This window comes from Centropristis striata, chromosome 11, assembly GCF_030273125.1.
Source record: "Centropristis striata isolate RG_2023a ecotype Rhode Island chromosome 11, C.striata_1.0, whole genome shotgun sequence".
NCBI classification, from domain to species: domain Eukaryota; kingdom Metazoa; phylum Chordata; class Actinopteri; order Perciformes; family Serranidae; genus Centropristis; species Centropristis striata.
The window spans coordinates 9,166,319-9,310,497 of NC_081527.1; the positions used below are offsets into that span (position 1 = coordinate 9,166,319).

The 144,179-nt window shown below is 38.6% G+C and overlaps 1 protein-coding gene across 1 annotated transcript; it reads left to right on the forward strand.

Moving 5' to 3' along the window:
• Window positions 1–2,286: 2,286 nt before the first annotated feature.
• On the forward strand, window positions 2,287–90,065 carry LOC131980882 (vertebrate ancient opsin-like). The gene is made up of 4 exons (XM_059345190.1): window positions 2,287–2,659; window positions 14,060–14,388; window positions 69,320–69,553; window positions 88,302–90,065. Exons 1-4 carry the CDS (start codon window positions 2,287–2,289, stop codon window positions 88,584–88,586), a joined length of 1,221 nt encoding a protein of 406 aa, XP_059201173.1. The 3' UTR covers window positions 88,587–90,065.
• Window positions 90,066–144,179: the final 54,114 nt, after the last annotated feature.

Consider the following 144,179-nt stretch of genomic DNA (forward strand, 5'->3'; position numbering starts at 1 on the left):
TTCACACAATATTATTAATTTGAGGCTGCCTTTATTTAAAATAGGACCTGATGTTCTCTTCCCAAAATAAAAAGTGTCACATTTGGTAGCACTTTATCTGCCACCGGTGTAGGCGACAGATGGGAGGTTAGTTTAGCACTGCAGCGGAGCAGGTAGTTGGAGCAGATTTTTGCTTGTTTGACTCAGGAGGTAGCTGAGGTTCAGCAGCACAGATCGTGCTTATCTGCAAACAGCATCGCTGCTGCTCTCAGCCTGTGCTAGAATATATGGACACCATGAGGGTAGATGCCTGACACTCATGTTTTAGCATTTCACCGCTGCTCATTATTTCAGACTGAAACTGGCCTACCTGGGGTATATGCTTTCAGTGCTGGCAGATGGGAAAAAAATTATGATTCTATTACACAGACAGAATCAACCAAAACAGAGAAGAGAAAAAGTCATCGGACAGCGGAAAAAATTGATTTCCTCTGTAGAAAAAAAGCAGCTTCCATGCCAAATATCAAAACCTCTGGAGTCTTGCAAGTGTTGCACAATGCTCCAATGTGACCTCATCAGCCTGATTGTCCAGACAACTCCAAATTAAGTCACATGCAAATCTTATCTTGTCAACAGAGTGATTATGTGGCTTAATCTAGACAAAGGTCTGCGCCTCATTTCATTGTGCCTCGGGTTACAGCAGTATTAGTTTCACGGTGTACTGTGGCATGAAAATTGGCAGTTATCATACACATTATGCCTGGCAGTGCAAGACTAATTTACAAATGCATATTCCACAGTTTTATCTTCCATCTAAAGCTGATGTGCAGCACCCAAGTTGCTTTGGACAAAACCTTTGCCGAATAAATGTAAAAACAATATGGAGAGCATCAAACTAAATTACTTTTTCTAGATCGAATGGTTAAAGTTGGTCCCCAGTGGAATTTTCAAGCGAGTCTTATCTTTAAGCTTTGTTGGTGCCATTTATTGATCATTTTCTAAAGAAAATTCCAAATTTTTATACATGGATATGTTCATAATAATGGTCCGTTATAATATGAAATTGCACATTTTTAATTGAATATGACATTTTCTAGAGGTACGATCCCAAACACTGTCTTTCACAAACTTGGGGACAATGCTGACATTAGTCTGGAACTTCTCGGTCCATTTTTTATTACAAAAGGAGCATTATAAACAAGCAAAGACCAAAATGACCTCCAACTAATCAGAGCTAAGAAGATATGCTGTTGCACTGAGTGAAACATTCAGGTCGGCCCTGTTTACTGTTAATTTGACGATTGTTTGCTGTGAGTTTTACTTCAAAACACTGTTTATTTTCATATAACCATAAATGAAACTTGCAAAAACATTAAAACATTTGTGGTAAACAAAAGGAAAACGAATCAATATGCATTTATGACCAAAGAGCTCCAAGTTATAAGACCTGTGAGTCACCCAATATATTGTATTAATTACACTTAGATGGCATTTGTGTAGCAAATGATCCTGAGCTCATATTTTAATGTGGCCTTTATGACCCGAATCAAAGAAATTGCTGCTCAGAGCTTTGTAAATCAATGTAATTTTTTTTTTTTTCAAAACTGCAATTAAAATGCAGACAGACTAGAATAAACAGTCGCTGCTGATTCGCTCCTGTGAGAACCGTGTTCAGCACCGCGGACAGCTCCGCGCATCGATGCGTCCCCAGCGGACGCCTCAGCAGCACCAGCAGAGAGAGGACAGCTCCGGGAACTTGAAGGTGGACTTTCTATGAATCGAGCTGTGAAACACGGCGCGTTGACTTTAGCGCAGTACACGCCGTGTGTACGCTGCTTTCTTCCACGCTGAACCACCGCCGTGCTCCGCCCCCCTCCCTCCTCGGCCCAGACGTCAGCTGCTGGAGAGCGGCCAACAGTGATTTAAATACGGCCAGAGAGGGAAGGTGTCTGTGTGAGAGACAGGAGCGTCTCTGCAAAGAGTGAGAGTGTGCCACACGGTGGAGCAAAGACTAACTAAAAGTTTTTTTTTTCTTTTTAATTTTTCCGAGCACCCCCTCCCCCCTGTCCCCCTTAACTGAACAAAGTTTTGACATCCACAAAAAACAAACTTTTTTATTGTCCCACATTTCTGTTCGGCTCTACTTTCTCCACCTGACATTTCTCACAGCAACAAGTGTTGACAGCTTGTCTTTACATTATTTTCCACATACAGAAAAAAAAAGAAAAGAAATGCCAACGAGATATTAAAGTGCCGTTCTGTGCGCCCTGGCCACCCAGTGTGCCACCGCCGTGACACCGGACTACGATGATCGTGTCCAACGTGAGTCTGAGCGGCTGCGCAGGGGTCAACAGCGCTCTGTGTGCCGCAGCCGGGGAAGGGCATCTGGGGGCAGGCTCATACCGGATCAACCTCAGCCCGACAGGGAACCTGGTCGTGGCTGTGTGCCTGGGCTTCATCGGCACTTTCGGACTTGTGAACAACCTGGTGGTGCTCGTGCTCTTCTGCCGCTACAAGATGCTGCGGTCGCCCATCAACCTGCTCCTGATTAACATTTCCATCAGCGACCTGCTGGTGTGCGTACTGGGGACTCCGTTCAGCTTCGCCGCCAGCACGCAGGGAAGGTGGCTCATAGGAGAAGGAGGATGCGTGTGGTACGGCTTCGCCAACTCCCTGTTTGGTGAGTAGAAACGCGGAATCTAAGACGCGATCTTCATATGGATGTTTTTTGTTTTGGTGTTTCTGTCGTAGATGTGTTTTTATTTCAGATGTGGTTGTGGGTGATGGTGCGACGTATCATTCCCGGATCACTGCGCACCACACTACATGATGTTAAGCTTTAATTCTGGGGTCCAAATTAAGGTTTTTGAAAAATTTGAAATAGATGTGACTGTGTTTGATTATAACACGCGTAGTGATGAGCAGTGTGCGTCTTTATGGCCATATGAAACTTTCAGAGAAAAGCCTTAAAATCGACGGAACCATTACAAAAAGAACAATGAAAAAAAAAATGTTCATCATTGCTTATGCGCCAAATTGGACAACATCAAAGCCATTATTCGGCCAGTTGATTAGGTTTTAATGTCTTGGCATACTTAAACAATGTCTTTCTTCCTCTCAATCTTTTTCTCTTCCTTAATGTGGGTGTGATCGTACTGCAGTCTCATAACAAAGATCGTTAAGGTATAAAGGTGTCTTATTATGTGTTGTTGATTGCGAAAAACACTAAATTCAGCACGGCATGATGCAGATTATGGACTTATAAGCATGCACATCCACTATCGGGGTCCCTGATGACGCCTGTGTGCAGGTTTTGTCCAGGTGATTAGTTGGAGGTGAAAAAAAATAATCTTGTGTGGCTCTTTATGGCGCGGTACTGGTCATTATCTCCGGCTGCATGCCAGACTGTTAAATCACTCCCAAAGCTGCACGTGCATGCATTTCCATGGCATAAATATCGCTGGGGGCATTTAGGGAATCATTGAATGTGCTTACAGACCTTAGTCATTTGTTCAAATGTCATTAGGAAGTGTGAAAAGCTGTCACACAGGACCGTCAGCGGCTGCTCCACCTTCTGCATATGTAGCAATGAGCAGTCTGGATGGCCGCTAAATGCTTGTTACCATACAGTTAAGTGCGTGTGTGCCTGAGGGAAGGGAAGCCTCATCACTGTTCATTTAGCTGCCCGTGCAGGTTTGTGGTGGGGCTGTGCATGGGGACACGGTCTCGGGTCCATGAGCAGGCTGTATGGCGGATGCATCAGCAGCATTTGTTGCAGAATAAAATCACCCGGGGGAAATCAGTAATGAGAAAGTGAACTCTGGTCTACCTTTTTGCTCAGGAGTGCTGATATCGATGCAAATGGGGCTCAATGATGCAACTGAGAATAGGGACATCACTCTCTCACCTGGAGCCGGGCCAGGCTGGGGGAAGAAAAAGCTTAGTGTTCATTTTTTGGGGGGCCAGGGGTGCTTGTCTAAGTAAAAGTTACAGTAAGATGATATTAATTTCCCCTGTACACTGTATCCATCAAAGCTCTGAATAATTACGGTCAAACGGTTTGATACTACATTCAATAGAAGCCCTTAATTGCAGAATTAATGCTTTCAACACAAAATAACTCTTGTAACATCAGGAGTCAGGCTCGATTCTGGCTTAAAAGTTCTTTAAAGAACATGCTTTCTTCTTATCCGTCCCACTAATTGCTTTAAAAGCTTTCCAAGGAATCCAAAACAACCTTTTGAAGGCCAGGCGGCCCGAGACAACGCTAATTTCTCCACTCTGACATTAACACAATGTTAAAACATGTGCACTGCTCTAGCTGTACAAGTTCCAATTAAAGTGTACATTTCAAAGAAGCATGATTGGAAACTTTCCACTTCAACTAATTCTTGCAGTTCTGAAGAGAAAAAAAAGGCAGAAAAAGAGATGTAGTTGTTGTAAAACTCATAACAGCTCACATAAATGACCCCTATCCATTGGTATTCATGGTCAGCTTGTTTCAAGAATGAATTGCTAAAGTTCAATGGTTATTGAGATAAAACATATGCCAAGTTTGTGAATGGCTTAATGTTGTAAAAAAAAAAACATTTAATGAAATATTTAGAGCTTTTCAGAGAGAGAGAGACTTTCAACTCCCTGTACGTCTGCACATTGACTGCACATTGCAGTACGTGCGTAGTCACCGCCCGTAGCTTTAGTCTGAAGAGGTTTGTATAAAAGACTCATAAATCTTGCACAAAAGGTTTGCTCTCACTTACTTCAGCGCGTTTAATATCCTGATGTTTAAAGCTTTGCATGAAGTTGAGTGCCTCTTTGCAACCACACACATCAGGGCTTCTGATGCCTGTTGTAACTAAAGATTTTGAGTATTTGGCTTCATGTAGAGAAGCGTTATCACCTGCTGAGCCGACTCCAACTGATGTTAAGATACAGGGGGAAAACTAAAAAACTAAAAGGGTCAAAAAATACAAGCTGTGGTTGTTTGTTGCTTGTCTGTACCTCTGTGACACCTGTGGGACTGAGTGTTTGCACGCTGACAGCAGAACAAGGACAGATTGTGAGAGATGGCCAAAGACTGTTCAGAAACTGTAAACTGTCCCCCACTACACTGGAAAAAGACTGACACACGCTTCTGTGTCCATTTGTGCTACTCTTTGTGTTTGTTTAACATCTCTTTATAGTAATTTAGTGTCTCTCTGTAGTTGTTATGCGTTTCTTTGAGGTGGTTTTGCTTTTTTTTTGGAAGTTTTGTGTCTCTTTGTAGTCGTTATGTATCTTTTTTGGAAGTTTTACGTCCCATTATGGCAGTTTTGTGTCTCTTTGTGGCAATTTTGTGTCTCTTAGTAGTAGTTGTGCATCACTTTCTGTTAGTTTTGTGCATTTGTGGTTGTTTTCTATTTATTTGTGGTAGTTTTGTGTCCCTTTAGGGTAGTTTGGGTCTAAGTGGTAGTTTTGTTCCTTGGTGTTGGTTTGTATTTATTTTTGTTAGTTTTTGCATCTTTTGTGACAGTTTTGCATCTCTTTGTGGTTGTCTTACGTCCCATTATGGCAGTTTTGTGTCTCTGTGGTAGTTTTGAATCTCTGCCAGAGTTTTGTGTCGCTTTGTGGTAGTTTCGGCATTTGTGGTCTTTAGGGAACTCTTTGTGGTAATTGTGTCTCTTAGTGGTAGTCTTGCATCTCTTTGTGGAAGTTTTGTGCATTTGTGGTAGTTTTTGTCCTTTTAAGGTAGTTTGGGTTTAAGTGGTAGTTTTGTTCCTTGGTGTTGGTTTGTATTTATTTTTGGTAGTTTTGCATCTCTTTGTGGTAGTTTTATGTCCAAGTGGTACTTTTTGTCTCTTAAGTGGTAGTTGCAGCCTTAGTGCTAGTTTTATATGTCGCAGTAGTTTTGTGCCTCTTCTTGGTAATTTTTAATCAGTTTGTGTCTCTTTCCGTGACACATTGTAAGTGAAGTCCAGGGGGCCTCCTGACCCCTTGGGACCCTCGGACTGGGCCTGTTAGATCACCTAATTAACCAGTCAGCAAAGGGAGGAACTAAAGACCTCACACATTACGCTCAGTGAGTCAGATTTATGCAGCATATGAGTCCCTCCCGGGTTTTTCTCACCAGACTGCCCTGTTGCTTTCCTTGATCTACTGCTACAATTTTCACACAGTACATTCAACTTAACTAAATTGAATTTTCCTTTGCTTAAGAGCCTCTTGAATCTGTCAAACTTTTAAATTGAAAACAGACTCGCAGCCGCTACTTCCACTTCCTCTGGGATAAGTTGGCAATTTTCGAAACAGGATTACTTTATTTCAGTTATATTGCGGAGAATAAAGCGAGCCTCGAAGTGTCTCAGTATCTGGATGTGCTCTGATTGTATCTGCTGTCTCACTAACCCCAGTGTTGTGGCGAGATTTAGCACCATCTGAAGATGTGCAACACTGACATCCACAAGGAGCCAATTTATTAAAATCTGTCTGACAGGACTCTTGCTTCTACAAGCTACAACAGAGCAGGAAGAGGGACAGAGGCAGTGTGTGAAAAAGAAAGAGATGGCTCGAAGACATCATTAGAGCCTCCATTGGCTATGGATGAGTAATTCCTCAATGGGCTCATAAAACAGAATGAAAGAAAGAGTAAGGGAGGGTCAGAGAAAGGAAAAGTGAAATTGATTGTAGAGATGAATAATGCTGGGTGCAGCTTTGACAAAGTGACTGTGTCTGTCTTCACCAAATCTCTATAAAGCTTCTCTGAATGATCGATGTTCCTTCAAATTAGAGGGCATCACTGTCAATGACAAAAGACATTGTTAGCTTGGTGTTGGGACATTGTATTCCTGCTAACTCTCGACATTGATTTAGACTTTTTGCTCGCAGCCTCCTGCTTTTAACGTCTTTTACACATTTTTTAATAACTGAACCATTGCAGATCAGCCGCTTCTACACTGCAAAAAAGCCAACTTGTATTTTTTGGCCTAAAACAGTGATTTAAGTTGGTAAAACTTAGATATATAGATTATTGACATTTAGGGCAATAATGTAAGTTAGCACAACAAAGGAAGCAAGTTGTATGCTCAAAAACAAGTTGGTGAGTTGTTGTTACTTATATCTTTAAGTTGGGGTTCACAACAAGGGACAATAGTTCTGATAACTCATTTCTTTTTTGTGAAATGCGGGAAAGCGGTGAAATTCATTAGCGAAAGCTAGCGGCTAACTGATACTAGCGGCTAACTGATGCTAGCCGCGCTGCTTGTTACAGCTACAAGAGTGGCCGTTAGCGTATCAATGCTAACTCAAAATTGTGGTTGCAACATTAGCTGACATTTCATATCGGCGTTACAATCGTGCCAATTCAGCACATTGCAGAAGTTGGCAGGAGTAAGGATTAAAAGTTATTACAATGTAAAATTATAAGTTAGTACAACTTACAGATGAGTTGACAAAAATCAGAATTCAGAGTGGAGCAAACTCAAAAACAAAACTTAAAATATTTAGTTGAATTGTCCAACTTAAAATTTTATCGAAGTTTGTTGCCTTGAAATTTTGAGTTCACCCAACTTTTCTTTTTTTTGCAGTGTACTTATTGCAAAGAACACAAACCGAAGACAATTTGTGGCAAATACAACTCAGACCCTGTACTTGTCCCTTTGCCACCAGCCTCATTAAGCCACTTCACCTCTTCCTGCCTCTTTGCATTTACTTCTCTATCTCACTGAACTTTTATTGTCTTCCTTCATCCCGTGTGGGAACAGGAGAGGATCTTTATTGGGTCTTTACTTGACACCAGGTCTGCGTGTTCCTGCATACTGTTGGCTACCTCCCCCCTGCCTCAAGTGGACTCTGCACACAGTCACTGGATTAACCTTGTACTGCTGGGCCCACTTGCTGCATATTGAAGTTAGATTGCTCTCCTGCACGCACAGAAATAGAAGAACATGTACCACGGTGAGGAAATGCATATACATGTGCATCACGCAGGGAGCAGGCAACACCTGAGTGATGTTAATTTGCTGCGATGGTGAGAAGTTGTCACAGCGGGGAGAAAGAAAAGCAGAACAATGTCTCTCCGACATAAAGGTCAGAGAGAGAGAGTCAGCTAATGAGCGTGTGTAATAAATAGTGTATTAAAGCAGGGGCTCTTACAGCGGAGACAAAAATATATTGTGGGAGATGTCTGGTTTGAGTCTGACATTAGTGTGAATGATCATCTCTGTACACAGAAAGCGACTTGCCAAAGCAGTCATCCTTAATGTTAGCCAGACATTCGCAATCTGATCTTTGTTTTTTCTCCTCCTGTTAGTGCTGTCACAGTAGTTCTGTGCACCTGTGATGACTGAGGGAGAAGACGCTGGGATTTATGAAGCAAACACAGCTTTATTTGATCCTGTGTTTTTCATTCAGACTGTCTTTTCCTGGATATACAGTATCAGGCAAGTGAAACCGAGCCAGATGCTTTCTATAAGACAAATAAAGCAGGAACAGTGAGGGAACATGACAGAACCAGCAGGACAAAGATGTTCCGCTTGTTGTTTTCCCCCTCCAGACATTATAAGGTCATAAGACGTTTCATTTTGGAATATTAGATTCAGCTACTGTCTTTGATCCTGCCGGAGTAATAGAAGAATGATGGAGGGTGACGTTTGATTTCAGATGCTATAAAGTTACATCCAAAGTTGTACGGGTGTCTGCTTCAGATAAAGATCTCGTCGTCATTCAAATAATGTTTACAGAGACAAAGAGCTGCTGGGATCAGCTGATATGATCAAATTTGCACATCAAAAGTGATCAATCATATTTGACTACAACACTTTCATTGAGCCTCGGGGCAGAAGGTTACTGTCACATGGCATCATAATGATTGCCAGTATTACATTTTGATGTGTGTGTATGTGTGTCATGGAGGAGAGCTGCTAATTAGCCTTCGCAGTTTTGAGGAAGTTTGATCTGATTTGGCTCCACTTACACTAGACGTTATCAGTCTGTCATCTCAAAGATGTGCTTTGCCTCTGCTTTTTCCAGTCAATCATTTTGTATCAGGAAATCTAGGAGTGTATCATCTATCTCATACAATTAGGGATGGACCGATCCAATACTCTGGTTCAGTGGATCCAATACTGGCCTTATTAAGCGGTCCAGATAGATGTGATTGATCCACTACATATAGTTTTCTTTGTCAATGTCAGTTTCAAATTACATGTTTTTGCTCTAGTTATATTCATAGTCGTTCTAAGCTGCTGACCATTAGTGCAATCTCTTGCCTCACATTCTGTTACATATAAAATGGCCCCAATTAGTTCCACTCACTGAGATCTACAGATTTTACATTTGGGAAATAAAAGCAGTGGTATCGGGTTGGTTCTTGGTATTAGCAGATGAGGTTGGGTTATCATAAACGGTATCAGGAGAGAATACATGGACCGGTGCATCCCTACACACCATGACCACTCAATACAGGAAACAAAGAATGTCATTGCCTTCCAAAAGAACAAGTGCTCAGTCTCTCATGAGGCAGCCCATATCAGCATCCTTTGTCAGGACCTTTAAAAAACTTCACATGGGACTTTTAGAACAAAGTTTATACGACGGTTACAGTTTGTTGAGTTTTAGACACAAAACAACATTTTAAAGGTAAGCAGAGTTTTAATCGAAGCCCATGGTTGCAAGGTTCACACTGCAATTTTACTAGCCCTGGGTTAAATGTCTGCTAGCACACGCAATTAATGTTTATTTTCTAGAATGACATTGTTTACTTTGCCCTGTTTCACACGGGCAACTTTCAGCCCAGTGCTACCCTCATTAGCCTGGGGTGGTTACAGTGTAGTGTGAAAAGCCACATTTGGTCAGGTTGAAAAAAACTGTGTGCACTCAAGGACCACTTACTGACTTGTTCCAGAACTTTCAACTATATCACATGGTCTCTGCAGACCAAACCAGAAAAACCACAGCTTCAACGTCAAGAGAGAACTGTTCAGCTCTACTTGGATAAGATTACAACTAGGGATGGGCGTTTGGAAGAAACCTGCCAACTCCAGCATTTATAACGTTAACAATCAATTAATCAATTAATCTTATGTTTTTATACATACTCCAGTATGTATAAAACATGCATACATGGGCAAAATAAAAGATATATACTGTATACAGTACTATGCAAAAGCCTGTTTTGATAACGGACGCTTTTATTTTGAAAGGACTAAAAGAGACTTCCTGTTGATCGTTAAACTAACTCAAGTGAGATGATACTGTAAAGATAACGTCAAGGAGTTCAGTGTTTTATGTTGTAGCCCCGAAGAGGCATGAGGTTAATTTTCACAGTAATCTTGCATATTTAAATGTGTTTTGTGTTTAAATAAGTTTTGGATAAAATTAAACCTAGTAATTCATACTAGCAAGGTTTGATCCAGTATGCTAGTTTTGCTCCAGTTAATGTATTAATTAAGCTGTGTCACCAAAGTTTACAACGGTAAAAATGTGGGTCCCAGAAAAAGGTTGGGAACCACTGCCTTAGATGATTACCATGGATGCCTCCCAGCCAATAAGAAATTAGTGTTTTCTGTGGCCAAAGAATATAAACTATAAAAACTAATGAACCAATCAGAACTAATCACACTCCAAAATAAATCCTGTCCACCTTTCAGTGCCTGTTGTAAAACATGCTGGAGTAAAGGCTGCTTCCATCAGGTTTGGGTTCAACAAGTCCTGTTATTGCACTATTCCAGTGTTTACTGATGACACCTGGCTATAAACACGATGACGCTGATTTTAGCCTGAGATCTTCCAGAGCAGTTGTTGTGAGAAGACAGTTCCACTGCTTCATTTGACACGTAACAGAGCGCCACCAGAGAAAAACAGAGTAAATAAGACGCACCAGATGAAATGGGGCAGCAATGAGCACCGCTGAAAGCGTCTTTTGTCAAAATATGTGTAGAATAGAATATGTTTGGGATTGGTTGCTATGAGTCAGTCAGATGAGATCAAACAAAAACATGAGTGGGTTGTTGTAAAACTGTGTTGACTTTGTAATATTGCTGTAACAGAGTTAATAAAAGCCCCGAGCTAAGCAGTTTGTGCAGGAAAAAGCTACATGAGCGCAATATCTGGGGGCAACAGACAAGTATAACATGCTGTGCCAAAGGGGCTCTGCAGTCAAGGCTACATGCAGTGTATTTGCACATAGACAGACCAAAAACATTCTGCAGGACCATCATCTTCAATCACAGAGCTGAATTTGTTTCCACCTTGTTTTACTGGCTATAACTCTTTTGCCCTCCTCGCTTTTTTCACCCTGTTCATTCATCCAGCTGAGTAGCTGTCGCGTCCGCACCTCAATGAAAGTCCTGCACCGCCTTCTTAAAGGGGCGTCCAGTACAGGTTTGCTTCATTACAATTGAAAAATCAATGGGCATGAAGGACGACCTCTTGGATCATAATGGCTTCAAAACAAATAGCAACCAGGATGAAAAAGTCTGAGGGGTCAGCATGAACACTGAGCTCCAGGCACCTGCTGCTGTTCCTCTGAAATACTGTGACAGAAATGCAGAAAGAGACATGAGAAAGCTTCTTGAAATCTTCTGCGCTGAGAAAAACATTTTTTGCCCTGTAATTATTATTTCAATCATCTATATAAATTCTACAAAGAAATACAAATTCAGTGCTTTAAAATAGCAGTTATTCATGTAGTGCATTACTTAGTGATTGTTTGTTATTATGTGTCCTCAGTTTTGTTTGTAAATTGAATCATTCGTTCCAAGTAATATTCACTAAACCAGTTCATTGGCTTAATTAGTTGATATTTCCAAGTAAAATGTAATTGAGGGACATCAGTGAATCTGCAATTTACTTGTGTATTTTCATAAAAAAAATAAGTGGTTCTATTAAATAAATATTACAGCCTGAGTAAAGATTACAAACACTTTGTGTGGAAAAACTTCCCTAGCTTTTTTTTAAGTAAATGTCACTCAAATATTTTTCAGTGTGTGTTGTGTTTCACTGGATTGTTTCTGTCAAGCAGAGACACAGAGGTGGTGCTGCCGTTTATCATTTACATCAGGGTCTATCTACATGTGAACCTATTTGATGATCACGCAACCACGATTTTATGATGCCGCACATTTCACTCTGGCCATTATTTTTTAAAATCATAACCCATCGTTTCTTTGACTCTATAAACCATGAAGCTCCTCTTAGTTGGATTTTGGTAACAAGCTTTTTTATCACAGTGGCTGTACATTTTTTACTCTCTAGAGTAGATAAACATTTGAACAGGCAGGAGATTTGTGTCTCTATTTGATGGTCCCATTAAATGTGAAGTACAGTTGTGAGGGAATAGACAGTTTCAATGTAATTCCACTGCTTAGCAACAGCTTGGGTCTGTGTTAACTTCCTGTCGGATGATGTCGTTCATGTACACTGCACTAGGAAATAAACTGGGACACAACTCGAATGTTTTTATAACTATGGTCAATAAAGCACAAGGACAAACCTGCACCAGCTGTCTGCAGAGAATGTCAGCTTGTATAACATACTCCTTCTGTTAATGCAATATTTTTCTGCTTCCTGCATGACAACACAACTTATTCCCAGCTCCTGTGATACCTTACCTAAATATTGAATGAACTATTATTGAATCCTGTCACTGAACCTCAATTGGCGTTTTCCAAGGTAATGTAACAGTATGCTACTGTATTAGCTTGATACATTAGTTTAGGTATACACTATAATAGGACTATTTGGTAACACTTTACAATAACCATCTAAGTGATGTTTATAGATGGTTTATAAACCAATTATTATTAACCATTTACAAAATTCTATACATATTTAATCTTTAAATGGTTTCAAGCAATTTCTTAAAGGTATAAGAATAATTTTGAAATCATTTAGATACTTAATATGGTGTTTAAAATGTTATAATGTGTGTAAAGCTATTAATAAACTAATAATTATGTTTGTTTATGGTAAAGTAATCTATTTGGCATTTATAAATTATAGTTGAACATTATTACATTTTCTATTCACCATTCTAAATGGCCTATATATGGTTTATAAATGATGATTAAACATTAATAGACTATCTGTTTACCATATATAAATGTTCTATTTACCATCTATAAATGATGGTTATTGTAAAGTGTTACCGACTATTTTCATCCACTAAGGGCCTGTTTACACAACTACACTCTCGGGTGAAAACGACAAAATATTTTATCAGATTTGCCTTTCGTTTAGATGGCGACAGCATTTTTGGGGCTTAAAAACGCAAAACAATGTAACCACCCTCCAGACTGGAAATCTTAAAAATGCTCCACAGGGTTGAAAATGCAAAAGTGTCTCTGATCAGCTCACGCTGGCTCTCGTCACGTAAACGACAACAAACATGTCGGACTATTTCCATCAGTCAGACATTCAAGTTGCCCTGCAGCTCTGATAACTATCCAGGAGTCATTTCAGCAGTGAAGCAGAATTATCACAGATAATATAACAGAACAGGGAAGGAGCATTAATTACCTAGGACAATTTTTTCTATTTCTTTTGTATTTCGTGCTACTAGGAAGTAGGGTTAAAAAAAAAAAAAAAAAAAAATGTTTTTACGTTTTAACTTTCTGTGGCTCACATCAACCCTGTAACTACTTCACTTCCAGCATTTACCTACATTTATTTTACTTCTTTTTTAAATTTACGTCATTTATAACGCCTAACCAGGAGGTTTTTTGCCCTAAACCTAGGTCAGTGGTTTTGTAGACTAAATTCACGAAAACTGCAGCCTTTTTTTAAACCACAATCCATACGTGTATGTATAATGATGTGTGTGCCATTGTTAGAACGCTCCGCAGTAGTTTGGGCCGTGAAACGCTCATATGTGTCGTTATGGGTGTTATTGACAAACTGTCTATTCTGTCGTTTCTGTTGTAGGTTCTGTTGGAAAAACGTGTGACCTTTAAATATCTGCCAAAAGAAAAGAAAACAAAAGTTTTTGCTCAATTGAAGGCAGTTAAAATTACCTTAGAGCTGTTAGCTACTGGGACTGACTACCGTACTGCTACTTGTGCATGTAATAGTTACCAATGTATTTGTGTCCCTGTCCACCCTGTAGGCATCGTCTCCCTCATCTCCCTGGCGGTCCTTTCCTATGAGCGCTACAGCACCATGGTGGCGCCCACTGAGGCGGACTCCTCCAATTACTGCAAGGTCTCCCTGGGCATCACCCTGTCCTGGGTCTACTCCCTCATCTGGACCGTACCACCTCTCTTTGGCTGGAGCCACTATGGCCCAGAGGGTCCCGGGACAACCTGCTCTGTCGACTGGAAAGCCAAGACGGCAAATAGCATATCTTACATCATCTGCCTGTTCATCTTCTGCCTCATCGTGCCGTTCCTGGTGATCGTGTTCTGCTACGGGAAGCTGCTGTGCGCCATCAGACAGGTGAGGCAACTAAACCTGCTCTACCTGGACAAATAGGTGCACCATCAACACTGGCTGCCATGTTAAAAGTCACCTGTGGTGGGATTTTTAACACTGAAAGCACATATTTCACATCCCATAAATACTGAAGCTTAAGGAGACAGAATGATGTGCTGGTAACTAGGGATGCACAATATTGGATTTTTTGCCGATATCCGATATGACGATTTTTTACAACTCATTTAGCCGATTACCAATATTTTTTTCCTGCACAACTAATACCCACAAACAGGGCAAATTTGGCCAATTTCCCAATTGACATAATAAGTAAACATAACCTGTGTTCACTGGGAACATGTGAAAAGTGCAACTGTACAGCAATTAAACCCAAATTGAATAAAACTACATAGCCCAATATGTGACCACTCAATCTGCACTGTGTAAACAAAATCACAAAAAATACAAGCAGCTTCAGTCCCTAATCAGAACATAAATTAATAGGTGGGCTCAGACTACACTGCACAATTCTATGAGCTACAAACAACGTGCAACAGAGTGGTGATGTGACCCCATTATTTAATCTGTTTATTATATCGGCGTGTTGGCAGATGTCCGATATCGTATCGTATGTACCAATATCGTCCGATACCGATAACGTGCCGATAATATGGTGCATCCCTACTGGTAACAGCTCATATTCAGTCTGACAAGGTGAGCAGAAGAGAACACAAAAACAAAAGACGGCCGGCTACACTGAACACTTAACATATGTGAGCTATTAGCGTAGCAGCTTCTGTACCACCAGCCTTGCACTATTATAAATTAAACTTGCTACACCATCTTATATGAAAGTAATGCTAAAATAAAACATAAAGCTTATAGGATGGGATTATTACTTTCATGCTATCTGATTCAACGGATGCAGAGTATCTCACTGTTGCAATGTTATAATATTAACCGCAGTCCAAAACATCTGAATTTAAGAACTGAACAGCAACAGTGGAAATATGATGGAAAAATAATTCTATAAAAGCCTCTAGTTTCTTAATAAGACTGCATATTGAATAACAGAAGTAAATTTACAACAGAATTGATTCCTGCCATCTGAACGTCACGACAGAACAAAAGAGTGTTCTTTTATTATACACTACAGGTGTTTCAGAATCCTGAACAATTAATGCCTGTAAAGCACCCAGTGCATATATATGTGTATTATATTTTGAATTCATCAGCTTTCCTTAAAGAAAAAAAAAAAGAGATCTGCTTTTGTGTCAGTGAATTGTAGCTCACAAATTCAGTATCATTTCCGTAGCTGAATATTGGCACATCAACACTCTTTTGTTGTTGAGGGACTATATCTAAAAGTTATATAGCTTTGCCAGTTTTCATTTCAATCTACTTTTCTCCCAAAGCTTTGAACCAATGAACCAAAACATGCAGCTGCATTTAAATGGCTGTTTTATAGCAAAGCTAATTGCGGTTATGAATCATAAAACTGTGGTTTTTATTAGGTCCATAAAGTCAGCCTGCAGGTCTTTGTCATGGGAGCAACATTTTGATGGGTTGCTCTGCACAAGTCATCTGGTTCACACATTTATCTAAAGGACTTGATTTATGTGTGAAATACAGTGGTCTCAAATGTATTATATGGATAATATGGTATTGCCAGTGGTGGAAGAAGTATTCAGATCTCTTACTTAAGTTAAAGTACTAATACCACACTTTGAAATTACTCCACTACAAGTAAAAGTCCTGCATTCATATTTTACTTCAGTAAATGTTCAAAAGTAAAAGTATTCCCTTTGCAGAATAGCCCCTCAGATTTTTAAAAAAATATTCCAAATATATTATTAGATTATGAATATTGATGATGCATGCATCTATGATGTCAAGATAGGGCTCATTTAACTAGTTAATACACTGTTATGTGGTGTTAATTTATAAACGTGTAATCATTTTAAATTGATATATTTCTTCATGTTAAATCTCAACATGAAGAGTAACTTAAGCTGTCAGCTAAATGTAGTGGAGTAAAAAATACAATATTTGCCTCAAAATGTAGTGAAATATAAAGTTAAATAAAATGGAAATACCAAAGTACCTCCAAATTGTATTTAAGTACAGTACTTGAGTAAATGTACTTAGTAACATTCCACCACTGGATATTGCATATACATTTTTTGCTCACTTGTAATTTGTGGTATGTTATTAGGTTGTAACCATTAGTTGCTTTTCACAAAGAATAACCTAGATAAGTTAGAAAAGTTGTTTATTAGCACGATAACCCTGATAACAGGTCAGGTAAAGCAATATTTTGGCAGTTTTAGGTAATAAATGTGTTGTTTATCCATATACATCAGATCCTCTTTGTAGTGACTTTCCACATTATGATTTACAGCTTAAAAACGTCACATAAAAGGAGGCTATTTTTGCATATATAACCCAGATAATTTAGCTACTTATAGTATTTCCTATACACATATATATGCATATATACAGTCATGGAAAAAATGACTAGACCACCCTTGTTTTCTTCAATTTCTTTTTCATTTTAATGTCTGGTACAACTAAAGGTAAATGTTTTTGGTCAAATATAATGATAACAACACAAATAGTTTGCAAGAGTTTAATTTAAAAGCTGATATCTAGACATTTTCCATGGTTTTCTTGATAATGATTTTGGTTATTATCAAGAAAAAAACATGGAAAATGGCTAGATACCAGTTTTTAAATTAAACTCTTATAATGATAACAAAAATAGCTCATATTTGACCAAACAAATGTACCTTTAGTTGTACCAAGCATAAAATGAACAATAAATTGAAGAAAACAATGGTCCAATGGTCTTTTTGTCATGACTATGTTAGAGGTGCTTTTTTCTGCATTAAGAATTATATCAATGTTCCAGCATCCAACTGCAATTGCCAGAAAACTACAGAATGCCATGATATAACAACTGTGAAAGTATAGAAAGCTTCACAAAGTCATGAAGTGTTGAGTGTTTTAATCTGAGGTTCACTTTCACCTTTATTCCTGCGATTCTGAGATGCATAATGAATAGAGGCCCAGATGATGTTCATTAAATATTCAGCAGTAGATGTGCTGTGAGGTGAGGAGGACAACAGATCCGACACTATTTTTTTTTTTTTGTTGTTGTATTTTCCTCCTCCGCCCCCCCATGGTTGTGAACTGTGCCATGAGGTAACCAATGTTTGGATTTTCACACACTGTCCCACACTTAGTGACTGGAAGAATATGAGGGCAGACAGTGTAGAAGGCCGTGCTGTCTATCTCTCCAGGGGAGCCATGTCTACACACACACACACACACACACACACACACACACACACACACACACACGCACGCGTGCACACACGCGCACACACACATTCTTGTACTTCTATCTTTGTGAGGACCTTCATTGGAACAGTGAATTCCCTTGCAAGGTTATAATAGTTTTGGATTTTTAATTAGTTTTAGTTTTAATTTTGTTGTTAATTTTTGTTTTCAAATTAATTTAGTTTTAATTTGTTTTTAGAGTGAATTTGCTAGTTTTAGTTTAGTATTTATTTCTTTGAAATGCTTTAGTTTTAGTTCAGTTTTCATTAGATTTAGTTTTTTGTAATGAGGTATTTGTTGGGTGGGAGATTAAAAGAGGTCACAGTAAATTTTGCCTTTATTTCCTTTGTCTTATCCATCTTCATTATGTATGAAAAAAGACGAAAATGAAGGACATATTTACTATAATTTTATTTAGTTTTGTAACCACACAATACAGTTTCAGTTAATTATCATTATCATGTAACCTTTAATCCTTAAAACAAAGTCTGAAATCTCAAAAAAGCCTTTAAATAAGTGAGGACCAGCTGAAATGTCCTCACTTTGCAATAATGTCCTGACTCTGTTGGTTAAAAACGTGTTGTGGTCCCCACTATGTAGGAAGTACAAGAACACACACACACGCACACAACCCAGATCAGTGTTTCCAGGATTGCAACTCGCTCACACTCTGTTAGCATCATGTGTTCACCAGTAAAACATTTTCATGCGCGTGTCTGTCTCCGCTGGCAAATCCTTAACAGCCTCATGTGAGAACAATGTTGTTATCCTCTCGTCTTTGACAAGGTCTTAGATAAGATATTTCTCATTTTGCATCCACTTTATTCTTTTTGTCACCCCTCACACTTTATCTATTCACTGTTTTGCCTCATAACAACTCACACAGTTCTTTGTATAGATTAGGAAAGAAGCAAGGGAAAGTCTTGAACTCTCTTTCCCTCCTCGTCTTTGTCAGACTTGACCTACCTCTATTCCTCTTACTTCCAGCATTCTTTATCTTTGCTTGTTTTAATGTCTCGCTGTGCTGTTCAGAGTCGTTCTTCTCCCACTGACAATGCTTTGGAAAGTAAAGGCAATAGTTCTCCTGTCACATAATGTTTAATCAGAAAGATTTAATCAGATTGAAAAGCACTGGTGTAAAAGCATCCTGAATTACGTTTGAGTTTGCTCCAAGTTAAAGTGAATTTCCTATAAAACCAACCAACAGAGGTGAGAGAAGACACAGAGAGTGGGAAGGACATTTAGGATCTCTGCATTATATTGGAACTTATTATTCTACCTGTCAGGTCACTTTAGTTTGATGTTTTATCTCACCATGACATAAAACTGTCCTCAGTGTTCAGTTAAACTATGCATCTTCCTCTCCATCAAATGTTTGCTGGTGGGTTTTTGAGTCAAAGAAATGGACAGATAGGCAGCAAGGAGCAGACAGGCACAGAGGCACAGCTCATCTCTGCTTGCTTGCACATGTCTTAAGTGCCTGTCAGTGTTTTTATTTCCCTGTGATAGGAAATTATGGTCTTTATCAGTGCAGAAGACAGGAGCTGTGAAAGAGGAGAGTCCAGATATAGAAGCCAATAAACTCTGTGCTATTTTGCTGGTTTCTGTTATATTGTAGTAATATTTATATATTTATTTATTACAGTAATATTGAATAATTACAGAAAGATTCACTTGCATGAGTGTTTGTTGTCATTGCTTCCCATAGAATGTGCCTGGGTTAATCAAAATCAGTCTGTACACAGATGCAAGCTAATCAATTACAGCACATAATACATTAATGTGTGCACACAACACCATCTGTTGGGCTAAACATATCACACTGTGGCTTCAGCTCTTGACTTTTGCTCATTCATTGGTGTATAATCTGGGCACAAAGCAAGGTACCAGGGCAAAGGGCTTATATTTGGTCTCTTAATTAAACCTCTGAAGTCCAGGAGATTTTGGTTCAAATTTGTCAACTTCCTATGCATTTGTTTCTGTCTCTGTTTAGCATCCTTCAGTCTGTCCTTACAGCACATGCATTGCTCCTTTTTCTCCACACAAACTTGGCTATCAGTCAGATTTTTCATTTTATTTTAATTAACAAAGTATAAAGCTGCCAGGAACCCAAAATACAAACAAAAGACACAGGTTTCTATGGAAATGTACCATTTTTTTTTTTTTTTTACCATTTATACACAAAAAAAACAACTGAAAAAATAATAAATAATAAAACTACAAAACAGTCTATTTGCGTGTAAATTACAAATAGTAATAGTTTTCATTGTAGAAAGAAAATTCACAATTTAAAAATGGTCTAGAAACATAAATGGCACACTGTGAAAGCTCCTATGATTGCACTTTCAACTGGCTTTCTCAGCTTGTCTACATATCGTATATAAATTATTGTATTACTGTAAATAAAACATTTGTATTTTGAATAAATAGATGGACTACAGAGGGTTAATCATAGGTTTGTTTTTGGTGGAACATAAATTAAAACAGTTGTCTTATCCCAATCATAACTCCATTTGAGTGCATATGGGGAAATAATCAGGCAGGAGCACTGCAGCACGTCCCGGTGTGTGTAACAATAACAGTTTTTCCATCAACAAATTTATATGCGCACTGCGAAGATTCTCTTGAGAAAAGCTTAATGGAAACTTTGATAAAACTTTCGAAACTGCGCAAAGCAGTTGTTGTTGCTTGAGATGGTTTTTGCCTTTTTCAAAAAATGTGTTAATGTGCTAAACGGGAGATGGGGTGATGCTGTGATATGACAGCAAACATTTAAATCACATGACTGATCAGCTGTTTCTCTACTTCTTCTACTGTTTACTGATGGATAAGCCTACAGCAATACATTACACTAAACAAGTTGATAGCTTGCTTTGACTTTAAATAAAACACAGCTTATGTCTATATAGGCACTTCTTACTATTCAAGTAATGCACTCTGTAAATGTGCGGAAAATACTGCACCATTGACTTTAGACCAGGTTTCACTAGGCTAGGCTTCATTAGGCCTGGCTGGAAGCTTTGGTGGGCCATACATGGCCTTTCTGGCTTTGAATGAATAATGAATCATCACAGCTATTAGATTTCCGGCCCCAAAGGTCCTTAGTAACAAAGACATCATACAAATAACCTGTAGATTCCTGATTGAACAGACTGACATGGATAAATTGTATACCCTAAACATGATACGCATATACACATATCAAGGAGTCTTTGGTTAGATAAGCCGTGGCTCCCTGCCTTGTCTCAACATCTTTACCCTTGGTCTGAATTCATTATGTGACTCATATGTCCCTGTGGATATCTAGCGATACTCTCAAGTGCTACAATATTTCTTCAACATGCTGAGGGCTATGAGGCACAGAGGTAGAGCTGAAGAGAGGGAGGGAGATGAAGATATCAAGAGGATGTGAAGGAGGCAGAGAGATGAAAGGAAGAAAAAGAGGGGAAGAGGGGGGGCTTGGGGGGGGTGATTTTGTGCTGGCCCACATCAGATGCATCGACCTTGCACTGGTCATGAAGTAATTTCGATTGCCACAGGCAGATTTCTTCGCCTTTACCTATTTGGTAACTTTGTGACCTGCTATCATATTCCTCTGAAATAGGTAGGAGCACACTAGAGGGGGGGTCCAATGCAAATGAGCCGAGGAGGTTTGGTGGCAAGGTTAACACTTGTGCCTACTGGCATCTATAAAAGTACTGTTAAACATTTCTGAATCCATCTAATTTTTCAAGAGAAGCAGTAAATCAATTGCGACTATCAAATTTAATGGGCAAGGTGTGTTGGTGGGAAGCCAGTGAGGGATCATGTGTTTGTTGCAGCCAAACTTAGCGCCCCCTGCTGAAATTTTCGGTAGAATGCAGCTTAAGGCACTTCCTGGTTTGCCTCCCTGCTCAGACCCGGAGGTTGCCGCCTGGTGTCTATGAGTTGAGAAAAGTTCAACTACACTTACTTCTCAATCTTTCATTTTAATTGTTTTTGAGAGTACTAGCCATATATTTCCACAATGGTAAGCTTGACAAAACTCCAGGACCAGTATCATGAGCACAGTATAATACCAGCTCTGTGTCTCTGGTCACGTACCACAAAAGCAGATCCGCTGCTCTCGTCCAAATGTGCTGCTGCTACAAATGATCGTCTTTGTTTACTTCTTTGTTCACATTAAGGCCCCTGAAGTTCCTCACCACAAAAAACGAGAGTGATTGAAACCACACACACCCACAGACACTAGACACAAACATGACAAACAGAGAGGTAGCGAGAAGGAGACACAGCTGTGAAAACACTTCTTAGCAACCCTTGGAATGAAAATTGCCAGCACTTGTGCTTGATACGAGCTCGGTGGGGGAGTGGCGAGATGCTGGAGGGCACGTCTGCCGCGCTGCTAAGGAGGCTGCGTGCTTAAAACACAAATTAGTTCTCCGTCAGATTGCCTCCAGGATGAAGATCTTCGTCTCTTTGTATTACAAGAACCTTGTCTTTGCTCATTGTCTTGCTGGGTCCTTGATTTTTTAAAAAAAAGTTTCCTTCTCTACGTTCCCTTTGCCCTCGTAGCGTCAGTCTCCAACTCTGTTTCCATCTTTTGAAAAGTCTCTTACTTAACTTGCTGCTGCATGTTTTTCATTCTCACTCACACCTCCACACATTCATATTCTGATCGTCCGTATCGGTAGCTTACTATTCTCAATCTGCACACACACACACACACACACACACACACACACACACACAGACAGACACACACACACACACACACACACACACAGACACACACACACACACACACACACACACACACACACACACACGGGAGGTACAATGGCTCATTTCATTGTCTGTGGTGACTGCTGCAGTCCCGTTCTCATTTGCCTTTTCTAAGCTCTTTTTCTCTCATTCTCTTTCTCCATCTCCCGGCTCTCTGTGTGCCCTTTTTCGCATATTCTTTCCCTTTCACTGTCCCATCATCATCCATCTTTTCCACCTTGGTTGTCTCAGTTCTCATTATCGCTTCTATCCCATCTCCACCCCTCATCACCTCTCCAGAAAGGAACCCGAAGTGTCCCGTTTTTGTATAACAATGAGAAAGATGTTGACATCTGATGGCACGTAGTTACGTGTCCATACAAAAGAAGCAAAACAAAAATGAGGTGGGAAGCCTTTGATTTGAATGGTGCGCATAATGCTTAGATGCTCTGTTTGCTCTGTCTGGTCATGTGTTCCCACCCGAAACAAAAACTGAATATCCAGCAGAGTTTACTTTTTTACCTGGCGTTTGGAGTGAAGAAAACAGACCACAAGTGAGTGGTGGATTCTTTGGAGATTGTGATGCACGTGTGGGTTTAAATTACCAGGCTCATTGTTCTTCCTGCTCAGTTGTTTATGACCTGCCGTCAAGAAGTCTTAAACGTTCATGAAGAGGTTTGTCCGGTTTACAATTACCAAGAAGACAGAAGGAGTGTTGTATCCTTGCAGCATAGTATTGCGAATTTTTTGTATTGCAATACTGTAGTGATATATATGGTAACAAGTAAAGGTGTGAATCAGCAGAGGCCCCACGATATGATTTGATCCTGAGACTTGAGTCATGATACTATATTATTGCGATTTTAAGCATTTTGCGATATGGTGAGTATTGCGATAAAATATATTGGGGTTTAACTGCATTTTGTGTCCACAAAATTCAATTCAATCAACAATTGTTTTGTCAAATAAGAGACAATTCTCAGTCTATTTATCTCACTTCAGTCTTTTTATTTCTCCACAATGAGAGTCAAACCCACAGACTGACCAACAAAGTATTCAGTCAAACTGAACTTAACTGATATCAAACATGTATGGCCGACAACAACTGCAGCATTTTATCAAACTTTCCTCAACTTTAAGCTTCACTGCTCTGAATCATAGAACATACATAGAAAAGCCAAACTTTGCAGCGTTATTTTGACAACTTCCCAACACGATATCCTGATGACTTCAAGTTTCATATGATACCAGTATCTCCAGTATATTCCTAAAGTTGAATAAACACAAGAAGTAGCAAATATACAGACGGCCCGTCAGAACGCTAAATATCGATACTTGTCGGCCATGAATCGATAAAATACTACCACGCAAAATATCGTGATACTGTGCTGTATCTATTTTTCCCCCCATATATAGTAACAACTATTTGTATTTTTTTTTTTTGGGACTATGTCAACTCTACAAACAGTTCCGATTTTTAGGAAAGTGCCTGACCCCTCATCTTGCTATTTAAACAATGCCAACCTCTCTTATGTTTTCAGTCTGTTAATGACACTGTTTTCCTTTGGGGTCATAGCATGCATCAATATATTGCAATATATGCTTTCGCAATATCAATATCACATCTCGTGAAATTTACAAGGCAAAGAGTCTCCAGTCATGCTAGCAGCTTTGAGCTAAATGAGAAAGTTTGCCATCTTAGTTTAGCATATTAGCATGCTTACATTTGCTATTTAGCACTGAAGTAGTTAAGTTGTAATATCTTTTATTTCTTAGTATTGGAAGTTTAAAGTGTTCTTGTGCCATCACTTGAAAAAGTAAAGGAATCAGAAAAGTTATTTTAATGAGTCCTTAGAGGCTGAATTTCTACAAAAAGACAATCCAGACCAACACGCACATTACCAGAGTCACGCTCAAATTAGTGTTACTACATCTTGGCATGCACATTAAAAGATGTGCCGCATTACACCATGTCTTATTATGTCTGAGGTTGTTTCTGGGTGCCTTATGTTCAGCCCATTGATCCGTTGTGTGACTATGTGACTATGTGTGACTGTTATTTTTAGATATATAAATTGAGGCAGTGATCTGTTGTATGTATGTGTGTAGGAATGTATTGTTTTTTAAGTCTTTTATACACCTAGACTGCAACCAAATTGCCCAAGTTGGGAGAAATAAACGATACTTGACTTGACTACAGATAAACAGAAACTGAATATACAAAATCAAATGAATCATGTCCTTTTTTAAGTATAAAATAAAATGCTTCAGTGACTTGAAACTAGTTGTGCATTCTTGAAGTTAGAGATAAAAAAAAGCAGAACAAAGACACTAGATAATACACACCAAATTTCCAATAGCACTATGGGTAACGCTTTATAATAAGGTCCTTAATAACCATTAATTAACACGTAATAAGGCATTGTTCTCGCTTTAGATCCGGTAGTTGCAAAAAGCATAGTTAACTTATAGTTAACTTATAATAGATGAGCAATAAAGTATATTTTAATATCAATAAGCAAACAAAATAAGTTTAATAAAGGCATGGCAAAGACATAATGGGCGGGTCATGGGTGTTTGTAATGCCATTATTAACAATTATATAAGCTTATAAACACACAATAATGTTAATAAGCATCTTGTAAGGACTTACAAGGGCCTTATTACTTGTTAATTAATGGTTATTACAAAGACCTTAATATAAAGCGTTACCGCACTATGTAGCCCTGACGACAGGTGCAGGAAACATTCAGATGCTGTGACTACCAACAAGCAGGGCTACAGAGCAGATCCGTTCAAGCACTTGAGCTCTGGGATCCCTGACATCTGCCAACCCTTCACGAACAATCTGAGGGCATGTTGAGAGCACATGTAGCCTGCACTTACACCCAAGCTGTGAAACGCCATCAACTAGACCCTGCTGAGACTTTAATTGATAATCTCACTGAGGAACACTTCCTCCAAGTTATGGTTCATCCAACCTCCAAAATCCACCAGGAAACCTGAATGAAAATTGAGTGTACTGGAGTAGAGAGAGGTGTTGAGCTGTTAAATTGATAATGTGCTCATCAGCAGCTGTAGTCCAGTTTTATGTGTTTAAAACAGTCCAGTGTGGTCACTGTTTATGTGCCAGTAAAGCCACAAAGAGCTTCTGCATCAGCAGATGTTAACTGATGTTCACAGTAGAACTGGCACGGATCAAAGGTTGTGGAGTTAAGGCCATTCTTGCAAAACCCAAAGCCACCAGAGTCAGTTTTTAATTGTAGGAAACCTGTAGCTGACAATTTTAACCATAAGTCAGGTCCAGCCTGGAAGAATCCAGCATAATGATGTCATTAACTTGGTGTTTTCTATCACCAGCTATGTTTCATTCAAGTCTTAGTTAAAGATATGATGTGAATAATGTGCATTTCTGCAAAAAAAAATATAAAAAATTGTCTAGACCTATGAAATCTGTAGTTTTAATTAAGGCCACATTGTGTATCAGGTCACTGTTGCCATATTTATGGCGTCTTATAACTTGTCACATCAGTGTTGTGGTTGTCTGAGAAGCTGTCATGAATTGATTTTTTTAAATTCCATTTTAAGCCACATTTTTACAATTCACTTGTTGAGCAAACATAAGCAGCAGCTCAGCTCTAGCAATTCCAAAGATGCTTCCAAAGACATGCTATACAGCTTTGGAGTAACACAGATTTTTAACATGAAACTTCTCTATTCAGTCTTTTTACTGCTCTAAATCACCAGGTCAGTTTGTTTCTATAGAAGGAGGAAACCTCTGCAGATGATTCGGCTCTCTGTAATAACCTGGAGGAAGAGACTGACTGCAATGACAGCATTGCTCTTTCTTTTGTTATTGTTTTGATTGAGAAACCTACACATCGTACCTTTAAGTATATACTGTATCTCACTGCATGATTAATGGCAAGCATTGGAAGGAGTTTTATCTTATTTAGACTAGTATCTGTTGTGAGAAAGTATTATAAAACAATGTATGCATTTAATCCAATTGAGTGTGTGTTAATAAGACAAAAGAGACAGTGAGCAATCACTTTGATGACCAGACTGAAGACAGAAGTAATGTCAGAGTAAAGTACGGTAAAATCTTGATATGTGTTGAAAGACTTGTACAAGGATTTTTTTGAAGGTTCTAATAATTAAAAGTGTGATTATTTTTTTAAAAAGGAACTTAACTCTCATCCAGAAATATTGGTAACAAAACACAGGAAGTCTCAGTGCCCAAATAAGGTAAAATGGAAGGTAAAAATGCTGGAATCTTCACCACCGGTAAAAACCGTGGGGTAGGACACAAAGTCCTCACTTAACTAACCCACACAATACACCATTATTTACCAAAATGAAAGGAGGTTCTTTTTTGGGAAAGGTAGGCCTAGGAAGCCCACCAATGAGAGAACAAGAAAAAGGAAGGTTGTATGGCATAAAAGACAATGTTTTGACCCTATATATTCAGTCTCCTGTGGTTGCAACCAAGGAACTCATTGACTATGGTTCTTTTGACCATCATTTTTGTGTCTAAGTGTTTGGGAAGATTTTGGTGCATGTGTTTTTGGAAAGTTGTCCATCTCATCTGGCCTAGGGGCTTTGAAGCTGCCTAATTTGCAACGACATATATAATAATGCTCAAGCTCTCGTCACTCTCACATCTGGATGGTTAAAGAAATAGGTTGAATAGGTTGTGTGCAAAAATGTAAACATACATACACAAACATACATTTTGCTTGCCCTGTATTTACTCAGACGAACCACAAATAACAAAACTTGTAAAAGTCTTATGCACTCAAGTCATTCACACTGCTTTGTGTGGCCTTTTTATGAGCAAGCTTTTATAAATGATATACTATGAAACTCCTTCAGAGTTGCAAGACCCCTTTGAGGAACTATCATTAGTTTAATTCATATTTTATAATTGAGATGTGCTCATTTAATGCCCTAGAACCATTTATTTTACTTTGCCTATTAAAGCTGATTAGAACAGATTTGAAAGAGCTAATGTTTCTTACGGCTGGCAGAATAATAATATATATTAGCAGAGCTGGGCAGTGAAACAGAGGGTTATTTGAGGTGGGAGGTATTAAAGAGTATTTGTAGTAATACACTGTACAAAGAGCCTTATTTATCTCCAGTCCCATGCCAATGTCCCTCATTGACCTTCTACGGTCATGGTGGTACAATTTGAGAATACTGCATTGTGAAACTGTTCCCAAGGGTTTAAAAAAGGTTATGTATAATTCAACACGTTTTATATTGACTGTACAGGACATGAGGCATAGTTTGAGTTACATAAACGTTCATTATAAGTATTGACAGGGAAATACTCTTAACCATTAACCCTAATTCTCAAGTGTCCATATTATTTAGGCTCTCCTGAGTGTATATTGGGCCGACTAACTTAAACCACATCCACCACATGGGCTAAAACTATTAAATTATTCATTATAACTATGTTAATTATTAATATTTGAGCCAAAGTCTTATGTTAGGAGTTTTGATGGCTGTCATCAAAATGCCATATACTGTACAGTAAAACGTGCATCTTCTAATTCACATTGCATTTGCTTCCAGAGCAAACTGGGACAGAGAGATATGAAAATATCAACCCCAGTTTTCCACTTATAGGCTTTCATGTCGGCATCCCAAGAGGAAATCAGAGTGCAGGCATCAAAGTTAATGACAAACTGGAAACCATGGAGGCAAAAATACTGGCAACATATGATTGGCTGTCATAGAATCAATGTAAAGTGCGGCTGGATTGGACATTTGAAAAGGGCTTTGAAGAATATTAGTTTCCATAAAAATCTTGTTGTTTTCAACAGTACTACAGTGATCTTATTGGTTCTTATTATCTTATTGGTTGGCATGTACATGATGAACTCTATATATCAGTTATATTTATGTACACTTTGGTCAACTGACACGTTTTCTCTCTTATGGAGTAGACAAGGGCTGCCAGAGCACAACAGAAAAAAACAAAATAACGAGTGTACAATAGATTTTTGGATACTGAATTTTATATACAACACAGTATTCATTTTGTTAAATAAATCTAGGATGACAATTAATTGTTGAAAACCTTTCTGACTAAACTATATAAAGAGTAATGAGAACAACAGCCATGTCACACACTGTAAACCCGAATAAGTAAGCAGAACTCAAAAAAAGTGAGGCAATCAGTTGCCACAATTTTTTTGAGTTCATTAACTCAAACGTTTGAGTAAATCAGAGCTCAAATATTTGGAGTTTATGTTAAATATACTTTTGAATTTTAATTAAATTAAATTTATCAATTAAGTCAACTCAAACATTTTCAGTTTCTGCTACTCAGAATATTCATTCATCTTTCTCATTGCAATAACTAAAGAGAACTTAATCATTTCAAGTATGAAAACTCAGGATTTTATGTTCAATAAACTTAATATTTATTAGTTGCTTCTTTCCATCTTTTAATTACCCATAACTCAAAAACATAGACTTGTTAAAACTCAAAATAATTTGTCCCAAACTTAAAATATTTGTGGCAACTGATTGCCTTAATAATAATAAGTATTCTTGACTTAAAATTCAGACAAAAAAAATCAAATTATAAGTCAATATTTGTTCTATTTAGAAAATATACAAAATATGAAATAAAAAAAACAAATAAATAAATAAAATAATAATTAACAAGTCTATTTCAGACAGTGATGGGGACCCTATGCCCTGCATGTTTTAGATATTTTTCTCTTCAAGCACACCTGATTCAAATGACCCGTTTGTTAACATGCTCTGCAGCCTGAGAACAAACCATTCATTTGAAATCAGGTGTGTTGGAAGAGGGAAATATCTAAAACATGCAGGGCAGGATGTTCCCAGGACCAGGGTTGGGAAACACTGCTTTAAGATGAACCATGTAATAGAAAATATTAAAACTCCAGCTAAAAATACATTAAAAAAATATCTTTGTCACAAATAGCTTATAAACTGTTAATACAACATTACCAGGAGTCCACCAGTCCTTTTTGGATCTTGACTTTTTTGAGAGTCTGCAGCTTGGGTGACAATTTAGAGTCATCAAGACCAAGTAACATTTTCTGTGTGAACTCGAACGTGTTGGTCAGTCCCTTGGGATAGCTGAGATGTAGTGAGTAGATTAGGCCGAACACTACCAGGAAGGCATCAGCAAGCCTGGGGAGATCGACGATCACCTCAACCTCTAAGATGACAGAGATTCGCAGCGGCTGGTTGTGAACAGGACTAGTGACATCATCACTGACGGTTGTAAGGACGACGACTGGTGCATCCCCCAGGTCTGGCTCATCCAGTTCATCCTTTAAAAAAATGAAAGGGAGATCATTTATTATTCACATTTACTGAACCTATGGCTGCGGCAATTTTGATTAGTTAATTGTCATATAAGTCACAACAAATACACAAGTCTGAAAAACTCCTGTTTATTCTGCTGCTTTGTGCTCTCGTTTGCTGAAAAAGTGACAGAGTGTGGACATCATGCAATTCCTAAGAAGATTATAATAGTGTACATGCAGTGACAAGTTCACTAATCAAACCCAATGCCAAACAATCTTGACTAACTACTAGTTACAATTGTGGAATTCAAAAGCTTATTTGAAGCATTAAACTCCCAACATTACACAAAGACTTTAACTGTGAAATGTATAATCACCTGTGTATCATGGACTTTGAAAATGGCAGCCAACGCATCTGCAGTCTTTCCAGTTTTGGAAGCTTTCTGTGTCGATAAAGCCATCAAACGAGGAGTGTGGCGATCAAGCTGGACGTAGAAAGTGTTAGGAAGGTTCTGGTTCGTTATGGGTTGGAACTCTGCATACACCTGCATCGAGGAAAGGACAGTACAGTAACAGCAATTATTAATTTGGTGATTAATGAAATTAGGCAACACTACACACAATGTGACATACAAGATAAAAACAGATGTAAGAGGTGATCCACATTACCTCAGATTGCATATGAAGAGCAGGCCAGAGGTCCAGTAGCTCCTTCACCGGTGGGCAGGACATCACAATAGTGTCTGAAATGTGCACATGCAATCATCATGGAGGCATGGGAATGGGCTAATTTTTGAAAAGTGGCTGTGTTGCAGTCTGCAGTGTTTAAATAAATATGTTCGAGTGGTAAAAGAAGCTGGACAACTTACAGTGCCAAGCCATGTTTGCTGCAACAACCTGCGAACAAACAGAAAAAGTATTATTTTACAGGACACCTGTCATGAAATTTAAACCTCCATCAGAACTATCGAAAACTGAACTCATATTCCTCATACTAAAAGAGAACAACAAAATACACCAACATTGGTTAAAACAAAGTAGACATGTAAGATGCCTGTTAGTCTATCAAATTTGCAACATTTTACATAGCATTACACAAATAAGTCAAAGTTAGGTAAAGTTGGGGTGGTAGCATTCATACATTCTTATCCTAGCAATTACAAAAAATAAATACAGTTTCTTTAACCAGCTAATATAACTCGCAGAAAATAACTATCAGCTAGCCTTACGTTAGGGCGTTAGGTAAGTCCGATTTAGAGATTTCAAGTAGGATATTTCAAAAATGGGCAAGTTAAAGCATGTGTCACTTAAACTATTAACAAAATAAGTCCCCATCTACATGTGTGATGTACATATTTTTGACTGTACACATTTATCTGATTTATTTCAACAACCCTGCGTCACGTATCAGCTCTGCTACAGTGAGGGACTTGTTTTGATCATTTTAAAACATATTGAAGTCTATTTCAACACAGTTTCATGTAGTTTTTACATATTGGAGGGTCATGTAGCAGCGCCAAGTGCCACAAAAATACTCCAGCACACAAAAACTTGAGGAGCCACGTGGCTCACGCGGGCAGTGGAGCTGCCCTTCAACATGCACAACCTACATTAAACTGTGTTGAAAACGAGTCCAATGTTTTAAAATTAGTGAATCAAGTCTCTTACTGTAGCAGAGCTGACATGTGACACAGGATTGCAATCATGTTAGTGTTTGAATGTTAAAATAAATCAAATAAATGTGCAGTTAAAACGATTAAATGCACAATACACTTGTAAAAGGGGGCATATTTTGCTAATAGTTTAAGTGACATGTTTTAACTTGCCCATTTTCGAAATTTCCTACTTGAAATCTCCTCAAAATCTCCACAGCTGGCACGCAGCAACTCGCTGCACTGACAGACTGGTGTAGCTGGTAAATTAACCGTCGCGTCGATTAGCATCCTACGCAGCCCTAGCATTTAGCACAACAAGTGGTGCTAGAGTTAGCTTCTGCTTTCACTCACAACACTCACACAGCTCCAACACAGACTTCGAGATTTCATTATGAGCAGTCTTACTTTCCACTACTGCACGTTGGGCATCACCAGTTTTTTACAAATACATTCGCCTAGCCATGTAGCTTATACAGCTAACTGGTGAGATGACTTTGCATGTTAGCTTGCTAACCTAACGGTCGACCGTTTTTAAATGTTAACGTGATTTACTTTTTCCGTTTTAAAAACACATTGAACCTCCTGAAACAAACATTCAAGCAAGTTTTATGTTGACTACTTACATTCACAACTGAAAGGTGAAGAACTCCCCGTTAACGTACTCCGGTCATTAGTCTCCCGCTCTTCTCCTCGGCTCCGGTCTGCTGGCTGAACAGGAAGTGCACGCAAATACTACAAAATAAAATATGTGGGCACTTCCGGGTTTTTTTTTGTAGCTGTAATTTATATTAACTAGCCAACCTTGTAACATAAAAAAAATATATTTTTTAAATAAACCTGTACATATGTGCGTGTGTGTGGTGGTGATAATTCATACATACAAACTCACAGTATATTAGCTGTATAATAACAATACAAATGTATTGACTTATTCTTAATTTTATTTAATTGTTCTTTCAAAATAAGATATAAATTCATGTTTAATCCACATAGTTTTAAGTAACCTTGGGTTAATTACTTTAAGTCTCAGTTACATAAAATGCAAAGAAGTTAATATTAATCAAAAATTACAAGTTTGATAAACTCAAAAAGAAGGAAATAGTTACTGGCACTCAATGTTTTTAAGTAAGTACAACTTTTTAGAACATTTTAAGTTTACATTACTTATTCCAATTAATTATTTTGAACATTCGGGTTTACAGTGCATACATCAAACTTTTACCCCTTAAAAATGACATTACAGAAAATGTCTTTTCTCCCAAACAACAGTTGCAGTTTTAAACATGTGTTTAATGCCAAAGGGTTGGAATTTGGTATGGTATATAAAATCATGCTTTGGATAAAGAAACGTGTATATTTGTAACGTAATTACCTCAACGTTGACATTTGGTTTCACACGGTACACGAACGGGGGTATCCTGTGTTTGTTTGGCATCTCAACATCCTTTCTGTGGAGACATTAAAGGATATTAATTAAAAAACGTGTCTGTGATATGTCAAGACCAAAAATAACCCTAATCCTAAGTATGCTTTCCTCAAAATGTGATTAGATTAACCCTCCTGTTATGTTTGTTTTTTCAGGAACAGCAATAACCCGGGGCATGTTTAATTATCCAAAAGAAAATCCCAATAAACATTGGTTATATTTCATTATTAACTCCATTACTAACCATTTTAATCAATATTTAGTGCAATTGTGCTCTTTAACTCTCAGAGATCATGGTTCAATGGGGATAATTCACTCTTTTTCATAAAAAAAAATGCATTTCAAAACTTTTTTTTTAATGTACGTTGGAAAGACCTACTTATAAGATACAATGGTTTTACATAACATTGATTTTATAGAATTTATTTTAAATTTTTAAATATTTTCTTTTTATGAAAAAAAAAATACTTTTAACTATTTTTTTTTTTAGAATTTTAAACTTTGAAATGGGTCAATTTGACTGGCAACATAAGAGGAGGGTTAAACAAAATAAACAAAAACAATTCTGAATATGAAAACATGCAGGAAGCATGGCAACATTTGTAAAAAGGTAAGTGAAGTAAAAATAATAATTAAATTAAATAAAAAGTTGTATGGATGTTAGTGGGTTGTCTTTCACGTTGCATGAATTAATGGGTGCGCAACCATCTTTATCTTCCTCTAGATCAGTGGTTCTCAACCTTTTTTCTTGAGGGACCCACATTTTTACCATTGTAAACTTTGGCGACCCGCCATTGTCCATTGCTGTTGGGTGAGGTTACCGCTAGGTGAGGTTACCGCTAGGTGAGGTTACCTGTGTATACTGCAGGAGGGATGTTACACATGTCCTTATTCTCACGATATAGCCTATATTTTTTAACTTTTCTATAGTGATTTTTCTATTTAAATAAATGAATAAACGTTTAATGTAGCCCTTATTTAGTTGTTTTGTACCACTAATGAATTAAATGCTGACTCATCTATATTTAACACATTAGATTTATTACATCCCTTAAAATCAAGAGGGCTTCGCGACCTTCTGTGGATCTTTGCCGCCCCCCCTGTCGGGAATCACCGCTCTGGATGTTCACAATGAGATATCACTGCAGCACCCAACATTTTAATTTCTCTTCTCAAGCTTAATCTTAATAACAAACAGATAAAAAATGATTAAAAAAATAGAACAGAACAGTAAGTAGTTGCAGTAATGCTAGGTGAGCAGGAGCGAGTAAACAGAGCTTCTATGCCACTAACATTGCGTGGGATAAGATAGACATGTAACATGTCAAATTAGTTACCAGGTCACTGTACACATCAAAGATGGAGACATATGTAGTCTCCCTAATGCTCACAAGACATAAACATTAAAAATGCATTATAAAAATGAGACTAAAAATGTCATGACATAAACTAAAAATGTCTTTAGTTTTTGTTGACTTAACTTACGAAGAACAAACGACTAAAATGTTCCTAAAACAATCAAAATCAAGTTCCATATTTAACTCTAATATAAAGCCTAGTATCTTAGGGATAAGTTCATATTGGAGAATCAGGATTCAGTGCCACTGCAGGCAGTCGAGTGCACCAGGGGACTGGGCTGCGACTTTAAAGACTGGACCCAAAATTATAACCTTCAATTGATGTTTAATTCAATTTAAAAAAAAAAAGTTTGAACTATAAAGTATTTACAATCTCCCCATAAAACCATACAATTGTTGCCATGTGCAGATGTTTAAGGAAGAAAGAATTTGAAAAAATGCTTTCAGGGGAATAAAATTTCAATCAACATTCTTGTCTGGTGACAGGGAGACGATTTAATAGTCGTGTTGGCAATCTGTGTTTGTAAGGACCTTTGATATGGGACAGCCGACCCATTAAAATCTACCCTATCATGACATGTGGACTTCGAAGGAGGAAGCCCTGAATTGGGACACAGCTTAAGGCTCTCTTATTATAACCATGGCCGAAAATGACGTGATGTGATCTGATTAAATCAAAACATGATATGTCATTTTCTTGTGCAGCTCCCGAGCCGAGCCGAGGGCTCGTCACTCTGTTGTTCTTTATGAAAACACACAGTCAACTTCCCATCTTTTTAATCTCAAGTGTTGTGTCTCCTTAAGGAGCTGACTTTAGTTGAACCTTAGTACTACAGACATCGGTATGCAGGGCATGTTTACAGACAACAAACAAAAATTGTATTTGTCTGACTCGAGGAATGAATTCAGTTTGAATAATAAAATCTTCAGACGGTGGTTATCATGTGACATAACTAACGGCTGCCAATAGTTGGCTTAAAATGAGAAGCCTCTATTTGTTTTCTCGCTTCTGTATGTATGGTGGCCACTGTTTCTCTCACATCCTGGGCTGTCCGCCTGTCCTGACCCAGTAAGCGATGGCCTAATTGGGGTATTTGAATGTGAGACAGCCCCTCATCTGGCACTGCCAGCCTCTGCAGCCATCTGTCTGTAGCATGTAGCAGCATTTCACTGCTGGCTGAGACACATACATCACAAACAGCAAAGCAGTGATGATGTGTTTGAAGCTATAGCAGTCATTCTTTGCCACTTTTCACAAGACGTGGGTTTATTGAGGATGGCTGCCTACTGTTGTGACAGTGTGTGCTGGCCCTGGCACCGCCCCATCTGTGTCTCTCCACGGATATAAATCTAACACACCTCTTGAGGATTCTGTATCGGAATTGGGGCAGCGGCCACAGATATATTATCGCTTTGAGTGGGTTCCTCATGACCTATTTTCATGTGTTCACTTGTTCTGCAGCCCTCTAATACAGCCCTAATAAATGCTTATGGGAAAGTTGACTTCTACTGAGTCCCAACTATATTTATAGTATATATAAATAGAGGTGCATCTCAATAAATCAGAATATGATGGAAAAGTCAATTTCCAGTAGTTTAAGTCAAATAGCCCTAATCAAGAATTGAGTGCAGATAGATGGGACGTACTTTTCAGAGGCCAACATTTCCATATTAAATATACTTTTTAAAATTGGTCCTTTGTAATATTACATTTTTTTGAGACACTGACTTTTAGGTCTTCATTCATTTTAAGCCATAATCATTAAAATTAGAAGAAATTAAATTAATTAAGACATGAAATGTTTAATTCTGTGTGTAATGTGTTAAATTAAGTCAAATAGGATTACTGACATAAATAAACTTTGAGATGCATAATATCTATATATATATATATATATATATATAATCACACTGTTAAAATAAACGCCTCAGTCATTTTTTGTCAAAATCTCCTCATGACGCCGGCCACCTATGGTAAAATCACCTACACCTTCAGTTAATCAGATCATGTGATTTTACCCCTTTAAGATAATGGCCTAAGTCAAGTGTGTGACTTGGTAACACTTTATTTTGAAGGTGTCTACATAAGAGTGACATGAGCGTGTCATAAACATGACATGGGATGTGTCATGAACATTAATGACACTTTGAATAACATTAATGCTCATGATACTTGTCATGTCATGTTTCCGACAGGATTGTGTGACTCTTATGTAGACACCTTCAAAATAAAGTGTTACCATATCTTGCTGAAGTCACAAAGGCATGTTCAAAAAATGGCCCAAGTCATTTATTTCTCTTAAGTTACATAACTTACACACAGTGTTATTACTATGCCAGTAGCCATCCTTTGTTACATCATTTTTGAGTGAAATGATCAATAAATGTCATATGTTACACTTTTGGTGAAGTTTTTTGTGTTCCCTGCTAAACTTGAAAAAATTAGTTTGGCGATTATTTTAAGAGGGTGACGATATATATATGGCTTGTGGCGGCCAAGCGTTCATAGCTTGGCCGCCACTTTTTGATCCTTCGATGTCGGCTCTTCATATCATTGTGAAGCAGAATTCACCAAGTGTTGTATTGTTCACCTACTAATAGGGAACGTGAACTGGGTTTAGACCGTCGTGAGACAGGTGAGTTTTACTCTACTGATGATGTGTTGTTGCAATAGTAATTAGCTAGTAGTAGTTAGTTACTTGTTCCCAGTTTTCAACATTTAGTGTGCTGTTTCTATTTCTCTTATAATCCCTTCATTTACTTCCAACTTGGCCCTGCAGAGATTGGATCACATCCTTTAAAGTTTCACATCTGAATGCAAAGGAGGAGAATGGATCCACATGTGGCTGGAAACTTTCCCTTCAGCCTCAGGGTGAGATTGCAGTGCGGTGACCTGCGTCATCAGGGCTTTCATTTGATTTCTGTTGGCTCCTCACAGGCAGTCTTATCTTTTTCATCAAACTGTATGTATATTTTAGGGAACCAGAATGTAATCTGCAAGCAATCAGTAGATATTGTACCTCTTCTGCAATTCAATGTGCAGAAGTGAACAATAGATAATGATTCACTCAGTAAACTGCTTAGAGGGGCTGTATATTGTTATTGCCACTGCTGTGGTTACAGTTAGTATGAGGATATGAAAGGTCTGATTTGGAGAGAAGAGAAAGACGTCAAACCACCCGTTTAAACTTAACTGATTTTTTAAATCATTTTTTCCTACTGTGTCTCAACTGTATGTCTTTCTTTTAACTTTTATCTCAAGGTGTTAAATAGAATTACACAACACTCAGAACATAAATATAGCAGTAAATAAGAGCAAAACACTGCAAATTATTTGTTTCTTACCAAGATATAAAAACTTTAATTCATTTTTTTTCATTTATCTTGTTTTAAGGGTTAATTTCTTATTTTAGGCGTTCAACATGCTTTTTTCTAGATTTAACAATCTTAATTCAAGAAATCTTGTCAAGTGAAAGTATCTGTCCATGCAGCAAGATAATTTCCCTCAGATTCAGTGTTTTAATCTTGTTTTTAGACACCATTTTTTGCAGAGTAGCTATGAAGATTATTTCAAAACAAATCTTACTGGACCCTAAACTTTTTCCGTTGGGCTTATACCCAGAGAAACTAAGCTAAGCTATAACTATAGTAGGAATGAGCGGGTGATTATAGATCTCAGCTGGCTTTATGCTAAGAATGGGTTGCATTATTGTGGAAAAAGATTTTTAGACCTAGTACTAGTCAATGGATAAGACAGATGTTAGCAAGCCTTGCAACTTACTCATTGAAGGCTAAACGGCATATTATATATATATTTGAGGACATATGGAGCCCTTCCATCAACTACATTAAGGACTTGGAATAAAACTTTACAGTAACCATCATTTATAAATGGCAAATAGATAGTATATTATTGTAAGTTAATAGTTACTTAAGTTAATATTAACAAACAATTAAATTATAATTAATTATGTTTAGTAATGGACTATTTATTAACGGTTTATAGTTGCGCTCAAAACATTTTTAACACTATATTAAGCATTTGTTTGATTTCCAAATGATTTATATAGCTTTAAGAAATTGGTTGTAAAACATCTTTAACGATTAAATATGTAGACCTAATTGTAGAACTTTGTAAATTGTAAATATTTGGTTTATAAACCATCTATAAACATAACTTAGATGGCTTTTGTAAAGTGTTACCGGACTTGGATTTAACAGACGAAAAAAGTGGATGACTAGTCTTAGTGGACAATGCAGATTTTGATCATGTAAGATTTATATTGTTTTTCTATATATGTGTTTTAATTTGCACTTATTACAAGCAATACTCGATTTCATATAGATTACCATTTTCTTTAACAGGAGGAGCATTCCTGTTCTCACTGTTATGTTTTTGTTTTGTTTTTACTTCTGTCTATAAGTAAATGCAGCAATCTTACAGTAATGAAGTTGGATGAAGATATATGAATGTAAAGGCTGTATGTCAGTGTTAAAGCATTAAAAACTGAAAATAAAATAAAAAATGTTGTGGAAAAAATATATAACATAAAATATTCCCCCTCAGGTTACACGGTTAGCTCTTTCCCCATTGTTGCTGTTTGGAGGACTGTTCATGGTGGCTTTAGCTTCTTAGCTGCTAGCCACAAGCTAAGCCACTGCCATGATAAGAGTTGTGTCCAGGCAATCGATATGCTCTGAATTCTAAGTCCAGCAACTTTAACTTTTGAAAAAAAGATTCTATATAAAATGTAATTTACAGCATATTATAGCAAAAACCCCAACAGATATGCTGTCAGATTAAGTCCCTGACAGCAAGGCCTAACAATTCTTCTTCCCTGGCATTATGTAGTGCTCCATGCAGCAGTTATATTATGTGAGGAGCTATGGGCTTTTGAAGCAATGGGAGTGGGTTTCTGGGCCGTTGAACAAAAAGACTTTTAGACTATTGGTGTTGCAAAATAATGAGCTATCAGAACAATGAGCCGTCTCCCCTTTATGTCATATATGCTTATGCAAACTTTAGCTACATTGTACTTGGCAGCGAGGTTAACTGATCTGGTGCAAAAAATATCTGAGCCTTACTCCCCAACTGATTAAGGCTTGAAGTAAACTCCTAAGCACCTGATTCAGAAGAAACTAAATAAAAGGCGAGCCACTTTCGACTTTTTGCTCGAAGAGGATTTAAAGAGCACTTCAGTGTGAAAGAAGTTTAAGGTTGTTTAAGGGACTCTTAAGTCACTACAATGTGCTTTGTGTAGCTCCTGCCTTACAAAAAATAAGATAAACCACTGCTGTGTATTAAAGAATATTTTAATTTCACATTCACTGACACGGCCAGCCCCCCCGTCCACCAATCATTTTAACTTAATTAATTCATGAAATGTAATCTCATTTATAACAGCAGGGTCTAACAAGCCCTCTCTCTCAGCTTTGCCGCTCCCTGAGTTCAGTTGGTGAAAGTTACTCTCAGGAGCTTTGTGAACACATCTTAAGAGGAACCTGAGTAACTTCTAAAGACATTTAAACGGTGGCCCTGAGAGCTCAAAGCACTGCAACCCAAGAAAACACATGCAAATACACAAAACACAACCAAATTAAGAAAACATCACCAATTTGACAACACATGCGCAGCATTTAGAAAAGACCACAACACAACACATCTTGCGTCTTAGCTCCGCCCACCGGGGGAAGCATGGATAGACACAAGGAAATGATGCAAGTGACGGAAACGAGGATGCAATTAAGAGAATTGAGAAAGATCCAACATCCGTGTCAACAACAATCGTGTCCGTTAAAAAACACGTTCTTTTCTTAATGTGTTGTGTTGTGGTCTTTGCTGAACGTTTTCTAAATAATGCGCATGTTGTCAAATTAATGAGGTTTTCTTAATTTGCTTCTGTTTGTGTATTTGCATCAATTTGTCTGGATACGCTTGTTGTCTACGCAGATTTTGGGTCCTTCTCAATTCTATTAATTGCATCCTCGTTTCCCTTACTTGTGCAATTTTCTTGCGTCTCTACATGCATCCTCAGTGGGCGGAGCTTAGACGCAAGATGTGTTGTCTTTGCATCGCTTTTTTCTTACTGTGTTGTGTTGCGGTCTTTTCTAAATGCTCTGCATGTGTTGTCAAATTGACAAGGTTCTTAATTTGCTTGTGTTTTCTTAAGTTGCAGCGTTGTGAGCTCTCAGGGCCACCGTACATTTAGGAGGGCTCGTAGTGTAAAACATGAATGTGAATACGGCCTCTTGTTCTGATGTGATTGTCTACTTCAGGGATTCCCAAAGTGTGGTACGAGGACCCCTGGGGGTGCACGGGCTGCCGCTAGGGGGTGCGCGAGATGAAAAATGTTATGGCGGTCTGATAATTACACAATTAAAACATTTTTCCCCCACACTATAAAGACGTGTAAATAAACATTTCCTTTGTAAAATGTAAAATAAAAACTGTAATATTATTTAATAAATAAATGCAGGCTATTCAAAATGCACTTCATCTTAAAATGAAGCGTAGAAGAAGTTACCTTCTTCCTTTTTTCCAACCTGTGTTATGATGACGGGGTTGTTTAGCTCCACGCTCATTTAAACTTGCTGCAATTTTTGTTCAACGGCTCAAAATAATATAGCATTTTCCTCAACGTATCCGATTTCTGCCTCTGATCCTGAGCCTGTCATCATCCTCTTTGCTCTTAAAAGTGGAAGCTTGTGCATAACTTTGTTGCATTATATTGAAACTGTGTTACAGTGTTTCAGATTAATTCAAATGCGAGAGCTCATTGTTGTGATTGTGATTGTTTTATTTTGTGTGTGTTCTGGTCATTTGAGCATGATTATGGCACCTTTAATATGGCTATAAAAAAGCTTTTTGCATTTTGTTTTTTTTTGAAGGTGTGGGGGATTGGGGGCAGGTCAACCCGGTTGGGACATAGAAGGGGGTGCGTGGCTAAAAAAGTTTGGGAACCCCTGGTCTACTTAACAGCACATCTTACATTGATAGTAGAGAGATTATCGAATAAAATACATCAATGAAACACTGAAAACCTTTTGTCATCCTGAGGCTGGAGGAGATGTAAATGTTCACATCTGTAGGATTACACCTTGGCTAATTGCTTTTTCCTTCACTAAATCAGATCAAATATTCATGTGGATAATTAATTTGCTGCTGAAATGTTAAACTGGAGCCATGCTGGGACAATCAATAATATTCATAGTGAATGTATGAAACCTGTACGGAGGTAAATCCTCCTGCTAAGGTGTGTGTGTGCTGGTGTTTTAGGCAGATCCAGGACACACTGAGTGATGAGCTGTTAGCCCCCTGCTGCTAACTGATGAAACACAAACACATAACAAACAGTCTGCTCTGCATCCTATGTGTGTACGTGCTTGAATACACATGGGTGATGGAGTAACAATTTACAGCATATGGTGCACAGAGGTCTGTAAAAGTGTCTTCTGTAGTGTCTCTATACAGAAATGTTCAAGAGGCACTCCATCGATTTTACATCATGTGGTTGTAAGAGTACTTATGTAAGTAATGTCTGCATTTTGTGTAATGTCTTCTGTGGCTTTTTAGGCATCCAGTAGAGGTGGGGGATTGATACAGCATAGTATCGCAATATTTTACTTGGCAATATTGTATTGATTCATGGCTGCCAAGTACATTTTGCACCGGCGGGCGTATGTATTTTCGCCGTTTTTGTTTTTTCTAGAGGCTGTAACGGACTGACTTTTTGGAATATACTGGAGATACTGGTATCATGTGAAACTAGAAGTCGTCAGGATATCGTGTTGGGAAGTTGTCGAAATAATGCTGCAAAGTTAGGTTTATTTTTATGTTTCATTCAAAAAAATTCATAGCAGTGAAGCTTAAAGTTGAGGAAATAAAATGCTGCAGTTGTTGTCGTCCATACATGTTTGATATCAGTTCAGTTCAGTTTGACTGAATACTTTGTTGGTCAGTCTGTGGGTTTGACTCTCATTGTGGAGAAATAAAAAGACTGAAGTGAGATGAATAGACTGAGAATTTTCTCTTATTTGACAAAACAATTCTTGATTAATAATTTTAATTTTGTGGACACAAAATGCAGTTAAACAATTAAATCGCAATATATTATATCACAATACTCACCATATTGAAAAATCGCAATAATACCGTTTGTGACTCAAGTATCAGGATAAAATAATATTGTGGGGCCGATACGCTGATTCCTACCTCTAGCATCCAGTGTTTTCAGATCTTGACCCATACTACAGATGACGATATAGGGATTTCTCAGCCCCTGCTTCTTAAATTATGATAAAAATATTTTTTTATTCTGCATCTTGTGAGCCCCCCTAAGCACTCCGCCACCAGCACAAGTACTGGTGGCAGAGTCACGGTTGACAAAGGTGAAGAACGATCCTTTCCCCCAGCCTGGAAATGCTTGAAAAGCCCAATATAAACTCATGTCTTGTGAGTCATGAAAGATTGCAACTTTATAAAAATAAACAGATCAGTTTGTTGTTGTTCATAAAAGGATTGCCTGCATGACTAATGGCCCAATGTGTCATTCCCAGATATGGTACTGCGGTCATGCTGGCCATTCATGACTTCTCTGTGGTTAAACCAGCTGCTGCTAAACTTGGACACAGATACAGGCGGAGCAGAACAAAGTCTCTGTGAGCAGACACTAGCAAGTTTTAATTAATTTCATGCTCAGTTTTAAGACAGAATATCACTCAAATACGGCAATATCTTGTGACACACACAGTGCAACCTCAAGAACAACATGTTCTTAGGAGGCGCCAAGACATCTTTGTTTGTGGTAAAAGGCTACACTGTGGTCTAGTGGTCTGTACCTCAGCAAGATGGTCACCTGTTCGACTCCAGCCTTCAGCTGTGTGGAGTTTGAATGTTCTCCTTGTGTCAGCGTGGGTTCTCCCCGGGTCCTCCGGCTTCCTTCCACAGTCGAAAAACATGCACTTAGGTTTAACTGGTGACTCTGAATTGCCCATAGGTGTAAATGAGAGCTTGATTGTCTGTCTCTATGTGTCAGCCCTGTGATAGTCTGGAGACCTGTCCAGGGTGACCCCACCCCTCACCCAATGTGAGCTGGATCGGCTTCGACCCCCAATGACCCGAGTGCGGATAAGCAGTTAAGGATAACGAATGAATGATGTGTGGAAGGGCACACAGCCAGGGTTTTTCCTGCCATTAAATGGTTAAATGGCCTATAATAGCAGGAGAGGAGAGCATCTGAATGAGCCAACGCACCGCACAGGCAGAAGGGTTGGGCATGAGGGCTCTTTAATTTATCAATACAATGTTAAGATGAGAGGAATACCAGTCTACCAGTCAGACTGTGAACTTCCTGTTTCACTCCAGGCGGAAATAAAATCAATGAATCAATGAATGCAAACAGAGCTGAGAGGAAAACTAGTTTTTTTTTTGGTAAACTTCTTCCGTCAGTCAGTCTGGTGAAAGCACGTTAGCAAGCTGCTGTCCATTCAGCTCTCCAGGAGCTGAATGGACAGAACATCTGGAGTTGGGATCCCAGGCCCAGATGTGTGTAAATAATAAAATATTACTCACCTATAGCAAATTTTGTCTTTTTGGTGACAACTGTAATAAGAACAATGGTCTTAAATTATGTAAAATTGCATAGTTTAAGTTAAAAACACATTTTGGGGAAGGAGAATCAATTTAGTTTAAGTACCTTTCTGCTATTATGGTTTAGCTGTTATTACACTGTTAGTTGGGTTTTAAGGGGTGTGACAACTGAACTAGACCTGCTGAAAGCTCACTGAGGTCATCAAGTCTGTGTGCAGGGTGCTGTCAATCTTCTGTATTGTGCGTCTTTGGCAGTTTGCGTGTGAATGTGGACGGAACAAATCATCAAGAGACGCCTCCGCAGTGTCAGAAAAAGCTTGAACTTTACAGACAGCCTACCTTATTTATTCCTCGCCGACGCCAGTTTTCTAAATTACACATTTCACACCACTGTTTCACACAGATGACGTTCGAGTTGCATTGATGGAGGCTGTGTGCATTTAAGACACTAACTGTTGAGCAATTTCTCTAGTTTATTCATTAACCAGTGAAGCTCCGAGGGGCTCGATGTTGGCAGTAAATGACGTCTTCATATGATTCCTTGTGAAAAGACAAAGGTGCGGCCTGGTTGATCACCTAGATCAGGGATGGGCAACTTAAATGCTGGAGGGGGCCTCAATTTTTCATGGACACTACCACAGGGCCACATATAGGACCATTGCAGGAAACTGCAATTTTAAATATGTTTACAGTGCAGAAAACTTTTTTCACGTTCAAATGCATGTATAATAGTATAAATAGGAATACAAAAGGTTTGAAGGAAATAAAAAATAACCACTTACTGTGATTTCTTTTTATTTCAGTGCAAGAACAGCAGACCAACATTAATTGCAAGAAGTAATTTTGTGCATTTTTACACTGCACTTTTAAGATTTCTTGCTCAAATGCATGTAGTTGTACTGAGGGCCACTTCAAGTGAGGGTGCGGGCCGTATGCGGCCCCCGGGCCTCCAGTTGCCCATCCCTGATCTAGATCAACAGGTATGCACTCCTTGTACAAAGGCTGAGTCCTTAATGTATCTGCTACATTTCAACCTGTGGCCCTTTGCTGAATGTGATCTCCTCTCTCTCTTCCTCCTTTCCACTCTATTTTTACCATTAGTTAAAGGCTTAAAAGCCCCCAAGACACTATTCACTTTTTGTGCAGTATGTCCATAAAAGGCAAACCAATCCAAAGAGAGACATAACCACTTTTATTTGTGTATTTATTCCAAAATAAACATGTCTTTTCAAAAGATCTACATGATATAAGAGGCAGAGAGGGAGTGCAGGGTGCGCTAGCAGGCAAGTTCTTCTCATTTGTGGTCTGAAAAACATTTTTTTTTTTTTACAACTTGAATATATATTGGAACTTTAGAATTCTCTTTGACAGCCCTGAGTGATTATATGACCAAAAACATGGTTTTCAATCTGTGAGAATTTATATGTCTGTGTCAGTGAGTTTGATTGAGCCAGCCAGCTATCGAGTCTAACTCCAACCCATCAAATGAGGAATGAAATTGTAATAAAACCCTTCAAACAAAGCCTGTCAGACGAATAAAAGCCTTCAAAATGCTCAATTTAGCGAAGAGAATTGACACATTCCCTGTAGATTTCCACCTTTTATTAAATTTACATTCTGGCAGGGTTCTTTTCTTCAATTTTGAGATTCATAACGGAATATATTAGGAGGTGAGGCATTCGTGATGTCAAATATGTCACTTGTGTTTACCGAAAGCAGGCATGTGTAAGAGCTGCTATGAACTCATCTTTGACACCTTGCTCACAGCCAGCAGATGTAATTCGTTTTGTTCTCTCTATTTGGTGATCTCTATAAACTCTTCTGACGTTGGACGGCAACTCTGGACTACTGTTTTTTTCTCTCTCTCCTCTCAATCTGGAGTCTCTTTAGAGCTGCAGGAGGCAGGACAAGAGGCAGGCTCTTCAGACGTTACCAAAAGCAATTTAATGGAGAAAAAAAGCCCTTTAGGTCTACAGTTCAACAAGTCAATTCCACATCGCCTCTGTAGTGCTCCCCTCCCCCTTGGGTTCGCAGAGTGTTGTTATTCCAAATGAAAATGAATGTCCTGGCACTCCATCTCAGCGTACCCGAACACACATGCACCAACCTCGCATTCACTACACCTCTGAATCTCCCCGGCCGCCGGGCAAAGCCTCGCCCTCAATTTGATTCCCGATTCCTTCCCGTACAAGTTGTTAGTCTGTAGAAAGCAGCTGGTGATGCTTATTCCCCAGCGCTCTACAGATTCACTTGACTCTACCTCATTCAATAAAAGTTACAATCATGTTTCTTTTCTGTGCGACCTTGCAGGCGCCTCAATGTGGCGCGAGGAGGTGGGAGAGAGATGAGGAAAGGTTGGGAGGAGGAGGAGGAGGAGGAGGACAGTGAGTGTTTGTAAAGCGACTCAGCGGAGCGTTGAGGATTCTTGCTGAGAGAGGGCCTTTGATGGGCGACAGGCAGGCGTAGTGTTTGGCAGACCACAGGAGGATGGTGGTGTACAGGACTAATGCGGCAGACACAAATCCTGTTATCAATCATGTTTAGCAGCCAACAACTGTGCTGGCAGAACACCCGGGCCGACTCTGGAGCTGGAACGCTGAGGCAAAACAACCAGTGGAAAGTGCTGTGCCTATGTCTTTTCCCTTCTGGGCGCTGTGTGTGTGTTTGTGTGTTTGTGTGTGTGTGAGAGAGAGTGTTAGTGGTAAAAAGCATGTTTGAGTCATGTTTTCATTTACATCTGGCTTTCTATTTTAATATTAAAAAGTACTTATTTTTGCATGCAAAGTGGATGTATACAGTCATGGAAAAAATTATTAGGCCATTGTCTTCTTCAATTTCTTGTTCATTTTAATGTCTGGTACAACTAGTGCAGTGCCCGTAGGAAGTATGTATTCGTATTGCGGTGCGAATTGCCATTTGGCCAAACAAATCCAAGCAGCGATAGTGTCGGCTAATGTCTCTTGCTAGTGTAACCTTAAATAACACAGAAACGCTATCTTTCTGTTAGTATTATGCTTAGCTGTCAGTTAATAAAGTTTTGTTTTTGCTGTTTTCAATGGATCAAACTGAGGCAGAAGTAAGGGCTTAAATCTCCGATTAGCATGCTAATCGTGCTACAACAACATCTGCAACTCCATAAAACACCTTTCATAAGGTACGCACAACATCCAGCACATACAAATTGAACATTGATATTCGCTGGAAACTATTTGAATATTATTGGAAGATCAAACCTTGTAGCGCACTTTAAACCTCAGAAAGATAGGTAGGCTAAATAGACTTACAGATGAGATGAGTCAGGGTGGAAATCCAGAGTGAATTGTGTTACTGACCAGGTGTAGGCCTATCACACAATGGGGCGGAGCTCCCCTAAAAGGCGTCCGATCAGAAACAGTGCAATGCCGCAACACGCCTACGTAAATAATTATATTTTGAAAAATTGATTCAAAAGTCTTCAATATTGAGGATGCACACCTTCTTGCCATGCACAAGTCACATACGAAATCAGTCAGTCTGAGGTCAGCGAGATATGCCCTAGACACACACACACTTTATATAGTTGTGAGGGCCACGATGGTTGAGTTGTTTGTGAGGACCATCACTTCCCCTAGCCCAACACACACATTTCAGGGTTTACCATCTCTGTTAGAACCTTCCCTGAAATTCATACAGATGATTAATTAAGGCCTTTAGAGGCTATCCCAGCATTTTCTTTGTGAGGACTGGGCAAAATGTCCTCACAACTACAAATGTCCTTGCAATGTTGGTCTTCTGCCAAGGGTTGGCCCTCACAACCACACACACACACACACACACACACACACACACACGCACACGCACACGCACACGCACACGCACACGCACACACACACAACCTTAAGTTGTAACAAGCTTCAAAATGAACAAGAAATTGAAGAAAACAAGGGTCTAATCATTTTTTCTATGACTGTCCACCTGAGTATATTTTTGGTTAGTATGCGTTTGTGTGCAAGCCCCAGAGCAGCATCAGCAGCAAGACTGGAGTTGTGTACAACCGATTGGCTTTAAGAAGCGCCAACCCCCCTCAAACCCACTTCAAGTAAGTAATTTCAGAGGAGAGCTGTCACTCGTACAATCGCTGACATGTTTTAATGTGACTCTCCGCATTAGTTGAACGTCTCGTCTCGGTGACTGCGCTTTTCTCCCCTCTGGCAGAGAGGAGGGATGATGGAAGGGTGAAAAGTGTGATCAGATCGGTGAGGATGTAGATTTCTGAGGCGCTCATGTTCTGGTGCCAGGATCTGACATTAGTGCAGTTACAGCTGTCACAGTCCCGCCAGACGGGAGAGAAATAAATCTTCCGAAAGAACGACGACATGGTTTTGCTTTTTAAACTTGTGACTGTGATGCCATTACGGTGACGCCTGGAACAAAATGAGCCACTTTTATCACATTTACAAGCCCTGTACAGAAGGTCTTGTAAATCCCCGGCTTCGGTCAGAAGCAAGTTGGGGTTGTTTTCATAGCTACACATGATATGCTCGTGTTTAATAAATGATCAGAAAAAAAAAAATTATGGGGAATCACAGTTTTTTTTATAAGGTTGAGTTGTCAGAGTCAAGAGTTGTGGCTTTAGAAGTCCTCAAGCTTCCCCCTCATTAAATCAACTTTATGAGAGAGTTGCCCGTCACACACAGCAGTCACAAGTTTTTTGGCTCTCAGCTTTTCAAAGTAAGATGCAGCTGACTTACATATTTAAAAATAAGAAAAAATGAGTTCTGTAAAAGATAGGAGATATGGAGTCAGAATTTACAGTAAAGGCATTCAGAAAACTGCTTCTAATCTTGAGGTGGTGTAGCGTAGCAAAGCTGTTTTAGCTCAAATCTCCCATGAGTTTCACCAGTGTTGAGGGTGCATTCTCGCAAAAAAAGTTTCCTGGTGTGGTGGACACTAATTGCTTCAAATGATTTGAATGGGGGGTCAATTTTCCCAAGATTCTTAGCTGAGTGCATTTGCATGAAAGCCTCATCTTTTAAAGTTGTGTGTGTGTTTGTTTAACTGGCAAAGGAGAACTGGGCGATATGCAATATGTATATATAATCAGAACAAATGAAGAATGTACAGTCAAGGAAAAAAATATTATACCACCCTTGTTCTCTTCAATTTCTTGTTCATTTTAATGCCTGGTACAACTAAAGGTACATTTATTTGGACAAATATAATGATAATAACAAAAATAGTTGATAAGAGTTTAATTTAAGAACTGATATCTAGACATTTTCCATAGTTTTCTTGATGATAACCAAAATCAGTATCAAGAAAACCACGGAAAATGGCTAGATATCACCTCTTGAATTAAATTCTTATGAGCTATTTTTGTTGTTATCATTATATTTGTCCAAAAAAATGTACCTTTAGTTGTACTGGGGCATTAAAATGAACAAGAAATTGAAGAAAACAAGGGTGGTCTAATAATATTTTCCATGACTGTATATTGTATAAAATTTCTATATTGTTTCTATCAGAATGTAAAAAAAAAACAGCTGCCAAACTGTGTTACAGACATTAGGACACTCAAACACATGGGACGAGTTACTTGTAATAGTGAGCATTAGGGCTGCACGATTCTGGAAAAAATGTGAATCATGATTTTTTTTGCTTAAAATTGAGATCACGATTCTCTGGCACAATTTTTTTCACAAAAAGTTTATTACAGGAAAAGAGAAAGGACTTTTGATAATAATTGTATTATTATTATTATTTATTTATTTATAAAGGAGGAAATAAATAAAATTTATTTAAGATGAGAGGGCATCCTGTAATCCCTGCCCGGGCCTCGTCTGCATGGTCTTCAGGGAAAAAAAGCTGTCTGTAAGCACCGACTTTTGATCGACTTTTGAAATCAGGCGCTATAAAAATGAACCGTCAGGCTCAAATACGGCTCCATGGTCTGACTGGACCATAAATCAGACGAAGGGGAAAATGGTCCATTTTCTTCGCAATTCTGCCTCGACCACTGCCCGCTGCTTAATGTACATGTCGGGGAGCGCAACGTTTGAAAAGTAGTCGTGGGAGGGCTTTGAGTACCGTTTGTCCAGTGTTTATCATCTTCCAAAATCCCTCATGTTGTACAGCGTTTATTGGGGCCATATCTAGGTGGTTATTGTTGACATTTTACTTTTTAAATGTATTATTACTTTTTTTGTGTGTGTGTGTGTTGTTGTTTTGTTTGTTTGTTCATTGTTGTCTCATTGTGACTACATGGGTGTATGTTTACTTATGTGTTTGTAAGTTTATAACAAGTTATGTATGTTAATAATGGTAATAACAAGTTTATAAACTACATTACTATGTGTTATACATACATATATATATATATAGTATTGTTGTTATATAACTGAATATAGTAAATTAACATAGGGAGAAGGTATTTAATAAGCTTTGGCTTCTTCCCACTCCTTTTGAACACAAATAAGTGTTGAGTCTTGTTGTTGTTTCAGTTATTGTTGTTCATTTGTTTTTAAATGTTCATCTTTTATTTTGTGTTCAAATAAAAGATTCTCAATCAAGAAAAAAATCTTTGGCTAGGTGGTATGTGATAGCTGGTGTGGTCTCCTTATGTCTACTGGAGTTTGGTGGGTATGCTGTTGCATTGTACAAGGTTCCCGTCATTGACGTCTGTGTTTGTTTCTTGCCTTGTACGGCTTCATCGTGCTTTACTTTGTGGTGACGTTTAATGTGATTGTGGAGATTTCTGGTGTTGCCTTGTGGCACCGCAACAAGGGCAAAACACACTTTACAATGCACCTCACACTGTTTGTCATTGTCTGGCTTAATTGGGAAATACTTCCACACCGCCGAATGCAAACCTTCTTTGGGCACGAGGTCGGTTCGGGTGGGTGGGTGGGTGACTCTCGCCACTACCGCTTGGGTTTTCGTCACCATCCCTCCAACCCTCCGTACCGCAGACTTTCCTCCGCTTTAATCACTCTTTCCAAACACTCAACTGCGTCCTCCACAGAATCACGTTTTACCGTAAAGACGCTTTACCATTGAGGGAGCAACAGTGCTGTGTTTGGGGGTGCTTGAAAAAATCTGTGAGGAAATAGGAGCATTTGTTTCTAATGCAGCTTGAGATATAAAATGCTTCAGAATCGATGGGTGTAGAAATTAGATCACGTGTATGTGCGAATCAAGATCACGATTTTTTAACAGTTTATCGTGCAGCCCTAGTGAGCATCTGCGTTTATCCTCCCCAAAGAAAACATTAAAGTAGTAGGGGACTTCTTTTGCAAAGAACCACTAGAATCCAACTCAGACTTAATGCTTGTAAATCCAGGGAGGCATTGTTGAGTCTATGAGGCTGTGTGTGTGTGTGTGTGTGTGTGTGTGTGTGTGTGTGTGTGTGTGTTGACTCAGCAGGGATAACGTTAAATTAGAAAAGTTAATCTACAGGCGAATAAATATTTGAAAGCAATACTGAATCCCTGAGAGCATCATTTTGAATTGTCACCTGAATTTCGTGTTTTCTCTGTTCATAAATAATGAAATTTCCATTATGAGTTGATGCAGAAATATTCATAAGAATGCAGCATAAGAAATGTATGATACTCACATTTTTCTGTGAAGACCTCAGACCTCCACATTCATTATGTGCCCCCTTCATTGTTAAAGTTCAACCTGCATACTTGTTTGGATGACACTTTATATTCTGGTCTTTGAGCTTGGGAACAAACAATAGAAAAGTACTCACTTCATTTGTCGTGTATTTGATTCACACAGGAGTATACAAAAAAGGCTTTTTTCTTATGGAGACCACTTGTGTATTCAATAACCAGAAAACATGCTACACCATTTTATACATAATTATCACGATGTGAAATGACCAACTGAGGCACAGAAGATTTTGGCCATGTCGCCCAGCCCTATGGCAAACAAAGCATGGCTGCAGCTGAAACACATTTCTCTGCTGCTGGGTGAACATTAGACAAGCTGGAAGCCTCAAATGCTGATTACAGCATGGGGCAAACTCCCACAACAACTGGCCAAACTGAGGAGAGAAAGAAATGAAGAAGATGGGAAACTTTAGTCTCTCTGCTTACTTGCCAGTAGGCATGGGCGCTTAGAAGAAACCTGCCAACTCTAGCATCTAAAACGTTAATGATCAATTAATCCATTAATCGCTGCATGCATACATGAGCAAAATAAAAAAATATATATATACACAGTACTATGCAAAAGCCTGTTTGATAATGGACGCTTTTATTTTGAAAGGGCGGAAAGAGACTTCCTGTCGATCGTTAAGCTAACTCATGTGAGGTGATATAGTAAAGATAATGTCAAGGAATTCAATGTTTTATGTTTTATCCCCCCCTGAAAGTTGCAATAACAATTTAAATCTCAGCTCATTGGCTTATCGACGTACGACCACAGAACTGAACACTCGGCCGTGTTCCAGTTCAGTGACACTGATACAAAATTAAAAAAATACACAGATCGATTAAAAATTCCATGTGGTGGACCAAATTCTTAACAATTAATCGATCACTGATTAATTATTCCCATCCATACTTGCCAGTAACTATTGGACTCATAGGTTCCTGGCAAAAAGATTCTCCATCAACAGATACCTTATAAAACTAAATCTACCTGCATGCAGCTCTTCCCTATATGTCTCAATTTTATCCCCCATTGGGATTTTCAATCTCACACTTCTCTCCCGTTTCTCTGTGCAGTAATAGTCCCACTCCTTCCTCCTGTACACGGTCACCTCTCAAACAACCTCTTTCCGCTATACATCACTCTCTCCACTCCCCCTCCATCTTCCTCTGTCTGTTCTCACCCCCTCACACCGCCTGCTTTCTACTTCATCACCAAACCACTCTCACAGTCTGATAGCCAGTGTCTGGTGCTGCTTCGGGCGAGAGAGAAGGAGTGCAGGCACCAGCTGGGGAAGGCGCAGGAGGTAGAGTGCCTCCACCCTCCCAGGGTGGAGGTGATTTTCACCAGCAACTGGCAGCTGCCCGCTTTATCCATGTAATCCAGTTAGCCAGCACGAAGACTCCAAATTAACTTATTATGTGGATTAATTAAAAAGAGTTAGAGTGTGCTAATATGGTTTGGCGGTGGAGGAGTTTGGGGAATGTGGTGTGATTGTGGTGGAATTCTGGGTGTCCGGTAGGGCTGGGTGATATGGACCAAAAGTCGTATCCAGATATATTTAGGCTGAATATCGATATACGATATATATCCCGATATTTTTATCGCAAAGTGAGATCAAATGTTCAGTCAGAGTCAAAGTCAAATATGACATGTCACAAGTAGTTTTATTGAAACTGTTTAAGTGATCATACTGGATAAACAGATTTTTTTTAAATCGAAGCTCCATAAAGTGCACATTTAAATAAAAATATCTTAAATAAAAATAGCCTATGAAATAAAAAAGACCAATCTTTTTTTCATGAAATAAATTTATTTATATGAGAAAAGAATGATTACAAAATAACTAAATATGACACTAACACTAGTAAGGGCAGCATTTATGATTATATATATATAAATAAAGTTAAACATGTGAACTATATTGATATATGCGATATGGTCTAATTTCATATCACATTTAAAAAAAAAAAAAATATATATATATATATATATATATTTTTTTTTTTTTTTTTTTTTTTTTATTGATATATCGCCCAGCCCTAGTCACCGGCAGTCATTCTGAACGAGGTTTTTTTTCTGTGATCTATGTGTAACTCAGTGACTCAGAAGCACTTTTGTGGTGAATGTTATCATTGTTTTGCTTCAGTCTGCTTTTTCATGATACAATTATAGATATCAGTGAATGACAGGAAAGAAAAGACATATGTAATAGCCAGGAAACATCCGGACTTGGATAGATGGGAATGAAAGAGTGGAGAGCTGATAACAGAGCAGAAATACAGAGCGAGTATTGTGGGGTGTGTGGAGACTAAGTTTAGGATACAGTGATTCCACAGTTCTTGTCAGAACAGTTTCTGAGATGGGAACACAGTCTTGAGTTGTGTGTTGATTTATTTCTGCCTTGCGTCAGCACTGCTGTCAGTCTGTCTCCTCCATCCACCTGCAGACCCATTTTATGTGTGTTTGGAACATGCTGGAGGTGACTTAGCCTCCACACTAGGGAGCTCACACATGCCTGTTGGCCAGGTATCAAATAAAGATTTACACTTTGCCCTGACCCTCCTCCAAAAAAAAAAAAACACACCAAAACACTCAACTTTAGCTAAGAAAGTTGGAAGGATACCCTCTTCACCAAGGTTATTAGATTAGGTCATCACATAATTATTGTGTGCTTATAATAGAGTGAAATAATACAATTACAATCCCCAAAGCTATCTTGTGAGACCTCAGATGATTCAACTGGAAGCAAACAATGCTGAGTCTGTTCAGCTGCTTGCAGCTCTATCAACAATATTAAGCTGATGAGACTATTTAATTACACTGATATAAAAAGCAGCTGATTCCAGCAGTGTGTCACACCGCATATTACATTCCAGTGCATTCCATCTGAGTTGTTCATGCATGCTTTGAAATAAACTGCTGTTGTTGTTGTTTCCCCTTTCGCCGCCTACCTCCAAGTGAGGATTATCTGGTGCTCTAACCTGAAAAATTCATTTTTGAACCAGAACAGGACATCGTGACAGACATACAAATTTTTCAGTTAATGTAGTTTTTTGTTCTCTAACTTTCAAATACAACTACGCACAGGTTATTTATATACATGTGCTATCTGTTGATATTGTTGAGATACGCACATTTCACAGTTCAAGTGCGAGTCAAAGCGGAAACACTAAGAGAACTTGATGCCACTTCAAGTGTCTCAACTGAAAAAGTGAAGTGTAGGCACTACAAACAGTAAAAGTAAGAGGAGCTCAAAAGAGCTGAAGAAGTTGGAAGATGTGATACTTCAAATGTTTTTAGTGTCAGTTTAAGAGTAAGCAATAAAAGGAGTTGAGACATTGGTCAAAGCATAATCACTGAAAGTAGATTAACTCTCAGGGCATTCACACCTGAGTTGTTTGGTCCACTCGAAATGAACTCTCTGCGTTTTGTCGGATAGTCTGCTTTTTGCAAGTGTGAATACTCAAACTCTGGTGCGGAACAAAGAACTGAAATCTGGTACACTAAAAAAGGGGTTCTCAGTTCACTTGCAATGTCACCAGAGTTTGGTTCGCTGCAGGTAAGAAGTGAATAGCAGGCTTGAAAAGTGTCTATGTGGTCTAATGATGAAATAAAGGCCCTTATGGAAATACGGTCAAACGACCACATAACACAGTTGTCTGTGGCTACACACAAAAACAACAAAGTCTTCAAATTATTTAGCACCAGAATGGTGGGTAATGTATTCAATTGCACAACAGATCAATGCCGCATAGACGTGAAAAAACTCCGCCAACAATACATTAAATTCCGCGACTTGGCTCGAAAAAGTGTCTTTCCTTCACATATTCTGTCCAATACACGGAGGTCAGCGCCAACAGTGTTGCATGTTGCACTTGATAAAGCACAGTGTAAAAGAAAACCAAGCCGAATGAAAAATGTACAACAACATCACCGCTGAATCACCAGACTTTATATGTTAGGTGACCTTGGTTAAAGAATAACAACAAAAGTAATAAAACTGTTGTTTGACTAAAGGCAGATGAAGCTGAACTGATACAATATACAGAGTACAATGGACATTAGTTTAAAGTTTGAATGAAGTTTCTTATTGAAAGGAAAGGGTTAAACATGAAATCTTTTCAGGGTCACTGGGACATGGAAGTGAGCTGTTATTCCAGACTTAACACTTGTACATTTTAAAGAAATGTGTGCCATTCAGAGACTGCAGAATAAAGCAAGAATTATGGTTGAATTCCTGTCTGGCATTCAAAGCACTTAATCTCCTTCAGCTTTCCACAGTTCAATTCAATATAAAGGCAGAGTATAGAGAATGTGTTTTAACTATTCTCCTTGAAAACTTTCAATACTAAACAATGGATAGGATGGATTTTAGGACTCTGCTGCACTCTCCCCCCCTCAGCTAGACCTTTCAATCAACACTGACAAGACTGCAACGACTCCTGCCTCAAGCCTGCAGGAGCCCTGACTTGATTTTAGACAAGGAACTGTCATACAAAGCCTACAAGGCAGCCACTGCCCAAGTAAGGGGTTGGTTCTCCCCACACAAAAAATCCATCAAATCGGATCTTTCCTCGCCGGGACTCTGCTCGGTTCTTTGCTTAAACTTTAATCATCACCAGCTTTGACCACTGCAACACCAACTGCAGTCAGAATACTGAAACATTCTTTCAAACTGAAACTCATCAATCATTCCTCCAATTCATGAATGTCCTTTGACTATTCCGTCCCTGAACAAGGCCAATCATGATGGACCTGTGGCCTGAATCATGCAGCCCATCCGGTGCTCTCCATTCTGCCACTACCTGCTACATTCTCCTCCGTGGGACGACTTGGTCACTAGGCTTCAGTAAGATCAAGCTGTAAGGCATCACCAGGGTATTTTCAATTCATCTTTGATGGGGAGAAGCTGTACTAAGGTGATGTTTTGCACGCCAGCAGAGGTCAGTCTCTACAGATCGAATGTTTATCGTTTTGTCAACCTAATTTAGATAAAACCATGCCCACTTCCACGATGTAGCATTGAGGGCTGCATTGCTAGAGTTAGAGTTTAGAGTTTACAGGCTAGTTCAGCCTGTTCTCTCGTCAAAAACGTCAATATAGGTCATGTGCACATCTGAAGCGCAAAAGACCTGGCCATCACAACAAAGATCAAGATCTTTAACAACAATGTGAAGTCAGTCCTACTCTACGGTGCGGAGACATGGAAGACTACAGTAAAAACTACAAACAAAATCCAGTCATTCATCAATACCTGTCTGCGACGAATCCACCAGATCCACTGGCGTAACACCATCAGCAACAAAGAACTGTGGAAATGCATCAACCAAAGGCCAGCTGACGAAGAGATCCTCCAACGGCGTTGGAGATGGATAGGCCATACTCTCCGCAAACCAGCCACAAACACCACAAGACAGTCCCCGAAGTTGAATCCCCAAGGGGAAAGAAAGAGAAGTCGACCACGAAACACCTGGCGCAGAGACTGGGAGGCGGATGCCAAGAAAATGGGCTACACTTGGGGACAGCTTGAGATGCTGGCTCAGGATAAGTAAGTAAGTACAGGCAGCAAAAAACAAGCTACATCTCCGTATTTCACCGTCCACTGTATTGAGTCTGCTGCCATCTTGCTAACGTAGTAGTGATTGACAGCCTGGTGAAGTTTTAAAGGGTGGATTCCGGACTTTCGCCCAGGAGAGCGGGGTTCACGTCCCATGTGAAAACAAAAATTAACTATTTTTAACTTAAGTTACATTCAAAAACATACGCTTTTTTACATAACTTGTAGCAGTCACGTGACCGGCATTTAAGTACATTATTTACTGTGTAAACCGTCTTTTATAATGCAGGAAGTTTTTTGCCCTAAACCTAAGGTCAGTGGTTTTACAACATAATCCACATAAACTGCAGTATTTATTTATTTTTTACAACCGGGGACTGTATGTGTGCTATTTTTATAGTGCGCCATTGTACCACGAGCTGCGACATGTACATATGTGCTTTAAAACGTGAGCCACGATACGTACCTACATGCCATAATTTGTGGTTCTGACACACAACCTCTTCTGCTGTTTATGTTGGAGAACTTGTTGGCCAGTTGGCTGGCTAGCTTGTCCATCTCTGGAGCGTACACTATATTTGTGACAAAGCAGTGTCCTTGCAACAGCAAGTAGAGGGACTAAGACCCACACAACCGCTGGCCACCACCCTGTTTGAACCTTTTCTCTGTCACCAGTGTAGAACGAAAGCTTGCCAACGGGACTATTATACACAAAATACTATCATATACCGTATACCTTGGTGAAATGTCAGGACAGTTTTGGAAAATAAATCCTGCTCAAACCTGTTGGTCACCACCTGTTTGGTCTTCTGTGTGCCTCTGCTGGGTGGAAAAACATTTCCTATCCATTTGGCAAAAAATAAAATAAAATCTTGTTTTAAAATATCTTCAGGTGTATGTGCGTCACTGAGTGCTCCCTTCATATCTGTCCCATGCTTAGCTGTTAAAGGCTTGTACATGAAGTGATTTTTCTGCATATGACATGAACAACAAAATGCCTACAGTAAACTGTCAAATCTCTCAAGTGACACAGAACACAGTTTACCCATCTCCCTCGCTTCACACGCCATTATTCATCCTCTTACATGTGACATGCTGTGATTAGAATAGATGGCTAAGCCCACAGACAGGACATTTCTACAGTAGATGTCAGTGTGAGAGCACAAGACCACAGAGTGACTGTCTTCTCCCACAGAGACAACATGACACACACATATTGAAAGCAGGTTCTTAATGTCATATTCAGTGTCATCTGGAAGAGCAAACAGTCAGCGTAGTAGGCAGGCACACTCAAAGTCTTATGAATGTAGCAGTGTAATAATTCATCTCACACTTTTTTACACTGCTGACACCAGGCCTGGCAGTAAGTACAGTAGAGGTGCCATTTTCCTTGTCCTTCCTCCACAATAGCATGTTTATACGCTGCAGTTAGCATGGGCCCAGTAGTTTCTTCTACTACTGTATTCTGCTTGTAGTCCAACTAGTATTGAACAATCATCTTTGCTTGGGCTTTGGTTGCATGGTGGTAAATAACTACTTTTTCCTACTTAGTGAAAATGTCCAATGTTGAAAAAGACCTATTACCTGTCATTTTATCGGCTTATCACAATCTTTTTTTCATTTCAGTCGATATATGTCACGATATAAATCAAAACACCATTTCTGTCAAGCTTAAAGGGTTCTTTTTACTCCTAAGTGAGATATCACATGGTTAATTTTTTATTTATTTATTTTTTTGTCAGAAGCTGAACTTGATAAATGTACTGTAGAACATTATACAACTGTGTTTTTAAAATATATATGATGAGCATATATAACAAATAATTACTTCTGACCAGTCAGAAGCTGAAAGTGTAACAGGAGAACACAAAGAAAATGGACTAAATTATTTGGTGCATTACAAATGAATAAATAAATGATAAAATATAGTCTTATTCTATATTCCTAAGATCTAAAACCAAGTATTACAGAACAATAATAAAAATTCTTTGGTCAGCTCCAAATTAAAAAGTAGTTATTAATACAAAATGATATATAAAAAATGACCTCACTGTATCCTTTCCTTTTGTAACAGTTGTGTGACAACCCAATTGCAGTAATCCGAACCACAGGATTGTTCAGTAAAGAGTCTTTAGTCTCTTCTAGAATGGTATGGCAAAAAATGGCAAACACCAGGAAGGGTTAAGACAGAGATAGTGGTCGGAGACAGAAACCTGAACAGTTTACCGGGAGAACAATTGAGCAGGTTGGTCAGAGGCAGGCAGGATCTGCAACGAGAGTTCAGTCCAAAGGTAAATACTGGAGAGTCTTGCATGGAGGCTAAGAACAATCTGGCAGTGGGTGTGTGAACCAGAGTGGCTTAAATATTGGCTTGATTACTGATGAGAAGCACCTGAGTGCACAGGTGAACAGAGTTGGCTGATGAGGTGGGCGTGGCCGGCAGGGAGAGTAAGCAGAGGGGAGGAGAGTGGAAAATTACTGGCAGAGCAGCAGAGGAATGGATTGTGACACCTTTGTAAAGATTCAAACTGTTATACATTGATGGGAAACCAGTTGTGGTTGCTTTGGTGGGGCCACCAGCAGTTGCTTGTGTCTGAGAGTGTAAAGTCTTTCACCGTGCATGCTGTATAGGATTGCACTGCTTTAGATGGTATAAAAGATTTGTGTTGTTGGGTGTTACCTGTCTCTGTGGAAAAATGCTTTCGACACAGTTTGCAGTGTGCGCTACGCTACTTCTTCGGGCTTTAAGTAGCTATGGAGTTCTTCAGACCATAGACGGATTATCATGACGACGGGCCCTGGACACAAACTCGCCACAGGCCCCTGCCTACACACGCAAACAGTGCGCGCGCAGTGGCGCTCTTCCCATTACACACATATCAACACCGGGCAACACACAACCACACAAAATAACTGTCATTTTAGGTTTGTTTTGTTTGGCACCTGCCATGTACAGGACAATAAACATTATGGGAGAGACAGCAAGCGCAAATAGCCAGTCCTTGCAGTATTATGGACTAAAACACACCATAATTAAAATATAGGTAAGTATCTAAAACAAATCATTAAAGTAATAAAGGAAACAATAATCAACATCAGTCAAGAGCCCACACAAAACCACAGAGAAACTCACTTAAACCGCAGGCTCAGGATTTAAATTTTTTTTTTTTAAATTTGGCCCTGGGCACATGCCCACTTTGCCCACGTTGTAATCCGTCTATGCCTCAGACATGTCTTTTCAACAATGTCTTCTTCTTTTGAGCTTTGGGCTGTTTCCGGTGGGGTGTTAACATATTCTGTTGTCAATTTTTTTCTGGCTCCCACTCCTAATGTACACAACTGCAGTAATCAAAACATTAACACGCGTGTCATGCCGGCTGCTTCTCCTACGCTCTCTACCAAACTTGAAGTGGCTGTCCACACCTTGCTGTGCTCATTATCATTAGCTGTTCATGTTGACAGAATGAGTTCTATCAAAATTTTATCAACCATGATTTACATTTCTATCAAGGAAAAGTAATTTCGCGATAATTATCTCTTTCGTTTTATCGCCCAGCCCTACCTGTCGTGAGTTTACAATTTCCATGAAAAGAATAGAATCAAAGCCAAAAAGGAACAATTTCCATTCTTTTCCTTTATTTGCAATTATGAGCTCCAGTCAAATCGTCTTTATTATGAGCCTGGCAGGCGCATATACACACCAACAAGTGCTCCTATTGTCAGAACAATATTAGTAGTCACTGCAGCATGTTCCCAAACGCATATCGCCATCACAAAAACAACAACACCTTGGTGAAGACGTCTTCAGGCTGCCCCTCAAGGTGCTGAAGTCTATCTCTACCTGCACTGCAGAGAGAGAGTCCTGACAGGGAGCATCACCTCCTGGTTTAGACATAGTACTGAGAGAGACGACCTGGCCCTCATCCTACACCAGGAGGGGCAGGACGAGGGCTGAGAGAATCATAAAAGACGTCAATCACTCCAACAACAGACTCTTCCCTCTGCTGCGGTCAGGGGGCACTACACCCGCCTGAAGGCCAAAACAGAAAGGATGAGAAGCAGTTTCTACCCTCAGGCTGAACCAGTGACTCTCAATATCTTCTACATTATAATTCATACACCTGTCAGACATTGCATATTCATTCATTCATTCGATCATTAACCTATAACCTTTATCCAAACCAATCCCAGCTGACATTGGTTTTATATTTACATCACAGAGGAAGATATTTTACTTTCCACTATTTATTTAACAGCTTTAGTTACTTTACAGATAAAGTTTTTTTTCCATACAAAATCTCAATTTATTCATTTGTCATTAACCACGATATTGAGAGACAACCATTCATGCTGTCATTCACTTCTACACACTGAAAAAAATGATTTTTTGGCCCTGTAATTATTATTTCAATCATCTATATAAATTCTACAAAGAAATACGAATTCAGTGCTTTTACTTTAAAATAGCAGTTTTTCATGTAGTGCATTACTTAGTGATTGTTTGTTATTATGTGTCCTCAGTTTTGTATGTAAATTGAATCATTCGTTCCAAGTAATATTCACTAAACCAGTTCATTGGCTTAATTAGTTGATATTTCCAAGTAAAATGTAAGTGAGGGACATCAGTTGGGAGTTGTATTTTTAAAATACTGTGTCAAGTATAATTCACGGACAGTGTTAAAGTGCAATCCCCATGTTTATGACAGCAACTTGTAAATTTTAAAAATATATTTTATATTTTTCTGTTTGTGTTTTTATATTTTTGCACTTTTTGTGTGATTTTTTGCCAATAAAAGATCGGTAAGATTTAAATTTTGTTTACACTGAATAGACATTCTGCAGCATTTGTCATGTAATTATTACACACTTACAAGGCTTGAAGTAAAATCAGTCAGTACTGTAAAGTAGTAACAAAGTTGGCATATAAATGAATGCATGTTTATCTCATTTCATTATAACCTATAGACTTTGCCAACAGGAAATAACATATGTTATATATGTTGATTCTGTAGTGTTTTCTTGGTTAGACTATACAAGGATATATTGCTTGTGAATGAAATAGAAGATGAGGAATTAAAAAATAATAATTGCAGATTAAATTGCAATATTGGTGCAACAAATCTCTTACACAGGGAGAACATACAAACTTACAGACTGTAATGTTTAGCGGTGCTAAACAGTGGTGTAATGTTTAGCGGTGCTAAACTAACAAACCATGCCGTTTGCTTATTTCATTTTTTAATTTCTCTGAAACATACTGGAATATTGTTATAATGTTTCTTTTTGTAAAATATTATATTTTTGTATTATATTCTGCTTTTTTCTATTTGTTAGTTGCTTTCTGGCACTGAAGCATTTCACCACACGTGCTGTGCATGATTGTGTATGTGACAAGCACAAATGTGATTTGACTTTTGATCAAAAACATCCAGATAATAGTCATTAAACTCTGAGGAAACATCTGGCTTTACAGCTGCTGAGTGCTCCACTATGTTCAAAAACTATTTTGATGCTTTGTTTGTCTGTACTTTTGTGATTTGTGTGATGTCCTTTTTTTCGTTTGTTTGTTTGATAGGTGCATGCCTTGGTTATTTATTTAATATTTATCTTTATTGCACTAACAGGAGAGCTGTGCTTCAATTTCGTTGTGCTAACATATTTTTTAAAACTACCTTGCAATGACAATGACTCTATTCTATTCTGTCTGCTATTTTGTACTAGACAGGCAGGGTACAAGCCGACATGATCACAATAAATCAGCATCAAATGCAAACAACAGTCCTCAACAGTCCTGTCAATAATGCTTTAAACACACAACCATCCACCCAAACTGCATCCCAATATGGCAGTGTGCTGCTTCATCTACATCGCTCTACTTCTATTTCTTTCTTCATTTCTACCTTTGAATATTCCAAAATGCTATAACTCACAATACTAACATAAGTGAAAAATAATTTGTGTATCTGCATTGTTATTCTGATCCACTCCAAAATATAATGGGCTCTTCCTTGACCCATATTACACCTTTCCACAATACTTCATGTACACCTGGCCAGGAGTTTTTCTCTATTACTGCTGACAAACAGACAAACAAGCGACGCTGAAAACATGACCTCATTGGCATAGGTAAATGTAGAACACCACTGGAAGCACACTGACACACATGATAATTTGTTTTCATGTATCAACAACTTTAATCAAATTTAACCATTTAGTTTGAATCAAAACTGCAGCACACTGACCAGATCTGTCTAAATGACCAACAGCCCACCAGCGAAAGGAGACAATGCTCCTTCTTTGGTAGCAGAAGGAAAATTAGCCACCGGATATTTAATTTAGTCAGTGCGTTGCTGTGAAGATATCAGAACAAACATTACCTGTCAAACACTTGACAAATTCTTTCCCACGTGTCTATCCACACTCTGTGAGCACCAGTGCTGCATTGGACTACTGCCCATAATCTACAGCTCTATTTCAAACTGTCATGATAGAGAGCTAAAAAGAAAGTGGCTTCTGTTTTCAGTTCATTACCTCCTTAGTGCAACATCACATTGTCCATCACCAAAACGTCCTGTTATTTTGATGCTCATTACCGAGCTTGTAGTCATGTCATTTTGACAAAAGGCCGCAACAGATTTGTTCCGTCACATGGACACGCAACATAAATATTAATTATAGAGCTTTTGGGATTGCTGTTTAGAATATGAAACAGTTTCTCTGTAAGGGCAGTCAATTAGAAAGCTAGCTCCTTTCACCAGCCACCCAGGCTTTGATTGCAATCATTCAGCACTTACTCTCCATTTCCTCAATCTGTCTGTGTTCTCTGCCACTTCATTTATTTAATCGCAGCCAAGATTGAAGCTATTAGCCACCTATTCTCCAAAGCTGACAAAGTAGGAAAGTCTACCGGGTTGGGAAAAGAGCCAAATTGCAAGTAAAACTGAAACTTTTCTTGACATGACAGGTGAGCTTTTAGGTGCTAAAAACTATCGACTTAAGATCAGAAGGTGGCAAAAACACAGAAATGTGTGCAAGCATGCCTAATAGAATGCCTAATAAATCAGGAGAGCTACAGATGGCCCCTGAACTGTCACTTACCCTAACTCTTGGCAGGACACGGAGCAGTTTATGGACACTTTGTTTCTGGTTGGAATATAAAGTTATTTTTGTATTTGGTCTGTTTGAGTCACTGGCTTCTTTCAAGCAAACCAGTCAAAAGTCTAATTGTTTCCTCAGGAGCTTGTTTATTGGACTTTCTGTCCTGCTGCTGTCCTGCCAAGTTAGAGATATGATGTCAGAGGGAGTAAAAAAAAAAATCAGTTAGACCCGGTGGCATCTCTGTTCCGCTCTTTTTTAAGCTGTAATTGCCTGTCCACTAAACCCCTCCCCAATCAATGATTCTCCAATCATAGCTTAGCAACTGTAACTACGCATGGCAGGCACAAGCTTTTAATTTTTCCTAATATTGAAGGATTGTATGGTGTGCTTTTGTGTAACCAAAAACATGAGGTAAAAAGTAAAGAAGAATAAGATGCATTATCATACATTAGCATGTCCAGCTAAATAGTTTGGTACCCATGTAGTAATACTGATGTAGTTATATTTAGCCAAGGAGCATTTATACTACAGAATATTGTGGAGTTACAGGTTACATTTAAACAAAAAAGAACTGTATACGACAGTACCACCATTGCGTAGTATTTCCGATCTGTGTGGAAACTGGTCCTGGATGCTACTATAGTAGCGTTAAGGCTAATATTAGCGAAATCTTGAGATTGTCCTCTCCTGAGAAACGAGCTCAAAGGTGGGGGCAACCTTTAGTGTGCACAGTAATAATAACAGGAACAAAGAAGATGTCAGGTGATGTAGTATAAAGAGCAAAAAAGTCCACAGAGAGAGGTGGTCTGGCTGGATGGATGGGTCAAACACACAACTTTGACCCACTGTTCAAGTCCCCTGTGAAACCAACAATCAACATTGAGTTGGTTTAACTAATTTATGTTACGCAACTAAATTTTGTATAAATGTACATCACATTCTACATGACATTTGCAACTACTGTACGGCAATATGAAACTACGTCATTAGAGTTTAAACCTAACCAAACTGTTTTAATCTTCTGCCATCAGTAGGGGCGTTACTTTAGGAAAACACTTTTGTGGGTTGTATGAGAGGGCAGGAACAGACAACCTTTATGGTCATATGGGTTAATCTAAATCCCATAACCACCATTTGTCTTACCCAAGAAAGCTAAGAAACCACACTGGGTTATGTTACAGCAAAATAATCTGATCTCACATTTTTCCTTATCACAGTTCAATCTGCTAGTTGTCATTTCAGACAGCAAAACTGTTTGTTGGCTAGAAATGGTCTACTTTTGTCTGAAATCGAGGAGCCATTGTTGTCAAAAATACTAAACTGGTAGTTCCTGGCAAACCATGACACAGTTTACAGAAAAAACAAAAACACAATAACAATACAATATACAACAACAAACAAAAAAAACGAGAGTAAACACTTTGAATAAAATGGTCTTAACATTTTACGTATGAACACTCTTAATTCCAAGAGCTGTGGAAGCCTCCCGGGGATAAATGAGCTAAATGTAAAGAGTCTGTCAATCACCGGCACGACTTGATTAGCCACAATGGAAAAGCATTTTTGCTCTGTGTCATGTTGTGACAGTAATGCAAACACTCTGCTCGTCTGATGAAAGCCGAGTTCTATATTAATGTGTATATAAATGCAAGTATCGCAGTGTGAGCGACAGCACATGAATGAATGAGTCTACAGCATGGTCAGTATAATGGGAACTCAATGAAGAAGACCATTAAAGTAAATTTATATACAGCAGGTATGTAGCATATACTAAAATGGAAATATATATGTATATATATATATATATATATATATATATATATATAAAGTAGACTTGTATGCAATATGGGGGTTTCAGTGTAATACTTTTAAAATACTTCTAAAATACTTTTCTCCATGGTTATGGGAGTGTTGCTGACTGATTACTGGACCATTTGAGTTATTTTTTTACATTTAAGTCATGTCTTTTTTCTGCACAGGTATTTTGGTATGTGTTCAAATAGGTGCACAGTATATTTACTTTCTTAGAAAACCCTCACTTCACTTCAACTCCCTTCCCAAAAACTAACAATAAAATAAAAAACAGAAGAAAAAACCCTGCCACAGTAGGAACCTTTTTTGAAAGTGGCTCCCTGTTGGTGTGTTTCCATTGTGATGGAGTCAAGTGACAGCTGCCAACATGTGGCCATCAGGTAGAGATAAACGTGACTGCTCAAGTTTGTGTAGGGTGAAGGTGTTCGTCAGTTTGTCCACGTAAAGGTGACTGCAAAATGTGAGTTCAGCCAAACAAATATGAGAATAGTATCAATAATCTCCAAGTCAGTGTATTTTGAACAAATGTCAACCTGTTGGGACGGCTCCTTAATTCTGCATTTGATATGGTTAACCACGACATTGCCTTGAAAATTGGTAGTGTAACACTGCTATTGCCTGGTTTTACTCCCTTCTCTTTGACATATCTTTATTTGTTGTAGTGGAAGAATTATGATCATCCTCAGCCCACTTTAATATGGTGTTCCCCAGGGGTCAATTATTGGTCCTTCATTATTTTCTATATGCTTCCTTGGGGTCAGAACGGGCACAGCTCCAGCCTCAGACCCACTCTCCTACCTCCACCTCTGCAGTCTGGAGCTTGGAAAAGGAAGTGAGCATCTCTGAAATTGTGTACAATCATCAGGAGAATGCGTTCATTAGTTTGAATAAGTCATACAACCTTCACCATTAACCCCAAGGTAAACAATACAACCTTGGGCTCCAGTGCTGGAGGGCAGATGTTAGATCATACAACCAACTCAATCTCTGTTCAGTGCATACATTTTAGCATCTACCGCACTGAAGCTGGGCCAGAGCCTGGAATTGCAATGGGCCCCTATTGTAATATAAATGTTTACTGTTATGCGGACAACACACAACTTTTATGTATGTTCCACTGTGTGATAATGACAAACACTTTTCATTTTGATATCATATGGTAGATGTCACAGCCTGTGACATGTGACTTGAAAAATAGTCTTGGGAGCCTGTCCTTTAACACTCTGCCTGCAATCTGAGTGTGAGTTCATTACCCCTGAGCTTTGTTTTCAAACCAAATAAAGGTAGTACAATTATGCTTTCTCCAACTTTGGACCATTGCAAAAGTTATCTTTCTCAAGCAGACCTCGCAAAATGTCATCCATGCTTTCATCTTGTCACGTCTCTATTATTTTAATTCCTTGTATTCAGGACTGAGCCAGAAGGCCATCTCCCATGCTACGCTCTGCTACCTGTTAGGTGTAGAATTGATTTAAAACTTTTAATTATTCCTTTTAAAGCCCTGGCTGTGCTCTTACCTAAAACATACATCTCTCCTTAAGGAACTTAGGTTAGCAAACTCAGTGACTTCTTTAACCGAATAAGGCCTAAAGCGCCTGGAAAAAAATGCCTGGAAAACCTATGGGCGATTTTCAAATGACCCCCTAAAACCTGAAGTTTTTCTGGAAATTCAACACCTACTAAATAATAGATTTTTCAGCCTCTGTAGCAGATAAAAATGAAATTCAAAAAGTATTTGAGAGCTTATACCCGTGGCTTTCATTCGAAGTTGAGTTTATTTGTCCAAACCTTCAATACATTTTTTTTTTAAATCAACAAACTCAGCAAATGTTACATTTGTCTGAATAAAAAATCCTATGCATAATACTAATACATGCCCATTAGCAAGATGCAAACAAGATATGACCACTGGAAGAACAAGACATAGTTCTCATTAGCCTACTCTAATAAAAAAATATATATATCATAATAATAATAATAATAATAAATAATAATAATAATAATACATTTTATATATTGCACTTTTCAGGGTACTCAACGACGCATAAAGTAATATAAGACATAAATAGTCATGATTTCTTATATCATCATCACAATCAATTAGCCTATTATTAGTATTAATATTAATATATTATTAATAATATTATTATCTCCAGATGGCCACAAATCTGTCTGTTCTTTGGTGAAAATATGTTGTCTAAAAACATATTCCTCATCCATAAATGCCGGTCGATTGGTTCCGAGGGTTCAAAGTCCGGATCAGCAATTAAATGATCGGCGCTGTTTTCATCAGATCTCTTCCGTCACTTAATGCTGAGCTCCTCCGCTATAGTCGTCTTCCTCCATGATTTATAAGTTCTGGAAAAGTCCGATGTTGCATTGCGACACTCCCACATGTATTCTGATCATGTTCTGATGCATTTCATTGGCCAGGGGACCGAAAATAGGTGGAAAAAAATACAAATACTACAAAATGACATATCCGCTGTCCCGGCCTTAATGGTAGAGTGACGCAACAGCGTTCCCGGCTTTAATGGTAGAAATGTGGTAATGCTTTCCCGGCGTCAATGGGTTAAATCACTCCTCCTCATTTTCAACATTAAATCTGTTCTTTGTCTAGTAATCACTCAAAACATTTTTTACTTTTCTTGTTTCTATCGGACATTATTTGTCATTTTGTACAGCACTTTGTCGGAACCCAATCACACAGAGCACATTGAAGCAGCTTGGGGTGGGTTTTTGTTTTTGTTTTTGTTTTTTTCAATGAGAGTGAAGCGTTTTGCTTACTGTGCACCTGACATTTTTCTCCAGCTGAAAAAACTTTTACTCAGAGGAGAAAAAGCACCAAATGTCATGTATTCCCCCAAGCTCCTGGACCAGCGGGTAATACTACCCGGGATTTCTCCTCTACTTGAGGAGTGTCCCCCAGCCTCTCAACCAGAGCCAGATCAAGTGCCTTCCACCTTTCCATTTTTATGCTTATACAACCAAGTTGTATTAATCTGGAATAGTTCTTTAATTTTAAAAACTTTTTTTGGCAATACTAACGTCTATTTGCAGCACTTGTGCTTGAGATTTCCAGTAAATCCAATGAGCAGCGATAACAAAGTGCTCTCCATCATTTTCTTCTTCTACTGCCTGTCCTCTCACTGATTACTCATTGTGTAGAAGTAGTCTCCTGTCTGTTTCCTGCACTCTGTGCCTCTCTACACAACTTTCAATCTCTCACTTCACCCTGTCTGACCTGCACTCTATTCTGTCACTCCATTTTATTTCCCAGACCCCTCTCATCCTCTCTTCACGTCTCTCTCCCATAGCAGAAATTTCGAAGCCTTTTGGCAGCAACACTCAAAAACGTCTGAGCACATTGTGTCATTGCTCGCTTATTGGCGTCTTATTTCTCATCCTCCTCTCTTTCCCTTTCTGTATTCAGGTGAGCGGGATCAATGCCTCGACGAGCAGGAAGCGTGAGCAGCGCGTGTTATTCATGGTGGTGGTCATGGTGATCTGCTACTTGTTGTGCTGGCTGCCGTACGGCATCATGGCACTGCTGGCCACCTTCGGGCCGCCAGGCCTGGTCACGCCCGTGGCCAGCATCATCCCCTCGGTCCTGGCCAAGCTGAGCACGGTCATCAACCCAGTCATCTATGTCTTCATGAATAAACAGGTGAGAGGGGAGGAGGGAGGGCTGAGGCTAGGGTCAGCAGGCCGAGGTCATCATGCCCACTGAGGCCAATCATCTCCGTTGTTTTCACGGTGGTTTGATATCACTGACATGAGTCATTATTTTATAATAAACTGTCAATCCAGTGCCTTCTGGACACTGCATAATCTCAGGTATGTACCTGCATATGAATGATGTGTTTTCCATGTTTAAATTTAGCCATTATGTTACAGATTTGAGGAAAAACATGCATCAAGTAGCATCACAGGGTCCAATGTTCAGCTGTCTAATGACATCAACATTCAATAAGATGAGGAGTTGATGCCCAAGTCTTCCTGTTTTCATCGTGTTTCTCAGGCCGCGTTGGACAAATCTAATATTGTCTAATCAACTAATCCAAGCCTTTCATGTGATTCTAACCATTTCCTGGTACTAAGCGACTGTTTGTCAAACCAGAGGGGGTATTTGTAATGTCACAGAGGCAGCCATCGTCTGAAGTGTTGATAATTAGTCTCACAGTAGGCCTCAATTAACCTTGGTCCATGCCCACTTTAGACACTATGATGAATCACCTAGAGAGTTATTATCTTTAATTGGGAGCTCCTGTATTAAGCTTGCTGTTATAGGTGGCCTGGGACATTATTATGTTTACTTGCTCTGCTACTTAGTTTTTTATTTATCTCTACACAGGCAACCAACCATTTAATATAGCAGACACAATGACAGCATGGCATATTACTCTTTGCTGGCTTTCGCCTTATATTTAAATTTTATATAACTAATACAACTTATGTAATCAGCCTCCACAAAGTGAATAATTAAGTTTTCTCAAAATGTCAAACTATTCCTTAATCAAACATAATTAACCAACAAACAATCTAATCTAAGAGAAAAAAAAACATCTTACGGCATCAGTAAAAAACTCATTAATAATAATAATAATGATAATTTGCTTCATTAGGACTGCCTGGGTGTAGGTTGATGAGATTTGACTGACAGTGACCAAACAACCCACCAACTGTTATCATATTTTGATAAAAAACCGGGCTAAATCTTGATTAGATGAAAAATTGCATGACAATACTTTGTTCTCATTGAATCCCACTGCCCATTTCAGACCAATGTAAAAAAAAAAAAAAGGAAAATCTAAAATAAAATAAAAAATACCTCATCAGCTCTAAAGTTTGCACTTTTACTTACAGTGAGAAGCTTATTAATAACATGAGTTTCAGGCTTTTAAGTTTATGCTCATATAAACTATAGATCATTGGAAGAAATGCTGCAAACACATGACTGTCCGTCTGTCACAAGTTGTAGACAGAGACAAGGTTTTTAGGTTGGCAACTTCTAAACTAGACTCGGCTCGCTTGTGCTTTTTCTGGCTGGAGGCCAGAGACACGGGAGACAGGATGAAAGTCAGAAGGCAGTCAGGGTTGGGAAGTGATCTCCAGCATCAGACTTGTTTTTTATCAGTCATTCCCCGTGTTATACACTAGTGGCAACAAGTGGAGTTTCTAAACAAGATGTACAAACATACTAAATGATTGATTAGGAACTGAAGGACACAAAGCCTTCGTATGCCAATAATTAATCACAGCAGACCTTTAAAGTAGTGTCACATTTATTAAGCAACACTGACGTGTTTGTATTATTAATTCAATGATGGAAACAAGCATGTTTTTGTTCAATATTTTAGTTGGAGCCTTTTTTATTTAGCAATTTCGGGTTTCGACAAAGACCAAGCTCATAGTCAGGAGTAAGAGTCCAGAAGAGTGGTTGGAATAGATCCGAGATTCTTATAGCTTATAGCGCAGGTCTTTAGGTGATGTGTCTCATTAAATCTGATTTAAATTCACCAATCAGCAGGAGCACAGATGCAATTTTGTATTTGTTTAATGACAATTCAAGTACTTTGACTAGTTCTTTTTTTCCTGGTGTTTTCTATGATGATTAATTGTGTTCAAATCATTAAAGAGCTGTAAAACATACTGACACAGTTCATACAGGGTTTGAGTCTCGAAAGTGATTCAAACATATTTAAAATCATTTGCAGGGCTGTACTCAATGTAATTTTCTCTTTTACATTTGAAGGTTCTATTGAGGTTTCCCCTGCCCCACCCCAACTGTGTTCAACTCTAGTGAGGCTATAACCTGTGATTAGGTGTCACAAGTCCACTTCGCTTTGTTTGAAGGGGTCAAGAGCCAAAAAAGTTGGGAGCCACTGCATGGTGGGCCTGATGGCCCACCATGCAGTGGCTCCATGCATTGGCACCATGCATTACTTTTTGTGGCACCATGCATTACTTAGTGATAACTGATTAACTCTGAATGTGTTTGGGAATACTGTATGTACCACAAAAGCATAGCATAAACTGTTACTATAACAACTTTAACTTAACGCCTGTAATATTACTTAAATTTGAGGTCCTGTTTTGCAGAGGGGCCTTAATATTTTCAGTTTGACTCCTACATAATGCACGAGAGTAGCAATAAAGAGGCCCGCAGCTCATTTTTTGTGGCTCTCTCGTGGGTTATTCCAGCCCTTTTCCTCTGCCACTGCCTCATGTTGTATTCAGGGTTTGATTTGCTTTATATCAAAGCAGGCATTAACCAATATAATACCAATATACACAATTAATTATTAATATCACACCAAACAAATTCACTACAACAATAATTTCTGTAATGGCTCACCAATCTCAGTGAACATGGAGCTGTTGTATGCTTTGTGTATGCTTTGTGTCTGTTTGTACAGCCACTTTCTCAGGTGTGTGATAACAGCAGCTGCATAAATGTCTACAGATCCCAACTGTAATTCCCACAGGGAAGATGACACAAACAACTTTCCCTGTCGACAGATTGTATTTACAGAACAAATGACATGAACGCAGCATCAGCATACTTAAACAGTAGACCGTATTTGTCAGCTGTCTTATGCTTTAAGTTTTGAGGTAACGGGGTAATCAGAAACAGGATTTTGGGTTTGAGTGGTGGAGACTGTCTGGGTGTGTTTTGGAGAGCAACAGTGAGCTCTACAGTGAAGAACTGAAATTTGTACAAAATCCATCCACATCATAGAAAAACTAGGAAAACAAGGGCCTGGTTCAAAATTAGAGCCTGACCGATATATCAGTTGACCGAGATTATCAGCGGATATTGGCCTATCAATATATCGTTACCTATCGATAGGTGTGCATTTTGTCTGATATGCAACAACCTTCACTATAGGACTCCTGCCGATGCCACGTTTGTCATTCTAGAGGTGTTTTCACATTCCTCCACTGAAGGGGGAGACGTCTGTGCACTTCCCTAAAATCTGAGATTCAAACGTACACTGGTCAGATTAGGTACGTCACTATTTCAAAGGCCAATCAAAAGCCTTTAAAGAATCCTCCAGCATAGAGAGCGACAACACTGTAACATAGCAGCAGATATGATTCTGTGTTTCACAACCAATGCCAGTTAAAAGCTAGAAGTGGGCGATATATATCGTCTACAATAATATCGTTGACGTTGTTTTGACGATGTGCAATTTTACAGTACTGAACATTTAAAAGATCTCAAAAATAAAAGAATGAAAGGCGCATAGACGCTGGAGGAGAGGTGCATGAAAGTCACTGTGTCAACAATATTAAGAAATGATAATGTGCCACTTATTTACTCATGCTTAAATGCTCAGAGTTTACCTCAGGAGAGAGAACCTGAATGTTAACCCATTTAATGTCTCTACATTAAAGTTTAACAGGGAGTCTCTTTAATGCTTCAGTTTAAAGAAAATAAACAAGAGCTGTTGTTCTGAAACATTGTGTCCATCCATAGATGTCCTGGCAAGCATGAAGAATTTTAACAGCTTTTTGGGGGGTTAAGAAATCACATTTTAAAAGGATATATTGTCAGATTATCCTTATTGGAAAATAAAAATAAATAATAAAGATTTTTTTTTTTGGCCATATCGCCCACCCCTATTACAAGCTCAAAATGCCAACGACACTTACTATTCTGATATGTCTGCCAGCACAGATTCCTTATCTGAGTCTGAAGGCTCAAACATATATGGCAGAATTTCTCTAAATAGAGAAATTAGCGCCACATATCACAAGCCAGATCGTACTGCTCCATCACTGGTCAACCTAGCATGAGCAGCAGTGGTGGACGGGCGCAAGGTCAGATCCAGAATTTGCCAATGAGAAAGAGTAGATGTGCTGCCAGCTGCTTCTCTCTTTTGTGGTATAAAACCTTGTCAAACTAAATATTACAGTGGAGATACATAAAAATTGTCTGGAGGAGCACTTCAAGCTTTCTTTTGTGTCCTGTCAAACATTTGGTTAACAGTATCTTATTTCTTGCAGGATACCCAACATCTTACAGAAGAGTACATAAGCTTATAACTCAAACATTAACTATTTGTTGTGTTTTTACCTGGTGTAGTTGGGGTTTCAGCTGGTATACAACTTTCAAGTGTAATTTAAAATAGTAAAAGAGGTGATTAATGAAATATAAAGTTGAAATATGAGCCTTCTAAATTAGATTTTAGGAACTTTAGACCTATTATTAAATGATTAATAAGACATTTGCAAAGTTCCAAAGCTGCAGGCGACTCTTGTCCTTGGTTGATAGATGATATTACTTTCCGTCTAATCGCCTTATGGTTTAAGACATTTAATGCCTTTTACTGTGATTTAGGATTTATATTTTGGATGTGGTGTGGGCTGGAACTTTACTCCTGAAACTTTATTCTTATTAAGTTCCTCTCTCGTAAAACTCTTTGTACAAAACAATACATTTACAGTTAAGATTTAAGATGTTTTGTTCCTTTCTGAAACACAATTCATCATGGCATGAAAAAATAACGGCAGATAACCAAATTGTCCTCCCCTCCCACTGAGGCAGACTGATAAAACTGAACTCCTCAATGTAATCTTTATCATCTCATTCTGTTCTATAAAGTGAAGCACAAAATGCTGTGTAAGGTTTCGGAAAATACTTTTTTTCAGACTCCAGGACTACAGGATTACATGGACTATATAGAGAATTATATACAGTGCTGTTTATTGGAAAGTAAATCTTATCACAGGTTCCAAAGCCTTTCAAGTGTTATTCTCTGCTATGAAGTTTAAACTTTTTTTCACAGTCGAGGGTTATCTTATTGTGAAGTTGGAAATCAACACAAAACTTCACTCTGTTCCAGATGTTGCTCATCATCTGGAGGTACAAGAGCCTCCCTTTGCTCTTCCATCTGTTCCATCTCACACACTCTACCTCCTCCTGTCCCAACAGCAGCTAACTGACCTTACAGGGACATTTTAGCCCACACTTCGTTGACCTCATGACAGCATGAAAATGGAGAGAGAGGGACCAGATGTCCTGTATGTCATTTTCAGTCTTCAATTCCTCCCAGCCCGTTACTATGGAAACTGTGAGTTGAGGCGAGTTGAAGACTAAAAATGCTGTACAGATACAAGTAGCAGCTGGTGTGTGTTTGTCCCATCAACGGTGAACACCGCTCGTGGGCCAAGAGGCCGGAGGTGGATGTCAGGGACGGAAAAACAGGAATTATGGGTAAGTTTACTTTGCACTGAATCATCTATATCTCATGTGAATACATTTTGGTTGATAATGTATGTCCGCTGACAGTAGGTGGCAGTTTGGTTGCCAAAACTTTTGAAAAAGTGGAAACCTAAAGGGCATACAGCACAGGGGAAAGAAAGAACATTATTGTTCCCCCACAAACTGAGTCTCTGTGCAACTTTTTAAATGATTACAACTACAGCTCACTCTTCTTCTTAGTTACACACACATTCACACACAGCTTAGCCCAACAATTCAATGAATCTTAACATAAGAGCCTCCCTTGCTTTTTCCAAATGCAGAGAAGCACAGTGCAGTAACAAACAATGTACATAGAGGGACTACACAAAACAATGTAATCGTTTCTGCTACACAAAGCTTTCTGGCTACAGCTCCATATTTTGCGATCAGACAGAAAGGTGATAATAATTAATTGAACTAATTTTCATTGGTGGCTGGTTTGTTTTCCCCCTTGGTGCAATAGGCTATGTTTGGGCAGTAATCACTCTTGTTTTTTTGGGGGCGTTTTGCCTTTATTTAACCAAGATGTCCCATTGAAATTCAGAATCTCTTTTTCAAGAGAGACCTAGCCAAAATAGCAGCCAAAACTTAACAAAAGTGCGTTGTGAGCCAAAACAAACTTGAAAACTTGAAAACCTAACTAACATTTCCACAAGTACAACTCCAGAAGTTTGAGCTAAACGGCTCCTGTAGCCTGGTGTGTTTTGCATTTGGGAAGCAGCAGACTGTCTATATTAGAATAGAACTGTTATATTTCTTAAGATGTCATACGAACCGTCATGAGGATGTGTTACTTGAGCTCTAAGCATACACTCAACTGATTCAGACTAGTGCAAGCAAACTTTTGTTATGAAAAACGCTCCAACTCTCTGCAAGAAAGAAAATTAAAGTATATTTTTGTATAAAATGTCAAACTATTCCTTGAATTCAATTTAATTACACACACTATTGCAAAAGTGTCTTTAATTAGGTCGAGTAGCAGTGAGCAGCCTTTTTCAGCTATGAAACTTTTCAACACAGCATGAGCTTCAAAATAATCTTTTGCTGCACCTGCAATTTGTGCTCAATTCCAGAATATAATTACTTATTGTCAAGAGGACAAGTCTCATAAATGATATGTCAAACAAAGTGACAGGTGGTATCAATTCAACATCCCACTTTATCGCTGTGAATTGCTTCATTATGACTGACAGTTTGACAGGTGCTGTGATCTTCTGAGTCATCTTCTCCATCACTGCTTAAATAATTAGGTCGATTTAAATCTACTCCTTCTGTGCATTTATACTTTTAAATTCACTCAAGTTCATTCCACAGTTTGTGTCCATCATTCGCCCCCCCCCCCCCCCCCCCCTGGGTCACCACTGGGTCTCCTGGTCAGTCTCATTAAAGTCTGTGTATCCAGTTACATCATGACAATAAAGACAAATGTCAGACGCTTCATCACGTTGAGATTTTAAATGTTTCATTAGCAGGAAACATTTAGTCTAAATGAGCAGTGCTGATTGGTAAACATCAATACACAGACTTCTTGAATGGTTCATGGCAGTAAGGATCAGTGGTGGAAGAAGTATTCAGATCCTTTACTTCAGTAAAAGTACTAATGCCACACTGTGAAATTACTCCACTACAAGTAAAAGTCCTGCATTAAAAACTTACTGAAGTAAAAGTACAAAAGTATCAGCATCAAAATGTACTTAAAGTATCAAAAGTAAGTTTGCAGAATGAACCCACTCAGATTGTTTTTAATATTCCAAATATATATATATATATATATATATATATATATATATTAGGGCCGGGACTCGATTAAAAAAAAAAATCTATTTAATTAGAGGCTTATACATATAGCAGCTAGCGTGGACGCTAATGTGGTATTCAACAGTATACTAAAAATCCATGTGAAAAAAATTACTTCTCACTGTTCTCAGGTCAAATATTTATATGCGATTAAAATGCGATTAATTTCGATTAAATAACTATAAAGCCTCTAATTAATTAGATACATTTTTTTAATCGAGTCCCGGCCCTAATATATACATATATATATTTCGAATATTTAAAGCAATCTGAGTGGGTTCATTCTGCATAACAAGTACTTACTTTTGATACTTTAAGTACATAATACAAGTATATAATATTATTGGATTATTATTATTGATGCATTTATGTAAGCAGCATTGAATTTTCTCAAGGTATGATTCATTTAATCTTCTTAAAATACTGTTATGAGATTTCAACAAATGTCTAATCACGTTAAATATATCATGTTTATGTTAAATCTCAACCTGAAAAGTAACTAAAGCTGTCAGCTAAATGTAGTGGAGTAGAAGTATAAAGCTACAAAAAATGGAAATACTCAAGTAAAGTACAACTTCATCACTTGAGTAAATATACTTACTCATGTGAGTAAATATAATTACTTACTTAAACTGAACCGGCACGGTAGAAGTTTGCCATGTTTTGCTTTTTATGCAGGAGCAAGCTCTGTGTTTTGCTTTTAAACTTGGATTTACTATCTGTGTTCAGTGACCCTCAACAAACAAAGGTAATTAAAAACAGCAATTTGTGCAAATCAGGGGGAATCTACAGCTCATGAGTTGGACAGCAGTGTACCATCCTCTCTACTGCTTTTGTAATATTATTATATTGTATTGTATTGTATATATAATATTGTAATATTTCACACAGTGGGCTATGAATGTCGTTTTCCAATGGTGTTCCTACAGTGTTGTCTGTCTGGTTCCCCCTTAAAAAGCCACCCCGATCTTCGTTTTGCCTTTCTGTTTTAATTATTTAGTCTTTTAAATTAATTCTTAAAACAAGGAGTGAAAAGATTTTTTTTCAAAATGCTTGATTGTATAATTAATTGAGTTTGACAAAATTAATCTGTTACATAAGAATATACATTTGACTTGGATCTGTGTTCCGTTTTCAATTAGCACCAGCAGGTTTTTTTTTTCTTCAGGGATAGTTGGTTCTACTGTGCTGTGGTCTACAAGGGCTAAAGTAATGCAAATACAAAAACATGTTGACAGATGCGTCAAGGCACAGAAGCTTGTTGTGTGTTCTGTCTAATTTTTTCAGAGTGATTCACAGTTTGTCAGTATGAAACAGAGGAGGATGGACATCTGGGCATTAATTTGTATTTAGTTTGGAGTTAACTGACTAATTATTTTTTTGGAATTGAACCAATGCATTGAGAAACACACAGAATATATATTTCTACATGCTAGGTGTGTGTGTGTGTGTGTGTGTGTGTGTGTGTGTGTGTGTGTGTGTTCCTTTGTGTTTAAAGACCGACAAGAACAAATTGTTCAGTGCTGTGAATGTGTGTCTGCAAAACTGTTCTGCTAATCATTGCATAAGGCAAGAGCTGGCAATAACTGTTAAACTGCTTTTGTCTTTATTAATGGTTTTTATGGTCTATACGTTTTATGAAATATCTGCTTGTCAATCATCTGTAAAGCACTTTAAACTGCACTTACCTGTACAAAAGGTTCTGTAAAAATGAAGTTTAAGTGATTGATCACATGGTAGATTGATTTCTGCTCATCACAGGTGGCAGTGAGGATGGCATTTCTCATAAAAATACTCAATATATATACATACTAGTGCAGTGCCCGTAGGAAGTACATTGCATTAAGACCAATACAACATCTGCAACTCCATAAAACACTTACTTTTCATAAGGAACGCACACCATCCAGCACATACACATTGAACATTGATATTTGCTGGAAACTATTTGAATATTATTGGAAAAACTAACCTTGTAGCGCACTTTAAAACTCAGAAAGATAGGTAGGCTGAATGGACGTACAGATGAGATGAGTCAGACGTAGAAATCCAGAGTGAATTGTGTTACTGACCAGGTGTAGGTCTATCACACAATGGGGCGGAGCTCCCCTAAAAGGCGTCCGATCGGAAACAGTGCAATGCTGCAACACGCCTACGTAAATAATGATATTTTCAAAAATCTTCAAAATCGAGTATGCACACCTTCGTGCCATGCGCAAGCCACATACGAAATCTTAGGTCAGTCTGACTAACACATCACACACACACACACACACACACACAGATGCTTCTTGCTTTTATAGATAGATAACGTTCATTAAATGTGTATTTATGCATTTATTTCCTTCATTTTGTATTGCTGGCGAGCTCTCCGCAGCAACAGCTGAGAAAGCATGTGTCAATCTGCATTTTGAATGCATACATAAAATGAATAATAAAACAACCCAGACGACAGGGCGTCAGCTTCTGGTCACGAAGCGATGCAAATGGTGGGCACAGTGCCAAAAAAAAGCAAATATAGTTTTGTTCCAAAACAGTAAATCTGTTTTCACTTGCGTTGAGACCAAGTTTGAATGGTATATTTACAAACAGGAAGTGACAATTCCTGTTTAGCATGCCTTTTGTTTGTTTTTAACAGTATGTTGATTTCCCGACAGCTGAAGTTCTTCTTCTTGGGTACGTGCCAGAGTGTTTGCACACTGCCCAACACCTGTCTTTATAGATCGTTTACCTTTGTGAATGAATAATCATCAAATGGGATCATTCCGCACTGCCAAGCATTTGGATGGCTAGGAACATTTTGGTGCACTGGAGCTCTTAACAATAAATTAAGTGAAAATATAAGACAATTTTAAAAGGTTGTTGCTGCATGAGACCCGAGTGGACTGAAATGATAATTCAGAAAGTTCTCAAACCTTTCGCTGCAGATGGAGCCGACATGGACAACTGTTTTAACAAGGCACATCAGCAATACCATGAAAAATTGAACGGCCCTTATTGTTTGATTTATGAAGAACTCGCAACACTCCCTATAAAAATGTCTTCACTTATATGAGACAGAGAATAATGTTTAAGGCCCAAAATTAGTCGGGTACGCAGTTATTAAAACCAAGATCAAGACGAAGAGCCAATTACAATTCAAAAAGTACTTTTTACCATGCAGTAAAAAGATATTTCAAAAGAAAGGCTCAGCAGTACTGTGAGTCAATGGCAGGAACAAATCCGTTATAGTTTTATTGGACCCAACACCTGGACAATAAAAAGGATCCTTCTTGTATAAAACTGTGGCTTACCCTAATATTCTTACCCAAACCTCAACCAATCTCACTCATGTCTAACTCTTGCCAATCAGAAGCAGAGTGAGGAGAATCATGCTCAGAGTGTAGCTTATATGTAGCCAATTATTGTAGCTGCATGTAAGCAGGGTGCCTCTGAAAATGTTGTGATATGAAATAGGCTATAGGCCGTATCACGGCATCATGGTTTACCAGGGTGTTCAGGAGTCACAACTGTAGGATTTTCAATACTGTCAAAAATACAGATGCTGCTCTTTTAGTCTACGTATTGAACTGATAGAGAGTTGATTTTATTTATTTGATTTGTCGTGCACAGCGACAGCCAAAGGTCAATCTGGTACTGGTAAAAGAGGCTGGTGAGCTGAGGAATCATGTCAACTTACAGGACTATGAAATTAGTTTGAGAGTAGTTTGGGTTTAGTCCTGATGGTAAAGTTGAGACAGTCAGCTGTTTGGGTGATTGGGTGATTTTTAAGAAGGAGCTGCTGCAGCTTTGTTCATCGGACAGCTGGACAGCTGATCAGCTGATCAGCTGGCAGCCGGCGCACGGAATAGAGACGGTGAAGGAAGTACAGCATGTAGCCAGCACCATATTTTTCCTATCAGACATGGTGTTGGTTGGAACAGTGGAAAGACTTAAAAAGGGTTTTACTAAGAGGGGTTTGGTGAGTTATTTTTGTTTCTGTTGAGTTTGAATAAGGTGTGTTTTAGTGGAGTGAACAACACAAATGAGCTAGTCTCGATGAAAGAATGAAACTTTGTGTTTGCAACACAATTACCGCTAGAGGTAAAAATCGATACAGCATAGAATCGCGATATTTTGCGTGGCAATATTAAATCGTTTCATGGCCGCAAAGTATCGATATTTAGTCTTCCGGCGAGCAGTCACTAAATATTTTCTGGAGTGCGTAGCAGGCTCACTTTTAGGAATACACTGGAGATACTGGTATCATACTAGAAACTAAAAGATCTAAGGAATCTATAGGCACTGTGTGTGTCAGGATATTGTGTGGGGAAGTTGTCGAAATAACGCTGCAAAGTTGGGGCTTTTTTAATGTTTCATTCAAAAAAATTCAGAGCAGTGAAGCTTAAAGTTTAGAAAAGTTTGAGTAAATGCTGCAGTTGTTGTCGTACATACATGTTTGATATCAGTTCAGTTCAGTTTTACAATTTAATGTTGTGAACACAAAATGCAGTTAAACAGTTAAATTCTAGTATATTGTATTGCAATACTCACCGCATCGCAAAATTCTTAAAATCGCAATAATATCGTATCAATACTCAAGTATCGGGATAAAATCATATCACGGGGCCTCCGATTGATTCCCACTTCTAATTACCGTAATATATAGTATGCCCCGGTGAAATATCAGGATGATATGATGCCCTAGCCAAATACGAACAGTAACCACCACCATCCGACAGAACCAAAGTATTTCGGTTACCATAGAGCTGCTCATTCAGAATCACTGCACAGGCCATTTCAAACAGGAACTTGTATAGATTTGTTTGCCGAATAAATATTCATGAGACAGGCAACTGATCAGTTTGGGAGTATTAAGTCAATGGCTTTCCCCCATCACAGAAATGAGACATTGCAGGAAATCTTCACTGTGATACTTGGGAGTTGCAACCACTGACTGCAGTGTGGATATGATTGTTACACACAGTAAACACAGTGCAGCTCATTGCTGAATTGAGAATGTGCCGGAAATTCCAAAGCAGCAAATCAGATGTTTGTCATTCTGTTCACATGTGACGCTCATTTTTTCGGTTAGTGTTCATTTTTACATTCTGTGGTCTGCGAGGATATTTCACAACACCGTCAAGTTTATTGGATCAAATTACAGTAAGTCACAATCATCAAATCAAGAAGCTGCTTATGATGTTTCCTGTCATTGATTTAATTAAGTGTGTGAATGTTTATTGCACTGAAATTACCGTGTGCAGTTTTCTCACCGCAGTCTGAAAAAAGTTCAGTTGCAAAGTTTGGGATTGGACAAAGAACCTTTTCATTCATTTTTGCATATTTTTGGATTATGTTGGACTTTTTATTCAAAAAACAAAACTCCTCTTCCAGAACCAATGTGTGTGAACTGCTAATGGCAGCATCTTTGTGTATAGTCACATAGAAACAAGATCCAAGCATACCTCCCATGTTTTAAAAAATAGATGAGCACTATACTCACCCAAGATGATGCCTGACATTTGTTGTCATCCTCTACCTGAAGAGCATCAGCTCAGATCATAGACAGCACCGCCTGATGTGACCAGTCCGAGATTACCCTTCCTGAGTTATCTCCAACCCTCTCTTTATAAAATATTCTATCAGTGCATCTCCCTGTCATGCTTTATCTATTTATCTGTCATTGCTTTCACCTCTCTCTTGACCTTAGCCCTGATGCCCCTGTGTTTTAACTAACTTCATCCTGCACCATTTGTCTGTTGTCTCCATCTCCCTCCCTTCCATCTGTCCAACACTCTTCAGCGTGTTGTTTGGACAGCTGAGGGGAGCAGGGAGCGTGCATCTGCACCACAGAGAGGTGTTGATTGTGTCGTATCTTTACATCTCCGAGCTAGCCCTCGCTCTTTGATGACCTATAGGTTATGGACAGACTGACAAAGGGGATGCATGTGTTACTCACTGATACATCGTGAGGAGAATTTGTCCTGAGGCATTTCTCTCTCCGTCTCTCTCTCTCTCTCTCTCTCTCTCTCTCTCTCTCTGCACCTCTTCATACCCTGCAACCATTTGATAGACAGCGATATGCAGGAGAAGTTCAATGTCGAGTCAAATGACTACAAAATTCTCATGAGATGGGTTTGTGCTGCGTTAAAAAAAAAAGAATAGGTGAAAACCTAGTATATGGCTGACTGCGCAATTTAGGATGCTTTTGTCCCTTTAATACAAACAAGTAATAAAATAAAATACAATACAATAAGGCCCTCATCCGTCACTTACCCCTCACATGTCTCAAAGATGAAACAGGATTTCATTCTATTAAATGTATCAATGCATACTTAGGGCTGGGAGACACATCGTTTTTTGCTCACACACACATTTCCTGCTGTATATGTGTTTGAAACGTATTAACCACATCCATGTCGATTGATCAACACTGCTTCCAGTCTGTTTGTGTATATCAACACATACAAGCATTGTTGAGTTCTTTCCATGAAGATGACATGAAAACTATTTAGTAAATCAGTAGATTTTGGTAAATGTCTGCTGTTAGTCAGCCTGGTGAAGGCAGTAGAGCCAGCAGCTCTATCTACTCAGCTCCAGTAGCTGCTGACAGACAGCCACCTGCGGCCACCACAGTGAGAGAGGGGATCTCACAAACAGACCGGGAGCCTTGATTAGTCAATTAGCATGCAGGAAATAAGTTCAAAACACATAAAGCGGGATATTTGTGTGATTCACAACTGTCTATGCAGACGATGCTTCACTTAACGCGATGGAAGAGTATCCCCGCCGCTCACGTCTCCCTGATGTGTTTGAAAACAGGCGCGCACTCAGTCAGTAAGTCACATACAGACCCGTGTGTACGGCTGCTCTCTGCCCGTCAACCAAAAATCAGATTTCAGAAAACTTTTAAGATGAAAAGTACTTAGTTTTGTCATTTGAAGAATAAGACTGGCATGATTATAATATTTGCTTGAAAGTAATCAAATGGAATAAATAACATTTATGACTTTGATTAAATAACAAAAATAGTTAAATTATGATATCAACAGGGCAGCTAGTAATCTAACCTATCCCATTTCAAAATGTACGTTCTTAACACTGCAACAGTGCCTTTACAGTCATTGCCTGGTTGCAATGTTTCCCACAACCTGGAATATCATTTAAAAATGGACGTTCCATAGGTGAACACCATTTATTTATCGAGGTTTTCTCATTAAATCTATTTTGGACACAAAAACCTATATGGAAACATAAATTGTACTTGCCAACACATGAAAAGTATCATCACAGGATATTATTAAACATTAAACACTCAAAACAGTTCTTCAATGCCATTTCATGTGATTTCTACAGTTGATGATGAAAATCTCAATTAGTTACCCTACAGTCATACCCCTCAGATGGAACAGGTATGGCTCATGAGCACAATGACACACTGGTTTGAATTTTATGATGAAGGGAATCTATTGTGTGATATTAACTGTAATTAAACGCATATTCTTCTCACATCTAATTTCAACAATCTGGCTCCACCACCTCACCATCTGTGTTGCCAATTTCCCCCGTCACAATAACGTGCAGACACGTGGGTCAGAGTTTACGTAATTAAGAAACATTTCCTCTTCAAGTGTGTTTTTAATAAATCTCAAATTATTAAGTGGCGTACCGACGTTTTGTCCCTGTTCATTGTAGGGAAATAGCACATCAGCTGGTGCAACAGTTGGCTCATTTATGTATTTGTTAAGTTTTCTTTTAAACACATTTCAGACAATAATGGAGCTTTTGGAAAAGACAAATAAGCTATAAGAGGCTGGATACACATACAGCGTTGTTTGTTAGTTAGTAGGATTTTGTAAAAATATAAAAATATAGAATACTGCCAGCCTCATCCTTTGCTGGTGGAGCAGCTGCACAAAGGATTATGGGCATTGTGTCCTACCTTCAATTTTGGTAATGCTCTTCAGCTCAAGCCCAATTTAACATCACATTTTGTTATTGTTACAAAGGTTGCAGGGCATGTTTTCTTTTCTTTCTTTTTTAAATTACAGCATATTTTTTAATGTGTTTTGTTTAATCTATGGAACAAATAAACCTGTATTTTGTTTTGTTTTTCCCCATATGTGTCATTTCACATATTCATCACAGCTGAAATGCTTTTAACATGTTTTTGACTTTTGTGGTATACACTGAGACCAGATGCTGTGAAAGAGTTTCATCATATTTTTGCGCTCATGAGAAAATGTAGTAGACTATAAGTATACATCAAACTCTAAGTATACTAAGTATACTACGTTTACTCAAGAGTGGCGTCTACAAAGTCCACATTTACAGGAGCTAAAAGAAAATGTTCTAAATTGTGGTCCAGGGCCTTTCTGTGTTGTGACTATGTCTCGGATGTGGTTGGAAATGCCTGGAATTTAAAGTATAGCCAAATACCCTGCATGCATTGTTATGCTTTCAACCTGCTGCTGGGGTCCTCAATTATTCAGAATCTTCCTACCTGTCCATCAGCAGATACCTGGACTTTGAGCTGAGTAACACAGGGGCTCTGTGATGTGCAGAGGTTGCTGTAAAACAGGAAGATCTGCATGAAATCCTAATCCTGAGACTTCCAGGTCTTTTTCTTGGTTTGAAAAATGTATCCAGGGGTCCATTCACTATTTATCATATACTGACAGATGGTGTATACATTTCAATGCCTTTCCTCTGCTCCTCTGAGACAGCCCGTCCTTTCTTTCCACAAAATATTTCCATGTGTTCTGATTCTTGGAACTGGTTAGAATACAGCATTTGTGGAGGTGTAACCCTTTAAAGGTTTATGTGAGTCACTGAAAACAATGTTATCAGTTTGAAGGAATGTGTTTATCTCTTCTTGTCTGCTCATGCTGAAAATTACTGACAACTTATATCTGCCGCAATAGAATTTAAAGATAAAAACCACCTCCTTTGGTTGTGATGTAAAATGTTTATAATGAACTGTCGATGGATAAATCTCAATCTGCTGTGAGGTCACAATTTATTGATCTCCATTATTCTGTTGATCGTTTTACTGAGTTAACAATTATTTAAAGCTGACTTTAAGTTACAAGTGGACATTGGAAATAGCTTTTGAGATGCATGTTGATACAGGGATTGATCAAAGTGATAATTGAGTCCAACAAGAGACGTTTTCAGACAATGACAAAGTAAATTGAGCAATTCAGCAATGTGTAGACGGGTCCTTTATTTAGTTAATTTAAGTGAATTAAGAATGTTCTACCAGAGTGTTCTTTACTGTACTTCAAGTATTTTTGTAGTTGATTTAATAAAAGTATACATATTTATTCCTTTTTTCCCTATTCACTCGCCACAAAAAAAAAAAAAAAACCTAACCTGAGGTATGAAACTGAACCATGGTTCAAGATCGAGGTCTGAAGAATGGTTCATTTGGAGAATCGTTATGCTCCTCGTAAGGTTTGTGGTTATGGCAAAACAACCATGAAAAAGGTACATTTAAGGTTAAGCACGGAAAATATTTGTTTGAGATAAGATTAAGATAGATTAAGATTATCATTATTATCATTATTATTATTATTATTATTATTATTATTATTATTGTTATAGAGGCCAAGCTACCCTGTAAACATTGGCAATGGCTTTAAATCGTGAGGTGCAGAATTATCCAATGTGGACATAATTACATGGATAACAGGCTGCTGAAACAGGCACAATGGGCTTTACTACTCGACTCTGCATGATCAACACACCAGGCGCATTAGTCGGCTTCCAGCTGCAGTCAGAGCAGATACAAGGCCAGTATCAATAGACAACAGCTGGCAAGTAATCCAGTCAACATATTTGGATGACTCATAGGACAGAATAAGTGGGATGTTGACAGGCAAAATGCTGACCACTCTTTAAAAAAAGAAAAGTTTTATCCTTATCAAGGGATGGCTGTAGAGGCCCACATGAATGGAATAAATTGCTGACACATATTGTACAAGTTACAAGACTGTGACAAGCCCAAATAGAAGTTGGTGGCAAGAGAGCTGTGACTCTAATGAACCCCACACCACTTGCTGAAAGCCAAAGTCCCATACCATCAAAGAATGACTAAGGCAAGGCATCAATCATAGCATTCATCTAGGACCTAGGAGGCTGGTCAGGGTAACTTAATGGAGGACAATGCTACCACAATGGCAACAAGCGAGCCGACATCAGGTGAAAAGCAGTTTATTCGGTCAATTTTTGTGTGCCAACATGTCCAGTCCAGACATCTAAGCATGTAGTTCAGGGGAAATTGAAAGTTTTGTTGAGTTAAATTGATGTTGATGTACAACACTGGCTGTTCTCAGCCCAAAATCAGATCCTGTCTCAACAGAAACTAAAGTGCAGTTGCCAACAAGTGGCCCATTGGGTGTCGCTTTTTGCAAACACGGCAAGCAAAGTGAAGAGCAGAAGATACACCACGTTACGCACCCAAAGTTTCAGGGTTGAAACGAAGTCATTGTACACCTAGAGTAGTTAAATGTCAATGTAAAGGGAAAAAAACGATATTCTGTGTAAAAGACTATATACATGTTCAAACAGGATTACATCAGTCAGGGCAACACTGGATATGTAAGCTATGGTAGCTAATACCCACTTTTGTCAGTTTTTCAGATTTTAAAAACTAGTTCAGGTTCTTTAGCTTGTTGGTAGTGCATTTCACCACACCACAGCTTTTAGACATTTTTCTGTTGTTTGCTAACAGACAGAACTAACGAGGAGGCTTCTTCATTCAAGCCTTAGTTTGTTTGAGTTAATGTAAACATACACACACAGAGTCAAACCAACACACACAAAGTTATTTTGACGTGGGAGTTATTTTTTGTCATTTAACTTAAAATGTTATTTCAGTTGCAATTGTGAGTTGAGTGTATCATTACATAACTAAAATGCAGTAATGGTTCACACTTATGATTGAGAATATAACTGCCTGAGTATTTGGTTTCCGTGAAAAACTTCAGACATAATTTGTGTCCCACATCTTTCTAAATAAGGCAGGCTAAACAATAACTGCAAAGGCAGGGTTGTATTGTGGGAAGCAGGGGTACAGAGGAGGGCAGGGACAGAAAAGAGGCATCTAATCAGTCCTAATTATTTGTAATTTGCCTAGAGGTTCAAAGGGAGAGAGAGGGAGGGATGGGAAAGTAGCTTGAATCAAATTCATGTTTATGCCAAAGCTGTTATGGACCTATAACCTTGGTATTTATTGTAATCAGACAAATTACGTCTAACAATATACTACAGAAATACTCTTCTCGGATAGTCTTTATTGCAAAATGAGTCAAGGGACAACAGAGGATGAAACTGTAGAGAACATTTCTGATCACATGTCTGTCTTGTATGCTTGCCCCAGTTTTACAGATGTTTCCAAGCCCTGCTGCGCTGTGAGGCTCCTCGTCGAGGCTCCAGCATAAAGAGCTCTTCAAAGGTCGCCACCAAGGCCATGAGAGGTGTAGCAGCAACCAGTCCCCGCCGCACCAACGACTTCCTGTATATGGTAGCCTCCTTGGGTCACCCAGCCACCGCCATGCCCCAACTAAACCCCTCAGCGGAACAAACCCTTAACATCACCAAAGGCCCGTCCGACGAAACCATCCAACCTGTCGTAGTATCACTAGTGGCCCACTTTGATGGCTGATGATGGGCTAAAGCTATGAAGTCCCCACCCAGGTGAGAGGGGTGGTGTTACTGAGGCTTGGAGAGCAGCAGCCTGCCATGTTAAATCCACCTGTTGAAAACACCCCGGCTAGTAGATATGGTGGACTGGTAACGAAGGCCGATCTTGGACCGCCTCTGGAGAACATGAACCTGCAGAAGCCAGGAGACTTGGTTTTCCACAGAGGAAAAAGTATATATGTGTCTTGCTAGGAATGGGCATTTCAGTTATGTTCTTATCACAAGTTCTTGGATAAAGCGCTGTGAGACTGTTATGGCAACAGGAGGATCACTTATTTTGTACAATATCTCATGTTTGGTTAAGAATTCACTTTGGTATAACAGAAATGTGTTCAGAGTGCAGAAAGAGGGATAAGATGTATTTTTCTATTGGCTGGTTCCTGACTGTGATTTCTAAGTGAGGTTTAAGGACACAAGTGATTTTAACCAAGCATTTTAAAGACTTTTCTAGAGTAGACAAGATTAAAATGATTAAAAGAGACTAATGACAATGTACTGGTAATTATTTCAGTCTTTTTAACTTTTATTCTATGCTAGAAATGTTCATTTAATTCATCACTTGTCACTTTGAAATGTATATGTAGTTTGAATTATGTCGTTTAATAAGTGGTTTGTTGGAAGCAACATTCCTAGGATGCGAGCAGCATTAAAGTTGCGTCAGAAACAGTGACTTAGAAATCATGAAATAGGTGCATGTTGGAGAGTTATTGTATAGTTTTTTCATTAATTATGTGCATGTGCACTGTTGGAATATTATATGCAAATGAGGTTGGAAAAATACAGCATCTGGTAATGTCCAGTGGATAGCATGGATACTTGGTATCTGCAGAAATCCTGAAAAGGTAAGCCTCTCTGGACTGATTTTTTTCGACAGGCATTTCCACATGTACAAATAGCTGTGAAATTTCTGCCGTCAGATCTGATGTCAGAGGAGCTTTAATGTGTGAGTGATCTCCAGACATCCTTAATAATGATAAGCAGTTCAGTGCTTTGCTTATATGCACCTAATCAGCATTGCATTTGGACAGGCATCAGCCTCTACTCAACCTTTGAATGATTGGGATAAAAAAATCTGTTTCATGGAACATAACAAAGGGACTTTTCTCGAGGCAACAAATATCTTTACGATGGACTAAGTTTGTTGATTCTGTATATATTGTTTGCCATGTGCGTATCTGCATCTTGTTAAATTTTTTGATAACTGATTTGACACTTTTTCCTTCTTGCAATACAAAGATAATTAGAGTTTCTTAAAGCAGTGCATCAGTGCTGTGTTGTCAGTGAATGTCTAAGTGGTGTGGTACTTTTGGCTACTGCTACTGTTTTTTCTACGTGCTGTTAAGATATTGTATACATTAATGTACATGAGTTGATACCAAAGTGAGAGATATTTGAATATTTTTGAAGAGGAGCTGTTCAATAAAATTTTTTTTTTTTTTTTTTTAAATCTTAATGTGTTGTGATTTCTTTTGACTATGTAGAGTAAAACAGATGATAAGCAGGGTATGCTTCCGGTCGAGGGTACCGTCTAATTATAAAATCACTCAACAGAACAGAGACTCTTGTCTATCTCCACAGTGTGTTTTCAGTTCAAGGTTAATGTTAACATTTTGGTCAGTTAAAAATGTTTTGTTTAGTGTTTGGTGGCTGGACTAAAGGACTCTTAGGCAGGGGTCTCAAACTCAAATTACCTGGGGGCTGCTGGAGGCAGTATCAAAATGACCAAAAAAAGACAAAATTACTAAAAAAAAAGACACAAAATGACAAAAAAAGACACAAAATGACAAAAAAAAGCATACAATTATTTTTAAAAAGACACAAAATGACACAAAAAAGATCAGAATGACCAAAAAAAAGAAACAAAATGACACAAAAAAGACACAGAATTACCAAAAAAGACACAAAATTATTTAAAAAAGGACACAAAATTACCAAAAAAAGATACAAAATTACCCAAAAAGTAATTAAAGGGACCTTCCACACACAACACGGTAAAGTGCCATTCATATTAAACTCACATTAAACTTTCATATCAAGGTGGGGGCCACAAAATATTATCACGAGGGCCGCAATTGGCCCACTGGGCGCAAGTTTGAGACCCATGGTTTAAGGAGTCGGCTGTTCATTTAGAAAAGTGGATGCCCTTTGCAAATTAAGCAAGCTAGCTAGAGCTAGCGCTAAATGATAACGCGCATTGTGCTACCAAACCAATCTGTGTACACAATGGTTGCAAAAAAACAAGATGGCAGGGCAAAAAAAGATAGTGACCATCAAAATGCCAAACTAGAGGCCTCAAAAACCGGGTCACCGTACTGTGTATATAACAAGTTTCAGGGATTTTTTACTTTTGTGTAGCCTTTCTAAAACCAGGACTGAAGAAATCGTTTGCATGTTCCAACTCAATATGCAAACTCTAGCGTGTCTTACAATGTTGGAATGAAATTTAAGACTGATTTACACTTTTCCACCTTCAGATCAGACAACTGATGTAATGTCTGTAAGCAAAAGATGACCTTTTCTTGTCTCTCTATCTGAATTCAAGAACCCATTATATAAAAATGTACAAAGAACTTACTGATAAATCTGGCACCGTCGTAATTGTAAACTGCTTTATGTGCCATCCAAGACAACAACATCAACAACATTCAGAATGCAGCTACAAATAAAAAAGTACAACCAGTTAACAATTTAATAAACAAATCATATATAAAAAGGCTTTATATAAAAGGCTATTTAGGGTGAACCTAGGGAGCAGCTAATGAAGTTATGGTCTACAATGTGATAAACATTGGTTTTCCAAGTGGAATATTCAATTTCAGGCTACATCCAACCTGGTCACAAGATGCTTTTTTTTTCTTCACTGAAGATTCACCTCTGTCACGTTGCCACTATAACTAAGCCATCCTACATTTTAAATCCACACACAGAATCAAAAGGAGGAGTCCCATGACTATCTAATGGACCAAATTGTCCAATACAACAGTGCCAACTTTCCAAAGTCAAGAAGAGTCTTAAATTACTTCAACCTGATTATAAAAACGTACTTCTCATCTGGATAGAGAAGGGGTGAGAGAAGGTAACATATCAGCAGAGAGAGCAACCAAGAACAAATACAGTTTGGTGCTATTAGTGCAATTCTTCTGGGAAAGCTGAAGATTAAGTGCCTAAAAGGCAACTGACAAGAGCAATTATTGAATCATGATGGACATCCTGAAATGAATCCATGTGTACAAGAATGATTGGAAATAGTGAACTGTGTTTCTATAATCATTTTATTGTCAGAGTGTGGTAATTACGTGTTGGACGGGAGTTCTGGCAGCTGGTTGTGGGCATGACAAATCAATGTTTGCCTCAGTTATATAATTTGTTAATGAATTCACTCATTACTTCTGCAAAGTAATGGTTACATTGTATTACTGTCATATAATGAATAGTGGAAATGGCATTATGGGCTATGAGAGAAGTTGTCCTCATGTAACCATTGTCTTATCAGTGGATAACAACCAAAAGATTTACAAGAACTGCACAAACTAACCCATAAGCCTATATCTACTGGAGAGTGAACATAAATTAGTAAAGGGACCTCAGGTTTAACAAATCTTTTCTCAGCCCTGATTTTAAATCTTGTTCAGGCTTCCGTGTGCCTTTAGGGATGTTCTGCTAATTGTTTTTGTGTAATTCTTGGTCCTCGGTCTCTGCTGTTTACTATAAAGCCCCTGGTGAACAGAGATAAGAGAAGCCTCAATAATCAACATGACTGAGACGGAATTGTGGTGATGGAGCCCATTTACCAGAGGCTCGGGGCGTAAGGTCTGATTAACCAGTTGAATAGCCAGAAGGCTAGACTGGAGCTGCCACGAGTCAAATCCAAATGACCTTTTGTTACCATCTCTTGCAGCTTTTGTCAAAAATAAGAGCCTGTAAGTTGTCTTGGTAAACAGCTGCCCACTAAGGGCCTGTATCAAAATCGATTTCCCTCTCTCACACCTCCAACACCTTTCTCTTTTCTCTCTCTCTGACTTTTAGCCATGGATAATGTCAAGATCTCCTTTATTCATTGAGATGAATAAAAAAAACGGATATGATGGGAGGAAATGTGGAGCTCCAGCCAAACAAAACATTTACCCCTTTTTTAATATAATGGAAACTACACAGATTTACTTTCAGATTGCAAATACAATTTTTTTGCATATTCTAAATGTAACCATGGCAGATTAGAGGGACACAATTTTAATAACTCAACTGTTTCCGAGTCCCCATCCCATAGACCAGGGATGGGCAACTGGAGGCCCGGGGGCCGCATACGGCCTGCACCCTCACTTGAAGTGGCCCTCAGTACAACTACATGCATTTGAGCATGAAATCTTAAAAGTGCAGTGTAAAAAACAAAACAAAAAAATACTTCTTGCAATTAATGTTGGTCTGCTGTTTTTGCGCTGAAAAAAAAGAAAGAAATCACAGTAAGTGGTTATTTTTTATTTGCTTCAAACCTTTTGTCTTCCTATTTATACTGTTAAACATGCATTTGAGCATGAAATATGTTAAGTTTTTGCACTGTAAACATATTTAAAATTGCAGTTTCTGGTTAAGTGCACGGTCCTATATGTGGCCCTGTGGTAGTGTCGATGAAAAATTGTGGCCCCCTCCAGCATTTAAGTTGCCCATCCCTGCCATAGACAGTTCAGAAACACGTTAGACCTCTCAACGTCTGTGAACTTAAAACCTTTGAACAACACATTTTCTTCAACACATCACAACAACAACATGCTCTTCATTTCCTGTGTACCCTGTGTCTGCAGCAGCTCTGGCAGGGGGTTGTTACCTTCCTCACTTCCAAAGGAGTCTGTGATTGCATTACTAACAACACTACCGCCTGATTAGGAACAGCTAGATCATGTTGCTCTTGCCCTTATCATAGCTTGCTGTGACTAATATTTTTGCTGAAAATAAAACAATGCTGGACTAATAATTTGGTCTATAAAGAAAAAAAAAGGAAATCAGAAAATTTGTCACAAGCATTTTCTGAAAACACAACATGATCCGTTTTGACCGACCAACAATCCAAACCCAAAAGATATTCATTTTAAATTATATAAAAAGGTAGAAATCAGAAACTGGAAGCAGCCAATGTTTGTCATTTTGCTCGAATTAGATTGTGATTAGATTCAGCTCTAGACTATATTTCTATTAAAATAATAAAATTTGTAACATCAACTGCCCATGGAAGACTGCTGCAGCCAAAAAGCTCTTATTGTGGCGGTGACATCCATCGTCCAAGAGGGCGAGTTTCACCCAGCAGCTGAGAGATAACACTGTCAGTGTTCATTTTGTTGAAGGGGAACTATGACGAAATATGTTCGTCAGCAACCTTTTTTCCATGATAAAGACAAGTCCATGACGAGTCGACATCACCGTCATTACAACTGTGATGATCGCGACATCCAGTATCGTTGACGGAAAAAAATGTTTTTAAAAAAAGAATAATCCTGTCACCTCCCACCTTGTCTTCCTCTCTTCATCTCTTTCACACATGTATGTTCACACACACCACTAATGACCACAGCTGTGAAGACCCAGAGTAATTGCAGAGACATATTCTTGACATGCTGGCTATAAGAAGAAGCACATTCAGTGACAGACTTCTTCCACCAAGATGTACCACAGAACACCACAGGAAGTCATCCCTCCCTGTGGTCATCAGACTTTTCAACTCCTGCCTCAAAAGCGTCAGACACTCAGGCTGTAAATCATTTTAGAACATTACACATTGCACCATGATTTCATTCATTTATTATCCTTAACCGCTTATCCGCACTATCCTCTGGAGAGCAAGGTTATTATAGTTAACGAAAACTAACAAAAACTAGAGTTGAAAAAAATATTTTCGTATTTTCGTTTTTTTTTTAGAAAAGATACCTAACTGAAACTGTATTTTGTGGTTACAAAACTAACTAAAACTAACTAAAAATTAGAGTGAAAATGTCCTTAATTTTCATCTTTGTCAACTTTTTTCATACGTAAACCTTTTTGGTTGATATGAAATCCATTTCATCTATCTGGTTTTATACCTTAATGAACTTATTGGGGCTGAGATGGATCAGACAAAGGAAATAAAGGAAACATTTATCGTGACCTTATTGGATCTCGCACCCAACAAATACCCCATTACAAAAAAACTAAACTAAAACTAAGCATTTTCCATTAGCGCAAGGAAGTAATTCATTAATATATTTATACATGTACTTAGGAGACCATAGGTCCAAATAAAACACTGCCAAATTCTCTGGAAACTAGCAAACTCACTCTAAAAACTAAAACTAACTGAATTTGAAAACAAAAAATCACAACGAAATTAAAACTTAAACTAATGAAAAAATCCAAAACTATTATAACCTTGCTGGAGAGTGAACATAAATTAGTAGAGGGACCTCAGGTTTAGCAAATGATCAAAAAAATCTCAGCCCTGCGGGGGCTGGAGCCAATCCCAGCCGACATTGGGCGAGAGGTGAGACAGACAATCACGTCTCATTCACTCCTACGGGCAATTTAGAGTCACCAATTAAGCCTAAGTGCCACCCAGTGCTAAGTGCTACCCAGAGAAAACCCACGCTGACACGGGGAGAACATGCAAACTCCACACAACTCCACTCCACACTCCACACTGTGAGGCAAGAGTGCTAACCACTACACCACCGCGTAGCCCACACTTCAATTCATTATAATTTATTGTCACCTGTTACCTTCATATTGCTGCTTACTTGTGCAATAATAGTCTATATACTTTTTAAGTTTGTATATTTTTTTAATCTATATATTTTGCTATTTCTACTTTTTTTATATACATATATACTTCTACCGGTAATTCTTGTTGGAGTAACTGGTGCGAAACTTAATTTCCCTCCAGGGATCAATACAGTATTTCTGATTCTGATTATTTTCTGATTAGACATTCAACCCGTGTCTTTCAGAATATAATTACAAGATACAACATGTGAAATAAGTTTGACTAAAATGAGAAAATTATTGGATTTGGCTCAACTGCATTAACTGAACTCATCAATATGATATGATGAGGAGAATGAGGTTGACCAGGGCTGACTGGAAGAAGTTATAATCTAATTGTAACACAATCAATTAAAACATTAAAGCAAGACTAAATGGGGAAAAAAAGCTGAATCAACAACAAAAAAACCCAACATAAATTTAATTTAACTGGACACTTGAATATTGACTTATATTGTTGAAATTGGGAACTTCAAAATAATACTTTAATAAGTTGAACTGGCTATATAATGACAATAAAGACTGTTTGATTTGATTTCTGACCAAGTAGCTGCTGCTTTCGGTCTTACAGGATATCTTTAATCACATGACCCCTGCTCTGATTCGGGCTGCCCATTTATCAATAGAAGTCTTTTGGTAGCTTGTCTGCGTTGCCAGATGCAAAGAAAGTATATGCTCTTAATCTCAATTTCCATACTGCTTAATCTTGATTTTTTTTTTCCTTTCTTAAACATTTCCAGAATGTCAAAGAACTCCTCCGCCACTTCTTTACCAGTCTGTGATTTGTACACATCCCTGCTGTGTTTCACACTGCCCTGGCTTGTGTAGTGGACTGTAACAGTGAGATAGTGGCCCTGACTGAGGCTGATCCACCCATTTGATGTTGTGGCCAGCTTTGGCACATCCTTCAGCTCAGTCACACTGACCTTTTCTACACCATGCCAGGCAGAAATTAATATATCACAAAAGGAACTCCTGGCGTGTGAGTGAGAAGTGTGGTGTAGCATCATGTCTCGGCTTCTAAAAGATAAATCCGACTTCCAAAAACTCAAAGACAGAAAAGGCAGACAGCCGAGAGAAAAGTGTGACAGTATGTCACCCAATTTTTCCCAAAAGAAAGGTGGGTGTATTCTGACTGGTGAAAATTACAGCCTGTTCTCCCCTCCAAAGCGTCAGTATAGGTTGTGTACAGGCAGCGGAAAAAAAAGCTATATTTGCGTATTTCACCGTCTACTGCCTTCTTGCTAATGCAGTAGTGATTGACAGCCAAGCAAAGTTAAAAATGTGGATTCCAATATAGAAATGGACCCCATTTCCCTGATTCTAGGTCTTCCAAGTGTCTATTTGAAAACAGCAGTCAACAAAGATTGTTGTTTTTAAGTAACAAAATAAGAATAACTCAATAATAAATAAAAACAAATAACTATTTGCCTTTTCGTTTGCATCTCCATAACATATATCAAAATTGTGACTTTAATTTGCTCAGAAAATATGGTCAGAACAAGTTAAATGCAATACAAGACACCCTATTGACGGATTAGAATTGTTAAATGGGTTTAAACTTAGCCTCGTAACAAAAAAATAAGCTTTTTGAAATCAGCTACTTTTTCACATTTCTGTTTCCGGTCGCACACATATTTTGGAGAAGTCACTTTTTGCCACAGTCACATGACCACCACACCAGGGTGTAGAGTATGTGTCGCTTAGGGATTTAATGAGTTAAGGTGAAGCATAAAGCTGAATATGGGAGATTATAGAAGATTTAAAGTGTTTGTTTTGTGTGTGTTTTGAGTGTGTTTTGACACCTGTTACACAGGTGTCACCGTGGGTTCTTATGGGTTAAAATAATACAAATTAAAACATACCAGGACTGTTACCTAAAGCACTTTAGAAGCCACTGTTTTAAAGGAGTGTAGGCTTTTCTCTATGAAGAGGTCACAGCTAGGTGGCACTTAATCACCCTCTCCTCAGTCTACCTCCTACTAGCTGGAACCATGTAGGGGCTTTGGGCTTATCTTTGCCTTGGAGCAGCAGTAGTAGAGGGAGGAGTGGGTTGGCTCACTGTAGCTGCAACAAGAAAGGAACTGCAAGCTGGGGAGATATTAAAGGATGATAATCAGAGCTCTGGGAGATTTTTTTATATTGCGGTGGCGCTGCACCACTGTTGAACACATATAGGAGAATCACTGTTTGAGCTATTTCCCACTAGAATAAAAATGACAGAGAAAGCTCTGAAAAAAACTTGGCAGCAATTCTTCTCTTACCACCTTAAGAATATTTGATGTTGTGTTTGTATATGCATCAAACAAATACTTTTAAACACTTAACTGAGTGAAGCAGTTTAGTACTAAAGAGATCTCCTTCTCTGATACTGATACTGACTCAAGGTTCCTGCAGCACAGGTGGTGGACCGTTTGTCTTTGACTCCTGCCAAACAAGCCAGACTAAAGCGATTGTAATGTCTGGCAGGCTGCCCTGTGACCATCGGGGCCAGCCAGCTCTCTGATGATGAAACACATTGTAAATGAGTGCAGACAGCACAGGGGAGTCCACAGATAATTGATTAATAAAGTCCACTGTCACCTGAAACTGCCCACCATGAATTTCCTCAAAGGCTTAACACCTTGGAGCACTTTGTGTGGAAGGCTGGACAGGTACCAGATCTTTTCCTAAGAACATTTAGTAGCTTTCCATCTGCCAACAGATCATTTTGAATATACATTCGTTCAGGAAGGAGTTTTAGTTCCTGAATGTCCTTCACTGTAAAACACGTTTGTAGAAATGAAAGTTAAACATCAGAAATAGGGCGTAAAATTAAAAATCAAATATCAACATAGTAGACACTTTTAATTGCCGTAAATCAAGGAATAGTACAACACTTTTAAACTGTAGAAAACAGTTTCTTCGTGTAAAATTAAAAGAGAAATACCATAATGTCACAAGGACTCAATAACCCTAAAAATAAAGGGACTATTCAGTCAAAATGACAATGCAATCTGATAATATTCACATTTAAATTTACAGTACAAACCCACTCACTGTTTTTTTTACGGTGAAGATCTGGCAACCGCAGCTGCCGGTATTTTACCGTAAATTAAACTGATTTTTTTTTTTACAGTGTTGGTAAATTTTACTGCAATCTGTCGGTTGGATTAAGATTTTTCTTGTGTACAAGTGAAGATTTTGACTTTATGTTTGTTCAGAGGAAAAGTCAGTGGCCGCCGTTATCATTATGACTGATACTCCGGGGGGATCAATTCATGATCACAATCACAAAGGAGACACACCATGAATGATGAATAAACAAATGAATGAATAAACAATCATTTCATTGCAGCTCCAATAATTGTATTATGGTTTTACTACCAGTGGGACCTTTGTACACCACTGCCACAGTTTTTTTTTTTAATCCTCAGGTGGCATTCGTCTCCCGTCATCCCATATCCTCTTTTTCTATTTTTTTTTTTGTTTCAATTAAACATTTGGTCTCACTCTCTCCCCATGTGCTACCGAAGCTCATTTTGTTTTGTCTTTTTCCACTGCCTGAATCATTCACAGTGAGAGCACAAAGAAAACAATTGTTGATTCATCATATTTTTTGTGTTTGTTAGCTGATTGGGGGGGGGGGTTTCAATGAAAAACACTGAAAACAGGTTGTTTTAAATGATTTCTCATGTGGTCTAAAATACCAACACATACTGAAGTGACATTCAATTTAAATCTGATGGATGGACCGTGTCCTGCCATGTTCTGCTGGTCCCTGAATGCTCCGCTCAACTTGGTGAGACTTTCTGACCTGCCGTTGTCAAGATTAATTACTGCATCCAACTTTGAAACTCAGGTGACAGTTTGGTCCAAATGAGATTCATTAATACAATAAAATATTAACTGAGTGGGAATTTCTATGCTAGGGCTGCCCACAACTGCAGCCCACCATTCGATAAATGGCTGCAGGAAATGCTGGTAGGTGCTTTATGTGATAGAAAGGCCCATGCTGGGTCGGGGGATTTGGAGCTGAAGTCAAGTCAATGATTGTTAAATACTGGCACAGCTGCTGCAGAGTGCATTGAAAAACACCCCTGCAAAAATGTAATGCACTAAAGGTGTCAACATTATGAAACAATGAGCATCCCACATCTCTAACATGGTTAATATCTTATTTTTCTAGCCACACAAGCAGATCCTCCCTCTCTCTACTGCCCCCTTATCTTCTAAAGTGCTCTTATAGTAATGCCAAAGTCTGGCCTCCAGTTTTTCTTTCAGACACGCCACCACATCTCTCACACACTCAAGGGATCATTTCTCTCTTTGTCTTTGATAGCTCATAGGCGTAATCTGAGCTAGTTTTGGTTACCGCTACCTTTGATAAGGGCTTATTCCCTCTTGAAAAGATGCCTTTTCAGGCTGTCACATGAACTTCTCCTTGCTGCCAAACACTTTAAACATTAAAAAGCCCTTCACTTCCTCTCTGTTGCGTGTCAAGACACCTGTCTTGAGGCGACGAGCAACTATCATACATTTCCATTTGATGAATTCCGCTTGTCAGAGCAATAATAACCCTACTAAGTGTTTTTATTAAATATTCGATATTGTTATATTAGACAAGAAAACAAATACAACAGGACGTGTCATAAATACACTATTTGTTCAAATAAAATTCAAGTGGGTTTGGGTGCAGTGGGTAAGCTCTTCTACCCACAGAAAATAATAAACTGAAGGCTGAAATACAAACTGTCTGCTGAACAGGAGAAAGCGGGCACTCAACCAAGAAAAAGCTCAACTCACAACATTAGATACTAAGCTTCTCATCCCCTAGATATCCTTTAGTGAAAAAGAACCACAGAACAGTTTGTACATGGTTGGCCATGCCTTTTACTGCAATATCAGATGACTTGCCTTTTCTGAATGCACAAAAGACATTTCAATCGTTAATTCTCCTCAAAGTTATATTCCGTGAGATTCTCCTGAAACCAAACCCTTATTTTGACACTATTTATGGTCTGTGTTTTCTCTAGCAATAGACGTTTAATGAATCTTATCATCATTGGAGTAGTTTTATAGAGCAAGCTTGAAATCCAATGTTATTTGTTATTCTATCTCGTTAATATCACTTTCGGGCTACACGGTGGTGTAGTGGCCTCGCCTCACAGCAAGAGGGTTGCTGGTTTGACTTCAGCCTGCGGCTCTTCTGTGTGGAGTTTGCATGTTGTCAGCGTGGGTTCTCACCAGGTACTCCGGCTTCCTCCCACAGTCTAAAAACATGCAGCTTAGGTTTAATTGGTGACTCTAAATTGCCCGTAGGTGTGAATGACCAACATGGTCTCACAGCAATCCGTGAAATAGCCACGGATTTTGCTTAACTCAAAATCCGTGGAATAGCCACGGAATCGCTCAAATTTCCGTGAAACTGACACGGATTTCGCTACAATGCAAGTTAATGACAGTCATATCCCGTGGCTATTCCAACAATACAAAGTGATTATGTACATTCACTGAGTGAAGATTTAGAAAATAAAACATATATTTCTCGCTAGAAATGTGATCAAAATCCATTTTTATGCAGAAACTAAGTCAAAATATTGATCACTAATTGATCACTAAAAATGAGAGAACTGTCCGCCATGTTTTTTATTCTGACCGCTGGGACCTTGAAAGTCACGTGACTTGGAACAAACCAATAGCCACGGGACATGACTGTCATTAACTTGCATTGTAGCGAAATCCGTGTCAGTTTCACGGAAATTTGAGCAATTCCGTGGCTATTCCACGGATTTTGAGTTAAGCGAAATCCGTGGTTATTTCACGGATTTCTGTGAGACCAGGTTCGAATGACAGCGTGACTGTCTGTCTCTATGTGTCAGTCCTGTGATAGTCTGGAGACCTGTCCAGGGTGTACCCCGCCTCTCTCGCCCAATGTCAGCTGGGATCGGCTCCAGCCCCCCGTGACCCAGGTGCGGATAAGCGGTTAAGGAGAATGAATGAATGATTGAATGAATGAATGAATGAATGAATGAATGAATGAATATCACTTTCTTTAAAGCTGTTTTAAGATAGTGCTGTACAAACCAAACATTCCCCTGCTAGTCAAACCATTTAGATTCCTTGCCAGCTGGCAAGACGTGTGTGCTGCATGCCATTCCCCTCCTCTCTTTTCCCACATAATTATTTTTCTTTCTACCAGTATCAAATTAAAGGCATAAAGTGCAAGAAAATAATCCTAAATCCTAAGGACAAAAAATAACTTTAAAAAATGCATTTGTGAAAAAAGACATGGTCACTTTTAACTTTTCTTTGACCAATTGATCAACTACTGATGGTAAACAAAGTCTTTACAGTTTCTTCATTGATCAAACTAACTGGCTGTAGGGACCCATTTAATGTAGAAGTACAAGCTCCTGACAAAGAAAGAATCTACCTTTTAGCCTAGCCTGCACTAGACTTTGGACAAACCATCCTTCATTAGAGTGCCACTGTGTGCTGTAGTGAGTTTGACAAGCTTGGGGCACACTTAAGCCCAATCATAAGGCTTTAATTGGAGCCATGGGATTCAGTAAGGAGGCCAAGTAGACAGTATGAGGTCATCTCTCCTGTGAACTAAAGAAGGACCATCTGCAAATAGATCTCACACTGAGGTCTCTGCTCTAACTATCACTCATGCCTTCATATCTTCTGTGTTAATTATTGTATTTATAGTAAAAACAAACACAGATGCCCTGTATCAAAAATCATAAAAACAGTTTCCATTAATTCAAAATAATATGTATAAAATAATAACAGTGGCACAACAATCGCATTAAAATATTGTAATTTATGTCTTCTTCATTAAGGCTATTTTTAACAACCCAGTCAGCTTGTTTAACACAAGAATAGGTCTGGCATTTGAAGACAGAAGGAATGCTCGAAACAAAATCCATTTAGAGTGTAAAAGAGAAAATAAGTGAGTCAGCTTCCTTTGTGTGCATGTCACAGTGATTTATGTTGAGGTTGCATCGTCTCTGTAATCATCCACAAGCACAGGCCAAGCGCCGTTATAGAATTTAATTACTCAGACATCGGCTGATGGGGATTAACTGAGGAAAAGTGACAAAAATGGAAGGTTATTAAGTCTGGCCGTGGAAATTGTCCCATCTGGTATTATAGAAATCCATGAGTAAATCCAAGACTGAGGAGGAAAATAAAACTCAAATTAAAGTTATGGGAATACGACTTCTTAAGCAAGAATTCCTTCCTTTCTCTAATAGTGGATGGATGGATGGATGGATGGATGGATGGATGGATGGATGGATGGATGGATGGATGGCTGGGTGGAGTAAATGTGGGTGTATACCATATTTCAGAAGTTTGAATAATGTGTTCAAGAGTTTTCTGAAACAGGGGCAGGATAAGAGATAAAAGCTAAGGCTGAAGGAAATTCATCATCCACTAAGACAAAGTCTGTACAAGTTCTTTGAAATTTTAAAAACAGTTATGCATTTCATGAATTCATATTTTCTGATGGGCTTTGCTCGTTTATATTCAAATTTATGGCACTTTTGAGGAATACCAACCAGAAACTCTTGCTAAGGGATTGTTCAATAAGTCTTAATGGCTTAGAGAGAGAGACACAGACAGACAGACAGACAGACAGACAGACAGAGACAGACAGGAGAGATAGAGAGTGCGAGATGGAGAAAGACAGCGAGAGAGAGAGACAGACAGACAGACAGATAGACAGACATAGAGAGACAGGGAGACAGAAAGAGACAAACAGACAGACAGGAGAGACAGTGAGTGAGAGATGGAGAGAGACAGAGACAGACAGAGAGACAGACAGAGAGGGAGACAGAGAGAGAGAGATTTCAAACTTCAAAATTGACTATGTGACAACTCATAAAACAATATTAACTTTCATGCACAACAAACTAAAGATTGGTGACGGGAATTATTCAGAATTGTTAAAGTATCAAGCTTTGGTGGCAGCTGCCCATTTCACTGATTTAAGTTCGACCACCAAAAGGTAAAGGTCAATACTGTTGTTAATAAATTAAGCTTATTTTAATTTATTAACGGGAAAAGGTCAGTTTCAAGCGATACATCACATTACACTGAGAACGTCAGACAGGAAATGAGTTCATATTTTGTGAAAGGGTCACTTGTACTGCCGAACACACCGAGACTACATCAACTCTGACGCTCCACACAGCTCTTATCCACTTTTACATCATTGTTTCAGTTTTTTATGCTTGCACCAACTTCTCCATTAAACTGATAACCAGCACAGACATGACAAGTATACACACCAAACAAATAGCATATGTTAACTCTGGGCTGGTGAATAAATTAAGCATCTTGTAAGCTGAGGTGACACCAAAAGTTACAGGATAGGACATGTTAGCTGCCCAATGGTCTCATATAAGCCACACATTACACAGCATTACACAGCTTATTCTCTGACACAACTGCCTTGAATTAATTTTACACGCCTATTAAGCAGAGAGGATTGGCCTGCACCTGGGGGGCCTTCCTCTCTGAAGCTTTATTATCCACTGCTGACAGTCTTTTTCACAGTAATACACCTGAGAGTCATAAGGTTACCCATCTATTGTCTTTTATGCGTCGTTGTTCAGCTAAGTGAGCGTTCTATGAAAAGCTAAATTGATGGTGCATCTGATCAAGTCTGGTGTTTTGTCTGTTTTTAACTGTGAAGCCGCTCAGAGCTTCCAGTTTCAGTCAAATACATCTGACAAAAATCACATTTCCTATGAGCAGAAGGGATTCACAACAATGCATGCATGTTATCCATAACAGTTTTATCTCATTGATTTCTGCCTCACAGTTTTAACAAGTTCTCCAACATAAACGGCAGAAGAAGTCATCTGTCAGTACCACAAATTATGGCACGAAGGTACGTATCGCGGCTCGCGTTACATGGCACATAATAACGTGATACAACGGCGCATTCTTAAAATAGCACACACGTACGGTCCGCGGTTGTAAATAATATCATATAAAATAATAATAATCATGTTGTAAAACCACTGACCTTCATTTTAGGGCAAAAAACTTCTGGTAAGGCATTATAAAAGACAGTATAAACAAGGGTCAAGTGGCTGCCGCAGATTATGTAAAAAGCGTAAGTTATGTTCAAAAACGTGATTCACCTAACTTACATAACCAATGTAACTTAAGTTCAAAGATTTTTTTGTTTAGTTTCGTTTTCACATAGGACGCAAATCCCACTCTCCTGGATGAAAGTCCGCTTCTTGTTCGACCCATTAACCACCACATCCTCCAATCGAATGCGGGAATCCGCCGTATTAAACTTCGCTTGGCTGTCAGTCACTACTACATAAGCAAGGTTGCGGACCTTGTATTGAAGTTTTTGACGGGAGAACAGGTTGTACAGTTTACTGTATGTTCTCATTACGCTGTCAGAGCTATATTAAGATTCTCCTCACACAAACGTAACATCCTACTGCTTCACATTAAAAGCCTTTCCTGGCAAAACAGTGGCTTTTATCATGAAGGAGCCACAGGAAATACAATGTGTCATCATAAACGCATCAAGAAAACAGGATAAGTCACATCCTGTCACCATGGTAACCCCAGGAGTCATCAAGTCTTACGGATGGCAACTTATGCAAACATAAAAGCATGAAGCTGTTCATTTCGTTTTTAATTATCAAAACCAGGCCTGTGGAGATTAAATGAAAAAGCCTAATTTGAACACTGTCAGTGGAATATTTAGCCTGCCACTAAAACATTATGTTGGGGCTCTATGAGCTGATTGCACCAGTTTACTGCCATCAAACTCGAGGCAGATGATGTTTCCCCTTGTGTGTGAGATGTGCTTTATAAATAAAAGGCTGCTCTGCCTTTTTCTTAATTGTCTTGTCTTGCCTTGCCTGTTGTGCGGCCACACCTCCAGAGGAATGAGCCTGCACACCAGATGGTCCATGCCCAGCTGCACCAACAGTAGGTCACTTTGACAGTGGGGTTTCTGTCTCTTCTCTCCTTATAAATGTGCATTGTTCTCACTGGATGCAAGTTTTATACCTTCGCTGCTCTGCAGGAATGAAGGAAGCAGGATGAAAGGCAGGCAGGTGGAAGGCCAAACCGCTATCATCCCCTGAGAGCTCAGGGTGCCGGAAAACAACAGTACCAGCCTTTTTTTTTACAAATATAAACAGAAAATGCTCATCCAATATGACAGCAAGCAGTAAAGTAGCAATTTAATCTCTATATTTCCTGTATGGATACTAACAGGGCATCACACAGTGCCTCCAGCAGTGGCATGTCCCACGATTGAACTTGATGGAATAGTCGAGCAGAGGTATGCTACATTATCAGCCCAAACTGTCATGTCATAAATTGAAAAAGCAGAAAAAAGTACCCTTAGGGTTGAATAAGCCTTGCCCTGGTCAAGCAATAAACTCCTGAAGGAATAAAAGTATATCTACAGTGCTCTGCACTTAAATAAAATTAGGTCTTTCACTCAGTACCAAGAATCAAATGCATTTCACTCAAGGGCACAGACAGAGCTAGTTTATGAAGTCCTCCTCCTCAAACATGGTCCAAATTGTATGGCAATTGCATTAACCAATGTTTCATTTAAAGGAGACAGGGCCGCAAATGCTGTCTGTGTCCCTGTGGTGTGGGAGCTTGATTATATCTGAGAGTTATCACTGCAGGCTCCCTTTTAGCAAACCAGGGCTGTCCTTCCTTTTCCTCCAACATCATATAGTGAGATATAATGAAACAAAAACACACATGGAAGGACATGTTGATAATGGAAGGTGTTTTGTTTGGATGGAAACATAATCATGGCGAATTTTGTGTGATGGATAAGGTTAAACCTTTTCATGTTGATCTTTAAGTGCAAGATCCTCCACAACAAGTAAGTTTGCAGCTCCCCTACCTGTTTGTGTCATAATCCCCTGACACAGTGTCAAATCAATACACTATGGCTCTGCATTAGGAGGGCACTGTATACAGTTCAACATTACTAATGTGGGAATTTCTCTGCATGGTTGGCTACTGTTCACTCTCCTGGAGCGCTGATGGAACCACCAACAGGATAGTAAGGCCCAAGAGGAAGGGTGGATATTTGAGGCCACCACCAAATAAATGAGGCTGCAGTAGGTAGGTAATTTTCTCACTAGTCTCCTGAGTTAGCCTATTTTAATAAAGTATGCAAGTACACTTCGCAAGCAATTACCTTTGGGTGGGAAATGCCGCCCAGCTGCATTTACATTTTGTGTAATTTGCCCAGTGATTCCGAGGTTCTGCAGCAATAATTGATGCAAGGAGTTAAGGAGGTCCTGATATGGATATTTATGTATGCAGTCACTGGTTATGATTTATTGTATAGTATCCAATGGTACCAGCTGTTGAACCACTGCAGCACTAGAGGGACATATGTTACCTGAACATGCCATATTGTTTTTTATTAGTTGTCTTGTCTGGTTACTGAATGTGTGACTTCTGGGAAATTGTCTTAATTACACTCTTACATTCACTGCCACTGCCCTATCAACAAACTGACCAGAGAGTCAGCCCTACATGTCATATTTTAAAGTAAACAACTTGTAGACTCCTTAGCAACGAGTGTAAGTTGGAGATAATGTGGCCTCTTAGCTTCAAATCTTCCAGTTCCTTTAGGCAAATACTGTGCTATACTGTGTCCTTAAATAATGAATAAAAATCTAATAAAATCCAAGAGGCCAATTCACTTTGCTCTCTAAACAAAAGATAAGTTCCTCAAATGGCCTTCATGGTGAGAAAAAAAACAAACGTAAACACTTTAATATTGTTCATCGCAGTTCAGTGCCCCGGTATTCCCTTTGGAGGGTGATGACAGTAATGTTTGCAACAAATAGCAATCTTCTCAGCTTGTCCCTCGTGCACCGTGGTCCTCAACCTTGTGTGATAACGCTTCATCAACTGTCCCTCCTTGCCTCACTACCTTCTCCACTCCTGTCCCCCAACACAACAGTTTTACTCTCTTCCTGCCAACTACCTCCAGTTTCTCATTAACCACCACAATTGTACTTCAGTACTATCAGTGGTAAATTGGGCTATCCCAAATAATTGGAACTGCCTCGCAGGGTAGAGTGGAGAGGGAGAAACACGGATTTGGTGGGAGTATCGGGAAGGGCAATCTCTGAGCCTGGAGAGCAGAAATTCCCAGGGAAAACAGATGGTATTCCATACTTCATTAATCACCAGCCAGGATGACAGCTAGACTAAATTGGAAAGGCAGGGACCCTGATTCGGTCTCCATCAGCCTCCCTACTTTTTTTTCTCCTCTTCTTTAACACACCACCCTTTGTCTTCATCAGTTGAACCACCTCAGTCCCACCTCAGTCCATGTTCTCCGTCCCCTCCCACGCCCACCTTGTCATTGCTTGTCTTTACCTTCAACCACAACATCTTGTCCTCCCCTGAATCTCAGAGCCCCCCACCCCCAAAATGGCACCGGTCCATTAAAACTGTTATATATATATATTTTTAATCAATTTCAGTGATATGCCATTTGTATACTGCACCTCCAAGAGATCATGTGGCAAGCTTTTTCATTTGTATACATGGCACTGTCCAGTGACAACTATCAAATGTTGTCACAAATAGTATTTCGCAGAAAAATCAATGAAGTCACCTTGACCCAAACTAAAATACAGTGGGGAAAGTGACATGGGTATACCCATAACTACAGCACAATAGAATGAAGCACTTTAACGTGGCACTAAATTATCAAATTGTGTCAGATATAAGATCTTGCAAATAAAGACTAGAAAATTTCCTCTGGGGAAATTTTGAAAGGGCCATGGGGGCTACTGCCGGTGTGTGTACACTATGATGAGATTCTTCAGAGATTTCAAACTATGCCCTTTAACCTCAAAATGTGTGTGTGTGTGTGTGTGTGTGTGTGTGTGTGTGTGTGTGTAATTAAAATCACATAAAGTTACTATGTGTGTGTGTGTGTGTGTGTGTGTGTGCGTGCGTGCATGTGTGCGTGCGTGTGTATGCATGTGTGAGGAGTGTGCGTGCTTACGCGCATGTGTGTGTGTATCTGTAACTGTAATCACATCAAAGATCCAAGGCAATCAGATCAAAGCAATCAACAGAATTAACTGACACCTGCTAATGTCCCGGAACATTGACAGGTGGAATTTCTGGCCTCGAACAGAAAGCATTTTTGGCAAAACCATAATACCTATTATTGATCCGACTTCACTTTGAGCGTCCCGAGTTCTTCCTGAATGCCTACATATGATTTTTTTTAAGAAAAATAAAAAAATAGCTTTCTTAGAGCGATCTAAAAAAAACTGTTCCATCTTCCTTTTTTCCGAAATCTTCCTGCGTTTTTAAAATAGGACCCAATGAGGCTGTTGGTGGTGTTGGTGGTGCATCTGTGCGTCGTACGCCCAAACTATAACTCTGACAGCTTTACCAGAGGATTGTGAGTGAGAAGACAAATTTTCCTACATCTCTATGTATAAATTATTTCTGTAGAGTGGAATTTGCGGCCTGGAGCGCAGTTTTCAAAATTTATTTTTTGACAATTTATTCTCTCCCTCTACACTCTGGTGATGATGTCACACACTGTGACACGAACATTCCGTGCAATACACACCCATTATAGTCTCAGAATTTCTCCAAAAATGATCATGGTCATTGAACAGGGATTGATAAAAAACTATATGACCTATCGAAACCTGGATTAATACACCAATACACAAGACTTGTGTCTACTGTTTAAAGTTTAAATGGAGTCTCTAGGTGAAATTATGCCGGAGAAGTAGACGTTTAAAAATCAAAACAATTAAATGATTATGGTGGGATTTTTTTATCTGTACCAAACTGTACCATATTTTGACATTTTACTGTAACAAATATTGTAATATTTATAATTACAATATTTATATTATTTTAGAAAATATTGCACCTCCTAATTGTACATGCATTGAAAACAGTGCTTTTCTGCCAAAGTGCTCCACATTTTTTATTATAACATCCAACATATGTTTCGTCTCCCCTTGTGACCTTCACCTGTAACACAGATGCACAGATATCCAACATGCTCAAGTTCTTGCTGCTTGATGTATTATGTCAGGGCTTTTGGGAGACCCTTGAAACTGAGCTCCTTCATCATCCAGAGATCATTACTCTTGAAGAGACCCAGGAAACTGCAGTTCCCAAGTGTAGTTAGTGCTGGTTATGATGGTGTTGATGCTAATGTTTAGAAAATTAGAGCCAGACTGCTACATCAGTACAACAAATATTATTTGATGGAAATTGTCCATTTTAGCTTATCACAGCATATTATCCTAACTCTGGCTGAATGATATGGGAAAACAGACAATTTCTTTTTGACCAATATTACGTAACAATTTAGTATGCATTTTGAATATGCATATGAATGTTACTGATCTCCTGTCAATAACAGTATGCTACCACTACTGCAAAAAAAAATTCTGTGCTTTGATTTTTATCTGAAATTGTGGAGCAATTAACAGCATCGGCAACCAAGATTACAGATTTCCCTGACGTTAGTTTATCGTTACATTTTGCAGCACATTATAGCAAGGTGCCTGGAGCTGATGACCATCTATAATCTTTCACACCGATGTCAGTTGGAGCCCAGCATTGAACAAATCTGGAAACAAGGTGTTCAAAACTAGAGGTGGGGAAAAAACTCAACACATTATATTATCGATATATCGAAATATTTTGTGTGGCAATATTATATCGATTCATGGCCGCCAAGTATCAATATTTAGCGTTCCGACGGCTGATGGGCTGTTTTTTTTTCGGAGGCTGGATCGGGCTCACTTTTCAGAATATGGCAGACATTCTGGTATACTAAACTAGAAGATCTAAAGAATCTATAGGCACCATGTGTCAGGATATCGTGGGAAGTTGAAATAACGCTGCACAGTTAGACTTTTTTTAATGTTACATTAAAAAAAATCAGAGCAGTGAAGCTTAATGCTGCAGTTGTTGTTGTCCATACATGTTTGGTATCAGTTCAGTTCAGTTTGACTGAATACTTTATACACAAAATGCAGTTAAACAGTTAAATTGCAATATATTGCATCGCAATACTCACCATATCGCAAAATGCCTAAAATCGCAATAATATAGTATCGTGACTCAAGTATCGCGATAAAATCATATCGAGGGGCCTCTATTTCTTATTTTATTTTATATAAATTTACATACATTATTTGAAACTCTGACCATGTACGGCCTCAATCAAGTTGATGTTATGTAGATAGTATGAGCCAGCTCAATTGCCACCAAAAGCTAAATATTTGTCATTTTCCATTACCCAACTGTTTGAATTTGAACAATTTAAGAATTAGCACATTCCTTACACAATAATTAGCTTTTTCCTTGATTTGGAATGTAATTTTGAGGAGCTACCATCACTTTTTTGTATCACTTTCCATGTTGCAGGTAAATGAGATGATTACACCATGAATGCATGCGACCCTATCTGAGAGGAGGGAGAAGTGTGGTGCTTATAACGCAGGGTCACAGATTTTCTAATGAGCCAATAATGTATCCATTACCCACCAACATGTTCTCTCAATGCAGGAAACAGATGACAGAAGCATGTTATGGGTCGCTGTGAGTTAATTAAGAAAACAGTTAATTATATGGTCCGTTTACCCCTGAAATGGAGACGTGGTGATGAAGTTGTTTTTGATGGACGTGCCATTTTGATTTTGGTGTGAAAAGATCAAAATGGCACAAAACGGCAAATTAATTTAAATTAAATTCATTTAAACTGAACTGTGCGTGTGTTCATTCATGCATGCAAAGGTCCATTTTTGCATGGATTCATGTAAGGCTGCAACTAGCGGTTATTATCATTTATCAATTAAATGCTGAATGCTTTTTAGATCAATGATGGTTTAGTTGATAAAATGTCAGAGAATCGAGAAAAATCCCAATTGCAAAGTCCGAAGAGCTCAAGGTGATTCATTCAATTCATTCGACAAACAGTCCAAAAACCCAATTATAATTGATATGCATATAAATAAGGGGAAACAACCAAACCAAAAAGTCAATTAGTTGATTACCATTTTGGATGTCTACTTATCTCAGAGCCGCTGTTCAGAAAAATGCTACAGAAATGTAAACCTTTGGTGCATCGGAGCTGGGCACTTAGCCAGGTTGTGTATGTGCGTCTGCATGTGTGCGTGCGTGTGTGTGTGTTGTGCCAGGTTGTGTACGTGCGTCTGCATGTGTGCGTGCGTGTGTGTGTGTGTGTGTGTGTGTGTAGTGCCCTCAGACGCTTACTCAGAGTAATACTTAGGAGTAATGCTCCTGCCAACACCTCGCTATTTCTGCACATCCATCCGTCTGTTCACTTTACTCCTCAGATATATGTGTCAGGCATTTCCAACAGGTTGTCAGGCCATTAGATCACAATTTGGCCCATTGAATAGATGTGTGTGTCTTTAAGTAAAGCAGTGCAGCATTTGCGCTCTGAGGTTTGAAAAGAAAAAAAAAATAGCATGATTACCTGCTTCTGAGGTCTGAAATCCTTTCAGCTTCTAAACTGTATAGCCCCTAAACATTCAATCAACATTTCTTTAAAGTCTGTGCTGAATTCTTTCCACTAACTCCAGGCTGCTAAAATCTTCATCTATTGAGACAGAACTGTAAGTATTCAATGCAGCGATTACAGGCACTCAGGTCAAGGCCATTTACAGAGAAAGGAATTGTCGGCTGTTGTGAATAAGTAGTAGTCATTTTGCTGAGGGAATTGAATCAATTACCTATGTTGTTAGTCAGATATCTGTCAGAAAACAGACAGCTTGTTCAGTGGCTGTCCTATTCTTCCTTTTCTCTGTGAGATCTTTATTACTTTACAAACTGTAGCAGGATGGACGCAGCATTTATAATTGCATTTTTTAATATTTAAAAGCTAGGACGCACTGAGTATATCAATGCAGCATGATCTAATAGAGAAAATGATTTATCATTTTGGGATGCCAAAGTCCCGCAGAGTGAGTTGAAGGGAAGCCTCTGCCTGTGTTCATTGTTCGAGACAACTGCTCACCCAAGAAGACAAAAGATCTGAAAATTTAAACCGAGCACACGACAGCCTCCGATAGAAAAAAGTTGGCAATAGGGGTGCAACTGTACAGGTAACCTATGGTAAAACTGTAACCTCTGGTGGAGTCAGTCCCTCGGTTTATGTATATGTATAGGTATTTGTTTGTGCGTAAAGAGAACATTTTTTCTCCCAAAATTATCTTTTTATTTTGCTTGTCAGCAAAAACTGCATATCACAGTAAACAAATTCCAGTTTCACTGGTGTACTGAATATTATAACACTTTTCCACAGACTAGGGAGCCACATCATTACGTCACTGTTCACATCTGGATTTGTCTGCGTCCTCTCTGTGAGTATAATAACAGCAACAGGAACTACAGACTACACCGTATCTTTATAATTGTTGCTCCTGGCTTTGTAAGCCTATTGGCATCCAAACACGACATGTACAACACGTCTATGATGCTAACCTTGATTGCTGTGGACGCCGATTAAATTCTCATTAGACAGATGCCGACTGGAAGCTGTAACACCACGAGGTTAAGGACTTAGCCTAGGGTGTCATCAAGGACGGGCAGGGTCTAAACCAGGGTGCTGCCCCAACAGTTTTGACCAATTAGATAGTTGCACATTCACATTATAAAACTCTGTAAAAGTAAGAAAGGCACCCTTTCTCTGACTGTGGTTGCAGCTAACTGTCTTACAGACTGTGATTTCTGATCAGATTAAGGTCCATGTTCATGATTCACTCTTTCATTACTGGCTTAAAAAAATAGTCAAAGGGACATTACTCTCCTCTCATCTGTTCTGCAAAAAAACAAACTAACAGTCATGATAATTGCGCTTTGGGTCTCTCCTGTGTTTGTGAGCAGAACAAGCCCAAATCAGCGACTGCACTTTTGGAATAAGCCCAAAAGAACGCAACTCGCAACTGCCAATATTTACAAGCGACTTTTCAAGATAAGAAGCCCAAAGCACATTACCCTCACAGTCCATAAGGGCGTGTTGTTCAGTGCAGAGCGGACCGAGTGGTTTGGTATTTTACCGAGTACCGTTGCATCCCTTGTTGGCAAAATGTTCAGATGGCCTGCCAGCAACACTAAGGGGTTAATTTATTTATTTATTTGCATAATCATGTCAGGTATTCAATGCTTGCATGGTATCAGAGAAGGACAGCAGAACTAGTCAAACATTGTGATGCTTCTGAGGTCTCTGTAGGAAGCTTCTCTCTGCTGAGTGACCTTCCTCTATGAACTGGGCACATCAAACAGAGAACAGCACGGGGAGGGGCCGCCAAAGGAACAGAGCACCAAGTTAATGAACAGCCTTCACAACGGACAGGGACTGTTTGTAGAAGCGGGCACATACACATACTGTAGATAGATATGCTAGCTGACATATCCACAAACCATCCACACAGATGCACAAACACATATCAGCGTCACTGCTGACATTTCCACATCCCCTCATGCTATCCCATTCATTTCTCAACTTTCTCCTCCCTGTTCACAAAAAAAAAAAAGAAAAACAAGGAAGACATGGCTTGAGAGAATTAGACAGTGGGGAAATCAATGTGCTGTCCCTGAAGTCCTGAGGAAAAAAATGGGCTGTGGCAAGTGGGAGAGAGAGAGAGAGAGCTTGTCATTTTTCGGTGTTTAATTAATTTCCCAGGTCCCTGAGGCTGAAGACTGTAGGATTTTAAGGAAGGGTAGTAGTGAAGGAGGGATGAAGTGAAGGAAGTTGAACAGAAGTATAAAGCTTCCCATCTACTTCGATGTACCAAACTTCTGTAGGATAGAACTGCACACAGTGTTCAGTTCATCCCATAAAATAAAATGTTCTCTTCCTTGAAACTAAAATGAATTATTTTTCAATGGGAAAAAACTAAATGTAATTCAGAATGTGTTGATATCAGCTTCTACAGTAAAGTAAGCTTTGAGGTGTAATGTGTGAGATATAATTGTATTTTAAAACAATCAAAAGTTCAAATCAAGTTATTAACATAATGTAAAGCAGTAAGCGTTTTGATATTATGTCAAAGATGTTTATGTATCACCGCCTCAGCAGTTGCATGGATGAATTTACTGTTAAGCAGATTACACATGAGAAAACATTTAGCAGCCCTTGTGAATGTGTCGAGCATGAGGGATTAAATTTGGCTTATTTAAGGGCTGGCTAGTTTATTCATACTTCTGCACTCAAAAGCGACATCACAAGTGTGGCCAGGTAGTTTCTAGCGTCTGCGCTGTTACCAACTACCACCTTGTGGTTGCATGGCTCACCAACCAGTCAAGTTGCAACTGACATCAATGTCCATTCAGACTCATATTTAGCCATAGTGACATGGCTTCAACTATGGATGTTGATGCAATGAAGCCACAAACTTGAAAGACGTGGATGCTTCACAAACATCTTTGAGGAGATAGGAAACCCAAAACCATAAAACTTCCAGCCACAGCTGTTTCCTGTGTGGATCATTCAGCCGTAGAAGACATTTTCAACAACTCATTCAAAAGGTCAACATCTGATAACTCAGATAATCATATTCATTATGTCTATCAACACAAAAGAGACCCAGAACCGTATAAAATATAATTAATATAATTTTCTCGGGGAAAGGATGCCCTACAGTAGCTTTAAGAGCAGTGCAGGGTGGGTTGGACACATACAGGGACTTACATGATCACCAATGTGCAGCTGGACCAATTATCACAATTTGTTGTTGTCAACAAAGAACAGAGAAGCAATTAAAACACAGGTAGGGAGCCTGACTTCATTCTCTGGTCAGGCTGTCGTAACTGCACTATATCTTTATATTAGTGATGGGCGTTTGGAAGAAACTTGCCGACTCCAGCATCTATAACGTTAACGATCAAATAATCGCTAGGTTTTTATACATACTCCTGTATAAAAACATGCATACATGGGCAAAATAAAAGATATATATACAGTACTGTGCAAAAGCCTGTTTTGATAATGGCCCGAAGAGGCATGAGGTTAGTTTTCACAGTAATCTTGCATATTTAAATAATATAATGTTTTGTGTTTAAATAAGTTTTGGATCAAATTAAACCTAGTAATTCATGCAAGGTTTGATACAGTAAACTATTTTGGCTCAAATTAATACTCATATATATATCTGTGTCTTATAATTGTTATTGCAACTTTCAGTTTGAAAACTGTAGCTTTATCCAACTTAATTCTCAGCTCATTGGCTTACTGACGTATGGTCTCAGAACTGAACATTCGGCCGTGTTTCAGTTCAGTGATACTGATACGCAGTCAGAGATAAATTTAAAAAATACAGATCGATTAAAAATTCCATGTGACGGACCAAATTCTTAACGACCATTAATCTGTCATCAATTAATTATACCCATCCCTACTTTATATGATAAATAGTTGTTTACTGTGATATTCATGTTCTAAATGTCATGTAAAGCTCCTTTAATTTTGTAATACATACTACTTGAAAATCAAATATAGTACAATAATAATAAATATAACCTCATTTTATTTTGTTTGTTTAATTAACAGTATTCTGTTAATTAAACAAACTGTACTGTTGTTCCTGCTTTTCACACAAAGATCATAAAACCTTAATAGATTTTTTTGATTATGAAAAATGGGTTTAATAGAAAACACACTCAGGCGGATAAAGGGGAAGCTTTATCCGCCTGAAACTTTCCTCTCTCTTCACCAGATGTATTCTCCTCACCTGACATAATTGGAGCTCCTGTCCACTCATTCTTTATGATGAGACACTGAAAGTAAGTGTGCTAATTGAGAATGTAGCGGTCTGAAGGAAACACCTAAAATACAGCCACAATGTATGGCTGTGGATCAATAACTAATCTACATATTGATTTAGAAAAGGCAATAAGAACGGCCATATTTCTCCTTTCCACGTCACAGTAAATCATTTTCCCCTCACAAGGACCCATCATTACTGCCACAGCCAGGCTGTATCATCTTGTCAGCATACAGCACTCCCTAAATACCTTCATCTGGAGGGTTATATATTTGTTATATGCCGTTTGGTGAAATGGATCATTAACGTGCATGTTTAGGGATATGATTAAGTCATTCAATTTATGTTGGCAGTTTGTTTCACATATCTAAATCGCATTGCAGGATAAAGAGTAGGTTAATTGTTTTCCCTGTTATCCAGTTATCTAATCCAGCTTTATGGATCAGTCCCCCGTTCTGCTCCGGGAGTCTGAGTGACTGGCACTGTGAGTGTTATGAATGGACCGAGAAATTGGAAGTAAATAAAAGCGGTGTGCATGCTATACCTCTGTACTGTAACCCTGCAGAGTGGAGGGTGGATGCCCGTGGAGCTGAAATATGGAGCTGTCAGCGAGAGGCACATAACAGCAGCGAGAGGACACAGTGACCCAGCCAGGGAGTGTGGTGGAGATGTGGCTGAATTGGTTTAGACTGCCTTATGCCTAATATGCCTGTTCTTCTGTCCTACTCTGAATTACACTGTGAATTGATCACTATATGGAATAAACAGTCACTGTGGCTTTACACAGAAAGACAGGAAATAGAAAATCCATCAGCAGGGGACCAAAGGAGATCTCATTACTCACATGTTTTAATTGCTAAATGAACTCTGGGAAGTGAAGTGCCAAACCCCTGACTGCACCCCGAACAGGTGGAGCGACTTCTTCAAAGTTAATATAATAAGCTGTGCTCGTATACCAAATAAACCTTAGGTTGAACCTGTCAATTATGCAGTGCGACTATATGCCCTCACATTCAACTTCCTCCTGCTTCCAAACTTTACTGGCACTCAGAGACACAACATTTTTGGAAGAGATAATGAGATTTGACTACACTGGAGCCGTCCTGAAAACTATTCTGAAGACTGAAGTTATTGTACAGTGGCCCCTTAGGACAAAACACTATTAAAGGTGAAAGCAAAAACAATGAGAAGTGCTGCAGATTTATTTTGCTTACGTTTAAAAAAATTCAATCCAATATTACTTTTTGGGTTTATGTTAAAACGGAGGGAAACTGTTAGAAGAGCTCTGTCTAAAAGTGACATAATCCAACAACCAGCACCTCTAAAGCTAACAAATCCACACGTTACATCTTGTTTGTTCAGTGTAAAAATAATGAAAAAAATTGTTTTATGGAAGGTTATTTTGTGACCAGTCACAGTCATTTCCTGGAGCCTTTTCATTAGCAGGAGATTGCAAGACAACCAGCAGAGACTTCAGGAAGTAAATTATCCCAAAAGTCTGTCTAGAAATTGGCAGATAATAAAATACTGCACATATCTAACAGGAAACAGAACATCAAACATTTTATTCCATCTGTCATTGTGCTTTTAAATGTTATGATAGCAGAACGTCTATTATTTGTCTTATTATTCTTAGTTAGATAACTTACTGTCCTTCACCGACATCTGATTGTTTGTTGACCTGTGTTTTTGATGTGTAACATATTAGATGTTGCTTGTGTGTGGATGGGGTACATTGCAAATTAAATAATAAAGTTGCTTGAATCTTGAGGCTGAAAATCTATTTTTTTCATGCAAAAAACAACGTCAAATATCCCAGAAAGAGAGAAATAGGGTGCTAGTATGGATAGTAGTGTAGATGTGACATCTCTGGAGTGTATAAACTGCAAACAGTGACAAACAGAGTGACTGCTGACTCATATGAACAGGTCCAACATGGGTTGAATGCCCATCAGCAGGTAAGTGTCTGTAGATGAAAGGGTCCATGTCATCTGGTTATAGGTCACTTCTCTCACCTGCGTCCAGGCACTGTTTCATTCACAGTAACTACTGTTTGTCTTTATGTTAACGTGTTTGCCAGGCAGCCTGCCACAGCAGAATGTTATCAGCTGAAACACAGGTACAATTACAGGTTGTCCTCTCCTTAAAAACACAGAGCCGTGCAAATAACAATAAAAAATGTAGGCAAATGATGGCAGTGTGGACCAACAGTACCCTGTCATAGTGTGGTCCTGCCATTGTCCCACTATATTGCCGGAAAGATCTGTGCTGGCTTTTCACCTTAGGGCGTTACTAGTGATCCCGAGAAGGCGTGATATTTGTGCCCTTTGCAGTTCGGCACCTCGGAACGAGGTAGGAGCATAAGAGATGGCGGTGGTGGGATAGTGGGAGGTGACGATAGTACCGCACGACTACTGTGCAGCAGCAGTGGTGCATAGTAGCACAGTGCTAATAAGCTACACAGTTAGCTCTGTAGCAGTACAGTATATATGTGCTGCAGCAGTATGTGTTCAGTTAGTGACCTTCGTTTGTCTACAACAAGCACCGGATACTCAGTGGACAATTAGCAAAGCCAGTTAGTTTACGATCAGCGGTGGACACTTTGTGTACAATTAGCATGTCGGTTTGTTTACACTACGCAGTGGACACTGTGCACAGTTAGCGACGGCGGACGCAGTTGTTGTGCAGCTACTGAAAAAGTGCCCCAGCATGTCCCTGGTGCCATATGGGAGGAGTTCCAGTCCTCCATGAAGTTGGCACCCAGCCTTTTGCAAGAAAGTGGGAGCACACAGCTTTGCATGCTAAACAGGATGGTGTCTGGTCCAACACCACACTAAGAGGCATCCTGTCCAAACAAAGCCCTCAAACTTAGTGGAGGTGTGTGTTAGACGTCACACACGACGTCAAATATTGCACCTTGCCAGGATGGCCCGTTCACAGTGGTCCTGCTTCCAAAAGTCCCACCAATTTTCCAGCTCTGTGACTACCTCTGGAGGTATCCCGCCATCCCGATTCTGACGCTTTCATAGTGCAAGCAAGGTGTTACAGAGCCGTAAATGTCCCGGGATGAAACAGCACTATGAAAGGAGTTACTGTCTCCCTTCATGCTGCAGGTTTGAGTGAGTGAGTTTGGTTACGTGGAGCGTGTGAAAGGAGGGGTACAAACACCAGCACGGTTTTTCCCAAGAAACTGGTTATGTAACACAACATCAAACTATATTGTCTCATCCATCTTGTTTGAAAATGTATATCGATAAACTTGAAAAGGTCAATGCCCTGCCCAGCCTTACAGTAAATATAACATGGATGTAGAAGAACATCATAGCCAGCACCTTCACAGAGCAGATTACACCACAGACAAAGGTTTTATTTATGTGCATTTTAAAGAAACAACCAGAAAGAATGCAGCACCAAAAAACTGCAGCATTACCATTACTGAGAGTGTCAGGACATGCATCACACATCTAATTAAGCCAATTTTAAAGTGTAGCATGTTCTGAGCCAATGGTTTGGAACACAATCCAGTGCCGTGGTAGGGATTTAATGGCTGCTGAGAGGAGCACCTTCAGCATGCGTTATTCATCTCCTGATCAGAGTAATGGCTAAATCAATGTATCGAACCACTGGAATCAAGTAATGACAGTCCTCTCTCCAGTGCAACCAGCGCAGGATTCATCAACACTGAGGTCCAATGAGTCAATGATAACACTAGTGTGTGTGTGTATGAGAGGGGAAGCTGATAACAACATGATATACGGTGGTGGGAATATCCATGCGTTTCACTGCCTACTAAGCAATGCATGTTTGCAGCTTGAATAATTAATCTTGTGAAAAATTGCAGAGGAAGTTGAAATATGAAAAAATATGAATTAGGAGAGAAGACTTATGGAGCAGGAGGAGTTATCAGCGGTGCTGAATGGCCAATAATGACACGAAAGTGTAAACCAGTGTTTGTGTGTCTGCGTATCTGGGCATATGTGGGAGTGTACAGTACATGATTGTGTAAAAATGCTTGCATGCTGGAGTGTGTGTGCGGGGAGTAGGTGGTGGAGGGGCACGTTGTGGCCAGGCGATAACAGCGATGAATGGCCCCGCCAAGTATCTAATGAAGCATTAGTGACAGACTGAGGGAGGAACCTCTTCGCCTCCTCTGCAGCCGATGCACTCGGTCCCATTTTTCATCGGGCGTGCGGAGGGACTGGACTGAAGATAAAGGCATGAACAGAGGTGTAGAGAGCGGCATGGAGGAGATGCTTTTGACAAGCTCTTACCGAAAAAAGGCGACGGAATGTCAGCTCAGCAAAAGCATGAAAAAGCAGCGAAATTCGGCATCTCATTTATTACGTTCGTTAGCGAGGGGCATTTGCTGAATATGCAAGGATGCATCCAGGATGTCTCTCTCATGTATCAGGAGTGACATTACTGGGTGTCGCCTGCGTAGAAGAATGGAGGGTATTGAAAAAGCATGTGAGGATGTCAGCAACTGGTGTAGCAGTAATCAAACACAGCTCATAGGTGCAGATAGGTACGGTATGAGAGGGGAGATGGGAGGGGAGCACTGAGTTTCCCCATACATTCTCCTCCTCCTGCATTAAATCAAACTATGGTAGGACTGGAGTCTCGCCTGCCCCTGTAATCTACACTTTGCTCCCACAATACTGAAGAAAGCAAAGCAAAGATTTGCCTTTTTAAGACAGCTGGAAAGGTTTTCCATATTCCAGGAGCATCCCAACCTTTGGAATAAGTGTGTGCTATGGCAACATCTAAGAAGACAATCTACATAAAACATTTAAGAGAAAGAGCTATCATCCCTCACTGACATTCACATCATGAGACTACAGCAAGGAATACTGGTTCCTTAAGACTTCACTCACAACAGTAACTACTTTAAAAAGCCTTCAGTGACTGGAGTCACAAGAACTATCTCCTACTGAACACCTCAAAGACTAAGGAAATGATCATAGATTTCCACAGGTTCAAGCCCCCCCTTCAGCCAGATAATACCTTTGGGGTGGACATTAAGGTGGTGCTAAGTTATAAGTATCTAGGTGTATACCTGGATAATAAGTTGGACTGGTCCCTAAACACAGACGCTCTCTACAAAAAGGGGCAGAGCCGCCTCTTTTTCTTAAGGAAGCTCAGATCTCTGGACATCTGTAGTAAGATGCTGTAGATGTTTTATCAGTCTGTGGTGGCAGTATGTTGTTTTATGCTGCAGTCAGCTGGGGAGGCAGCATCAGACACAGAGATGTGATAGACATGTCAACATGTCAACATGTTCCAGGCCATCCTGAAATACCCAAATCATCCACTACACAAAACCTTCATGGACCAAAAAAACAGCAGTGGACGGCTCCTCTCTCTCCGTAGCAGGACGGAGAGATTTAAAAGATCCTTCGCTTCTACAGCCATCAGGCTGTCTCATTCTTCAAGAGCTAACAGACTAACTGAATTTCCCCTTGATGATAAATAAAGTATTTTTTTTTAATTTGATTTGATTTACAATAACTAACCGCTTTGTTTAAAATGCTAAAAAGTATTGGAACTCCAACAGTCGTGATCTGCAACAGCAGTTAAACCAAAGGCTGTTCACACCTTTACTCCTAAATCACCAGTGCATGGTTCTTGACAATTCAACACTATAATGTAATATATGCAATGGTATATATCATAGTTGGTTTGTTCCCTATTAATGCACAGTGGTGGAGGAAGTATTCAGATCCCTTGAGCAAAGGTTTACACTGTGAAATGACTCCACTACAAGTAAAAGTCCTGTATTTAAAATCTTGCTCAAGTAAAAATACAAAAATATCAGCATCAAAATGTACTTAAAGTATCAAAGTAAAATACTCAAAATACAAATAAGTATAAAGTTACATAAATGGAAATACTCAAGTAAAGTACCGTACTTAAGTAAATGTACTAGGTTGCATTTCACCACCGGGTAATTTTTTTATTCATTTTTCCTTTTTTCTCTCAGGTTCCATGATCAAACAAGCTCAAGATGAAAGATGTAGACATAAGACATTGTCCACTTTTCTACCCAGTTACCTGTATCATGAAGTCTAAAGCGCAGTTGTGAGTGTTTCATAAGTAAAAGTATAGTTTGTCAAACATTATTTCAGTAGTTAAGTGCTTTTTTTGCATCCTACTCTCAGAAAAAGGTTGAGCGGAATCGTACATAAGCTTGTTGCTGTATGCTACACTCCTTCACACTTGTGATAAACCCACACAGGGGAATTTAATTATTTTTGACTGATTAGATCTCTTCTCGAGACTGTGTGGGAATGTAAATACTGTGCTTGACTGCCACCTTTGTTGCACCTTTTGGGGCAGAACAAATTCAACCTTTAACATCCTCGTTAAATCGTGGAGTTTGATCACTGTAAATAAATAGTCCACCAACGCTCCACCTTCTTCCAACCGGAGCAGACATCTAATCCAGAACTCAAAACACCTATTTGGTAGGGCATAACTCTAATTAGTTAGATTTGTTTTCCTTTATTATTTTTTTTGTCAAACATGAAATGCCCAATAGCTCCTGTACAGGACTACATTCTTTCTTGACATAACTGTCACTTTTCTCTTGCCAAGGGTGCAAACAGCTGGGTGATAAAATGAAATATATAATCAAAATTATATTAAAATTTCTTGATATTTACTTAATTTGGTACTTCGGGATGCTTTAAGCTCTGATCCTTGAAAATGGAAGTTAAGCTATAACACAGAGGATAAATAGGCTTTCCTACGTGGTTATTTATGGACTATTTATTTATTTAATTACCGGAAAATGTGCAATATTGTGATAAATATTGTTATATAGAATATAGCTACTCACCATAGCTTTAATATAATCTTGATCTGTATTTATTCTTTTCATTTTTCATTCAAACTACTAGTTTTTCCCCCTGACATTTATATTTTTGCTTCTGTTTTTGCTGCTGTGACAAGTGAATTTCCCCATTGTGTGATCAATAATGTATGATCTAGTCTAATCTAATTTAAGATTTTAGTCATATTACCCAGCCCTAAATGAAGTAATTAAGACATACATTTCTTCGAAATAAATAAAGTACAAAGTGACACATGTTGACATGCAGAGGTATAAACAGAATTTGTCTTTTTGAACTGCATAAGTCATATACCTTGATTGTTCCCCTTTTTTCCTGTAAGTCGCTTTGATAAAAGCATCTTCTAAATGACTAAATGTAAATGTAAATGCATAATATCTCTGAATAAAAAAATCTGCACAGCTCATTACATATAAGAGTAGTACTATAAATGAATAATTCAATAGAGCTAGTTTTTCCTTATTTACATTAGAAAGTATAATTCATTGTTTGTTTGATCTGTATTGTTTTGTCTTGTTTCAAAAAAAAGTGCAAAATATATGATGCCTTGTATTGGTTTTAAATAGAAAGGGGAAAAAAATTAAATAAATAAATGTATCATTGCATGTATCAAATACATGACATTTCACATCTATAGGAACAAATATTTCCTTCTTACAGTATGAAGCAGAGACCTATTTTACAGCAGACATTTCCACAGAAAAACAACAGGTGTATTTATTAACGTAGGTTTCTGGTGTTGTACATGCTGGCTCACTGTAATGGCTTACTGTGACACCACAGAGTCATCGTTAATTTGATTCACCTGTGCTCTCCTGCTGTGAAAGGTCAAAAAGTCTCCTGCTCTCATAATGCAGGACATCTCAAGTCCATGAAGCAAGAACCTGACCTTTAGAAACAGCCAATGGTGGAATGTTACTAAGTACATTTACTTAAGTACTGTACTTAAGTAAAATTTTGAGGTACTTGTACTTTACTTGAGTATTTCCATTTTAAGTAACTTTATGATTCTACTCCACTACATTTTAAAGTAAATATTGTACTTTTTACTCCACTACAGCTTTAGCTGACAGCTTTAGTTACTTTTGACATGAAAATCTTGATAACTTTAAAGGTGATAAGATGTAGTTTTTTTAATTACACCTCATAACAGTATAATATTAGTTAAAATGAGCTTTATCTTGAAATTAAAATGCAGCTTCCATAAATGCATCAATACAATCTAATAATATATTTAGAGTATACAAAACAATCTGGGTGGGTTCATTCTGCAAAACGAGTACTTTTGACACTTTAAGTACATTTTGATGCTGATACTTTTGTACTTTTACTTCAGTACGTTTTGAATGCAGGACTTTGACTTGCAGTGGAGTAATTCCACAGCGTGGTATTAGTGCTTTTACTTAAGTAAAAGGATCTGAATACTTCTTCCACCACTGGAAAATGCCACAAAAAAAACACACGCCCAGAATAATATCAACACTAAGAGTGTATATATTACACTTAAACAGCTTACTCCAGCCAAAGAAGAAACATAGGAGCAATGTATCACAACAACACCTGAGCAATAATAACACACAGCAACAGAGCGAGCAGAGAGAAGGTGTATTTAGGTCACTACCTACCGGTTTCTGAAGATGATGTTGAGTGTCCCCAATGGCGAGTAAGGTGTGTCTGCAGACCCAGAGGCTCCAGATCTGTACCTGTAGATCTGTACCTGCGTTTCTAGACCTCTTGTATTTTGCGACAGCTCCCCCAATTTCTGTGGAAGCATTACAACTATTGAACATGTTGTTTTTTCATTCATTTATTAGTTCATTTATTAAATAAAACATGCTAAACCCTTTCAGTATTTCACAGCCACAACAACAGTGAGGACTGGACACCAAAGACCAGACAATTCCTGTTATATGTTGTGGCGGTTTTGATCAATGCAGTGCAGCTTTTGTGCTCTGATGAATATTAAGAAATAAAGAACTGTGTAAATTATATAGATGTTTACAAAATACATATTTTGGTGTGAATAAATGTAAAGAAAACATTGGTGTAACAAACATTTAAACATTTGATAATATATTTTGGTGTAATCACCCTTCCAACTTTTTAGTGTTGGGATGTACTAAACCTTTAAACTGTTAGAATTGATGGTGTAAATACATCTTCAAAACTTGTCAGAAGGGAGACTTACAGCTTCATCAGAATCAGACTGATATCTGGAGGAAAATTCTTTAGTTAGAAGCTTCATGATCGTCAATAATTACATCTTAGTATTTTTATTCGGGTGTAGTAAAATTTTAAAATTGTAATACAAGTGTAACTTATTTCAAAAAGTGATGCTTGGGTGAGATGCTGATTTAGTTGCAGTTCTACATCCGTCCAGTAGGGGCACTGACAGATGTAGAAATGCAGGTACAGATCTGCAGCCTCCGGCTATAACCACATAACCACATTTACGCTAGATTTCATATCTTCAACAAAACAACTCCTGTAGTCCTCATTCTTCTTCTGAAGTTAAAGTTTTTAACCAGGTGGCAATCTCCGTGCCTGAGCATGGAAGCCACCAGGAAGTGCATAAAGCCTGCAATTCACCGAAAATTCCAATAGGGGGTGCTAAGTTTGGCTGCAAAAGAAATCTGCCCATTCATTTCAGTGCTAAATTTGAAAACTTCTCACTTGATTTATTACCTCAGAAAAATTTTTCAGGGACAACATTATGCTCTCAATCACTAGTAAAAAATCTTCTTCAAGACAATTTGATGTCAATAGTTCTAATAATGGCCCCATTTAGAAGAAAATAGAAGATAAAGAATCGTATGATTTGGGGCGTTTCTAGCTTTGATTGACAGGTCACTGACAAGGCGAGCCGTCACCAGGAGAGAAGCAGAGCGTATCCACGGCAACGTGTCAATAAAGTTATATATAACGTTATATAGATAGAAAAGAGGACGTTTAGAGGTTTGGTCTCATAACTTTGACCCTTTCACACTATATTTTCACTTAATGACAGTTTATTTGAACGTTTTGTTCAGTAAAATGTCTTGTTCAGTGTTTGGTTGGACTAACAGACGCTCCAAGGAGTCGCTGCTCAGTTTTCTGAGGTAAGAAAGATACATTTTGTTTTTGTTTTTTTGCTAGCCAAAACTAACATCCCAGTTAATGCTCCAATTAATGCTAACATGAATTAGCAGCGGCTTCTCGGGTTGCCGGTGTAGAGATGCGTGTAGTCAGTGAGTCAGTGTCGTCAGATCCCTCGCGCTCCACCACAGTCCAATTATGGTCTGCTCCGCGTATCGGAAACATGATGGCGACGCAAGATGGCGACGAGTGTAACGCTGAACTCGAGGCTTCCAACGGGCAGTCCACAAACCAATGGGTGACGTCACGGTGACTACGTCCATTATTTATATACAGTCTATGGTATAACCACATAACCACATTCCCGCTAGATTTCATATCTTCAACAAAACAACTCCTGTAGTCCTCATTCTTCTTCTGAAGTTAAAGTTTTTAACGTCGACTAGGCCTACCGTCCATTTTTCCTTTTAGGCTGCGGCGACGTTGAGACGGTTGGGACGTTGTTTCTCACGAAAACTTATGATATCGATGCTACATTACTCTTAGCTAACGAGTCTATGGATACTAACGTTAGCCGGTAACAGGAACAACACTGGAAAACTTGCCGTTAGCTAACTTTAAATGAGGTTTCTATCTTACTGGACTATCTAACTGTTTGCTGACCTGGCGGTCCTTCTCACCTGACCACTGAGTTTGTATCCAGCATCAAGTGTCCACCGTTTGTTAATTAACGGCTACTTTCACCTGGCTCCCCTTGGCCACACTTCACATAATTGCCTCTTCCGCCAGGTGCAATACCCTGTTTCACCACACAAACTCTATGACATTGATAGCAATCCAGGGGGGCGCTGTTTTACCCCGTTGAAGGAAGCCAATATAAACTGACAGAAATGGTCGAGCAGTGGTAAAAAAATAATAATAATAATAATTTTAAAATCAGTTATATTGCAAAAAAAAAAAAGTTAACATATTTTTTTATAATAATTTAAAAATGATTATGTTTATGAAAATGTACTTCACAATCAGCAAATTAAAAAAACACTTCTGTGAATAATAAGATACGATAAGATAGAACTTTATTTATCCCCAAGGAAATGTTGGTTCCAGATTGCACAAGTATCACAATATAGGATAATATATGAAAAAAAAATGTTTAAAGGAGGTTAAAACTCATGTAAACTCATGTAAAATCAGGAAAGGCTCTCTGAGAAGTATGTTTTCAGAGAAGACTTATGACTTATGACAATAATCTGTCTACCTTGCTTTTATAGGACAAATTACAACTGGAAATGAATGCTGCTATGAGAGAACACAACCCTCAGGGCAAGCAAAACTGCTGAAGGGCCCTGCACCTGAAGCCACAGCATGAAGATAATCTCTGCAGTATCAGTAACATTTTCGAGGGAGTCCTGGGTATACATATTCAAAACAAACAATGAAATAATGGTGTTTTTGACCTGTACTTGAGCCATTGTTACCTTAACGTTAGTCCTTTAGTAATTTTATCTACTGTTTTTCAGGCTCAGCTGGTACATCAAAAACCTTTGATCGAATGTTCTTTTCATGAGGCTGAATGAATTGCAGCCAAACAGGAGAGAAAAAAAACAAAATTGGAATTTTTACTTTGCCATTTTCCCTCTTAGCGCAAAATACTAACCAAAAATGACAAATCACCATGTTGTCCCATCTTTAAGTGTACTATTGTTTACTCTGATGCACACAGTGCGGTTACTTTAATGTAGCAGTTTGACAGAAAAAGCAAAAAGACGCCTATGTGTGAAAAGGTCACAACATATAATAGATGAAAGATATGTATGTATAACTGACATTGAGACAGAGTGAAATGATTGCCACTTTTGAAAATGTCACCTTTGGAGAGCTCAGGGTGTCATGTGTGCTTTGGAGATTCTCCAGTCCACATTAGTCTGAGAGATGGGACTGCGCTCCTCAGCACAAATGACCTTTAGATTCGTCAAAGGAGTCAGAGCAAAGCAACTTTTTGATAAAACCACATAAACTGACTTCATTACGTTTGTACATTTACCTTCACTGCATATTAAAGTTTTTTCAATTTGCAATTACTAAAGGGTTAGTCAGGTTATTTATAGGACACTTTTTGGTAGATTACGTATAAAAACACCTGAATTTGTGAAGACCAGTTTTACTCTTAGAACTTGTCATGGATCTGTGCTAGCAGAAAAAATGATATGATGCCAAGTAAAATACTTTAGAAACTCTGAACCTTCAAACACATTAAGAACCCCCATCTCACTTTAATGGCATGTTCATGTAAAATGAAACATTTATGCTTAATAAAGGACAACAAACAATTTTGGTTAATTGAAGAAAAATTTCCTTTTTTAATTGTTTAATCCATTTATTATCATGATATCATGATCATGAATGTAACCAAATTAAATGTGTGATATAGCTACAGATGTTTGTAATAATGGTTATGCTAAATCTCAACTATTGTTGCTGACATGGACTCACTGCATCGTCTTTATTATTATTTAAGTGCCAAAAATAAAATAAAAATGTCCCATTTTAGGCATAAAATAGACACTCAAAACCCTTCGACTGCAAATTATTAAGGAGCCCAAGATAGCCCCTCATGTGTCCCATTATATATATATATATATATATATATATACATATATATATATATATATATATATATATGACTAATTATGTTCAGCACTAACCCCTGACATCATATTATCATCAACTTGCTGTTTCTTATACTCTCAACTTAAACATTTCCCTTGGGGGTTTAAAAAAAGTATTATTAATAGTTATATTTTATCCCTATATTTTAATGTTTTTGCTCTAGCTCCAACAACTACATCTCTGCAGTTATTGTGCATATGACAATAAATAACTCAGAACTTGTTTTTGCTTACAATATTTCCTCTCCATGCAATTGATTATATCTGGCTAATTATGTTCTGACCTCATATTATCATCAACTTGCTGTTACTTATACTCTGAATTTAAACATTTCACTTGTTGTTTTTTAAAGTAAATTCCATCTGGTTAGTTTCTTCTCTATTGCTGCGAATAGGAAGTTCATTAGTAAACAGATGGATTGCACTTCCATTTCACTTCCATTGTCCTCTTTTTCTACCTGCTCCTCCTTCTGCAGCTCCTGCTCCACCTCCTTAGCTTCTCCTCCAGAATGCAGACCAGTCAGTTGAAATGAGTAACTGCTGGCCCTTTCTGCCAGATCGACATACGTTACCAAACCATCCATCAAGCCGCTGACAGCTCTCCGATTTCTTTCTCCAGAGGAAGAGCCCATGCACATATGCACGACACACATGCACACACACGAAAACACATCAACCACAAACTCCCACAAAACCTCTCGAAATCACCCATCAGCCGTTCTGAGTTGCCTTACCCAGCATTAAGCAGGCAGGGCCGGGGCTGAGGGAGGCAGAGACTGTACAGGCACAGGGATGTAATGTGTTCTCTGCTGTTTTTGAATGTCAAGAAATCAAATGGGAGCTGTTTTGTGATGATTGGAAGAAAATCTCAATGTTTCCCTCTCAGTTGGCTCAGAAGGTTCAGCTCTGATGACAGCAGAATAGCGAGGCGTCAGCACACTGTGGCCCTCCAGCCCCCTGGTGACAAAGCTCAGGACCACTGTGGCTGCAGAGCGCTTAGACTACGTCAGTTTTTATACATTACATACCTGCCTTCTATTTTAGCAGTACTGGGTAGGAGAGGCTCTCTCTCTCTCTTGTGTATTTTAGATATCACACATTATGTAAGAACAAGCATTTAGATCAGGGATGGGAACCTTAAATGCTGCAGGGGGTCACAATTTTTCATTGACACTACCACAGGGGACTACCACATATAGGACTATGCACTTAACCAGATATGATGAAACTGCAATTTTAAATATGTTTACAGTGCAGTAACTTAACATATTTCATGCTCAAATGCATGTATAACAGTATAAATAGGAATACAAAAGGTTTGAAGCAAATAAAAAATAACCACTTACTGTGATTTCTTTTTTTTTATCAGTGCAAGAACAGCAGACCAACATTAATTGCAAGAAGTAATTTGTGCATTTTTACACAGCACTTTTAAGATTTCATGCTCAAATGCATGTAGTTGTACTGAGGGCCACTTCATGTGAGGGTGTAACACTAGTAATGAGTATTGTTTGGTTATTCTAGACGTAAGTTTGCTTTTAGTTTATTTTTGTTCTTTTTTGGGCAAATTTTCCACTAGACTTTTGTACTTTTACTTCAGTAAGTTTTGAATGCAGGACTTTTACTTGAAGTGGAGTAATTTTGCAGTGTAGTATTAGTACTTTTACTGAAATAAGGGATCTGAATACTTCTTCCACCACTGCATGTGATAAAGGAAGGGGAGCATACAGCCCATACAAACTGACTAGGTTGTGTTATTTTACAGTTCATGGGTTTGTAGGCACTCCAGGTACCCAAATATACAGTTTGTTCACAAGCAGTGAAAATGTGACTGTAATGAGTAGGGCCGGCTCTGTCTCTTTCACTTATTCATTCATCTGCAGAGCTCCTGCAGGCTGTCTCTTCATCACTCTGTTAATCTCCCCCTCAAGCACTTCCACCAGTTGTAGAATACGGCCACATGTGACAAGTGAGAAGTATTTCAGTGCAATTGCCTACAATTCAGAGCTTTATCAAGCTCCATCGCTTTTAATTTCTCTCTTTCTAACTCTATGATACATCATATTATCGGGACCCAAAGCAAATGTATCTATTAGAGCAGGCTGCACCCTCAGATCATTCATCATGTGGTGAGTTTCATGTATGGGGATCTGTTAAAGGGGCTTTAGAGACAGAGGACGAATCTCAAAGTGGTTATTGTGCATGAACTCAATCACCAAAATGAATTGTAAATAAGTGGACTGGAAAAACACGCCGAACAATAAAAGAAGACAAACAACTCAAACACCACTTACACAAAGTTGTTCTACATCATTTTGCTCTGTTTTTAGATGCAATTATCCCCGCAAAAAAACAATTAATCAAGTGCTGCGAGTGCCTAAACACAGCCATGAAAAAGTTTAATCTACCTTTGTTTGCTACACGTGGATATTGTATTGTCGGAAAATAAATGAAATACATTATCAGTGACAATTTTGCAAATGCATCCAGTTTCAACATTTTTCAAAATGGCAGATACATAAATTAACATTTTCCTCATTATGTTGATAGGAAATATAATCTGGGTGGCATTATGTTTCCTTCAAAATATATTTGCTGTTGCAAACCATTTTTTCTGGGAAAAAGTGTTGGATTTGCAGCAAAAATACAAATATAAGAATGTATACAGGCACAGCATAATCTGATGAAATAATCCCAACTCAAGGACCACTAAATACCCCTTTCCCAGGGCTTTTAACCATATCACATGGTTTTCCTCCACAAAGGGCATTTGTTTGGATGTTACAGTTATGAGACAGATGAAGTCCAAAAAGCACCAAAAAGTTAGTAAGAGAGCCTTTAGGTGGGACTGTTTTGTCAAAAGTAAATTAATGGTTCGTTTTGGTTATTTACAACATAATCCTTCATTAGATTCTTGCTCAGTAGAATTTATGGTATACAGCAGTGGTGGAAAAAGTATTCAGTTCCCTTACTAAAGTAGAAGTACTAATACCACATTGTGAAATTACTCCACTACAAGTAAAAGTCCTGCATTCAAAACTTAAGAGTACAAAGCTAAAAGCATCAAAATGTATCAAAAGTAAAAGTACTCTTTATGCAGAATGGACCCACTTATATTGTTATAGATATTCCAAATATATTATTAGATTATTATTATTATTGATGCATTTATGTAAGCAGCATTTTCATTCACTCAAGGTGGGGCTCATTTTAACTACGTAATATTCTGTCATGAGGCTTATTTAAAAGTCAAATCACTTTAAATGTATCATGTATTTTAAAGAGTAGAGGGTAAAAAGTAAAATATTTGCCTCTAAAATGTAGCGGAGCAGAAGTATAAAGTGACATAAAATGGAAATGCTCAAGTAAAGTACAAGTACCTCAAAATTGTACCTAAGATTCTTGAGCAAATGTACTTAGTTACATTCCACCACTGGTATACAGTAAAATGAAAATGTAATATTTACCATAAATCAAGATTTGCCATATTTACTTGAGTAGAATATACTCATTCCATAAGACCCTTGTGGGATGGTAATGATTGTTCCAGGCAGTAGTCACATCCTCAGGTGTTACCAGGAAAATTGGCTTGTAAAAAAAACTTTATTTTCATATTGATTGTAAGACACATAAAAAATGACGGTGGGGAGGCCAGAACTGTCCTCATTGGGACACCTCGTTGGTCTTTTACAAATGTATATTTAATAGAAAGTTTTAGTATGTACTACAATCTCTCTCTCACATGCACAGACAAGAAAATAGCGCCACACTCTTATCCTTTTATATTTTTACCCCAGCGGATAATAACTTGCACCCTATCATCAAATAATTCCAAATGAATAGAGTTCTAGCCTGTGAGACATTTCTTCATATTGTCCAGGTATGAGACTTCACTTCTGCTTTAAAACCAAGCAGCAGGGAAGTCATGTGTCTGAGATCTGCCATCCTATTTACAACCAAAAGAACTGATATTCCATAGCGGCTGAACAGTTAGGTAGAAGGACATCAGTTGCTTCCTTCATTTTTCCCACAGAGCTCTGATTCACAGTCATAATCACTCCTTATGAAACCTCAACTCTGGCGCAATTAGATAACAATAAAACAGAGGGGCGCAACATGTTTTGATGGATGTTATTGTGAAACTTGCATTACTTTGACAAAACCAAATTAAGGATTCATGTTGAGATGAAATATGGAGCTCCAGCAATTTTCAAATTTGTGCGGAAATTGCTTTTTACGCTGTAAAATATGAATGAAGTGAACGCTTTTCTCTCACAGACCCGTTCTCCTCGGTTTCTTAAAGAGTTTTGAAGACACCTGCCAGGACACAGCTCTGTCTCTTCGTCCTGCCTTTCATGTGAGATGCTGGAGGTGAAATAAGCATGTTGTGCATCAGTCTCCAAGTAGCTAATTGTAATGCTTTATTGTTTATTATAGCTTTTATTCCTGTCTTGCTTGGGTAAATATTCAGTGTTATTCAACATTTCCATTCCAAAGCCAACATTTTGGGTTATTGTAGAGTGATGTTGATACAAATCTATTGTATTTGTCCCAGCTGCTGTTTTGCCTTTTGTCTCCTGTCTGATATTGTTTATTCCTCTCCTTAGTTTTGCCTGTTCTTTGGCTGCCCTTTTTTTTTGCAATAAGTATTCTTTCATTCCTCTATTTTGTCTCTTCAAATCAGATGGGTTTCTTTATATTTATATTCTGCATCCCTTCTCTGATTGTTCCTTCTGTGTTAATCTGTGTGGTTTGTCTCTTCTCTGTGTTTATTTATCTGCTCGGGGAGGCTACTGGCCTTGAGGTCCTCTCACTGCACGCCGTGGTGAAAGAGTAATGTGAGCTGTTACATGTGTTTGCCGTCAGGTTGAGTTCCTGTGTGTACACCAATGGTGAGCATTAGAACCACCTTGAAAGCTCAATAAAGTCTGCCTCTCACAACCATGAATCATGAAGCCTAAACCGTCTTCTACCAAGCCTGTTATCAGAGAAACATATTTTCTTTCAGATTATAGTTGCATTTTTAACCCTTTGGAGTTTGGTGCCATGTTGTCGGTTTTTGGCTCCTTTTCATTCTACCTGTACAAACGACTAAAAAAGTGTTCACCCTGCCATGTTGGTATTATTTGTACAGCACAACCTCACCTATATGACTGGTTATTATTGTTTTCATTTTTGACTTACTGGATCAACATTTTGAACACAAAAACACTCCAAAAACACACAAAAAACATATTAAAAAAACACAATAAAACTACTAAAAACACATAAAAACACAAAAACACACAGCAAACACACCAAAAAATACAAAAAACACACATAAAATACAAAAAACACATAAAAATTACAAAAAAACAAAAAATACTATTTTACATTTCCCTTGAAACGTCTGGGAGCGTTATTATATGAAGCAGGGCTGCTTATACATGTATTTTTTTTGTTTTCGATCTTGAAAAGCTGTTTTTACTTTGTAAACACTTTAAACTATAATATTCTGACTTTATTTACTATAGGCTGTATAAAACACGGATTTAATCCAGTGGATAAAAAAGTATTCAGATCCCTTACTTAAGTTAAAGTACTAATACCACACTGTGAAATTACTCCAATACAATTAAAAGTCCTGCATTCAAAACTTACTGAAGTAAAAGTACAAAAGTATCAGCATCAAAATGTACTAAAAGTATCAAAAGTGAAATACTTGTTATGCAGAATGAACCCACCCAAATTGGTATATATATTCTAAATATATCATTGATTTATTATTATGGATACTGATTATGTTAGCAGCATTTTACTATTGTCAGAATGGCTTATTGTAACTACTTAATATCATGACCTGAAATGTAACTAGTAACTAAAGCTGTCAGCTAAATGTTGTGGAGTAAAAAGTACAATGTCTGCCTCTAAAAAGTAAAGTAGAAGTATAAAGTTACAGATATTGAAATACTCAAGTAAAGTACAAGTACAGCAAAATTATACTTAGGTACAGTACTTGAGTAAATCTACTTAGCTATATTCCACCACTGATGAAACTCTGAACTCCCAACTAATCAAAAAATGGGCAAAAAGGCAGAGCTGGGGTTAGCTGTCTGGCCATGTCCTCAATTTTGCATCTTTCAACCTTAATATAATTTAAAATGGTGAGTTATACAAAATTCAGCTCTTTTACAGTTATGAATGGGGAAATTAGCTATAGAGACCCAAATTGTTTTTTGTACCAGGATGTAAACCTGTTGATTTCTGCTCTAAAGTTGTGCATTTTAACATGGGGGTCTATGGGGATTGACAGCCCCAACTGGCCAATCGAGGAAGTTTCAGTTTCAGGAAGTTTTTAGTGCTCCTGACTTAACTTCATTTTTTAGCCCCTGAGGTTGCTGCTTGTATTATACAATGAAAGCATTTGGTTGTGAGTCATTTTATAATAGAGAAGTTGTTTGCAGTGTTCTGTTGAACCTTTTCTTCCTTTAAACACCCTGGTGTAAAACTGTTTATCATGACTCATGTCCAGATAATTAATATCTAGCCTGGGTGAAGGTTTAAGTGCACACCTCTTCTCTAACTCCAAACTCATCTAAATGCTCAGACCTCTTTGAACTCAAGAAAGGACAAACTAATAATTCCAAAGTTTATCTTCAAATATATAAATATGGTCCAGGATTATATAAACACTTGTCTATTAAACAAACTCCCCCTGCTGAAAGTACCTCAAAACTGAATAAACCTGATAGGCTAATGGGATCCAGCACCCACAGTAACCTCTTTCACTCTACACTTAATAATACATCATTTTTGTGTGAGATATATGAATAAAAGAAATGTACAGCAAACATTCAGGAACCATGCAGTACAGACAGAATAGTGAGAGGCAATGTGATGTATAGATAATTCATGGAGCTAAGGCATCAAGTTATTGCAGCATATCGAGGGTGGTTTGGTACTGTAAGTTGTTTATCTATCCATTTGTCCATCCATCCATCCATCCATCCATCCATCCATCCATCCATCCATCCATCCATCCATTGTTGTTGTTGTTAAGGTTGCTTTTAAATGTGGATAATGAAAGCTGCTTGAGTAGAGTATGATGGCTTTCTGTAAAAGGGTTGTTCTTTCTGGTGCTATATCATCTTTTAGAGGGGGATTTGTGAACCACGTGGTTGGCAGGATGTGCAGGTTCAACATTAATCCTTCCTTGCCCTTAGTTTACCCCAGTGACAACCTGCTCTTTCACCCTCCTGCAGAAACAGGCAATTGTGAATGTCTGTTTTTTTGGCAAGAGGAGTCCAACATTTTAGAAATACACCGTAAAAACCGCAGAGTAATCCCTCTCCATATCATTTAAATGATGTGTCGGTCACTCAGGCACATTATGGATTGAACTTAGAGCCTAAGGAGATGTGCACTATAATAATAACTGGAAGGATTCCCATGTGCTCCTTTTGATAGACAGAATCTTGGCAGTGGCTTAGAGTAAAGTACAGAAGACGGTAATCACATTTGTACAGGGAGATCATTATTTGGTGATCCTGTTCTTTATGGGTCAGGGCTGTACGCTTCTATTTTTTTTTTTTGAGACACAACTGACAGAGGTCTTACACTGGACACAGAGTTGGAGGAACAGTGCAGTGGATGCTTCTATTTTTCTTGTGTATTGGGGCTTGGTCACTGGGGGGGTCCTGGGGCAATAATGAGTTATGGGCTCCTGTTGACACCCAACGTTCTTCCCACTCTGCATTGCCTATGTACCCTGTCACGTTCAAGTACTCATCAAATACATCTCACCCAGGGGACTAGACATATATTAATTATATGTTGCCTTAAGGCAGAGAAAAAACAACCTGCACTGCTGCACTGGAGTCTCACCTGCCTCCAGGTTGACAATGCGTCAATTCATTTTTGCTAATTTAATTACATGGATTATGGAGTATGTCAACTAAAATATCCATCTTTTCTATCCATCTATCCATCTTTCCATCCATCCATCCATCCATCCATCCATCCAACCATCCATCCATCCGTCCGTCCGTCCGTCCGTCCGTCCGTCCATCCATCCATCCATCCATCCATCCATCCATCCATCCATCCATCCATTCGTCCATCCATTCTGTCCATCCATTCATTCGTCCATCCATTTGTCCATCTATCCATCCATTTGTCCTTCCATCCATCCATCCATCCATCCATCCATCCATCCATCCACCCATTTGTCCGTCCGTCCATCCATCTGTCCATCCGACCATCTATTGTCCATCCATCCATCCATGCATTCGTCCATCCATTTGTCCATCCATCCACCCATTTGTCCGTCCATCCATCCGTCCATCCATCCATCCATCTGTCCGTCCATCCGACCATCCATCCATCCGGTCATCTTGTGTTGCTTATCCAGTCGTGTGGCAGCAGCCGTCCTGATCTAAATCCATCCTCTATGCATTTTGGGTGCATTTACACCTGTACTTTAATGGGGTCAAGCACTATCTGATTGCAATCCGATCACCCAATTGCATTTTAATGCAAGGTGTATGTTGGGTCAAGGTAGCCCAGATGTCCTGAGCCTCCTCCTGTGTGATCTCAAGGTGCTTCCAGGCCAGCTGTGATGTTTAATCCCTTGAGTGTATTTGGGGTCTGTCCTGTGGTCTTCTCCTAATTGGAAACCAGCTGAACCATGTTATCCACAAAAAGCAGAACTGCAGCATGAGGCCGCCATGCCATACAGTCTTTGTCACAATTTGTCAAGTTTTTAAAATCACAAACAACCCACCTATTGACATTACAGTCATTATTTATTTAATTTATTTTTCTTTTATAGGATATATTTCTATTCAACTATGCACAGACTGACCACTGTCACATACTGAACCTTGGGCTAGCAGTCCACTTGATAGTCCAGTCTCAATTCTGAGAAAAATCAAAGAGTTCAAGTAAGGGGACCCACATTTTTCAACCTAATCACCATTTTGAGTATTCAGTCCTTGTTTCTGGAGATGCCACAGGCTTGGCAGTCCTTATTTTTTATTTCCCCGCTATCTGATCCTGGACGAACCAACCTGGCTCCTGTGACTGTGCAATATTTAAAAGTTATCACTGCTCTTAAAAACCTGATATTAGTTCTAAAAGTTGTCTTTGGTTCTTTGGAGGATTATGGAAACCCACAGAGGCAGTAATGCAGTAACCCGGGCGCAGTAATGTGCTGCCCACTGCTCCTTGCATGGTGTGTTCACTTGTGTGTAAAAAAGGATGGGTTAAATGCAGAGGTTGAATTTCCCCATTGTGGGATTAATAAAGTATTAAAAAAAAAAAAAAAAAAAAAAAAAAAAAAAAAAAGAGAGGTGTCTGTTTGTCACACCTTAAATAAACCGAAAAGCACAGCATGTGTGTAATTGACAGTGTGTTGAAGAACTGCTGAGCAGTAATATGAAAGCTCCTCTCCTAATGCAGGGGGACAATTCGGAGCTGGAGCATTAACAATATGCGTCCTTGGTGACTGGGAGTGTGTGTTGGTCATATAGCCTGCATCACAAACACCCCTCTGTGAGCCTGACAGGTGAGATGTGAGATTAATGGTGTCTTTTTACTCTTGGAGAAAGTCACTGAAGGCCGTGGTGATTGGCATAAAGATTCAAGGTCATAGAGTTGTTTGATATGTCAAAGGTGAGATGAGGCTCAGGGTATAACGTGAAAATCAATTTTAAATCAACTTGAAATTGCATACTCTGAAAAACGTACATTACAGCAGATTTCACTGCTGAAATGGATTAATGATAGGTCAAAAACCTATCGCCAATGCTCATAAAAATCCATATTAATTGTTTTCCTGTAGCAAAGTCAGTCTATATTCAGAAAGATACAAAGGGGGCAATAGTGTAATATGGTGACACGGTGATTAACACCATGACCCCACAGCTCACAGTGTGCAGGTCTATTCTCAGCTCCTGCCGTGCTGTATAGAGTTCACATGTTGTCCTCCTGTTCAGAATTCCTCTGTGTGTTTTGCCTTACTGTCCTTCACTGAAGAGACAGCCTTGAAATTGCCCACAGGTATGAATGTAAGTGTGAGTGATGAGTCTGTCTACCTGTATTAGCCATATGATGGACACATGAGCTGTCCAGGGAGCTAATTTTGCTTCATGTCCATTGTGTGCTTGTAGGCTACACACCTTGTTCCTGAAGAGACACAAGTAGGAAAAAAATATGAACAATACTGATGATATTTTCTGAAGAAATCAAGTTTTATTGTCTGTCTGTCTGTCTGTCTGTCTGTCTGTCTGTCTGTCTATCTATGCCCTTAAGCATAACCTGATTTATCATCTAATTTTCTCTATATGGGACCATAATTTACAAAGCAAACATCATGCAGTATTAAAGAAGACTTGAAGTTGTTGATAGTGATTGAGACCATAAACAAATGTTCTCATAGACTTCTTTACAATTTTGCAACCAGTGGAGTTACCCCCTGCTGGACATTAGAAAGAATGCAGATTTTGAGTCACTTCTGCTTGGCTTCAATTTTCAGACCCTGGTGTTGCTGCTTGGATAGTTAAATAGCTGAACAGATAGATAGACTGCTAGATAGATAGCCTGTAAAGGTTTCAATAATACTTGTTACTGGATGGTTCCAGTCGATTGGCATTGAGTATTGATATTAGCCCTAACAAGCTATAAAATAAATGGACAGGCCTTACATGGATGCATACATAGGAACAGTTGCAAAATTACATAACATAAAAGTAATTTGAGTTGTATTTTATGTTCAAAGCCTCTTAGATAGAGTATACTGCTCTAGGTGTACACTTTCTAACTTGTGAGGAATCAGGGTCACAACAGGAAATGACAGAGAATGCCTGGATGAAACATTGTGACTCTGTGTAATTTGTCACTGTGTGACAACTCGTACTGCATTAATCAGCATGATACCATCCATTTGCTGCATTTGCTGCTGGGCAGCACCAAAATATATTAACTTTGACACCTGTTACTATCTTCTCCAACATGAACACTAAACACTAAAAAAAGTGTTCAGTTTGTATTGTTGAATTCTTTTTTAATAGCTGTTGTTCCCTTTTCCCTTTTTAAATTGTTTTGGTTTTATTAGAAATTGAACTGTAAAAAGTCCCTGTACACCCCATTGAGGTTACAAACTTTTTTATGAAACACTGGCAATGTGCCCTCAAACTGAACTTAAACAACCCGAGAGGGACTCTGAGTCAACAGCCATCCAGATCCCCTGCTGCCGTGCCAGGGGAATAATGACTGTGGGCTTTGGCCGTTAGTAAATGCCTCTGTGGATGTGTGATGCGCATAGATCCTGCAGCTGATGAGAACATGGGTGTCAGGAGGAGGCAGTTTCCTGGGATTTATATGCTGGCTGCTTGGCAGATGAGGTCTAGCACCAGTGCTGTGTTGGATATCACAAGTGTTTTATTCTGGTTCAAGATGTGAATCACGTGTCTCTCACCTGGACAGACCCGACTGTTGTAAACAAACTACCGCAAATACACAAAGTCTTTTAGATACATGCATTTCTGTTCTTCAGGACCTTTTACATCGGTCATAAAATGCAATATATTACAACATTTATCTGTTTTCTGATTGAGGTACATAATCAACTTTCTTGTCAACACTGCCCTGTTCTGGTTGTGTTTGCAATCATTTCATGATTTCATACTTTATAAGAAAGTAAGATGAGAGTCCATCTTAATCTATTGTACAGTTTTCTATACAAAATAAATAAAGAATAAATAGTATGTTTTCTTTCACTTCATCTTTGGCTCATGGAGTTTATACTTTTGTTTTGTCTGCTACCAAATATCGACATTTTATTTGGTCCCACATAATGGACATTCCTTTGTGTCTCTGTAGACAGCCATTCAATCTTTGATAAATAAAAGAACACAAAGAAGCTGTCTGACTTTTTGTTTCTGCCATTATTTGTTGAGTTCTGAAGGCTTAAGATGTGAAAACAAAGACTAGTGTCTCATGATAAATGCCTTTTACAAAGAAGGTGTACATCAAGGCTATATATATATATATAGATATATATGTATATATATATCTATATATATGTATGTATGTATATGTATATCACAACTGATTTATTTCTCTTAAAGGAATCACTTTTGATGACAAACGCAGATATCTTATAGGAAACAGTAACTTATTTACACACCCAGAAAACAGAGCAACATTAGCGTTCATTTGAGTTCTTGTTTCTGTTTAACTTGACACTAATTTCAGTCTATTCCTATTCCTCTTCTATTATCAATCTAAAGATGATTTAGCCTCTGGGGCCAATATATATCTGGGGTTCCGGTGTAACTGGTGGATATCTAGATAACGTATAATGAATATCCTGGCCAAGACTTCATCTTCTGTGTGCCTGTCATTAGTTACATTACAGTTAGCAACTTTAGATGTGGGCTACACGGTGGTGTAGTGGGTACAGGTTTGACTCCGGCCTGCAGCTCTTCTGTGTGGAGTTTGCATGTTCTCCCCATGTCAGCGTGGGTTCTCACCAGATAATCTGGCTTCCTCCCACAGTCCAAAAACATGCCTATAGGAGTGAATGAGAGCAGTTAAGGATAACGAATGAATGAACGTGAGCATGGAGTTGGAGTTCACAGATGACGCCTACGATTGAATTGTTTCACAAGTAGCCAGTTTAGCTTAGTTAGCCGAGCTAATGTAAAAATAAATAAATCGATCAATCAATCAAACTTTATTTATATAGCGCTTTTCATACATATAATGCAACTCAAAGTGCTTTACAAAACACTAAAAACACTATAAACCATCATTTCAGCCAATACATCAACCAAAGCCAGCTCCAGCATGACTGATCAATACTGACCGGAATGTTTCTGTTCAGATTCAGCATTCATATGCTAATAACTCAACTTAACTCTAACTTTATTGAGATTACTGTTAATGTCCTCCTGGTTCTTGAGCTGCTTAATGCTCCACAGTGCTAGTTGTTTACTTTTTCTGAAATTTGTGTTGGTAGGAAGTAGGGATGGGAATATTTAATTGATGATGATTAATGGTCATTAAGACTTTGGCCGATCGCGTGAATTTTCAATCGATCTGCGTTTTTGTTTTTTTTTCAATTTTCTATGACTGCGTATCAGTATCACTGAACTGAAACACGTCAATAAGCCAGTGAGCTGAGAATTAAGTTGGATAAAACTACAGTTTACAAACTATAAAACACACAGAAATACAAGAGTGTTAATTTGAGCAAAACTAGTTTACTGTATCAAACCTTGCTAGCATGATTTACTAGGTTTATTTTAATCCAAAACTTATTTAAACACAAAACACATTTAAATATGTAAGATTACTGTGGAAACTAACCTCATGCCTCTTCGGGGGCTAAAACATAAAACATTGAACTCCTTGACGTTATCTTTACAGTTTAATCTCACTTGAGTTAGTTTTACAATCGACAGGAAGTCTCTTTTCGTCCTTTCAAAATAAAAGAGTCCATTATCAAAACAGGCTTTTGCATAGTGCTGTATAGACATTTTTTATTGTGCCCATGTATGCATGTTTTTACACATACTGCGGTGTGTATAAAAACATAGAGATTAATCGATTAATTGACCATTAACGTTATAGATGCTGGAGTTGGCAGGTTTCTTCCAAACACCCATCCCTAGTAGACAGCTTGTGGTGTTTTGAGCTGCTTGAGCTGAAAGACATGTCTCTATTGGCCATTGTCGATCAGAGTGACAGCTGGCAACATCCACTCTTAGTAAGCAGGGACTATAGATGCTTTCAGCTTATTTTCGTCATTTAGCACGATCAATTTGATTAAATATACAGTATGTGTATATACTCCCAAAGATGTTTGTTTACACACACACACACACACACACACACACACACACACATTCTTGTACTTCTATCTTTGTGAGGACCTCCATTGGAACAGTGAATTCCCTGTTTTAGTTTTAATTTCATTGTGAATTTTTGTTTTCAAATTCAATTAGTTTTAATGAGTTTTTAGAGTGAGTTTGCTAGTTTTAGTTTAGTACTTTTTTTAAAATGCTTTAGTTTTAGTTTAGTTTTTATTAGTTTTAGTTTTTTGTAATGGGGTATTTGTTGAGTGGGAGATTAAAAGAGGTCACAGTAAATTTTGCCTTTATTCCCGTTGTCTTATCCATCTTCATTATGTATGAAAAAAGTTGAAGGACATTTTCACTATAATTTTAGTTAGTTTTGTAACCACACAATACCGAATAGATGATAATTGTCATTATCATCTATTCTTAACCTTTAAAACAAAGTCTGAAATCTCAAAAAAGCCTTTAAAGAAGTGCAAAAATGTCCTCACTCTGTTGGTTAAATACACGTTCTGGTCTTCACTTTGTAGGAAGTACAAGAACACACACACACACACACACACACAGTGTTAGTGGATGGAGTTTGTTTAAATCACTACAGTACAGTAGTACAGTACTCTCCTGGCTGTGTTGAAAAAGTCCATCTCTCAGGATAGAGACCACCGTGTTTAAGCTGACTGTTGTGAATGTCCATGTGTGCATTCGAGCAGCAGTTGCTGAGCTCTGTAGAAACCAATAATCCTGCAAAGTGTGAATTTTGTTTATGTGGTGATTTCAGTGAATTAATAATGTGCTTGAGCATTTGATGATTCATCATTTGCTGTTTTTTCAGGGTGACAAGAGAGCAGTTACATGGGTCATTGTCTATACACAGAACACTTCATGACAGTCTCTCAAATCAGTGTGCACTTTGAGAATAAAGGCAAGGCAAGGCAAGTTTATTTGTATAGCACAATTCAACACAAGGTAATTCAAAGTGCTTTACATACACATTAAAAACAGCAAGACACAATTGAAAACAGTAAAAACAGTCAATTAAAACAGGGAAGATACAGCAGGATAAAAAAAGAGATAAAATAATAAAGCTAATGTTCTGCACTATTGTACTTTTTCATTTAGCTTTTCAATATAAATTGATGAAGACCAAAGGAAAGAGGAAGTAAATCTACACTCTTTTGTTAAGATGATGTAAAAGTCAGGTTATCATTTAGCTAATATTCTCATAATTTCGAACATAATTTTAGTGCAGTATGAGGTTTGAACGAAGAGGGCTTTAAGGAGGCAGCAGTGTTTAATTAAAGATGCTGCTGAATTGAGTTTATAAAAATTGTAGGATCTCCATTTTTTGGAGCCTGACCTGAAAATCTATAAGCCTAACGATCAATATCTGGGCATCTGCTGCTTCAACTCTCCTGCTTCTCTTACTGACCTTTTATGCAGGAACATCAGCACATCTTGCTTAACTTCAACTCAAATAGTCATTTTCTGTGTTTCTACGAAGAGATTATTATGCGCATTTTTAAATACAACCC

Coding starts and splice junctions, on each gene's coding strand:
- LOC131980882 (XM_059345190.1), top strand. CDS start 2,287: ATGATCGTGTCCAACGTGAGTCTGAGCGGCTGCGCAGGGGTCAACAGC. Junction 2,660..14,059: donor CTTCGCCAACTCCCTGTTTG/GTGAGTAGAAAC, acceptor TCCACCCTGTAG/GCATCGTCTCCCTCATCTCC. Junction 69,554..88,301: donor ATGTCTTCATGAATAAACAG/GTGAGAGGGGAG, acceptor TGCTTGCCCCAG/TTTTACAGATGTTTCCAAGC.